Here is a 144179-nt window from a genome sequence, read left to right on the forward strand (position 1 = left end):
GAAATCAGTGCCTACCACTAGCGCCTGTGTGTTGTAGTTCTTCCCTGCTGAGCATTCGGGATAGTCCTCACAACTTCTGTTCTCGTTCTTTCTCTCTCTCTCTGTCCCCCAAGTTTATCTGGATAGGATGCACCCGTTTGACGGGAAGGCTCGGAGCTATTCTGGGACCCTAGAGATGCCCCTCTCCATGCTTGCCCCCTATGTCTGCTTAGGTGATGTATGGTAGACAGCCAACCTATAATTAACTGTCCTGCGGTATTTGAAGTAAGGCATAGAGTCAGTTACTTTCTCGGTGTTCCGGTCACCGGCTACGCACCTCAGTAGGAAGTTGCCGTTCTCGAGGCACGACTCCTACTGGCTCTCCTTTGTGCTTGATCTCGTTTCTCACTTTCCACAATATCCTTCTCTTCGTGTCCTTTCTTAGGATACCGCCTCAAGGTACTGCAGGCGCGGTTCCGTTGCTTTCTATTCGTTCTGCTAGGCCCCTGTCAGGAACCCACCCCTGACAGGTCCTCCCTGGACTCTCCTAGGCTGCGTTCTCTTCTAACTTCCTATCCGACCTCTAGTTTTACCAGTGTGAGGAGTGGCCTAATACATAGTGCCTTTTGTTCCCCCTAGTGGCCAGAGTGTGAAGTGTAATGTGTGCTTGTGATACCTGGTCAGGTGAACTCCTTTAGTGCAGGGGTCCCCAACTCCAGTCCTCAAGGCCCACCAACAGGTCATGTTTTCAGGATTTCCTTAGTCTTGCCCAGGTAATAATTGCATCACCTGTGCAATGCAAAGGAAATCCTGAAAACATGACCTGTTGGTGGGCCTTGAGGACTGGAGTTGGGGACCTCTGCTTTAGTGCAATCAGACATAACATCACCCTCCTTAGCGGCAGAGCGACATTACTGCAACGACCAGGACTCTGGGGCGCTGCAGCATCACATAGGATAGGATTAGATACACAGCTCAGCAGACAGTATCACATATGATGGGGTAAGATACACAGCTCAGCAGACAGTATCACATATGATGGGGTAAGATACACCAGCTCAGCAGTACTTATTTCCTGCGATGCAGCAGAGATGTGAAGAGGAGAATGGCGATTTCTGGAGATGATCACTTTACGTTGTGTTTTCTTGCAGATTGGGATCTCAGTACAGTTCAGGGTGAAGCGTTACACAACCACATGAAGCTCGCTACATCGGACTCCAAGTGCTCAGAAAGGAAATGTTTATATTTCATGATCTGAAATCAAACTATCCTAATCTAAGTCGTTAGCAATGTTACTAAAGCTGCACTATTATGGCCAGATGTTTCCGTCCTTAATGACTTTATTCTACAAATTGTCCATAATAGGAAACAAACAAAAAGTAAATTAGTAATTTGGCCCAGAACGTCAGAGCCTGCAATACACATCACAAAAGGTAAAAAAATTAAATATGTATATATAAAATATACGTATATACACAATGAACAGCGGCATTTCTTTGTGGCAAAAATTCCACTAGTCAAGATGAGCGAATCAATTTGCAGGACTCTGATGCAGCATCCAGATCAGTGGTACCTGGCAGCTAGACAGGTGGCTCGCGAATCTCTTACCTTCTGGGGACTTGATTAGCTTGGGCTGGTGCAACGTCAGCTGTGGATCACACTGATGATTTTGTGCCAACCCTGACAAATCAAATGCCACGCTGGACGAGGTGTGTGGGCCTCTTGTGTACTGGCCAGATGCCACTGATGTGGATGCTGGATCGGAGTCCTGTGATTCAGTTTTCTCATCTTTGTCCACTAGGTTGAATCGCTCTACAGAGATATTGGCCCACTTGGAGAGGATAGCTTCTGGGCATTAGGCTTCATGCAGACGTCCATTTTTCACACATAGAGCACCTATCTAATATTATCTATTGGTTGTTCACATGTCCGGGGTTTTTTTTTTGTGTCCTTGTATTTGTACCAAAATCACAAAGACATATCTGATTATGATCCAAGTCAATCAGAGTAATGCATAAAAATCACAGATGCCATCACTCTTCAGTTTGTGTGCTGTCCATTTTTAACATTGCAATGGAAAATTACCGATGGTAAAAACGGAAACACTGACCAAGTACGGATTAGGGTATGTGTCCACGGGCCATATTACATCTGGAATAGCTGCGAATTGAACGCTGCGTAGAGCCGCAGCGTTCAATCTGCAGCATCCAGATGTTACAGCATAGTGGAGAGGATTTTATGAAATCCCGTCTCCACTATGCGTGTGAACACGCACCCGGCGGCTCTGCGTTTCCAGACATGCGGTGCGTCTTTTTAGAACGCAGCATGTCCGTTTACCTTGCGGCGATGCGGCGCCGCCGCAAGGTAAAACACAGGGCCCTATGTGTGGGGTGTGATGATTCCGGATGTGTGCAATGAACACATTCAGAATCATCGCATCTACAGAAGGGGGCGGCGCTTTGGGCGGAGCGAGTTTTCCGCTCCATCCAAAGTGCTGGCCATCCTGAACGTGGACACATACCCTTAAAATTGGTCAATTCCATTCACACACAACACCTCCCACTACCACCACACCCCCAAAAAAGTCTGAATGAGGCTCCAGATAAGGGTTCCTCCCTAGTAGCAGAAATGCACTATATACAGTAGGATTAAGATCTGGGGCTATGAAGTCCGATGATCATATCACTGAAATCAGTCCATGCTTAGGGTAGAATGTAAGCACATCATGCGTATTGGCAAAAGCGCCATATAACATAATGAAGTGATTAAAAGAAGTGACTTTCTCATTATTTGGGCAGTTTCGGCTCGGGAGCTGCATGCTCTTTGTACTTCACGGTAGAGCAAAAAAGATGTCGGCAGTTAAGTCATCACGCCGACCTGACGACCAAATAAAGTTCTGGCCTTCTAGCTACGACCAGCGATGTCACAGCAAGATCCTGATCGCTGCTGCGTGTCAAACACAACGAGATCGCTATCCAGGACGCTGCAACGTCACGGATCGCTGTCGTTCTCATTGTAAAGTTGCTCAGTGTGAAGGCACCTTTAGTGCTTCTTAATCTGAAAATCCCATCAGAATGGTGCAACAACTCATCTGTCTGTTTTTTCACTCCTTAGTACCCACTGGAACCATGCCTCTCGGGAACTCGTGGTGTGCTGTTAATGCCCAATGGTACTAAGAAATAACAAGTTTAGACACATTGGAGTGCATTTACACTTCTTTTTTGGAGCAGAAACTCTACAAAAACAACAAGGAGTTAAAAAAAACACACATTTTGATTGGAGGGTTGAAGAGATGCTTCTAAAAAAAAAAAGACAAAAAAAGCTCAGCATGAACACACCCTTAAAGGGACTCTGTCACCTCAATTTGGTGGGATATTAAAGTTAGTTGTTACCGGTCAGATGGGCGGCGTATCCTCATAATTTCTCCACCCCATCCGTCCCTTTTTTCCACAATAGTTTAGTGCATAAGAGTATGCGTGCGCCTGCAGTCTTCGGTGGCGTACGTGCAGTATGCTTTGCCCTACTGCGGGCAAAGCCGAAAAGCATTACTGCGCACTATGTTCCGGAAGTATTTAGCTGTGTTCCGGGACATAGTACGCGGGCGCATGCGCAGTAATGTTTTATTGCGGAAAAAAGGGACGGACGGGGTGGAGAAATTACGAGGATACACCGCCCATCTGACCGGTAACTCATTTTAATATCCCGCCAAATTGAGGTGACAGAGTCCCTTTAAGCCACGTTCAAATGTTCTATTTTTGGCTTACAAATACCGATGTAAAATACTGACCAAATACTGGAGTGGAACAATCAGAGGAAAAGTATAATGGAAACACGTCACCAGTCCACTTCTGTATTTATCACCCACTACTGGCTTTGTCTTATAAACACTGAGGTAAAATACTGAACGTGTGAACATGACCTTAGTCAGACACCAGCATTGCATTTTCGTGATTGTGCAGCAGAACAATTCTTCACCACCTCCTGCTGTTTCTATTCATCTGGTTGTTTATGTCCACAATATTCCCTTTTGGAATGTGCAATGATGTCCAAGCTTCAGCTTCCTCATAGAAGACATGACGTATTTGCCTAGAATTTCCCAATACATGATTCATTCCATCCTTCTCTGCACATGCTGCAGGTTCCTAGTGCCAGAGAAAGCAAAGCAGCCCCAGAGCATCCGCAAGGCTCCGCCATGCTTCACTATAGGAATCACTAAGGCACAGGCTCTGTTGTAGGCATCACCGAGCCAATGACATGTTTATCACACCATATGATTCAATAATCCTTCATATACATAAATATATATACACATCTATCATTGATTCACAACTCCAAAAAGTTCCAGTTTTGTTTCATCGCTGCACAAGACAGAATCCTAAAACGTCGGTTTATTTTTAGGTCTTTCAGCATATTGGCACCAACTTTTCTTGTGCCTTTTGTCCAGTAGAAGGGACATCTTGGAGTCTGGCCATGGAAACCTTCAGTCTAAGGCCTCATTCAAACATGCGATGTTCCTCTAACAAGGTGGCAGGGGGTGGTAGTCATAGCCGAGTCCGCTAGGTCACAGTCAGTGAGCACCCCAGCACCCCATTGCACATAAAAAGGCAGATACAGTCCCAGTCCTGCAGCACAGTCAGTTACCTCTAGCACATGGTTGCTTCCAGCACTGGAACGTCGTCGTAAGGATACACCACACATTACACTTCAGTTCCAACGTTAACTTTTTAATGGGGAACATATTTAATAAGGTAGCAATTCCTGAGCTGTTCCTATTCAAAGATGCTGCTCCATCGGCAATAGCAGCAGCAAAAATAAATAAATTCCCAATCGGCTCTTGGGAGCCAACAGTCTCTTGGAGGGCACCTCCTCAGTCCTAGTGTCCGGCAGTCCTGGGGCAGTCCTTTCTGCAGCCAGAAGTCCTTTCTTTCACAAGCAGGGGACACATATATTCCCCAGAAGGGTGTCCCTTCTGTCCCAGATGGGGACACACATCCTGCCTAGGGCAATCCTGCCGGGCTCTGACTGGGAGACAGGAACTTCCTGTTTCTTTGAGGCTGCTGACCCAGCCTACCAAATTAACCCTTGCTATCCCTAATGTTAACATGTTCATTACAACACAGTATATACAAGGGCATGGAATAAAAAAGCATCACCCAGTACACATAGCATTAATAAAACAGTGAAATGTAGGCAAACCATCAGGGCACCACACAAGGCACTCAAGCCCAGGATTTTCGAGAGAGGTAGCACTGAGGGTCTCCGCCACCTCCTTACATTCCTATAAGAGTACTGTCCTTGGTTTTCTCGGATAGTACTTGTTCTTTTGATAGTCTATGGGACCATTCACATGCCTCTCATTTTTCGAGAACCGGATCATTTCCAAAGAATAGGGATGCATGTCCAATTTTCATCCGAGAGTCAGACTGTCAAACGAAACCTAAGTGACCACTTGCACTGAATCTTGCCACAGGTTTTTTGCAGTCACTTGAGGGACCTTGAACAACCCGGCTCCTCAAGAATCTGGTGGCAGCTGGTGACAGTATCCTCCCTTCATGTTCAGGTAGTAGAGCCATTGTTCCTTTAACTTTGAACCTGAGAACAATCCTTCCAGCTGTATCTTGAGGAAAATTCATTGCTTTTGTATTTTTCTATTGTTTGTGCAAAGCAGTCATAGCTTCTCTTAAATTTTTGGACCACGTTCTTGAATTAGTAATATTACTACCATACAATGAAACCTCAGGTACTGGCTTAGTGAGTGCAAGTATTTGATGTATTTTATCCAATAACTGACACCCTGAATTATTACATGTGCTTTTATAAATAGTATTATGGAAGCAATTTGTATTAACACTAATAAAAAGAAAAGCATTAAAAAAAATTGGGATGTTCACATTACGTTTTATCCACACACTCTTAACACAGAACCAAGAACTGCGCTTTCGTCTTGGACTTAAATGATAAGGCCCAGAACTCTGAGCCCATTGTGACACGTCAGCCAGAACTGGCCACTAGTGTGAGACGTTTGCCCAAATCTAACTTCACCATTCGCTCAGTAATTCTATTCAGGGGTGAATCATTCTGAGACTGCAGTAGGCAGTAAGGCATTTGGAGTGAATTTGGAGGCAATAATTATAAGCAGTAACACATAGGTTATATAAATGTATAAAGTACTATATATTAGTTGTGTTGAGATATGTACATTGCAATAAACCAATCAAACAAGAACAAAGAAGAGAAAGTTTGTAAATTTTGCTAAGAAACCAAATTTCCAATGGGATGTGGGATGAATAATTTTGATTTCAACTGCAATATATACAGCGAAAATAAAGGGAACACTTAAACATCACAATTTACCTCCAAGTCAATCACACTTCTGTGAAATCAGCCTGTCCAGTTATGAAGCAACACTGATTGTGAATCAATTTCTCCTGTAGTGCAAATGGAACAGACAATAGGTAGAAATCATAGGCAATTAGCAACACAACCACTGTAAAGGAGTAGTTCTACAGGTGGTGTCCACAGACCATTTCTTTGTTCTCATGCTTTTTGGCTGTTGTTTTGGTCACTTTGGCATTTTGTCATTGCTCTCAACCCTGGAGTAGCATGAGGCGGTGTCTACCCCCTTCAAGTCGCGGTCCTTTTTCGTTTTTGCGTTTTCATTTTTCACTTCCCTCCTTCCCAGAGCCATAACTTTTTTATTTTTCCGTCAATATGGCCATGCGAGGGCTTATTTTTTGCGAGACGAGTTGTACTTTTGAACGACACCATTGGTTTTACCATGTCTTTTACTAGAAAACGGGAAAAAAATTCCAAGTGCGGTGAAATTGCAAAAATGCAATCCCACACTTGTTTTTTGTTTGGCTTTTTTGCTAGGTTCATTAAAGTGCCATTTTCCGATACCCGAAGCGTCTCCATTTTTCGTGATCTGGGGTCGGGTGAGGGCTTATTTTTTGTGTGCAGAGCTGACGTTTTTAATGATACCATTTTGGTGCAGATACGTTCTTTTGATCGCCCGTTATTGCATTTTAATGCAATGTCACGGCGACCAAAAAAACGTAATTCTGGCGTTTCGGATTTTTTTCTCACTACGCTGTTTAGCGATCAGGTTAATGCTTTTTTTTATTGATAGATCAGGCGATTCTGAACGCGGCGATACCAAATACGTGTAGGTTTTTTTTTTTTTTAATTGTTTGCCAATGACTTTGGCATTTTGTCATTGCTCTCAACCCTGGAGTAGCATGAGGAGTAGTTATTGCATTTTAATGCAATGTCACGGCGACCAAAAAAACGTAATTCTGGCGTTTCGGATTTTTTTCTCACTACGCTGTTTAGCGATCAGGTTAATGCTTTTTTTTATTGATAGATCAGGCGATTCTGAACGCGGCGATACCAAATACGTGTAGGTTTTTTTTTTTTTTAATTGTTTGCCAATGACTTTGGCATTTTGTCATTGCTCTCAACCCTGGAGTAGCATGAGGCGGTGTCTACCCCCTTCAAGTCGCGGCCCTTTTTCGTTTTTGCGTTTTCATTTTTCACTTCCCTCCTTCCCAGAGCCATAACTTTTTTATTTTTCCGTCAATATGGCCATGCGAGGGCTTATTTTTTGCGAGACGAGTTGTACTTTTGAACGACACCATTGGTTTTACCATGTCTTTTACTAGAAAACGGGAAAAAAATTCCAAGTGCGGTGAAATTGCAAAAATGCAATCCCACACTTGTTTTTTGTTTGGCTTTTTTGCTAGGTTCATTAAAGTGCCATTTTCCGATACCCGAAGCGTCTCCATTTTTCGTGATCTGGGGTCGGGTGAGGGCTTATTTTTTGTGTGCTGAGCTGACGTTTTTAATGATACCATTTTGGTGCAGATACGTTCTTTTGATCGCCCGTTATTGCATTTTAATGCAATGTCACGGCGACCAAAAAAACGTAATTCTGGCGTTTCGGATTTTTTTCTCACTACGCTGTTTAGCGATCAGGTTAATGCTTTTTTTTATTGATAGATCAGGCGATTCTGAACGCGGCGATACCAAATACGTGTAGGTTTTTTTTTTTTTTAATTGTTTTATTTAGGATGGGGCGAAAGGGGGGTGATTTAAACTTTTATATTTTTTATATTTTTTTTTTCATATTTTTAAAAACATTTTTTTTTTACTTGTGCCATGCTTCAATAGCCTCCATGGGAGGCTAGAAGCTGGCATAGCCTGATCGGCTCTGCTACATAGCAGCGATCATCAGATCGCTGCTATGTAGCTGAAATGCAGGTGTGCTGTGAGCGCCGACCACAGGGGGGCGCTCACAGCAGGCCGGCATCAGTAACCATAGAGGTCTGAAGGACCTCTATGGTTACCTTCCTGATGCATCGCCGACCCCCGATCATGTGACGGGGGTCGGCGATGACATCATTTCCGGCCGCCTGGCCGGAAGCGCCGCTGTCTGCGTTTGACAGCGGCATTTAACAGGTTAATAGCGGCGGGTGAATAGCGATTTCACCCGCCGCTATTGCGCGCACATGTCAGCTGTACAAAACAGCTGACATGTCGCGACTTTGATGTGGGCTCACCGCCGGAGCCCACATCAAAGGGGGTGACACGGCATGCGCCGTACTATTACTGCGCATGTCGTGAAAGGGCTACAACCCACAGAAGTTGCTCTGGTAGTGCAGCTCATCCAGGATGGCACATCAATGTGAGCTGAGGCAAGAAGGGTAGCTGTGTATGTCAGCATAGTGTCCAGAGCATAGAGCAGATACCAGGAGACGTAGAGGGGGCCGTAGGAGGATAACAACTCTGCAGCAGAACCGCTACCTCCTCCTTTGTGCAATGAGGAACACAAAGCAGTGCCAAAGCCCTGCAAAATGACCTCCAGCAGGCCGCTAACATCCATGTGTCTGTCAGAACCAGACTCCATGAGGGTGGTATGAGGGTCCGACATCCACACGTTGTTGCTGTGCTTACAGCCCAACACTGTGCAGGGCGATTGGCATTTGCCAGAGAACACCAGTATTGGCAGATTAAACATTGGCTCCCTGTACTCTTCACGGATGAGAGCAGGTTCATACTGACAAGAGTCTGGAGATGCCTTGGAGAATGTTCTGCTGCCTGCAACATCCTCCAGCATGACCACTTTGGCAGTGGATTAGTAATGGTGTGAGGAGGCATTACTTTGGAGGACCTCACAGCCCTCCACATGCTAGTCAGAGGTACCCTGACTCCCATTTGGTACCGTGATGGGATTCTCAGACCAATTGTGAGACCATATGCAGGTGCACTGATCTCTGGGTTCCTTCTGACATATGACAATGCTAAACCTGATGTGGCTGAAGTGTGTCAGCAGTTTCTGCATGATATAGGCAATGATGATATGGACTGACCTGCCTATTCCCCAGATATGAATCCAATCGAGCACATCTGGGACAAAATGTCTCGTTCTATCTGGAGTGCCCCCAGATACAGGGCCACAGGTTACTCGGTACCGGTCCTCTCTGTCTCAGTTCTGGGGTTGTCACGGTGGCTGGACCCAGTCCGTGACCCTGCTAAGGGGCGTCCAATAAAAGGGATGATGAAAGTCAGCTAATGCTTCGTGACGCCACCTGTGGTATTCGGTCAGGGCGACCGACACTGCTTGGGGTCCACTGGGGTGATGTGATGGCAGCTAGATGGTATACCTTCCCACAGGTGAAGTATGTCCCCAGGGCTTCCCAGTGGTGTAGGTGGCAATGGTGTGAGGTGCAGTCAATAACGAGGACACAGGGTTGCAGTCTCTTTACCTATGTACTGAAGGCTTCAGGATCCTCAATCCAGAGCACTGTCAACAGGGCTGTCTGAGACCGGACGGTCCGAAGGCATATCCAGAGTTCCCTTTGCAGGTGGAAATCGTGGCCTACCACTAGCGCCTGTGTGTTGTAGTGCTTCCCTGCTGAGCAATTCCGGATAGTCCTCACAACTTCTGTTCTCGTTCGTTCCAGTTCTTTCTAGTTCTTTCTGTTCTCTGTCCCCCAGGTTTGTTATGGCTAGGACGCACCCATTTGACGGGAAGGCTCGGAGCTCTTCCGGGACCCTAGAGACGCCCCTCTCCACACGTTGCCCCCTATGTCTGCTTAGGTGATGTAAGGTAGACAGCCAACCTATAATTAACTGTCCTGTGGTATTTGAAGTAAGGCATAAAGTCAGTTACTTCCTCGGTGTTCCGGGTACCGGCTACGCGCCTCAGTAGGATGTTGCCGTTCTCCGGGCACGACTCCTACTGGCTCTCCTTTGTGCTTTGATCTCGTTTCTCACTGTCCACAATATCCTTTGCTTCGTGTCCTTTCTTTGGATGCTGCCGCAGATAGCACAGGCGCGGCTCCGTAATGTTCTATCCTTGTCGCTAGGTGCCTGCCAGGTTCCCATGCCTGATAGGGACCCCCCTGAATCTTCCCCGCAACACCCCCTGCCACGGGATGTTGTTAGGACAAAACCCAGTCAGCTTCTCTCTAACTTCCTATCTAACCCCTAGTTTTACCAGTGTGAGGAGTGTCCTAATAAATAAAACCTTTTGCTCCCCCTAGTGGCCGGAGTGTGAAGTGTACTGTGTGCTGGTGATACCTGGTCAGATGAACTCCTCTAGTGCCATCATACGTACCATCACTCCCCTTAGCGGCAGAGCGACATTACTGCAACGACCAGGTCTCTGGGGCGCTGCATATCCACCAACGTCACGTTGCACCACAGACTGTCCAGGAGTTGACTGATGCTTTAATCCAGATCTGTAAAGAGATCTCTCAGGAGAACATCAGTCACCTCATCAGGAGCATGCCCAAGCTTTGTAGGGAGGTCATACAGGCACATAGAGGCCACACACACTACTGAGCATCATTTCCTTGTCTTGAGGCATTTCCACTGAAGTTGGATCAGCCTGTGTTAGGAGTCGAGTTTCCTCTGCTGCACAGGGGGAATCTCGATCCGTGTCTGCTGCGGTCTCCCATTCTGCATCGGCCGCAGTGGAGCCTGCTCAGCGGAGACGTCGCTCCCAGCGTCTCGCTGAGACTGATACTGTGCAAAGAGTTACTACTGCCTCTCCAGGCTCTGCTATTGTACCCTGCACTGATCTGCAGTGAGCAGTCTTTTCTGGGACTAAGTCCTGCTTTGCACACACTGAGCATGCCCAGGGCAAGATCTCTCAGTGGACATCTAGGGTCACATGCTCAGGAACTGCAGCAACTTCCATTGGTCCTTCTTGGAAGGTCCTGTAGGTGCTAGGACTAAATCCTGCTTTGCACACACTGAGCATGCCCAGGGCAAGATCTCTCAGTGGAGATCTAGGGTCACATGCTCAGGTACTGCTGCAACTCAATTGGTCCTTCTTTGGAAGGTCCTGAACGTGCTGCAGTTATATAAGCTTCGCATAACCACACGGCCATGCGCTAGTGTACATTTGTAAACGTGTGTGTGTTGTGAGTGAAAGTCATTCTTTAAAATCCCCTCCCTTTTGTATGACTTCTCGCGGAAGGTGGGTGATTGCTATCTAGCGCCCGACTTAGCCATCAGCACGTAACACAATACAGCGTCTAAATTGCTGTGACCGCCAGTGCGGCGCCGTGCGCTTTCACAGCGCTTTTCTGACCCAAGCCTGGGTGGTTAGTGGCGTCCGCCAGTGCGGCACCGCACGCACTCTTGTGCATCTCTATTATTATTATTTCTGTCACTCTGACACCCCAGTTGCGGTGTCGAGCACATGAGGTCTTTATGAACTCAAATCCTGTGTCTTGGGATTGAGTTCTGAGACTCCTTGCTTGCGCTCTTGGTGGGGTACTGCGGCCCTGTGACGCAACAGGGTTCGCTTCCTTCACACAGTGTGAAGTTAACCCGTGTGTATTCACATTGTACCGCCATATAGTGCCGCCATTTACTTAGCAGCAGGTTCTTTCCTGCACGGTGGATCCCGGGTGGGGCGAACGCACCAATCTTACTTAATAAATATATTCGGTGCGTTCCGCCAACCCTAACGGCCTGTAATTTGTTTTTGAGTATCATTCCAAATCCAGACCTCCATGGGATATTAATTTTGATTTACATTGATAATTTGTGTGATATCTAGGATGGTTCCCTTTATTTTTTTGAGCAGAGCAGTGTATATTATACACACACACTATACCAATATGAGTTGTGCAAAACCATTTGCAGGACTTTCGTCCAGCGGCTACGTTGTTATTCCTGCAAATCACCTTATATTTGCCAGCATCCTCAGGTCCTGTTCACACAAGGAGGACTTCATGTGCACGTCGCGCCAGGCCTCCTAATCAGAAGTTGCGCTGGAGTGCCAATATGTAGAAATTTGCAGGGATCAGGTCCAGCGGCTATGGTCTACTGCTGTAGCCTCCAAGCTCCTGTGCATCATTCTTATTGTATACACAGTATTACCCCTGGATTCCACTCAAACATAACAGATACGGACGTGCTGCAATCATTGTGATGTGTATACAACATCTTGCCCCCTAGATATACTGTGTGGGACAGGGGTGGACATATCATTGGGGCACATGGGTACAATAGGGAAGAGGGCTACTATCACCTCCAAAGCAGGAGAAATAGTACATTACAATGAGCTATTGGGCTGCAGAGGGTCCATATATTGTTCTTTCACAGGGGCCCGCTTCTGTCTGTGTCCGCCAGTGGTGGGGGATGTTGTATATATTGGAATTTGTCTGGTTACACTTCGCTGCCATGTATTGCCCCTTTTTTCCATTCTTTGTATAATCCCCTTGTCTTTTTTTGTGATGTGATGCGCACAGGGATGAAATAAAGGGCAGCTCACCTACGGACATGATGCAGAACAAGGCATCGGAGCACCGGTAATATAAATGTTTCCTGGGATCCAAGGATACAAATATATGGAAACCTCTCAAGGCGTCTTCTGTAGGATATACAGGATTTGACTTGTGCTATTATTCTTGGGTGCTGTGGCGGTTTACACTATGTAAATGGCAGGTGAACGTTTCTCAGTTGCTTGTTGTCTTTGGGGTATGTTGTAGGTCTGTGTCACTGCACCGCACGGAGCTCACACTGGCACTTCCATAGGAAAAGATTGGAGGAGCGGTGTGCATAGTGAGGTCCACTCTGTTCAGATAGATCCCTGCGGAGTCTTATCATCCTATGCTGGCCTCTGAGCTCTCAGGACTGAGGGACAGAAATCCAATGCAATGATATTCTGCAGTGTCTCAGTCTCTGCTGGGATGGGATGTCCTGTCAGCCGGAGTTCAGCTTTAACTCTACCTGCAGGATTTTGTCACTACTTTGATAGAACCGTCAGCTGGAAAGCACATGCTTGGACAGAGGTACAGATATACAGGACCCTATAGCCACATCCTGGACTTGATGGCCACCAGAGTGCACTCTATTAGGAAACCTGCAGTGCTGGCAGAGCGCTCTCTGGTGGCCATTAAGAAACCTGCAGCGCTGGCAGAGCGCTCTCTGGTGGCCATTAGGAAGCCTGCAGCGCTGGCAGAGCACTCTCTGGTGGCCATTAGGAAGCCTGCAGCGCTGGCAGAGCGCTCTCTGGTGGCCATTAGGAAGCCTGCAGCGCTGGCAGAGCGCTCTCTGGTGGCCATTAGGAAGCCTGCAGCGCTGGCAGAGCGCTCTCTGGTGGCCATTAGGAAACCTGCAGTGCTGGCAGAGCGCTCTCTGGTGGCCATTAGGAAACCTGCAGTGCTGGCAGAGCGCTCTCTGGTGGCCATTAGGAAACCTGCAGCGCTGGCAGAGCGCTCTCTGGTGGCCATTAGGAAACCTGCAGCGCTGGCAGAGCGCTCTCTGGTGGCCATTAGGAAACCTGGAGCGCTCTCTGGTGGCCATTAGGAAGCCTGCAGCGCCGGCAGAGCGCTCTCTGGTGGCCATTAGGAAGCCTGCAGCGCCGGCAGAACTCTCTCGGGAGAACTGCAATATGTGAGATGAGTAATGATAAAAGCAGAGCTAGATGAAGAGTAAGGATCAGCAGTATGAGGAGAAGAGAGCAGAATAAGAACAGGGTGAAAGGAGTTTCAGGAAAAAGAAGTGGGGGGCAGAGTAAAGAAGATCAGTATGTCAGGGGCCACATTATACATTCACCTGACACCAAAGAAAAACAAACCAGACACTGTATGAATGGGATAAAACAAGTGAGTATTTAAGGATGTGATCAGATCAGCGCTCAGCGCCTTTTACATCGACAAAGATAGAAAAAGTGACACCATACATTTGTGATGTGGCTGCACAGACTTGTTCAGAGGCAGCATGTCTTCACAGACCTGGCACATGCCGATTCTCTGCATTTCTTAGACTTTGGCGATACCCTATCCTTAAATTTAGCATGTACAGCCGGGGAAACTCCTGCCTATAGGACTATATTGCCAGTCGAAATGCCTATAGAAAGTACTTTTTGCCATTTGCCTAGTCAGTGTGTAAGAATATCAACAAAAAAACATGGAATAGTATCGCAAGCTAAAATGTATACTTTTGTTCCTTAACTCGGAGGTATAGGGGTGATGGACGTGACCATAATGAATCCAACAGAGGTATCCATTTAAACAAAGTAATTATTTATGTCCAATTATTCTTCAGGTAATCTTTGTAACATTTTTCCCCAAACACCATGGTAAAAATGCCATGGTAGCTGCTTTGAATTGCTGCTGTAGCAAGAATCCATACTCAAAACACTATTTACACACTGTGCCCGAGTATGGATTCCTACTAGAGCTGCAGTTCAAAGCAGCTACTTGAAGAGCATGAACTTTCAACATTGGGTTCAAAAAAGTGTGTTACAAAGCTTCATAACTTTGCAATGGCTAAACTTTATTTTTTTATTTAATTACTGATCAGTAACTTTTCAGAAGGGGCTTTTTAACCCTGCTGTTCTGTTGGTCAAAAATGACCGACTTTGAACTTCAATATTCTTTAAAATATTCAAGATGCGGCTCTGAAACCCGTGGCCGACCGACCCATCCTCATTTAAGTCAATCAACCACAAGTTTCAGAACCTCATCTTGAACACCCCAAAAAATACCAAAGTTCAAAATAGGTCTCCCCAGACCGAACAGAACAGCAGGGTTAATAGGCTAGAACAGATTTTAATGACAGATCCACTAAATGGATGCCGTGGTTGACAGATCTGTTACATGGATATTTAACAAGGCATTTGTGACCTATAGACAACAACATGTAGTGGCATAACATGAAGCTTGTGAGCCCCTAAAACCAGATCGCCAACAGGGCATGTCATCAGGGGAATGAAAGCTGATACAAGCTGCCCATGGACCGCACTGTATGTATCAGACTTGTTAAATGATTTCATCAATATATGCTTAACTCTGAAATAGTGCAGCGTGTCAGATAAACACAGTTTAAAGGCCGCAGGGGACCAAGTCACATGGGAGACTGTTCAGACAGGCAGATTCCTGATGGCTTCTCCCCACCCGCTGCCCTGGTGGGGCATTCCTGCATGAATATAGAGGTAGAGATCCATTAGTCATTGGCAGGGGGCAGAAGAAGTCACCAGTTTCCCACCTGTCTGACTAGTCATTCGTGGTCCCAGTGACTTTTAAACTATGTTTTCCCTCTTAAACTGGTTTGTTTCAGAGAAAAATATACAGTTGAAATCATGCATCTTGTGGATTGGCCAGCATATATCAGCCCGTGGATCGCCATCAAAAAGTCCACAGTTACTCATATTAGATATCCATCACAGCCTCCAGCATATATTACTCAGACATATATGGTGGGAACAGAACCTTCAACTGTGCACTTAGCTGACAGTATACACTTTTGGGTGTCTACCTCAACAGCAAATACATCTAACAGGCTGGGTACACACTGCGGTTGCGGTCACTAACAGTGCACACCTAGATGTGTAGACACAGGAGGTGCAGAAGCGGCTGACTCCAGTGAGAGAAGGAGGAAAACAAGGTTGCTTACAGGTGGACGTCTCTATACAAAAACATTAGACCCCAACGTTACTGCCAGTAACATCCAGTCATTTTCTTCCCGAGAGCCCCCGTAATATTACAATCAGTCTCATTATTCTATGCAGATACACGGAGCATAAGACGCACGTCTCCGTCGTCTGCTCACACAGTAGACAGCGGCAAGAAGTCCTCGTCCTGTAGCTGGGTAGGTTACCCTGTGCCATGAAGCCGATTCAGAATATGTACATGAGGTGTAGTCTATACATTAAATATGGAGACGTTGTCAGGCGACCCGCGCCTTCATGTCACTGTCGGCAGTCGTTCTCTCAGCTGCTGAAGATGAATTTGTACTGGATGAGGATCTGCTCTACTATTTGGTTTTGGCAGACCATGTTCATGGCGATGTTACTACCCTCCAGCTCAGGCCTCAAGAGGGTTGGTCCAAAGACAATGGCGACACTCTGGACAGACATCCGGTTTTCGTCTTTATGTTCGATGACACTGAAATCCCAAAGAAAAAGTACATTAGTTTTACTGATCTGCTGCCTATTCAGATACAGCAGCGCAGGCATGGGCCAGGGTTTTGTAAAGTTGCATGTTTGTCTGGATACATCATGAACAGGCTCGGACTGGCCCAGCGGAGAACAGGAGAATCCTCCGGTAGGCCCCTGTGAAGGAGTGCTAATGAGTAGTGCACTTGATTCATAACTTGCAGAAAAAAAGTATTTTCTAATTATTCATTAAACGAGCTAGCCAAGTCCATGTTACATAAAAGCAAAAGTTAATTTGTGTACTAGGGTCAGGTTATTTTTGCATGTAGCTGAACAGTGAGCTCCAGAAATCAATGTTTCTGGTGGGCTTTTGCTAACCCAGTCCAACATCAATGTCTGTATCAGTCTGTAATTGTAAGTTTGCTTACTGTAAGTGACATCTGTAATTTGTATGTAACCCCTTCTCATGTACAGCAGCATGGAATCAATGGTGCTTTATAAATAATCTACTATATAATTCTCTAAGGGTCACTTCCGCCTGTCTGTCCTTCTGTCTGTCTGTCACGGTTATTCATTCGCTGATTGGTCTCGGCAGCTGCCTGTCATGGCTGCCACGACCAATCAGTGACGGGCACAGTCCGGAAGAAAATGGCCGCTCCTTACTCCCTGCAGTCAGTGCCTGTCGCCCGCATACTCCCCTCCGGTCACCGCTAACACAGGGTTAAGGCCGGCGGTAACGGACCGCGTTATACGTGGGTAACGCACTCCGTTACCGCCGCTATTAACCCTGTGTGTCCCCAACTTTTTACTATTGACGCTGCCTATGCAGCATCAATAGTAAAAAATGTAATGTTAAAAATAATAATAATAAAAAAAACCTGCTATACTCACCCTCCGTAGTCGCTCGCGCCAGCCGTCATCTTCCGTTGCAGGTTCCGGTGGCAAAGATGGTATGGGAGAAGGACCTGCCATGACGTTACGGTCATGTGACCGCAACGTCATCACAGGCCCTGCGCGCCTGCACGAGAATGACCTGCCATGACGTTACGGTCATGTGACCGCGACGTCATCACAGGTCCTGTGCTCATACCAACCCTGGGACCGGAAGCTGCCGTGGACTACAAGGGGCCCTCGGAAAGGTGAGTATATGTTTATTTTTTAAACTGCGACAAACCTGGCTGGGCAATATACTACGTAGCTGGGCAATATACTACGTAGCTGGGCAATATACTACGTGACTGGGCAATATACTACGAGGTTGGGCAATATACTACGTGGCTCTGTGCTGTATACTACGTGGCTGGGCAATATACTACGTGGCTGGGCAATATACTACGTGGCTGGGCAATATACTACGTGGCTGGGCAATATACTACGTGGCTGGGCAATATACTACGTGGCTGGGCAATATACTACATGGCTGGGCAATATACTACGTGGCTGGGCAATATACTACGTGGCTGGGCAATATACTACGTGGCTGGGCAATATACTGCGTGGCTGCCCAAAATAATAAAAAAAAAAAATAGTTATATACTCACCCTCCGGTGGCCCCCCGGATCGAAGAGGTTACTCATGTTCCTCGCGACGCCCCGGTGACTGCTCCATGAATTGCGGTCTCGCGAGATGATGAAGTGCGGTCTCGCAAGACCGCAATGCACTCTTCAGACAGGAGCGCACGAGGAGCTTCGATTCGGGGGGCCACCGGAGGGTGAGTACATAACTATTTTTTTTTTTTTTTTAACAGGGATATGGTGCCCACATTGCTATAGACTGCGTGGGCTGCACAATATACAACGTGAGCTGCGCAATATACAACGTGAGCTGCGCAATATACAACGTGAGCTGCGCAATATACTATGTGGGCTGCGCAATGTACTGCGTGGGCTGCGCAATGTACTGCGTGGGCTGCGCAATGTACTGCGTGGGCTGTGCAATGTACTGCGTGGGCTGCGCAATGTACTGCGTGGGCTGCGCAATGTACTGCGTGGGCTGCGCAATGTACTGCGTGGGCTGCGCAATGTACTGCGTGGGCTGCGCAATGTACTGCGTGGGCTGCGCAATGTACTGCGTGGGCTGCGCAATGTACTGCGTGGGCTGCGCAATGTACTGCGTGGGCTGCGCAATGTACTGCGTGGGCTGCGCTATACACTACGCATACATATTCTAGAATACCCGATGCGTTAGAATCGGGCCACCATCTAGTAACAATAATAATCATCATCATGAATGATACGAGAATATGCTTTTAACAAAAATGTACCCTGCTGCTGGGGTCCCCCAGCGATCTACTAATTTGTAGGTGGACACCGGTAGCAAGTGTTCAGTTCTACTGTAGCACCTCCACAGGGGCAGAAAAACATTACATATTAACCCAGTTCATTTTTTTTTCCATTCGCTACTTCAAAAAGCTAGAACTTTATTTTTTTTAATTGTTCTGTCGACATAGCCATCAGGACTTGTGTTATAAGGAACGAGTTGTAGTTTCGAATGACATCATTTGACACTAGATAATATAGGAGAGAGTGGGGAAAAAAATTCAAAGGGCAGCGAAAGAAAAATTTTGCATTCCCTGTTTATTGTGAGGTTAAAATTATTTGAGCATATGATTTTCCAGGTTAGTATCATTAGGGTAATACCAAACATGTATAGTTGTTTTTTTTTTTTTTTTTTTTTTTTTTTAAAGCTATGGGTCTCATGGCAACACAAACCAACTTTTTTCTTCTGTCATTGGAGGTGTATGAAGTCTTTTTTCTATGGTAAGCTGAAGTTTTTAACAATATTTCGGGGTACACATGAACATTTGATCATTTTCTATTGCATTTTTAATGGGAGGTGCAGTGTTTATTTATTTAAAAAAAAAAAATTTAACTGAAGAAAAAAAATTTTTTACAAAACTATTTTTTACTTCAGGGATTTGAATAGTTTGTTTTGAATATTTCAATTCTCCTATGAAGTCTAACCAAAAGCTTGGCCTCATAAGACAACATAGACGGCAGCGAGGGAAACCTTCAGCAGGGGCCTGGTGGCCTGGACGTCTGTCAGCACCCTTCACAGATGGGCAAAGTAGCCAGGGCATGTGCACACCGGCAACAGGGACTGACAGCAGCACTTAAATGATTAAACAGTTCACTCTAGTCAATAGTGTTACAGGCGGATTACAGCTGTATAATACAGCCGGTATCTCCTGTGAAATTCAGACTTCGCTCCAGAGCCCCCTGGGTACACCCGAATCCGACATAGGATGTACTATTATTTTGTTCTACATGGAAAAGGGGTGAAAATGAATGGGTCATCCACGTAATGCATGATCCTACAGAAAGACGTATTTTATATCTGCTCCTCATTTTGTCTTATTGATGAAGGTTCTGAAACCCTGGGCGACCCGTTTGTACATTGCTCAGTTGGAGGTATCTGAAATTGCGACCAATTCATTAGTGCATTTGAACTTTTTCGTCAATTTTTTGTTGTCTGTCACCAGCTTTTCATTTGTGCCTATTTCCTCTTTTAATGTGCACCTTTTTTTTTTTTTTCGTTTTTTTATTATTATTTTGCTATTGTGGACAGGGTTTATGATTGCCAGATGTTTCCTAAAATTCACAAAAGATTAATATCTGTAGAAAAGTACTCCAGTCCTACCTGGCATCATTGTATGTATGTAATAAAAAATTGCAATAAAAGGTTAAAAAACTAAAATAAAACAGACCATTTTTTACTTTACACAAACTTCATGAACCAGCTGTTAGATTTTGATGAATTTGGTGAAAAAAAAAAAGATAAATACCCTAACAGAAAAAAAAAGTAGAGGGACTTAAACCTCTATGTTCACATTTTCTATCCACTGACCTGCACAGATGCCTGAACAGCAGCCTCATGGTCTCCAGGTTGGGCAGCGGCAGCGATAGGACCAGGTCCTTTAGACGTCGGATCTTCTGGTTCTGATCACTTATTTCTAGCACAGAAGGAGAAGTCAAGTTAAAAAAGGAGTTTGCTGAGGGAAGACTATAAGAAAGTAGTGAAGGGGCCAAGCTAAAGAGACAGCCGTACCCTGGTTATACATGGGCCATAAAGACCTCAGATCAAGCGAATACATCACATAAGTCTGTATAAAGTGTTGGGGCTAGGCCAAAGCTTTGTAAGAACCATGTAGGAGATCCAAGTGACATAGAAAACCCACACATTGTTGAGATTCCCTCTCCCTCCCAGACGCCAAGTGGGACAAGGACTTACTTATCGCTTCAACAAACTGCTGATAATGACTAAAAGGGAATAGTGGTTCCGGGAGCTCCCGGAAAAACAGCTTCAGTGCTCCAGTGATCACGTGGACATCCTCCCATCGACCATCATCTAAGCTAAAGTTTTCACCTGTAAAATGAGAGAGACTTCTGATAGAGGGTCATGTAGAGTATACATTGTTGGGGGTCTCCGCTTGTTCTTCATCCTTTACTTTTATTTTTATTCCATTTATTTTTATTTGAGTTCTAAAATATGTATAATATATATTAGAATGTAAACCTAGAGTATACAATCTTTGCAGATTGTCCCCTTGATGTCTGCTCATATATTCGATGTGTTTAATAATATAATTATATACACACATATACAATGGTGTGTGTATATATACAAAGTGGCTTTGTGCACTCACCCACCTTGGCATTTTTCATCTTTTGCTACCTCGCAACCTGAAATTTCACTAGTTTTATTGAGGGTTTGTATCAGTTCATGTAAAGGACAAGCGCCTGGAGCGCCCCCAGACACAGGGCCACGAGTTCTCGTACCGGGCCTCTCTGGTTCGGTTCTGAAGCTGTCACGGGGGCTAGACCCGGTCCGCGACCCTGCTAAGGGGCGTCCAATAAAGGTGGTGCAGTCTGTCAGGGGTTCGTGACGCCCCCTGTGGTGTTCGGTCAGGGTGACCGACGCTGCTGTGGGGTCCGCTGGGGTGATGGAATAGCAGCTGGATGGTATACCTTCCCACAGGTGAAGTATGTCCCCAGGGCTTCCCAGTAAGGTGGATGGTGATGGTGTGAGGTGCAGACAATAACGAGGACACAGGGTTGCAGTCTCTTTACCTCTTTACTGAAGACTTCAGTATCCTCAATCCAGAGCACGTTTAACAGGGCTATCAGAGACCGGCCGGTCCGATGGGCACTTCCAGAGTTTCCCTCGCAGATGGAAATCGTTGGCCACCACTAGCGCCTGTGTGTTGTAGTCCTACCCTGCTGAAAATTCGGAATAGTCCTCACAACTGCTGTTCTCGTTCGTCGTTCTCTACAGCTCTCTCTCTCTTTAGTTCCAGATGTTGCTAGTTTCTCGTCCCCCAGTATGTTTTAGCTAGGACGCACCTGTATGAAGGGAAGGCCTGGAGGTCTTCCGGGACCCTAGAGACGCCCCTCTCCCACTGTTGCCCCCTATGTCTTCTTAGGAAATTTAAGGTAGACAGCCAACCTATAATTAACTGTCCTGCGGAGTTTGAAGTAAGGCCTAAAGTCAGTTACTCCCGCAGTGTTCTGGCCACCGGCTACGCGCCTCAGTAGGATGTTGCCTCGGTCTCACAGCACGACTCCTACTGGTTCTCCTTTTTGCTTGATCTCGTTTACACTGTTCCACAATATCCTTCCCTTCTTGTCTCTTTCTTAGGATACCGCCGCAAGGAGGTGCAGGCGCGGCTCCGTTACATTCTGCTCTGTTCGCTAGGCACCTGCCAGGTTCCCACGCCTGACAGGGACCCCCCCTGTGTCTTCTCCCTGCAACACCCCCTGCCACGGGATGTTGCCTGAATCCAACCCAGTCAGCTTCTGACTAACTTTCTATCCAACCCCTAGTTTTACCAGTGTGAGGAGGGGCCCAATAAATAAAGCCTTTTGCTCCCCCTAGTGGCCGGAGTGTGAAGTGTAATGTGTTCTGGTGATACCTAGTCAGGAGAATTCCTTCAGTGCCATCAGACGTACCATCACTCTCCTTAGTGGCAGAGTGTCATACTGCAACGACCAGATCTCTGGGGCGCTGCACGCCTACAACTGTGAAATTTTGGTTTTCTTTTTAATGTGATGCAAACAACCAATAAGACAAAATAACAGACAACTTCAGTGTGCATAACTATTCACCCCCTAAAGTCAATACTGTGCAGAGCCTCCTTTTGCGACAATTACAGCTGCAAGGCGCTTTGGATAAGTCTCTATGAGCTTTCCACTGGGAGTTTTGTCCATTCCCCAGTGCAAAACTGCTCCAGCTCCTTCAAATTAGATGGTTTCCTCTGATGAACAGCAATCTTAAAGTCTAACCATAGATTCCCAACTAGATTAAGGTCTGGGTCTTGAGTAGTCCACTCCAAAACATGTACACATTTCCCCTTAAACCACTCGATGTGTTGCTTTAGCAGTATACTTTGGGTCATTGTCTTGTTAGAAGGTCAACCTCCATCCCAGTCTCAAATCACTGACAAACAAACAGGTTTTGCTCAAGAATACGACTGTATTTCACACCATCCATCTTCCCCACGACTCGGACCATTTTCCCTGTCCCTGCTGCCAAAAAACATCCGCACATAATGATGCTGCCACCATCATGTTTTACTGTGGAAATGGTGTTTTTGTGATGAGGCGTTGTATTGGTTTGACACCAGTGGGTTTCTGTTTATTGATTTACCTCTTTGATTAACGCCCACCCTGCCTGGGCTGAGAGTTTTAGTGGGTGGCCAGTCTTGGCAGGTTTGTTGTGGTACCATGTGCTTTCCATTTGATAATTGATTTGATGGTACTCCTACCATCAAATCAATTATCAAATGGAAAGCACATGGTACCACAACAAACCTGCCAAGAGTGGCCACCCACTAAAACTCTCATAAAACTCTCTCTCTCTCTATATATATATATATATAATATATATATATATATATATATATATATATATATATATATATATATATATATATATATATATATATATATATATATATATATATATCCCTGACGTATACTTCTCCACAACTTTGTCCCTGACTTGTTTGGAGATCTCCTTGGTCTTCACGGTGTTGTTTGGTTAGTGGTGCCTCTTTCTTAATGGTGTTGCTGCCTCTGCGGCCTCTCTGAAGAGGTGAGTATGTACTGATAGACCATGTGACACTTAGTGAAAAGGGGTGAATAGATATTCACACGCCAATTTTTAGTTATTTGATCTTATAAATTTAGCCTATATTTTCTCATTTTACCAACTTAGACTGTTTAGTGCTGATTCATCACACACAAATCGGATTACAAAAAATATTTAAACACAGGTTGCAATGTAACAAAATGGGTGAAAATCCAAGGGGGTGAATACTTTTGCAAGCCACTGTATGTAAATATAATATACATACATATACACACACACATCCCACGTGTATCATCACCATCATCACTTCCTCAGGGGTAACTGGATCCCGTATATACACACAGACTCACCATGATCCACCTTATAGCGTAACTTCTGAATGACCGCTAGGTTCCCGCTGATACGGTATAAGCCATCAATGTCCAAACCTACATCCCAAAATGATGAAACAGAAACTTGTGAAGTAAAAGTGGCTAACCATTACAGACATTATATAGAGGGATGATTCGAGCATAATGGTTACAGTCTCTAGATGAGGGACATAACTTGTTGGTTGCCCTCACACTTGGTGATGTAGAAGTTCTAGTCTTTTACTGAAGACTAGGGAACTGTGCGACCACCACAAATCCTCCAGTGGTATCACGCCAGATGAATAATGGCTTGTGCTGGTGATTATTTACCATTATGGTTCTCATGGAGGCCACCGCCCATCACAGTCTACCCCACCAAAAAATGGGTAGGTGCCCATCATTTTTCAATAGGTATCCATCTTTACTCCCATTGTACTTGTGTCTCTGAGCCATGTTTAGATATACCCTGCTTTGCATTGCTAAATAATGGCATGTACTGAAACCCCCAGTTGTGTATGTACAGTATTCTGGAATTATTGGCGCTAGAAAATAAACAATGATATTTCCCCCGCCTGTGCACTTGTCCCGGGCGTGCAATTTAACAGAGTGGTCTCAGTTGTCACAGTCTATATACTGGGATACAGTCTCTTTTAAATACCACTTTAGCACAAAGTTCTTCAACCTTACGATTAGATTTCAGACATATTGGGATAGCTGTCAGCCACCATCAAGAAGGGGTGGGGACCATGAACTTACCTCTTTTCTCCACAACCTCAATGGACTGGCTGACGAACTCAGGCACATCCCTCTTCTCCCGATCACACAGGTGATGCAAGTGGCAGCCAAAGACTTGGTCTGTAGAGAAATAATGAAGATGTCAGTGCATGGCAGGCACATGGGAAGGGCATGTGTGCTGTAAGAACATTTCTGCTTACCGCGAATGTAACCTTTGTCTCGGAGGGACTGTAATGTTGGTCTTCTCTGTAGGAACTTCCTCAGTTTTGACCTCACATTGCGGTCACTGTCCGAGTTCTGACCTGTAGATACACAACACATGGTAAGGAGGTCCCCTGATCCCAATACTTGGCATCCACTCAATGCTAAAGCTGCAAGGATGGCAATCTGCATCCTAGAGCTGCTAGCTTCTGTGGCTACTACAAGAGTAACTGACAGCAAAAAGCAAATCTTTGGTTATTCGATCACAGAAGCTTCCACCCTTATGTTACTTTAATCTGCTGATCTACATGCCATCTTTCTTTTTGCTGGTAGAAGATCCAGAAATTAAATTATGTGTAGAGTGCTTAGGCAATATACACTATAATGCTACTGAAGTTGAGCAAAAGGAATCCCAAAACCTTGGGCCAGAGGCCACGTCAGTAATCCGATTGCTGGACTAGAGTCCGGTCACCCCCCCGGCCCCTCATTTGATTAGTAGGCCTGGCACATCATCATTGTGGTATAATGCACGCGAGACATCCTACCAAGCAGAAGCAGTGGCAAGGATTCTGGCAGGTAAGAATTAAATATTCAGGGCTTTAGTCCAGAGGTCGCACACTACAGACGTGGCTGCAGGACCAGGATCCTGTGAATCTTTTTCTTCAACTCTAGCTACCATTTTTACCGCCGTCCACCACCTAAGGTTTTCTTACCAGAATTCTTCTTCTCATCCTTAATGCCTAACTTTTCAGTTGACCCAAAATCACTCAGCGACTCAGTCTCGTTCTCCGAGGTGTAATCTGAGGACTAGAAAAAAAAGTTACAGATTCACGAGAAGTTCTGAACAATAAAATTATCCAGACCCTAATAGTAATGATAATAATTGCATCTAGAGGGAGCATCAATGATGTGAAGGACACGACCTGCCAAATTAGGGGACCTCAAACTCCTCCGAGCCATTGGCAAGAGTGATGCATAGGAAACGAAGGTTTGATTATTTTATTTTATGTTTCCACATTGTTTTTTTCTGGTACTAACTGTACTGCTCATCTTCATTTTATATCTATCTCGAACATCAATCAGACATTGCCCCCATATGTGTAAATGCACCGAAATATGTGATCCATGGACAATGTTACTAGGTGTGCATCTTGTGAGATGTATGTTCAGCGCCCCAGGGTCCTGGTCGTTACAGTAATGTCATTCTTCCACCAGGGGGAGTAATGTTACGTCTGAAGGCAATAAAGGAGATCACCTTACCAGGTATTGACAAACCACACAACACACTTCACACTCCAGTCCACCAGGGGGAGCTATGCTCCTATCTATTAGGGCACTCCTCACAATTAGGCAAAACTGGTGGCTTGGATAGGAAGTTAGGCAGAAGCTGACTGGGGATTGACCGAGTCAGAAGCTGACTGGGCTTGACCCAGGCAGCACCTGTCAGGCAGACAGGGGAAAGGAGGAACATCAAACAGTTGCAGACAGAGAGGTCCCTGACAGGGGTGGGATCCTGTCAGAGGCCTAGATAGAAGGCCACGGAGCTGCGCCTGCCCCACGTGCGGCAGCATCCTAAGGAAGGACATGAAGGGAATTGCGTTGCTGAGAGTGAGAAACAGTCATAGCACAAGGAGAGGAATCCAGAGGGGAGTTCTGCCCTGCAATAGGCTGCCTCCCTTTGAGGCGCAGAAGCCGGTAGCCAGAACACCGAGGGAGTAAGGATCTCTATCCTTTACTTCAGAGACTGGCAGGACAGTTAATTCCACGTTGGCTGCCCGACCTTATACCCAGGAGACACGGTGGCAACTTCTGGGGGCTGGGGCGTCGTAGGGTCCCTGTAAAAAGCCTCAGGCCATCAGTCATATGGGTTTGTCCTATCCATACCATCTGGGGGACAGAGAGAAAGAGACATAACATCTAGAACACCAACGTCAGTTGTGAGGACCTCACCAAGAAGCTCAGCAGGGAGGGGCTACAACACTCAGGCGCTAGAGGAAGGCTATTGATTTCCACCTGGATAAGGGGACTCTGGATTTGCATTCAGACAGGCTGGACTCTGCCCACCCCGTGATCCGGTGCTCTGGACTGTGGACGCTGAAGCCTTCAGTAAAGGTAAAGAGACTACAACCTTGTGTCCTCATTATTCACTGCACCTTACATCATCCACCATCTACACTCTGGGAAGCCCTGGGGACATACTTCACCTGTGGGAAGGTATACCATCTAGCTGCCATATCATCACCCCAGAGGACCCCTAAGCAGCGTCGGTCACCCTGACCGAATACCACAGGTGGCGTCACGAACACTATCCCTTTAAAGACCTTTCCCCCATTTATTAACGGATGTCCCCTAGGGCCACGGACCGGGTCAGCCACTGTGACATCCCACTTGAGAACCAAAGGGCCCGGATCCGAGTACCCCACTGCCTTACTGGGGGGCGATCCATATGCATGGCTTGAGCAGTCTTTTGAAGGTGAATATTCTGGACTCAATGTTAGTATGTTCCATATTTGGAAGCCTGGATAATGGATTTAATTATGCAGCTTACAATGCTCAGGAGTATTGCAAACCTGGAGAGGAGTTTAGAGCTCACCGAGTGGCTGGGGCCAGTGATCTATAAAAGGGTGGAGGTAGGGAAGATTAGGACCTAGAAATGGGTAGCTTTGTGACAGATAAAAGATAAGATAGGGGAAAACTGCCAGGGAGCTTAGTCCTGATCTGGTACAACATAGCAAATATGCCTGTTTGGCTGATATTAGGAACGTAGGCCCAAGTCTAGGATTACTACAGCAGGACGTTGCTCCTAGCAACAAGGAAAATGACTGGTTTAGGAAGGAGGGAAATAGGAGTGCAGCAAAGGCCAGACAGATGTTAGTGGTAGGTGACTAATTAGGCATGCAGACTGGGTCATCTGTCACAAAGACCGTAAATGCCGAACAGTGTGTTATCTTGTAATGAGGTGGTGGGGACACTCACATTCCACCTCTCCTTTGGACACTGTTCACATGATGACGTGCGGCACCTCATGGTTCATTAATGTAAATGTGATATGTATGTGCCATGTACTGTAAAGTGGATGTCTGTAAGGCTACGTTCACATTGGCGTTCCGCCAATGTGCGTCGCTGTTGCGCCGGCGACGCAGCGGCGACGCGCCCCTATGTTTAACATAGGGGACGCGTGCGTCGTTTTGGTGGCGTTTTTCGCCACGTGCGTCGTTTCCGACGCTAGCGTCGGACGCAAGGAAACGCTACATGTAGCATTTTCTGTGCGTCCGATTTTCGTCGGAAAACGACGCACGCGTCGCAAAACGCGCGCGTTTTTGCACGCGTTTGCGTGCGTTTTAGCGTGCGTCGCGCGTTGCGTCGCCGACGCACGGCGGCGCAACGCTAATGTGAACGTAGCCTAATATGTGTTCCGTATAGAACTAGGATAGAATCTTTAGTAGTATAGGACCGTAGGGGGATTAGAATAGTGGGGGCATCATAGAGATAGGGAATAGAATAGATTAGAAGTGTTGGTTAGGTACAGTTAGCATAGGGGTTGTCAGTAGGAAGGAGCTGGAACAAAGCAGGGCAGAGCTATAGGTATATAGGAGAGTTACTTCCTGTATAGGCAGCAGAGTCCGGGCAGCCTTGCCCAGGGCAAGGTGCATGCAGCAGTGAGAGCAGACAGTCGGCTGGCCCTGGGATAGAGCTGCTATGGTAGGAAGGGGCCACAGGCTGAGGATCATGCAGGCGGGCACCAGCTTAGGATGGACCGTCCCAAGAAGAATCTGGGATCTACGACTGGGGCAGGAGTAGCTGAGATGGCGTTCCTGGCACTTTTTCCTATTGGAACCGGATGAGGGGATGGCAGTTTGCTGGTGACACTGAAGGCATGGATGAGAGAGAGATTGTCTAGAGATAAGGCAGGAATTGCTGGAAGAAGAGAAACAGAACTGACAGAAAGGATAGAAGCTGCCCGGATGGCAAGGAAAGCGCAGAAAATGTCCCTTTGTGAAACCTGTGCTGCAAGTGTGATGGATGCCCTGCTGTTTAGTAAAGTTCAACTGTTGGAAAAGAACTGTGTCTCTGATGTTTTGTGGAGCTCAGAAACGCGGAGACAGAACTTGAGAGGACTCTGACAGTGAACGTACAGTAAGTGTACTGCCGCGCACGCTGCACATGCGGCAGAAGGGACACTGTATTCTATCTGTGGGGCGCCAGGTTGTGGGAACCATACAGCCCGTTGCCACGACTACCACCCTGGCCACCTTACAGTCTGCGGGGTGCTCTGGGTTCCGCATATTGTGGATCAGATAGATTGCTGGGTGGATCTGGGGAAAACCCAGCAGTCCTAGTACACATCAGTACTAATGACAAAGTTAGGGGGAGGTGGAAGGGCCTTAAAATGGATTATAGGGAACTAGGTGGTGTTTTTCAGAAATACTGTTGGTGCCAAGAGTGTCACTAAAAAAAACAGTGGGAGCTTTGGGAAATAAAGTTTGGGTTCATGGAGAACCGGGCCGACTTCTGTCGGTAACAGGCTCTACAGTAGGGACAGGCTGCACCTTAATGGGGAGCATGCAGCTGTGCTGGATGGGGGGGGGGGGGGAATGGTCACATGGATGGAGGAGCTTTTAACCCCTACAACTCCCAAGCCAGTTTTCACCTTTATGACCAGGCCAAACTTAAAATTCCAACCAGTGTCACTTTATGTGGTAATAACTCAAACACTACGGATCCCACTAATTGGAAGATTGTTTTTTCATGACATATTGTGCTTCATGATGACATTGTGCTTCATGAAAGTAGTAAAATTTGTTCGACTTGTGTTTGGTTTAAGGGAAGGGCATAAAAAGTAAGCTTGAAAATTGCAAATTTTTCACCAAATGTTGGATTTTTTTTTCCACAGAGTGGCATCACGCAAATAGTTAATAAATGACATTTACCACATGTCAACTTTACATCAGCATAATTTTTGAAACAATTTTTTGTTAGAAATTGGAAGAGTAAAAAGTTGACCACCAATTTATCATTTTTCCAAGAAAATTTGCAAAACCTTTAAAAAAAAAAAAAAAAGACTACATCACATTTGAAGTGACTTTGAGGGGCTTATATGACAGAACATACCCCAAATTTGCACCATTCTAAGAACTGCACCTCTAAGGTGCTGTAAAAGACACATTCAAAATAACAACCGTTCGGGTGCTTCACATGAACTGAAGCAATGTGGTAGGTAAAAATGAACATAACGTTTTCACGAAAATTTTACTTTAGACCCAATTTTTTTTCCACAAGGGTAACAGGAGAAAATGGACCGCAAAACTTGTTGTGCAATTTCTCCCAAGCGCATCAATTCCCTATTTGTGGGGGAAAACTACTTTTTGGGCACACAACAGGGCTGATGCTGATGCACTACTTGACTTTTTGAATGCAAAATTGGCTGGAATCCAGAACGGATGCCACATAGCATTTTGGAGCCTAAATAGTGCAAACCCCACCACAAGTGACCTCAGTTTGGAAACTGGATCCCACAAGTAATTTATCTAGATGTGTGGTTAGCACCTTGAAAATAAAATTCCCACAAAAATGTTTTTAGCCCCACATTTTGCATTTTCACTTGAGTAGCAAGAAAAAAAATGCACAATACAAATTTGTTGTGTAATTTCTGCAGAGTTCGCCGATACCCACAATACAGGGGAAAAGTGCTGTTTGAATACATGGCAGGGCTCGGAAGGCAAGGAATGGTGTTTTCTTTTTTTTTCTTTTTTTTATGCAAAATTTGTTGGAATCATTAGTGGATGCAGTGTCGCATTTGGAGAGCCCCTGGTGTGCCTAACAATGGAAACCCCTCTACAAGTGACCCTATTTTGGAAACTAGACCCCTCAAGGAATGCATATCGATGTGTGGTGAGCACCTTGAACCTCCAAGGTGCTTCACAGAAGTAAATAACATTGAGCTGTGAAAAAAAAATTAGGCAGGCTGTCATTGCTGCAAAAATGCCAAACATGTGGATGCCAAATGTGGTTTAGACACACTGTGGGCATTTGGATGTAGGAGTGCAAAATTCGCTGGATTTCTTTTGAAGGGGAAGAAGATCCATAGTGTATTTCCAGAGCCTATGTACTACCAGTAACATGGAAGCCCTTATACTTCCATTAACAGATTACGGATCTGAGTGGGGACTTGCTTTTTTTGCAGATTTAGTTGAAACTTTTGTTGGGAACATTTTACATAAAGTTTGGGATCACATTTATCCGGCACTCTATGCTGAATGCTCACAAAAGGGGTTTCCATCTAAATCTCTGAATTACGTGATTGCAAGGAAACCCATGAGGGATCCATTCACTAATATGAGGCAGCAGTTACTCTTGAATCTGTCTGACCTTTGTTCAATGGTATCCTTGTTTCCAGAGGTGCACAAAACTGTGGCTGATAGCACTTTTATGCAGGCCTAAAAAGACGGACACCGTCCGATCACAGGTCAGATGGTGTCCACAGAGCCTCCATCTGTCTCATTATAGGGAATCTTCCACCGGGTGTTCTGCCTGAACCACGTATTTCAGAGATTTACACGAAAACCTGGTGTAAGTGCTCAGCGTAGAGCGCTGGTTAAGTGTGTGCCGACCCTTAGGCCAGTTTCACATGTCCTGATATTTCCAGTACCGGAGATACCAGTCTCCGTTTGTCTCATCCGTGTGGCATCCATGTGTCCGTGCGTACCATCCGTGTTGCATCCATGTGCTGTCCTTGTATTGAAACAACTTGTTTCAATTTTAACCCTATGACTTTATAAAAGCACACGGACAGCATCCATGTGCGGTACGTGTTTACACGGACCCATTGACTTGTATGGGTCCGTGTGATCCGTGCAGCTGCACAAAAACAGACCGTTATGTACACGGACACGCTCCTTGAAAACATGCTGACATCTGCATAGACCCATTCATTTGAATGGGTCTACGTGTCAGTGTCTCCAGTACGTGAGAAAACTCACTACACGTATCGGAGGCACTGATGTGTGAAACTGGCCTTACTGCGATCCTTGGGAGGCACAATGAACAAATCAACAGCAGATGAAGAATTGGTTTTATTTTTTACGCTATTCTTTGTGTGGTATAACTGATTATAATACTTTTATTCGTTGGGTTGTTACGATACCAGATTTATATTGGCTGTTTATGTTTGGCTGCTGTCAATCACTAAAAGATGCTTTTTTGCTGCAAAAAAACTAGTTTCTGCATTGCAATATTTTGAGACCAATAATTTTTCCATATTTCTGCGGACAGTCATGTGAGGACTTGTTTTTTTGCAGACGATTTGACGTTTTTATTGGTACCATTTTCAGGCACAATGTTTATGGAACACTTTCCGTTCTGATATTTGGGTGACAGTCATGAACAAAAAAGAGCAATTCGGGATTTTTTTTTTTTTTTGGGGGGGGGGGGCATATGCTGTTCTGCATGTGAAAATTGATAAGGCAGCTTTATTCTTTGGGTCAGTACGATTACAGAGATACCATATTTATACTTTTTTATGTTTTGGTGCTTTTACACAATAAAAACTACAGAAAAAAAAAGATTTTTACATTGCTGTATCCTGAGAGTTATAAGTTTATTTTTCTGCTGATTGAGCGGTATGGTGGCTTGTTTTTTGCGAAACAAGATGTGGTCAGGGACACCATTCTTGTTTTCATTCGTGTTTTTGATTGCATTTTATTTCACTTTTTGTTTTTTTCGGTATGATGAAAAAAGCATAGTTTTTACGGTTTTCACTGAAGGGGTTAACTAGCGGGACTAGTTTTATAGGTCGAGTTGTTCCCATACACGGCAATACCAAATGTGTACTTTTTTTTCCATTTAATTTTTCTTCCATTTTTTTTTTTTTTTTTTAATTCTATTTTTTTTTTTAATTTTACTTAGTCCTACAATGGGACTTTTATTTTCAGCACTCTGATCGCAGTTATAAAGCAGAGCTATGCTTTATGAGCTGTCAGTGCTGCAATGAAACAAGTTAGTTAGATCATGCATGATCCAACTAACTTGCTAGCCCTGGTTACCCAAGTGTCGTCATGACGACAATGGGTCTCCATGGCTACGATCAGCCCTTCGTGATGATGTTGAGGGGTGTGTCGACTGGAAGGCAGAGGGAGCCCACTCCCTCTGCCTGCTTTCTAAATGTGGCGATCGATATTGATTGCAGCATTTAGAGAGAGTTAAACTGCCGGGAGCAGTGCAGGCACCTCTTCTGGTAGTGAGTGTCGGGTGTCAACCGAACACCTGGCGGCAATCACCTGGACGTACGAATACATCCAAGGTCATGAAGTGGTTAAGCTAGGATCTGGCGGGAGGGAGGGAGGTTGGGTGCGATTGTCCTTTCAGTCTATACCATATTCTGTACACACTAGGAAACAGTAGGGGTCAATGAGGATTTAGGGTGCTGGGACAGACAGGAAAAGTAGGGAGGTGGGTAGGAGTAACAAACGCACCAATAGTATTAAATGACTGCTGGAGAATGCAAGAAGTCTTGCAAATAAAATGAATGAATTGGAAACTTAGGTCAGTCACAGATTCTAATTTTGTGGGCATTCTGGAAACCTGGCTGGACTACATTCAGAAATGAATTTTTTTAAAAAAAAGGGATGCGGTATGTGTATGTTCGTTAAATCCAACATAATGCACCTCTTCAGCATTGGAGTGGTGTTTCTAATCTAAAGGTCTTTGACCAGAGTATTGTGCTCACCAGCAGCTGTCTTCCCCTTCTATGGCCGCTGTTCCCATCTGTCTCCGGCAATTGGTGACTTCCCGGATGCGCCAGTGTTTCATGGAGCAAGCCGGAGGTCAGTACTCTATGAGAGCCTTGTTCTGACTCTCAGACTTGGATTGAGAACTTGATCCGTAATGTTCGACTTTCAGAAAGTCAAAAGTTGAGGTTGCAAGAACACACCGTGGGACCAGAGTGGTGACTGAATAAAAGGGGAAGATGCTGGAGGGTTTCAGTCTGTCAGTAATTTGAGACTGGGACAGAGGTTCACTTGGAATGGACTAGTCAAAGTCCAGACCTTAATCCAATTGAGAATCTGTGGTCAGACTTTAGGATTGCTGTTCACCAGAGGAAACCATCTAACTTGAAGGAGCTGGAGCAGTTTCGCCTTGAGGAATGGTCAAAAATCCCAGTGGCAAGATGTGGAAAGCTCATAGAGACTTATCCAAAGTGACTTGCAGCTGTAATTGTCACAAAAGGAGGATCTACAAAGTACTGACTTTAAGGAAGTGACTAGTTATGCACACTGAAGTTTTCAGATATTTTGTCCTATTTGTTGTTTTTCACAATAAAAAAGCCAAATGTTCACAGTTATAGGCATGTTCTTTACATGAACTGATGCAAACAAACAAAAAAAAAATGCAGTAAAGGTTGTCAGGTAGCAAAACATGAACAATGCCAAGGGGGTTGAATACTTTCTCAAGCCACTGTATACGTATAAATACATGTGTGGTCAATACAAATGACAGATTTCTTCGAAAGACCATACTAAGGACCAGGGGGCACGCATTACGGGTGGAAAAAAGACGATTCCGGCAGCTAAATAGGAAAGAGTTCTTTTCATTCAGCATAGTCAGACTGTGGAATGCCCAACTGCAAGAAGTAGTAGATATTATATCAAAATTTAAAAAAGGGCTGAATGTTTTTCTCACAATAAAGAATATTGTGAGTTATAAATAATGTACAGATAGAGAACGTAGAAAAGCTGAACTTGATGTACCTGTGTTTTTCAACCTATACAACTATATACTGTACATCCGACACGCAGGTTTATTATCAGACAACTTTTGTTTGTGGGAAAACTCCTTTTATTTTAATCAATAGTTGTTGGAATAATAATAATTTCCACAATTGGACACAGCCATTACACAGTACACAGCAGGGGCACATTTATAAGATTATCTCGGCACAGGAACATTTTATTTAAACCCATCCAGTTGTGGAAATTATTATTATTCCAAGATCTATTGATTAAAATGAACTTTTGTTCGTGAGAAAACCCCTTTAAGGCTTTGGTAATCAGACAAGGCTGCTGTCAGTCACGAGGAGGCAGCGTCAGGGCCAAACACTTACTATGTTCACGTTCTTGCCAATACTTTTGCTTATTGATGTAAACCAATCTTTGGTGATGGCCTCAGAGTCGTGGTGAATCAGATACTCGCATGCATCTCGCGTTCTCAGCTGGAGAAAAGTCAGAACAACCACATTAGTTTAAAGACCAGTCCAACACAAAACTTATTAAGGCTGCAGCACAATAACCAGCAGTAGCCACTGGGGGCAGTATGGACTGGAAAAACACATCTTACAGAGCAATGTGGATACATTGATAAAGAGAAAAAAAAAAGATTATACACAGAACAAATAAATAAGATTTTGAATATGGATACATGAGAAGGTCTGGAGGTCACAATTAGTTACTGGGTGGAATAATGACAATACAGAATGGTAGTAATGGACAATAAACTAGACTATTAGACTGTCAGTGTCCGGCAGCTGCTGCAAAGGGGCAAATAATACAGGACACAGGTGATGGGGGATATCCTGGGTGCATAATACATATGTGTGTGGCACTCACTTCTATGACGTGCTTTTTACTAGACTTGTCCTTGTTGGCCCAGCTGAGTGACGCCCCCAGTAACCTGACCGTGTGCTCTGGGACAATGAGCTGAGATTGCTTCTGAAATGCAAGAAAACGGGAGAGACATTTAAAAAAGTCATGATATGTGAGGGTGCAAACGCCAGGATTAACATGGGGGGCTCCTACTGCTATACTGCATGAAGAATATGCTGTACTTGTATAATGAACCAAGAACATTGCCCCCATTGTTTACATCCTCCTATATTATATGCACTCCAGGTAACATATCACTCCCTGGACAATAAATATCTTTTCTGTATATCGGACCCAAATATTCTATATTTTACTATGTACATAGTATAGGTGTAATTTTTTTTTTCTTTTTTTAAACGGCTTTCGTCTCAATCTTGAGCCACAGTGACTTGATGAACACTCTGTAGGAAGATCAATCTTGCACAAGCCTAGATAGACCAGGATCCTCTCCGCCATTATTGTGATAGTATCAAGCCATCAGGTTGCTGGTCTTCTCTTTCGCCTTGTTCCTTCTATTCTTCCCACCGTGATGTCCTTCTCCAGTGATTGCTCTCTTCATATGATGTGTCCAAATTAAATAAGTTGTAGCTTGGTGATCTTTGCTTTAAGTGACATATTAGGCTTGATTTGTTCCAAAATAGATTTTTGTTCTTTGCCATCCATGGTATTGATAACATCCTTCTCCAGCACCACATTTTGCAGACGTCTATTCTTCTTCTTTGTGGTTTTATCGTCCAGGTTTCGCAAACTATATACAAGCCAGAGAAATGTTCCTCAGGATAATCTGCCTCCTCTATATATTATAAACTCTCCATAGTCCATATTTCTCAATAGAATCTCAATCTACAGCATTCTCTATAACTCACAACCTCTAGATAACCCTAATCCTCCATACCACCTTTCTAGAATCTCTCCCCTCATAACCAAATGTTAATATAAATACACTATAAAATCCCAATCAAAAGCAATAATCGGCATTGCAACCTTAAAACCCATATTTTACCCACATAATCCACATCACCCCTCCATATTAAAGACCTCACCAGACTGTTGGAAGAAAGGTTTTTTGCATCTTTGAAAAATGTTAATATTCCTCCTTCCAGCACCGTCCAGGATGAGCTCCAGTTCTTCCTACTGAAGAGAAGAAGAAGAGAGTCTCTCAGAAACAGCATTTCAATGGACATTATATACCAGCACCTCAGAGATACAGTAGCAGCGAGGGCTTGGACTTTGTGACTGGTGTCACTGCTGTGCCATAACCCACTTGCAGCCTCAGACACCGCAGATTAGAGTTAGGTGCAGCTGATCCATGCCAGCTTGTCTAACCCCACTGCTTGTCCCAGAAGTTCAAAAAGGTATGTTCATGGCATTTTTTGGCAGAGCTTTTCTCTGCAGCAAAAACTAGAGTTGAGCGACCTTGACCTTTTTAGAGTCGAGCCGGGTTTCGCGAAACCCGACTATCTCAAAAGTCGGGTCGAGTGAAATCGGCCGATTATGACGTAAAGTCGGGATCGACCGAAACACGAAACCCAATGCAAGTCAATGGGGCAGCATAGTCGGCAGTGAGTGGGGGCCAGGAAAACACCTAGAGTGCCCATTTTAATGTCAAAACCATCCATTCTTCTTAATGAAGCTTGTCAAGCGTAATTTACCTTATAATAATTGGAAGGCATTTGAAATTGGGGGTCATTTGGCTAAAGTTGTGGTGGGTAGGGCTGGTTCAAGTAATTAGTGGGCCCAGGAAATCTGGACCACGTCACGGCAGTGGAGCAGGGAGAGGTAAGTATTTCAACTTTGCAAGTGCTGTGAACCTGAGCAAGCAGGGGGGGCCCACTCGTTGGCATTGGCACTGGCACAGGGCCCCTCAAAGTACAGCGGTGTGTTTGCACGGCGGGGGCGCCTCCCACCGGCAGCAACACTTTTGCGTACTATGAGAGGCCCTGTGCCAGTGACGTCGCCAACTAGTATTCCTCCCCCCCACCTGATGAAGGAACCTGCACTTTCATCTGCACCTTCCTCTTTGTCCCCGTGTAAGGTGGTATGGTATGCGGGAAGAGCAACCTGACTTTCAGCAGGGTCACAATGTTGTTGTGTAGCGTGCACGGGGAATGTTGCGTTATGGGTCAATGTACCAGCAGACTCATCTATCACTGGCTGGGCAATGGGCAGGATGAGGAGGAAACACAGATATAGGCCCAAAGAATAAAGTTGGCTAAATGCAGTTCAAAATTGGTAACACAGGAATAACCAGGGGGCATTGCAGTGGAGGACAACTGGAATGAGAGGCTGACACAGAGAGTAGGCCCAAATCAGTAAGTAGTCGAAATGCAGTTCAAAATTGGCAACCGTAGTAAACAGGCGGCACAGCTTTGTTCAGTGGAGGAGAACAGCAAGGAGTGGCAGACACCGATAGTAGGCCCCAAACCAACTAGTACGCCAAATGCAGTTGTTCCGTTTAACCACAATTTAATGAGAGCCTGAAGATAGAAGTTCAGGAAAGGCAACCTGGAGAACACCTTGGAGTGGAACACACCATCTCTCTACACCCCATACCCAATTTGTAGGCCTAATGCAGTGTAGTTTCCAAGAACTACTAAACGAGAGCCGGAAGATCGAAGCTCAGGAAAGGCAACCTGGAGAACACCTTGGAGTGGAACACACCATCTCTCTACACCCCATACCCAATTTGTAGGCCTAATGCAGTGTAGTTTCCAACAACTACTAAACGAGAGCATGAAGATCGAAGCATTGGCGAGGAAACCTGGGGAACACCTTGGAGTGGAACACACCATCTCTCTACACCCCATACCCAATTTGTAGGCCTAATGCAGCGTAGTTTCCAACAACTACTAAACGAGAGCATGATGATCGAAGCATTGGCGAGGAAACCTGGGGAACACCTTGGAGTGGAACACACCATCTCTCTACAGTGGAACACACCATCTCTCTACACCCCATACCCAATTTGTAGGCCTAATGCAGCGTAGTTTCCAACAACTACTAAACGAGAGCCGGAAGATCGAAGCTCAGGAAAGGCAACCTGGGGAACACCTTGGAGTGGAACACACCATCTCTCTACACCCCATACCCAATTTGTAGGCCTAATGCAGCGTAGTTTCCAACAACTACTAAACGAGAGCCGGAAGATCGAAGCTCAGGAAAGGCAACCTGGGGAACACCTTGGAGTGTAACAAACCCTCTCTCTACACCACGGAAGGGCTGATTCTTAGGAAGGAAGGCTGTCGGAAAGAAGCAGGGCGCGTCCGAGGGTGATTATATTCTTATTAGGTATATACTCACCCTCGGACGCGCCCTGCTTCTTTATTTGTAATGAATGTTTATTTGCAATGTGGTTTTGACTTACTCTATTTTTTTGGTAAATAATGATTTTATTATTTTCATTGTTTTGCATCTTCTTGGCAATAATATAAAGAAGACGCGACAGGACAACACTCGGTGGATGCCATATCTGTGTTTAAAATTGAAAAAACCTTTCAGTTAACTACTTGCAGGAGAAAGTTATTGTAGCTGGTGGCCATTTTTAGTACTGTACCAGATTTTTGTTGTATGTGTTTGTTTTTAATGTTAAAATGTCTGCATTTGATATCTCTCCAGTATTTTCTTTTTTATAAGCAAAATACTTATTTTTATATTTTCTGATGTTGGTTCCAGGGGTACACGGGCAGCAGTGGTGTGGTCAGTGGAGGCCTAGTGGAAGGAGTGACCGCAGACAGGCATCGAAGGCCTAAAATAATAACACATGGCTGTAGGCAATTTTAAATTGGTTCCAGGGGTACACGGGCAGCAGTGGTGTGGTCAGTGGAGGCCTAGTGGAAGGAGTGACCGCAGACAGGCATCGAAGGCCTAAAATAATAACACATGGCTGTAGGCAATTTTAAATTGGTTCCAGGGGTACACGGGCAGCAGTGGTGTGGTCAGTGGAGGCCTAGTGGAAGGAGTGACCGCAGACAGGCATCGAAGGCCTAAAATAATAACACATGGCTGTAGGCAATTCTAAATTGGTTACAGGGGTACACGGGCAGCAGTGGTGTGGTCAGTGGAGGCCTAGTGGAAGGAGTGACCGCAGACAGGCATCGAAGGCCTAAAATAATAACACATGGCTGTAGGCAATTTTAAATTGGTTCCAGGGGTACACGGGCAGCAGTGGTGTGGTCAGTGGAGGCCTAGTGGAAGGAGTGACCGCAGACAGGCATCGAAGGCCTAAAATAATAACACATGGCTGTAGGCAATTTTAAATTGGTTCCAGGGGTACATGGGCAGCAGTGGTGTGGTCAGTGGAGGCCTAGTGGAAGGAGTGACCGCAGACAGGCATCGAAGGCCTAAAATAATAACACATGGCTGTAGGCAATTTTAAATTGGTTCCAGGGGTACACGGGCAGCAGTGCCCTGGTCAGTGTAGTAGTAGTTGAAAGAATGGACCGCAGACAGGCATCGAAGGCCTAAAACAAAAAAATTGGGCTGGCTGTAGGCAATTTTAAATTGGTTCCAGGGGTACACGGGCAGCAGTGGTGTGGTCAGTGGAGGCCTAGTGGAAGGAGTGACCGCAGACAGGCATCGAAGGCCTAAAATAATAACACATGGCTGTAGGCAATTTTAAATTGGTTCCAGGGGTACACGGGCAGCAGTGGTGTGGTCAGTGGAGGCCTAGTGGAAGGAGTGACCGCAGACAGGCATCGAAGGCCTAAAATAATAACACATGGCTGTAGGCAATTTTAAATTGGTTCCAGGGGTACACGGGCAGCAGTGGTGTGGTCAGTGGAGGCCTAGTGGAAGGAGTGACCACAGACAGGCATCGAAGGCCTAACATAACAAAAATGTCAATACAATGGTATTGTCAGTGGCAGGCATTGAAGGATGTCAGCGCATAGACTAAACATTGGTGGAGCTGTGAGATAATTTTGCAAGTGGTAGAGCACTGTTTGAGCTGGGGTGGGGGGAAACTGTCTTGTGGCCGGCGGTACAGGCCCAGGGCCCCTCATATTACAACGGTGTGTCTGACGTTGGGTGCGCACCACCACCGCCAGAGACACTTTATTGTACTAGGAGGGACCCAGTGGCAGTGCCGTCGACCAAAAGCGGGCTCACCCACCTCTTCAGACAAACTGCACTCTCACGGGTGCTGTCGCCAAGTGTCGATACCACGGCCCCGTGTGGGGAGTTTGGCCATTTAGTGAGGTGTAAACATGTCGTATGCTGGACAATCAGGTGCAGAAAATTACGAGATTGGAAAAGGCATTCAGAATAGTCCACAGGCAAGACCTTTTCATAGGAAAGCTAGGTGTCAGCCGGGCAAGGTGGGGCAAAAGATTTCGAAATCCAGTTGTGGTTCATTTTAATGAAGGTTAGATCATCTACATTTTGGGTAGCCAGACGAGTCCTTTTTTCTGTTAGTATTGAACCTGCAGCACTGAATACTCTTTCTGATAGGACACTAGCTGCCGGGCAAGCAAGCTCCTGCAATGCATATTCTGCCAATTCTGGCCAGGTGTCTAATTTTGATGCCCAGTAATCAAATGGGAATGACGGTTGAGGGAGAACATCGATAAGGGATGAAAAATAGTTTGTAACCATACTGGACAAATGTTGTCTCCTGTCACTTTGAATTGATGCTGCAGTACCTGTCCTGTCTGCGGTCATAGCAAAATCACTCCACAACCTGGTCAGAAAACCCCTCTGGCCAACGCCACTTCTGATTTCTGCCCCTCTAACTCCTCTGGTCTGCTGGCCCCTGCAGCTCGTGTGAGAACGATCACGGGCGCTGTGTGCAGGGAATGCCAGAAGCAAACGGTCAACAAGAGTTGATTGTTTGGTTGCTAATATTAGTTCCAAGTTCTCATGTGGCATTATATTTTGCAATTTGCCTTTATAGCGAGGATCAAGGAGGCAGGCCAACCAGTAATCGTCATCATTCATCATTTTAGTTATGCGTGTGTCCCTTTTGAGGATACGTAAGGCATAATCCGCCATGTGGGCCAAAGTTCCAGTTCTCAAATCTGCGGTTGTGCTTGGTTGAGGGGCAGTTTCAGGCAAATCAACGTCACTTGTGTCCCTCAAAAAACCAGAACCCGGCCTTGCCGCGCCACCAATTTCCAGTGGCCCCGGAAAAGCTTCCTCATTAAAAATATAATCATCCCCATCATCCTCCTCCTCCTCTTCGCCCGCTACCTCGTCCTGTACACTGCCCTGGCCAGACAATGGCTGACTGTCATCAAGGCTTTCCTCTTCCTCAGCTGCAGACGCCTGATCCTTTATGTGCGTCAAACTTTGCATCAGCAGACGCATTAGGGGGATGCTCATGCTTATTATGGCGTTGTCTGCACTAACCAGCCGTGTGCATTCCTCAAAACACTGAAGGACTTGACACATGTCTTGAATCTTCGACCACTGCACACCTGATAACTCCATGTCTGCCATCCTACTGCCTGCCCGTGTATGTGTATCCTCCCACAAAAACATAACAGCCCGCCTCTGTTCACACAGTCTCTGAAGCATGTGCAGTGTTGAGTTCCACCTTGTTGCAACGTCTATGATTAGGCGATGCTGGGGAAGGTTCAAAGAACGCTGATAGGTCTGCATACGGCTGGAGTGTACGGGCGAACGGCGGATATGTGAGCAAAGTCCACGCACTTTGAGGAGCAGGTCGGATAACCCCGGATAACTTTTCAGGAAGCACTGCACCACCAGGTTTAAGGTGTGACCCAGGCAAGGAATGTGTTTCAGTTGGGAAAGGGAGATGGCAGCCATGAAATTCCTTCCGTTATCACTCACTACCTTGCCTGCCTCAAGATCTACAGTGCCCAGCCACGACTGCGTTTCTTTCTGCAAGAACTCGGACAGAACTTCCGCGGTGTGTCTGTTGTCGCCCAAACACTTCATAGCCAATACAGCCTGCTGACGTTTGCCAGTAGCTGCCCCATAATGGGAGACCTGGTGTGCAACAGTGGCAGCTGCGGATGGAGTGGTTGTGCGACTGCGGTCTGTGGACGAGCTCTCGCTTCTGCAGGAGGACGAAGAGGAGGAGGAGGGGGTGCGAACGGCTACAGCCCATTGTTTCCTAGACCGTGGGCTAGGCAGAACTGTCCCAAACTTGCTGTCCCCTGTGGACCCTGCATCCACCACATTTACCCAGTGTGCCGTGATGGACACGTAACGTCCCTGGCCATGCCTACTGGTCCATGCATCTGTTGTCAGGTGCATCTTTGTGCTCACAGATTGCCTGAGTGCATGGACGATGCGCTCTTTAACATGCTGGTGGAGGGCTGGGATGGCTTTTCTGGAAAAAAAGTGTCGACTGGGTAGCTCGTAGCGTGGTACAGCGTAGTCCATCAGGGCTTTGAAAGCTTCGCTTTCAACTAACCGGTAGGGCATCATCTCTAACGAGATTAGTCTAGCTATGTGTGCGTTCAAACCCTGTGTACGCGGATGCGAGGCTAAGTACTTCCTTTTTCTAACCATAGTCTCATGTAGGGTGAGCTGGACTGGAGAGCTGGAGATCGTGGAACTAGCGGGGGTGCCGGTGGACATGGCAGACTGAGAGACGGTGGGAGATGGTATTGTTGCCACCGGTGCCCTAGATGCAGTGTTTCCTACTACGAAACTGGTGATTCCCTGACCCTGACGGCTTTGGCCTGGCAAAGAAACCTGCACAGATACTGCAGGTGGTGCGGAAAATGGTGGCCCTACACTGCCGGAAGGGATGTTGCGTTGCTGACTAGCTTCATTGGCCGAGGGTGCTACAACCTTAAGGGACGTTTGGTAGTTAGTCCAGGCTTGCAAATGCATGGTGGTTAAATGTCTATGCATGCAACTTGTATTGAGACTTTTCAGATTCTGTCCTCTGCTTAAGGTAGTTGAACATTTTTGACAGATGACTTTGCGCTGATCAATTGGATGTTGTTTAAAAAAATGCCAGACTGCACTCTTTCTAGCATCGGATACCTTTTCAGGCATTGCAGACTGAGCTTTAACCGGATGGCCACGCTGTCCTCCAACAGGTTTTAGCTTTGCCACACGTTTTGGGCAAGATACGGGCCCGGCAGATGGAACCTGTTGCGATGTTGATGCCTGCTGCGGCCCCTCCTCCTCCGCTTCAGAACTGCTGCCGCCTGCACCCTGTTCCCCCAATGGCTGCCAATCGGGGTCAAGAACTGGGTCATCTATTACCTCTTCTTGTAGCTCGTGTGCAATTTCGTCTGTGTCACCGTGTCGGTCGGTGGTATAGCGTTCGTGATGGGGCAACATAGTCTCATCAGGGTCTGATTCTTGATCAGCACCCTGCGAGGGCAATGTTGTGGTCTGAGTCAAAGGACCAGCATAGTAGTCTGGCTGTGGCTGTGCATCAGTGCACTCCATGTCAGATTCAACTTGTAATGGGCATGGACTGTTAACTGCTTCACTTTCTAAGCCAGGGACGGTATGTGTAAAGAGCTCCATGGAGTAACCCGTTGTGTCGCCTGCTGCATTCTTCTCTGTTGTTGTTTTTGCTGAAGAGGACAAGGAAGCGACTTGTCCCTGACCGTGAACATCCACTAACGACGCGCTGCTTTGACATTTACCAGTTTCACGAGAGGAGGCAAAAGAGCTAGAGGCTGAGTCAGCAAGATAAGCCAAAACTTGCTCTTGCTGCTCCGGCTTTAAAAGCGGTTTTCCTACTCCCAGAAAAGGGAGCGTTCGAGGCCTTGTGTAGCCAGACGACGAACCTGGCTCCACAGCTCCAGACTTAGGTGCAATATTTTTTTTCCCACGACCAGCTGATGCTCCACCACTACCACTACCCTCATTACCAGCTGACAATGAACGCCCCTGGCCACGACCTCTTCCACCATACTTCCTCATTGTTTTAAAAACGTAAACAAACTAACGGTATTTGTTGCTGTCACACAAATTACACGGTGAGCTATAACTTCAGTATGATTTAGCTACCCCTTTACAGGTGAGTGAGACCACAACGAAAATCAGGCACAATGTTACACACTCTGTTGTTGGTGGCAACAAATGAGAGAGATGCCACACACGCAGGACTGTCACTGAAGCACAAATGTAAATATTAATCTCCCACTGATTTGATTTTTTTTTTTTTTTTCAGGGAGACTTTAGGAAAAAAAAAAATAGAATAAAATGATTTTTTCAGGAAGAATTTAGAAACCAAAGAAAATAAAATGATTTTTTCAGGGAGAATTTAGAACCCAAATAAAGCAAAAAAAAAAAAAAAAAAGGGCTTTCTATGGCCCACTGAGTGAGTGATGATGCACACAGGAGTCAGGAGTGGCACACAAGCCCTGAGGCCAATATTTTTCTCCCACTGATTGATGTAGTGATTTTTTCAGGTAGATTTTAGAACCAAAATCAAGCAAAAAAATAAATAGGCTTTCTATGGCCCACTGAGTGAGAGATGACACAGACAGGGATGGCACTCTAGCAGAAATGTCAATCTTAACCCCTTCCCGACCTTTGACGCATACGCTGCGTCATGAAAGTCGGTGCCATTCCGACCCATGACGCAGCATATGCGTCATGGAAAGATCGCGTCCCTGCAGGCCGGGTGAAAGGGTTAACTCCCATTTCACCCGATCTGCAGGGACAGGGGGAGTGGTAGTTTAGCCCAGGGGGGGTGGCTTCACCCCCTCGTGGCTACGATCGCTCTGATTGGCTGTTGAAAGTGAAACTGCCAATCAGAGCGATTTGTAATATTTCACCTAAAAAACTGGTGAAATATTACAATCCAGCCATGGCCGATGCTGCAATATCATCGGCCATGGCTGGAAACACTTATGTGCACCCACCCCACCCCACCGATCGCCCCCCCAGCCCCCCGATCTGTGGTCCGCTCCCCTCCGTCCTGTGCTCCGCTCCCCCGTCCTCCTGTCCGCTTCCCCCGTGCACCAATCACACCCCCCGCGCTCCAATCAAACCCCCCCGCACTCCGATCCCCCCCCGCACACAGCGACCCCCCCCCCCCGTGCTCCGATCCACCCCCCCCGCACAGCGATCCCTCACCCCGTGCTCCAATCCTCCCCCATGCTCCAATCCTCCCTCCCGTGTTCCGATCCACCCCCCCCCATGCTCCGATCCACCCCCCCGTGCTCCGACGCCCCCCCCGTGCCCTGATCTCCCCCCCCCCTTATACTTACCTGGCCGCCCGAGGTCCGTCCGTCTTCTTTCCTGGGCGCCGCCATCTTCCAAAATGGCGGGCGCATGTGCAGTGCGCCCGCCGAATCTGCCGGCCGGCAGATTCGTTCCAGAGTGAATTTTGATCACTGAGATATAACCTATCTCAGTGATCAAAATAAAAAAAAATAGTAAATGACCCCCCCCCTTTGTCACCCCCATAGATAGGGACAATAAAAAAAATAAAGAATTTTTTTTTTTCACTAAGGTTGGGGTAAGAACTAGGGGTAGGGTTAGGGGTAGGGTTAGGGGTAGGGTTAGGGGTAGGGTTAGGGGTAGGGTTAGGGGTAGGGTTGGGGCTAGGGTTGGGGCTAGGGTTGGGGTTAGGGTTAGGGTTAGGGTTTCGGTATGTGCACACGTATTCTGGTCCTATGCGGATTTTTCCGCAGCGGATTTGAAAAATCCACAGTGCTAAACCGCTGCCGATTTATCGTGGATTTACCGCGGTTTTTCTGCGCATTTCACTGCGGTTTTACAACTGCGATTTTCTATTGGAGCAGTTGTAAAACCGCTGCGGAATCCGCAGAAAGAAGTGACATGCTGCGGAATGTAAACCGCTGCGTTTCCGTGCAGTTTTTCTGCAGCATGTGTACAGCGATTTTTGGTTCCCATTGAACTGTAAACTCATGGGAAACTGCTGCGGATCCGCAGCGTTTTCCGCAGCGTGTGCACATACCTTTAGAATTAGGCTATGTGCACACGGTGCGGATTGGCCGCTGCGGATCCGCAGCAGTGTTCCATCAGGTTTACAGTACCATGTAAACATATGGAAAACCAAATCCGCTGTGCCCATGGTGCAGAAAATACCGTGCGGGAACGCTGCGTTGTATTTTCCGCAGCATGCCAATTCTTTGTGCGGATTCCGCAGCGTTTTACACCTGTTCCTCAATAGGAATCCACAGGTGAAATCCGCACAAAAAACACTGGAAATCCACAGTAAATCCACAGGTAAAACGCAGTGCCTTTTACCCGCGGATTTTTCAAAAATGATGCTGAAAAATCTCATACGAATCCGCAACGTTGGCACATAGCCTTAGGGTTGGGTTGGAATTAGGGTTGTGGTTAGGGTTAGGGGTGTGTTGGGGTTAGGGTTGTGGTTAGGGGTGTGTTGGGGTTAGGGTTGTGATTAGGGTTACGGCTACAGTTGGGATAAGGGTTAGGGGTGTGTTGGAGGTAGAATTGAGGGGTTTCCACTGTTTAGGCACTTCAGGGGGTCTCCAAACGCAACATGGCGCCACCATTGATTCCAGCCAATCTTGTATTCAAAAATTCAAATGGTGCTCCCTCACTTCCGAACCCCGACGTGTGCCCAAACAGTGGTTTACCCCCACATATTGGGTACCAGCATACTCAGGACAAACTGCGCAACAATTACTGGGGTCCAATTTCTCCTGTTACCCTTGAGAAAATAAAAAATTGCTTGCTAAAACATCATTTTTGAGGAAAGAAAAATGATTTTTTATTTTCACGGCTCTGCGTTGTAAACGTCTGTGAAGCACTTGGGGGTTCAAAGTGCTCACCACATATCTAGATAAGTTCCTTGGGGGGTCTAGTTTCCAAAATGCAGTCACTTGTGGGGGGTTTCTACTGTTTAGGCACACCAGGGGCTCTGCAAACGCAATGTGACGCCCGCAGACCATTCCATCAAAGTCTGCATTTCAAAAGTCACTACTTCCCTTCTGAGCCCCCACGTGTGCCCAAACAGTGGTTTACCCCCACACATGGGGCATCAGCGTACTCAGGAGAAACTGGACAACAACTTTTGTGGTCCAATTTCTACTGTAACCCTTGGGAAAATAAAAAATTCTGGGCTAAAAAATTATTTTTGAGGAAAGAAAACGTATTTATTATTTTCACGGCTCTGCGTTATAAACTTCTGTAAAGCACTTGGGGGTTGAAAGTGCTCACCACACATCTAGATAAGTTCCTTTGGGGGTCTAGTTTCCAAAATGCAGTCACTTGTGGGGGGTTTCTACTGTTTAGGCACACCAGGGGCTCTGCAAACGCAATGTGACGCCCGCAGACCATTCCATCAAAGTCTGCATTTCAAAAGTCACTACTTCCCTTCTGAGCCCCCACGTGTGCCCAAACAGTGGTTTACCCCCACACATGGGGTATCAGCGTACTCAGGAGAAACTGGACAACAACTTTTGTGGTCCAATTTCTCCTGTAACCCTTGGGAAAATAAAAAATTGCGGGCTAAAATTCATTTTTGAGAAAATAATTTTTTTTTTTTATTTTCATGGCTCTGCGTTATAAACTTCTGTGAAGCACTTGAGGGTTCAAAGTGCTCACTACACATCTAGATTAGTTCCTTTGGGGGTCTAGTTTCCAAAATGGGGTAATTTGTGGGGGATCTCCAATGTTTAGGCACACAGGGGCTCTCCAAACGCGACATGGTGTCCACTAATGATTGGAGATAATTTTCCATTTAAAAAGCCAAATGGCGTGCCTTCCCTTCTGAGCCCTGCCGTGCGCCCAAACAGTGGTTTACCCCCACATATGGGGTATCTGCATACTCAGGACAAACTGGACAACAACATTTGTGGTCCAATTTCTCCTATTACCATTGGCAAAATAGGAAATTCCAGGCTAAAAAATCATTTTTGAGAAAAGAAAAATTATTTTTTATTTTCATGGCTCTGCATTATAAACTTCTGTGAAGCACCTGGGGGTTTAAAGTGCTCAGTATGCATCTAGATAAGTTCCTTGGGGGGTCTAGTTTCCAAAATGGGGTCACTTGTGGGGGAGCTCCATTGCATAGGCACACAGGGGCTCTCCAAATGCGACATGGTGTCCGCTAACAATTGGAGCTAATTTTCCATTCAAAAAGTTAAAAGGCGCGCCTTCCCTTCCGAGCCCTGCCGTGTGCCCAAACAGTGGTTTACCCCCACATATGAGGCATCGGCGTACTCGGGAGAAATTGCTCAACAAATTTTAGGATCCATTTTATCCTATTGCCCATGTGAAAATGAAAAAATTGAGGCGAAAATAAATTTTTTGTGAAAAAAAAGTACTTTTTCATTTTTACGGATCAATTTGTGAAGCACCTGAGGGTTTAAAGTGCTCACTAGGCATCTAGATAAGTTCCTTGGGGGGTCCAGTTTCCAAAATGGGGTCACTTGTGGGGGAGCTCCAATGTTTAAGCACACAGGGTCTCTCCAAACGCGACATGGTGTCCGCTAACGATGGAGATAATTTTTCATTCAAAAAGTCAAATGGCGCTCCTTCCCTTCCGAGCCTTACCATGTGCCCAAACAGTGGTTTACCCCCACATGTGAAGTATCGGTGTACTCAGGAGAAATTGCCAAACAAATTTTAGGATCCATTTTATCCTGTTGTCCATGTGAAAATGAAAAAATTGAGGCTAAAAGAATTTTTTTGTGAAAAAAAAGTACTTTTTCATTTTTACGGATCAATTTGTGAAGCACCTGGGGGTTTAAAGGGCTCACTATGCATCTAGATAAGTTCCTTGGGGCGTCTAGTTTCCAAAATGGGGTCACTTGTGGGGGAGCTCCAATTTTTAGGCACACGGGGGCTCTCCAAATGTGACATGGTGTCCGCTAAAGAGTGCAGCCAATTTTTCATTCAAAAAGTCAAATGGCGCTCCTTCCCTTCCAAGCCCTGCCGTGCGCCCAAACAGTGGTTTACCCCCACATATGAGGTATCAGCGTACTCAGGACAAATTGGACAACAACTTACGTGGTTCAGTTTCTCCTTTTACCATTGGGAAAATAAAAAAATTGTTGCTGAAAAATCATTTTTGTGACTAAAAAGTTAAATGTTCATTTTTTCCTTCCATGTTGCTTCTGCTGCTGTGAAGCACCTGAAGGGTTAATAAACTTCTTGAATGTGGTTTTGTGCACATTGAGGGGTGCAGTTTTTAGAATGGTGTCACTTTTGGGTATTTTCAGCCATATAGACCCCTCAAACTGACTTCAAATGTGAGGTGGTCCCTAAAAAAATGGTTTTGTAAATTTCGTTGTAAAAATGAGAAATCGCTGGTCAAATTTTAACCCTTATAACTTCCTAGCAAAAAAAAATTTTGTTTCCAAAATTGTGCTGATGTAAAGTAGACGTGTGGGAAATGTTATTTATTAACCATTTTGTGTCACATAACTCTCTGGTTTAACAGAATAAAAATTCAAAATGTGAAAATTGCGAAATTTTCAAAATTTTCGCCAAATTTCCGTTTTTATCACAAATAAACACAGAATTTATTGACCTAAATTTACCACTAACATGAAGCCCAATATGTCACGAAAAAACAATCTCAGAACCGCTAGGATCCATTGAAGCGTTCCTGAGTTATTACCTCATGAAGGGACACTGGTCAGAATTGCAAAAAACGGCAAGGTCTTTAAGGTCAAAATAGGCTGGGTCATGAAGGGGTTAATCTCCCACAAAAAAAAAAAAAAACAGGGAGTGTCCTTCAATTACTATCTCCCTGCAGTAATCTCAGCCAGGTATGGCAGGCAGCAATAAGGAGTGGACTGATGCACAAATTAAATAAAAAGTGTGTACAAACCAAAAAGATAGCTGTGCAGAAAGGAAGGAACAAGAGGATTTGTGCTTTGAAAAAAGCAGTTGGTTTGCACAGCGGCGTACACACAGCAATGCAGCTATCAGGGAGCCTTCTAGGGCAGCCCAATGAGCTACAGCGCTGAGGGGGAAAAAAAAAAAAATGTAGCTTCCACTGTCCCTGCACACCGAAGGTGGTGTTGGGCAGTGGAAATCGCTACAGCACAAGCGGTTTGGTGGTTAATGGACCCTGCCTAACGCTATCCCTGCTTCTGACGAAGCGGCAGCAACCTCTCCCTAAGCTCAGATCAGCAGCAGTAACATGGCGGTCGGCGGGAACTCCCCTTTATAGCCCCTGTGACGCCGCAGACAGCAAGCCAATCACTGCAATGCCCTTCTCTAAGATGGTGGGGACCAGGACCTATGTCATCACGCTGCCCACACTCTGCGTTTACCTTCATTGGCTGAGAAATGGCGCTTTTCGCGTCATTGAAACGCGACTTTGGCGCGAAAGTCGCGTACCGCATGGCCGACCCCGCACAGGGGTCGGATCGGGTTTCATGAAACCCGACTTTGCCAAAAGTCGGCGACTTTTGAAAATGAACGACCCGTTTCGCTCAACCCTAGTGCCAAACAAACATAACTCATCATCCCAAGAACATCATCTCCACAGTGAAACATGGTGGTGACAGCATCATGCTGTAGGGATGTTTTTCGACAGAAGGAAAAGGCAAAATGGTCAGAATCGAGGGGAAGATGGATGGTGTGAAATACAGGGATATTCTTGAGCAAAACCTGTTTCAGTCTGTCAGTGATTTGAGACTTGGATGGAGGTTTACCTTCCAACAAGACAATGACCCAAAGAATACTGCTAAAGAAACACTCGAGTGGTTTAACCCCTTCACGACATGCGCCGTACATCGATGAACGACCCGTTTCGCTCAACCCTAGCAAAAACTAGACGATTCAGAGCAAAAAGGTCTTGATCCTGAGGAGCGCAAAATGTGGAGACCTTCCCAGATATCATGAAAGCACTGAAAACCCTGGCTCTATCTCCGGGACGGAAGTTACAGAACGTGGTACATTTTATTTATCCTAAATTCTCTCTCCATCCCCTCGCCATGTACACAAAGGTTCCATGATGGCAGTATCCCAGTAATTAATTCCTCCCAAAAGTTATGTACACAGGAGTAGCGGCCATCATGACTACTACCAGTCAGTTTCTCATTCTACGCCTGTCACCTACATACTTTGAGCGACCAGCCCAGCATTTTGGAGCCACCACTCACCGCAACTTCCTCCCATTCTCAGCGATCTTGGTCTTGTGAAGGACTCCTGCTTTCTCCGGACCTTTTGTCTGCTAAAAATAAAAGTTAACAAGAATAAAAAAAAGTGAGAAAAGCAGATCAGAAGGGAAAAACACGCAAAATCCAAATCCCAGAGATTACGACTTGCAAAACGTATCAATATTAAAGAACAAGCTGTGCACGCTGCTTTCATTAATCCTGACCCCAGGAGTCTCTTTGCTGTCTACAAAGTACAAAAGCCTACAGAGACGCCTCTTCACATATGTGGCTGCACCATCCATCTCGCATATCTACTACAAGGTAACATAAGAATGCCCTGACTGCATTTTCACCAGCTGTAGAGCACTCTATACCTGGCAATCCCTGGAGATCTCTAGCACTAACTGCATCCTTCACCATGCTTTATAGATGATAGTCAACAGAGATCTCAGGGCCAGTTTGTTCAACACATTGCATAACAATCTGCTTATTTCAAAAGGACAGAACGAGGATGGGTGGGTACAGGGGTCTTACCTGTGTCTGTTTTGGCAGGGGCAGAGTTGTGATATTTTGCTGCCAGGTGTTGTAGACATTGCTGTTCTGATCGAGATCACTGCTCCCGCTCTGTAGTTCTGGGGGGCCAAGCTTTAGGCAGCAAAAGGAGGAAGTAATAAATATTCTATGTTTATTATAGCAGAGCAGAAAAGTGATGAGGGATGTGAGAATGTAAGGAGTGTGACCCAGGTATGGTGATGGATGTAAAGAGAATGACCCAGGGATGATGGTGGATGTAAGAAGTGTGACCTGGAATGATTGGCGATACAATGAGTGTGACCGGAGGTTGATGGTGCATGTGAACAGTGTACATAAGGATGGTTACGGACCTGCGGCAGCTTCCATTGTGAGAGGGAGCCATCTGGGGTGTAGAAATAGGTTTTCCCATACGAGTCCCGAGACTGTAGCCACTGCAATAAGAATGTCTAATTATTACTGCTGCCTTGCACAGTCAGGGTGGAACCCTTCCTCATAAAACGTGTCTCATGATGGCCACCGAAATGACAGCTGAATACGTCAGAGCATTGGCATGAGTGTTGAAGTGCCCAGAATATTTCACAGGCACCCTCTATTGTAGATGAAGCCACCCTCCACCCCACCCATAGTCTGCACCTATGTAAGAGACACTATGCCGTAGGTCAGGGGTCCCCAACTCCAGTCCTCAAGGCCCACCAACATGTCATGTTTTCAGGATTTCCTTAATCTTGCCCAGGTAATAATTGCATCACCTGTGCAATGCAAAGGAAATCCTGAAAACATGACCTGTTGGTGGGCCTTGAGGACTGGAGTTGGGGACCCCTGCCGTAGGTAACTCAGACTGTGGTCCAGTCACACTTGGTCTTAACTGGCACCGATGCTGGCCGTATGATAGGGGCCAAATACTCACCGTTTCACCACTATTACTGTTGATATACAATTTCTGTCCATCCTTGATCTGACAGGTCCAACCAGAGATCTCACTGATATCTGCTGGCGCATGGTGTGGGGGAGGGGGGATATATTGCCCATCATAATCGGCTTCTGGGAAACTGTCCGTGTGGTTGTGAGAATATTCAGGGTAGTCTGCTTCTGGTGTTGGGGGCTGTGGACACAGAAGGAGACAATTTATATTTTTTTCTGCCATATTGGCAATTTACCATGAGGAATGGGTGTGGGAGTAGCTGAATCCCTATGGTAGATGTGAATTACATCTGAGAAATAACATAACAGAAGCATTGTATGATCCTATAATACAAACTCCCAAAACCGCCAAATGAAAATTATAGCAGTCCAAATTTAGAGGGCTGTATAGGTGATCCCTCCACCACCTGCATGAATAGATTTCTCCATAGACTAAAAAAAATTACATTATGAAATTGTTTTGTATTCCAGCTGCTGAATGCCAAAAAATTATACAAAGACAACATCAGCAGGGCAGTACTGGAGGTGAGCAATGGAGAAGCTTAATACACATATATACCAACCCTTCTGTCCAACCCTTCTGATCTGTAAGGGGAAAACATTGGCTTCACTGCTGGAAGTGGCAGCTCGCTCTCTGGAGGTGGGTCCCAAGATGTCTCTCCAGTCACCAAATTGTAGAAGTAGAACTGCCTACTAGATTCATCAAAATGCTTCTCCCAGTCTAGTTCTCCAGACAGAGAGCTTGGTGAGGTTGGAGAAATGGGTGACTGTAAGGTCTCCTCTACTTGATCAAAAGGACAATCCCAAGTGGTTTCTCCAGTAACACAGTTGTAGTAGAACAGTTGTCCAGTCCCTTTATCAGTGTGGGTCTCCCAGTCCTCTATGGTGCTGGATGAGTACCGCTGCTGAGAGGACGTACTATTCCTCAGTTCATCACTTCGAAAGTCCTCCAAGTTGGCATAAATGTGAGATGGATCCTCCTCTTCATTCACCACCTGCAATAGAATAAAGAACATTGAGTGGGCAAAGGTCAGTAGCACTTCTTACCAGGTGCTAGTAAATGATTTTGTCACTGAGCGCAAGTGACAGTGTGGATTGAGTGTCTAATTATCTCCATCCTAACATTCTCCTTATTATGTTGCAAATGCGGCTCTGGTACAAGACAACAACACGTGTCTTGTCATGATGGGCATTAACCTGCTGTTACCCAGATGTTCCCTACACTACATGCTGCCATGTGCGCTCAGTGACAGCATTTGATTGCTCATCAGCATTTTTTGTTCTGTCATTGTCTCTTAAATAAGCTGAATTTTTTCCCTCTGACTCATTCCCCATGTTGACTACATAACTTCACTCGCCCAACAAATAACCAAGGCAATAAAACAAAGAAGTGAGAGCAGAGACGAAACCAGGAAAGAGAAGAAGCTTCTTGAACCAGAAGAAACACTATGGAAAAGATGGAGTCTTTATAAAGAGGAGACAGCAGGGAAGAGAGGGAGCTTCAAAAAACAAGTGACAGCAGAATCAGAAGTTCTCAGGGGTGGACCTCAAGTGCTGAAGATGATTTTAAACTCCTCCAGTCAGTTTTCAATCTTGGACTATGGCTGGGGGGTCACACTTGCGAGTGTGATGCAAGAAACTTGCGCGAGTCTCTTGCATAAATACCCAGCGCTGCCACCGGCACTCAGGACCAGAGTGTGCGGCTGCATAGAAATACATGCAGCCACACACTCCGGTCCCGAGTGCTGGCGGCAGCGCCAGGTATTGATGCGAGTTTATCGTATCGCACTCGCAAGTGTGACCCCGGCCTACAGCAGTGTTCGGTTGAGTGCTTCTGACACTTCATGTTAGTGATCAGTGGGGGCCTCAGCACCCAGACCCTTACTGATCCTCATAAAAGTTATTCTTTCACAAGATAGAAGTAACACTAGTGAAAAGTAAGTCTAATCAAACAGATGTGACAAGGTAAAAGGAGGAACCTTGCAAGATAAAAAAAATCCTCTACCAAGTAAGGCCTCAAAAACTCCAGCTTTTCTCCACATGAGAAAATTTAGACCAAGTTTGATCAAGGATCGGTCCAATTTTTAGCAGTTTTTCTCGTATGTGAAAGAAAAAAAAAAAGTTTCTCTATCTTACAGTCTTTGAAATTTGGATGGTATCGGAGTGCTGTCACATTTTTTTTTCTCACAGACCCATAGACTTACATTGCTGATTTTGATCCAGCAGCCTGATCAAAATTGAACATGTATCTGCAATTTTGCGCACAAAGTCGCTCAGGAACAATTCATGGACATGTGAACGGCCCCATCCAATATTATAGGTACGAGAAAAAAAAACAGAAGCCGTATCAGAAAAACAGACATATGAATGAGCCTCAAAGGAAGTCTGACCAGAGGAGACAAGGTTAGAGACAAATGCCATCAGGGAAGAGAATGTGTCTTACTAAAGAATAGAAAGGAAGATCAGCGAGTAGAGGAGATCCCAGGGGGAAAGAAGGAACTCCAAAAGAAAGAAGAATTAGTGGTAAAAAAAAAGAAAAGGGCCCCACAAATCAAGAGATAAAAGTGATGAAGACTTGCAAAACTGAAAAGCTATTAGGCCTCATTCGGACATCAATTTTTCAAGCATTTTGAGGATTTCATGCATAGAACATGTACCCATTATAGTTTATGGGGCTGTTCACATATCAGTTTTCTGTGGACTATGTCCGCAAAAACATCATGGGAGACATGCCTATTTTTAATGAAGTCTATGGATCCGTGAAACTAATGGATAGCGCACATATTGCATCACTGTACAATCCATGAGTGGTTTGTGATTAACGTTGTAAAGGAAAGGAGAAGCTCTGTCATTTACTTATTTTTCCATACAGGAAAACACTGAGGAATCTTGAAACAGAACACACTTACACCAATCACTGATGAAACTCGCATTCAAAACAATGATGGAGATTCGTACCTTTTTTGTGTGTACAGAAAAATCACTGATGTCTGAGTGAGGCCTTAGAAAAATAAGAGTCTAACCAAACAAAGGTTAGATACCAAAGAAAGAGAAGGAGCCTCGCAAGTCAGAAAAACCACTAACAAAGGAAGAGTCTAAAAACAGGAGCCACAGGAGACAGAAAAACCACTAGGGAAAGAAAGTAGGAGACACCACAGAAATTAGGGTGAACACTAGGAAGAGAAAGTTTTGCCAAACATGGAAAACAGAAGGAAAAAAGAAGAAGCTCCACAAATGAGAATGAACATTAGGGAAAGGGAATCTCAACAAATACAAGACAACAGGGAAGAAAATGAAAAAAAAAAAAAAAAAAGAAGCAACAAAGAGAAAATTATGAGTCTCAGGCTATATACCTTTGGTGCCTTTTAGGGTATGTGCACACGTTGCGGATTGGGGGGCAGAATTTTCTGCACAAAATCTGCATCTCCTGACAGAAAACGCAGGTGCAGATTTGACGCTTTTTTAATGCGGATTTTGTGCGTTTTTGTTGCGGATTTCATGCGTTTTTTACCCCTGCGGATTTCTATAATGGAAGGGTGCAAAAATGCTGCAGATCCGCACAAAAGAAGTGACATGCTTCTTCTTTTGATCTGCAGCGTTTTCCATGCGGAATTTTCCGCACCATTAGCACAGCATTTTTTTTTCCTATTGATTTACATTGTACTGTAAATTACTTTGTGGAACTGCAGCGTTTCTGTGCGTACTAAATCCGCATCGTGTGCACATAGTCTTAGTAGCTGAGATTTCCCAGGTGAAGCTGCTTCAGAAGAATACTAGCAAATGTTTTCCCTGAGACAGCAAAGCGGTCTCAGACAACTTTCACACTATTGTAAAGAATAAAAATGTCAAAAATTTTAACCGCTCTAGGGTTCCCAAATCCGGAATGGTTTGGAGTTTTTGTTCTCCGATTTTCATCAGTGTGCTGGACCAGATTTTAATTAGTGTCAGTTTTTGCCACCACTTTCAGCAGTTTTTTTCAGTATTAAAAAAAAAAACAAAAAAAAAAAAACAAGACAGAACAAGACTGTTTGCTAGAGGAAGACTGACAAACCCCAAAGAGTCAGTGTAAGGCTACGTTCACATTAGCGTCTTTGGGCAGAGCGTCGTCGACAGATACCGACGCTTGCGTCATGCGCCCCTATCTTTAACATGGGGGCACATGGACATGCGCCGGTATGCGTTGTCAAGCGTTGTACAACGCATGCGTCATTTGGGCGCACCAGACAGGGCGCGGCCGATGCTACATGTTGCATTTTTCCTGCGCCAAATTTCCGGTAAACAACGCATGCAACGCACTTGCGTTGTAAATGCGCCAAAAAACACATTAGTGTCTATGTAAAACGCATAGGGCGCAGGTGCCTGCGTTGACCTGTGTTGTTCGACGCATGCGCCTTTTGAGTAAAAAACAAGTGAAGTGTCTAGACAGTGACAAGAGCATAAGCATTAGCCAAGGCAAAATCCAACTCCATATTCATGCAGATACTCTCCATGGGACGCTCCATCTTGATGCTGGAAACACAAGCAAAATGGGAGGAATTCATCTCTGCAAGGGTATATATACACAAATTCCATTACACCCACCCTCTTCTATCCCATTGGTGGTCTTTGTCTAGACACTTTTTTGGGCGTTTTTTATCTTGAATTGTGTCAAGAATAATAACATTTTAGGACAACGCATGCGTCAAAAAACGCTGCGTTGTGTATGCGGTTTTACATGCGTTTTGGGTTGCGTTGACGACGCTGCGCCCAAAGACGCTAATGTGAACGCAGCCTAAAACGGACAGCACTTGGAGTCATTAGTGTGATGTCCAAGATGGTCACTGACCCATACAATTGCATTGACTAGTTTAATCCGTGACTCTAATCACAAACTGACTTGTTTTATGGATGCAAGAAAAATAAAGGACATGTGAACAGTGAAACAGACTATAATGGATAAATGAGGCCTGAAACAGGTGACAACGAGAAAGATTTAACAAAAAAAATAAGAAGAACCATCCAGGGAAGAGAAAGCCTTGCAAGACAGAAAAAAAACAATAGGAAGCTTCTAACCAGATGAGGGAGACGCCATGGAAAAGCAGGAGAGATTTATAAAACAAGAGAAGAACTAAAGAAGAGTCTCACAAAATAGAGGAGAAAAGAAAGGACAATTTAATGGACTTAATCTACAGACAAATCTCTGGGACACCTAGCAAAGAATTTGAGATGCAAATTAGATTCCAACTTATCGCTTTTGCACTCGGACATCTCAGATCCTAAACCACTTAGAGATCGGAAATTATGGAGAAATATACTATACATCTTTCTAAGCTACTGTGTTAAATTTTAAGCAAATTTCTTTAAATTGTATAGGTCATTAGTATGAAATCGAGAAAAGTGAACAACATCATTGCTGCTTCTGGGTTCAGATTATTGGAGCACACTAGATTTTGTTACCCCGAGTTCTCTCACTTTTTAGTATTTGGTGAGTTTTTAGTGTTGCAGCACTTTTGCACCAATTACGTTACAAACATTTTTATCTCGCTTTTGATTGTGGGATTTTTGCCTATTTTTGGTAGTTCATGATTTACATAAAGCGGCTTTGATTTTGAGACTCCCTAGTATTTGGCTGTCAAAACTTTATAGATACAGTCCTGTGGAGATTACATGCGTTTTTTACCTGTAGATTTTCCACATCTAATACAATTCTAAAAGGAAAATCTGTACATAAAACGCAGCTAAGAACAAAAAAGTACACCATTGGCATGAAAATAAAGTGTGTTTGGTGATCGAATGTCTATAGCCAATATCTCACTGGCTGACAGAAGAGGGCCCCTGTGCAAGAACAATACATGCGCCCTTGCAGACCACTAGCTCAACGTAATGCACAATTCTACACGTTTTAGAAGTGGAAATGGGCCCCCTTACCTCTTGGGCCCCTGTGCCGCCGCGCAGGTTGCACCAATGATATGTTCACCCCTGCAATACTTGAGAACCAGATCTAGGACCAAGCATGAGGTGAGGCAGATATGTCTTCAGTTCATTGTCGTCTTTTCGTGCAGTAGATACTATCCAGTCCAGACAATGCTAATGACTTCTGTAAACATCACACACACCCTTCAATGATCCTTAGGCCTCATTCAGACATCAGTTTCTCATATACAAGTGCCATTCATGTTTTTCAAGGATAGCACTTGCGCATATGATAGTCTATGGTGTAATTCACATGTCAGATCTTTTCCTCAAACATAGTGGTCCGTACAAAGACTTGGCTAATATTGATCTCATGCTCAAATCAAAATTACCAATACAAAAACTATAGGTCCGTCCATGGGGAAAGGGGGGGACAAAATATAAAACAAACACCCAGACAGCACTCTGATGCTATATGCATGCCAATAGATTTTCAAAACAAAACAAAACAAAAAAAACTCTGAAGGTAAAACTGACACCCTGACCAGACTCTGTTGAAACGCTAATCAAAAACACTGGCGGGACTCGGGCTGTTTTTCTTGTACGAGAAAAATCAATGGTATCTGATTGGATTGAGCCCTAATTCAGATCCTCCTCTAGTATGTACTGAGAGCAGATAAAATATACAGTGGGGTAAAAAAGTATTTATTTAGTCAGCCACCAATTGTGCAAGTTCTCCCACTTAAAAAGATGAGAGAGGCCTGTGATTGACATCATAGGTAGACCACAACTATGAGAGTCAAAATGAGAAAACAAATCCAGAAAATCACCTTGTCTGATTTGACAAGATTTATTTTGCAAATTATGGTGGAAAATAAGTATTTGGTCACCTAAAAACATGCAAGATTTCTGGCTCTCACAGACCTGTAACAACTTCTTTTAGAGGCTCCTCTGTTCTCCACTCATTACCTGTAGTAATGGCACCTGTTTGAACTTGTTATCAGTATAAAAGACACCTGTACACAACCTCAAACATTCACACTCCAAAATCCACTATGGTGAAGACCAAAGAGCTGTCGAAGGACACCAGAAACAAAATTGTAGCCTTGCACCAGGCTGGGAAGACTGAATCTGCAATGGGCAAGCAGCTTGTTGTGATGAAATCAACTGTGGTAGCAATAATAAGAAAATGGAAGAATTTCAAGACCACTGATAATCTCCCTCGATCTAGGGCTCCACCAAGATCTCACCATGTGGGGTCAAAATGATCACAAGAACGGTGAGCAAAATCCCAGAACCACACGGGGGGACCTATTGACTGACCTGCATAGAGCTGGGACCACCGTAACAAAAGCTACCATCAGTAATACACTACGCCGCCAGGGACTCAGATCCTGCAGTGCCAGACGTGTCCCAATGCTTAAGCCAGTGCATTTCCGGGCCCTTCTGACGTTTGCTAGAGAGAATTTGGATTATCGAGAAGAGTATTGGGAGAATGTCATATGGTCTGATGAAACCAAAGTAGAACTGTTTGGTAGAAACAAAACTCGTGTTTGGAGGTGACAGAATGCTTAGTTGCATCTAAAGAACACCATACGTACTGTGAACCATGGGGGTGGCAACATCATGCTTTGTGACTGTTTCTCTGCAAAGGGACCAGGACGACTGATCCGTGTACATGAAAGAATGAATGGAGCCATGAATCGTGAGATTTTGAGCGCAAACCTCCTTTCATCAGCAAGGGCATTGGAGATGAAACATGGATGGGTCCTTCAGCATAATGATTTCCAAACACACTGCCAAGGCAACAAAGGAGTGGCTTCGTAAAAAGCATATGAAGGTCCTGGAGTGGCCTAGCCAGTCTCCAGATCTCAACCCCATAGAAAACCTTTAGATAGAGTTGAAAATCCATGTTGCCCAGTGGCAGGCCCAAAACATCACTGCTCTAGAGGAAATCTGCATGGAGGAATGGACCAACATACCACCAACAGTGTGTGCCAACCTTGTGAAGATTTACAGAAAACGTTTGACCTCTGTCATTGCCAACAAAGGATATATAACAAAATATTGAGATGAACTTTTGTTCATGACCAAATACTTATTTTCCACCATAATTTGCAAAATAAATCTTGCCAAATCAGACAAGGTGATTTTCTGGATTTGTTTTCTCATTTTGACTCTGATAGTTGTGGTCTACCTATGATGTCAATTGCAGGTCATCTTTTTAAGTGGGAGAACTTGCACAATTGGTGGCTGACTAAATACTTTTTTCCCCCCACTGTACATGCACAAGCTCAAAAATTACAACCCCCAGCAGCCTGAAGAGGAAGCTCCTGGATGTGTCCATAACGGCTAAATGATCTAACCCTTGTCCATAGCCGATACCTCTGAGATGATCCTCCTGATAGAGGACATACTTTTTGGAGAATGGAGCTTACATTGAATGTATGTGAATTCTCCTAGATGCTAAAAAGCAAAACTGCAGACAGACCACACAAAGCCACATGTCGTCTTCCTGTCAGCATAAACAGGATATATATATATATTAGAGGAACAATGAGGCCACGCAATACAGTCCTGGAAAAATAAAATCTATTGCATCAGTTACAGTAGTTTATATCAGCAACTTTCACAATATGGAGAGTCCTATGAAGCAGAAGTCAACTATTTCTACAGGTGTCAGTGTCCGCTGCACATTTTGTCAGGTGCAAAAAGGTCTGCTTGCAAAATTAGTGACTTCTCAATAACGTTTCCTGCTCCAAAGCCACAGGTTTACAAAACATCTAACCAACACGCCTACGATATGCCCGTCCCCAAAAATTGAGAGCTGATCCGTTCATAACAGTCATGGTACATACCACCAACTTGTCGTCTGAATAGAAAAATCAGAAGAGTAGGGACATATCTGGACATGTAGTACAGTCATGGCCAAAAGTATTGACACCCCTGCAATTCTGTCAGATAATACTCAGTTTCTTCCTGAAAATGATTGCAAACACAAATTATTTGGTATTATTATCATCTTCATTTAATTTGTCTTAAATGAAAAAACACAAAAAGTATTGTCCTAAAGCCAAATTGGATATAATTCCACACCAAACATAAAAAGGGGGTGGACAAAAGTATTGGCACTGTTCGAAAAATCATGTGATGCTTCTCTAATTTTTTTAATTATCAGCACCTGTAACTTACCTGTGGCACCTAACAGGTGTTGGCAATTACTAAATCACACTTCAGCCAGTTGACAAGGATTAAAGTTCACTCAACCTCTGTCCTGTGTCCTTGTGTGTACTACATTGAGCATAAAGAAAAGAAAGAAGACCAAAGAACTGTCTGAGGACTTGAGAAACCAAATTGTGAGGAAGCATGAGCAATCTCAAGGCTACAAGTTCATCTCCAAAGACCTGAAAGTTCATGTGTCTACCGTGCGCAGTGTCATCAAGAAGTTTAAAGCCCATGGCACTGTGGCTAACCTCCCTAGATGTGGACGAAAAAGAAAAATTGACAAGAGATTTCAACGCAAGATTGTGCGGATGTTGGATATAGAATCTCGACTAACATCCAAACAAGTTCAAGCTGCCCTGCAGTCCGACGGTGCAACAGTGTCAACCCGTACTATCTGTCGGCATCTGAATGAAAAGGGACTGTATAGTAGGAGACTCAGGAAGACCCCACTTCTTATCCCGAGAAGGCTGGAGTGTGCCAAAACTTACCTGAAAAAGCCTAAAATGTTTTGGGAGAATGTTCTCTGGTCAGATGAGACAAAAGTAGAGCTTTTTGGGCAAAGGCATCAACAGTTTACAGGAGAAAAAAGAGGCATTCAAAGAAAAATATGGCAGAGGTTCCCTGATGTTTTGGAGTTGCTTTGCTGCCTCTGGCACTGGACTGCTTGACGATGTGCATGGCATTATGAAGTCTGAAGACTACCAACAAATTTTGCAGCATAATGTAGGGCTCAGTGTGAGAAAGCTTGGTCTCCCTCAGAGGTCATGGGTCTTCCAGCAGGACAATGATCCAAAAGCACTAGAAAATGGTTTGAGAGAAAGCACTGGAGACTTCTAAGGTGGCCAGCAATGAGTCCAGACCTGAATCCCATAGAACACCTGTGGAGAGATCTAAAAATGGCAGTTTGGAGAAGGCACCCTTCAAATATCAGGGACCTGGAGCAGTTTGCCAAAGAAGAATGGTCTAAAATTCCAGCAGAGCTTTGTAAGAAACTCATTGATGGTTACCGGAAGCGGTTGGTCGCAGTTATTTTGGCTAAAGGTTGTGCAACCAAGTATTAGGCTGAGGGTGCCAATACTTTTGTCTGGCCCATTTTTGGAGTTTTGTGTGAAATGATCAATGTTTTGCTTTTTGCTTCATTCTCTTTTGTGTTTTTTCATTTAAGACAAATTAAATGAAGATAATACCAAATAATTTGTGTTTGCAATCATTTTCAGGAAGAAAATGAGTATTATCTGACAGAATTTCAGAGGTGTCAATACTTTTGGCCATGACTGTATATATTAACCATAGAGAGCATCAACATCCAGACCCTTTCTACTAACGCACATACAAACCTGCAGAGGTATGGTCTAGGGAGGTGCTGAGCACCTTGACCCAAGTGTGTACATGCCACATGGACAGCTCGTACAGACACTACAAGAGCCCTGTCCTGGATGTCCATTCTCTTTGCTCCAGGGTGACTAAAAAACAATTCCCACACAAGGAACATGTAGGCAATGTCCTGTCAGGACAATACATGTACGATCCTGTGTGCACTAGAACTACTACAGCATCAAACTATTCATTCAACTAGGACAAAGCTACAACACAAGCTCAAGTGCTAGAGAGGTAAAAGCACGTGCAGTATGAAAAACCTGATTTATAAAACCTCTTATGGTATGTGTACACAGTCTCTGATAGACGTTGGCATAGCTGTAATGTTTTTTAGGTAAAAGACCCTTCAGGAAAAAGCTGGCTTTTTTCCTTGAAACGTTATTTTTGGCATCCATCAGGTCATTTCCTTTTTTAGCTTTTTATTCTATACAGAAAAGTTTCGGAAGACGTCAGAAGAATGGTCAGGTCATTTCTTCTGGCCACTTAACGCCTTTCCAAGTCTGAAGCAAATAAAAGAAGTTACAAAAGAGTAAACCTATTCACAATGAGTCGTTTTGACATTTCTGTGCTTATGATCTTCTTAACGTTTATGAAACTTTTTTTTATTTTTTTAAAGGCTGGTTCCAGGCAGAATACACCTGAAATAGACAATGCATGCTCATACCCTAAATTGGTAAAATAGAAGATATTCCCTCTAAACGAAAACAGTAGCGACCCAAATAATTTGGATGACGGCCATAAACTCGCTGACCTAAGGGGATAAGTACAATTACCCTGTTAACTGTGTAAAGAGGTTCATACAATTCAGCCTACTATTCTGTTGATCCTAAAGAAAGTTAAAAACCCTCCATCAGAGCATTCTTGAGTATGGGAAAGTCGGGAGAGATAGTTGACCAAATGGTTCTTTGGCCCACAGCTATTCAACGTGTGCCAGTTTTAAGTTTTATAGTAAATAATCCCCATCTGTGTAGAAACCTTCCTTCTAGACATTGAGCACCTCCCCTTGTTGTAGTCAAATAGAGTGAGAGTCCCTCTACGGACAGATAGCATATCAGTCAGCACCAGGAAAAGACCATACATAAGCCACATAGCTGGGCAGTGACTAGAAAACAGTACATGTTTTCTTATGACACATACATGTGACACCATATAATATGAAGGTAAATGGATGGTTAGCATTGACTAGCAGCCATCCACAAGCTTCCCAACTTCCACAGATGTCAATTACCTCTATGCTGCTGACCATCAACAGATGAGTCCTAGACCATACCTCAACAATCCTAGGTGAGCTTGGCGCCATGTTCTTTTTCCTCCTGGAGGTTCTGCTAAAAAAGTCCATCATGGTCCCAGGCCCTGATCCTCACATACGCTACCCACATTTCGGAGTCCTCATGTGCATAGTAACCCTAAGCAGCCACACTACCAACATAAGAGAAAGAAGAACTAGAAGTGGTTGTGACGGGCTTTGCACATTTCCTGTGTTAGGTGGAGAAAGGAAACTGTAGAAAAATCAGGTGGTATGTTTATAGACTCAGGAGAACAGAAGATGAGAAGTACTGTGCAGAGGGGATCCTGCACACAAGTGTTCACTAATGTTGCACATTCTGGTTCAATACAGGTCTATTGGAAAAAGTATTCCAAAATTTCTACAAAAAGAATCTGTATCCAGATATGCTTCTTTCTGCATCTACATGTAGATATCACCAGTTACTGACTGGGACTGAAATTCAGTCCTGGCATTTGAAATCACATAGGCCCATGCTGTCCCCGTCCCTGAGCATCAGATGAGGATATATTACTAATATTACCCTGGATGGAGGAAAGCAAGATTTACTACAAGACCAATATTTCTAATGATACTGGTGGCCTGCTGGGGTAAGTGACGAAGTCAGCGACTTTGTGAACCATCACAACTCTTAACAGTATAGGTGTCTTGAGAACAACGATTTTGTTAACAAGGTCGCAGACAAGGCGGCCCACAATCAGACAGCCCCTTAAGGCATTTGCCAGAATAGCCAGATGGCCAGTCCCGCCCTAGATATCACCACCTTTTCCATCTTCGCTTCTTTTATTTCAGTGGCTCTTCTTTCCGTGCTACCAGAAGACTTCTCTCACTCTACCTTTGTCTCTTGGTGCTTCTCCTACTGCCAGGGATAGAGTAATCAAAAGTTGCCATATTATTGTTAAGTGTCCTTGGTTAGAAATCGACACCTAAGTTTTGTTCAGGTTCGATTTTAGCAAACTGGATTTCCACCGTTCTTGTAGTTCACTTAAAGGGAACCTATCATGTTGAAAATAGGATCTCATCTGCAGGAAGGATGTTATAGAGCATGAGGAGCGGATCAGATTCATATCCATTTTTGTGGACTTGAATGTTATTAATTAAAATCCCTGGTATTTTTATGTATGGGAGTCCAGTGGGCAGTTCCTATTCAGTGACCGACAGTCTTCCCTCTATGACTGTGCAAGCAGATAGCTGTCAATCAGTAGGACTGCCCACTGGACTTATGTTACAAACATCAGGGATTTCGGTTATCCGGAGTCTTCTCCCACTAACGTATATAGCATTCTGCTCAGCTTCTCCTCTTCTATACCCAGCTGCTCACAGATCAGACTGCATGCACAATGTGACAGGTTCTCTTTAAGTAGGTATTTGTATTGGAAAATTAGTCAACTCCCAGTTTAAGACACTGGTCTACTTTGTTTTCTTCTAAGTATACATTCACATGGGACTTAAACTCCACAGAGTAATTTACACCACATTTGTGCATATCTTGTTGAAATGCTGTAGATTTGCTGCACGTCTCACCCTTTGCGTCGCAGGCCAGTTTACATTGTGGATTTTTCCTATACACAATGCAGGCAGAAAATCCACTGTGTATCAGACCCATGTTGACATACTCTTAAGGTCATGTGAACACAATTTTTTTTACTATGCAGAAACTCTCCAAATCCTACTCAAAAACTTGGGAAATTTTGCTCAATTTCTGTGCCCACTAAAACTTTAAGCAGATTACATTTTTTCAATAACTAAGTTTTTCGGTTAGATGTAAACCACATCGAAGAAAGAAGCAAGCCCTGTGGTACTCCGTGGTTCGAGGAAACTGGTATTGTGGAGGATCAACCGAGAGATGCTCTTTGTGGTCTTCAAGCCAGGAAGGAATCGTACTGTACCATCTAAAAGCTGTGCAATCAACATTATTATTAATTACGGCCTTCAGCTTGATTTCGAGCCATGGCGATTTGAAGGGCGACAAGGAAAGATCGAAATTAACAGAAGCAATTCTACTGTCCAAGGTCTTGCTGAAATCTCCAGCCAGCCCTATAGGTCAGATAATTATAGGATTGCTCTTATCTATAGGTCAGATATTAATAAGGCTGATAAGTGATCTGTAGCTGTAGAGCTGATCGTGATATGAAGATATCCGCACCATTCATGGTGTAAAAATAGGAATTACGATAACCATAATCTGCACCATCATTTCCAGCTTATAATTAATCACATATATGTTGCACGGTGGGTCAGAGGTTAGAACGGTCCTCTGCAGTGGAAAACCAGAGGAAATCCACACAAATAGGAGAACATGCAAACTCATTGTAGATGTTGTCCATCTCACAGGAGTTTGCATCTGGGTTTAAATCCAAAGGACAGCATCTCCAAGACGTCTGTATGTTCTCACAGTTTTTTGCATGAGTTTCCTCCCACACGCCAAAGACACACCGATAGGGGCTCACAAACTACATTTCCTATGGGGATAGTGACTATTATGTTTAAAAAGTTGTATGGAATAATATGGCACCATGTAAGTAAAATGTATCATGTGTTGATATAATGCCACCATACGCAAATTGATAGAGAGGTCACTGCTATTAATTGGAGTATCATAACGATGACTAAGGGGGTAAAGCACTTGTCTCCCAGCATCTCATCTCTGGAAGCAATGACTGGCCAGGCTAAAGTCAACACCATCCGAACTTCAGTTCTCCTGAATGGAGACTTTCAGCCACTTCCCATCTACATTAGATTATGAGCACGGTGTATAGGGAGGTCAATGGGGAAAGCATATCTATCCGGGGTATGCAGACAATGATGGGTGCGCAGAATTTTTAAGTGCCCGTCCCTCTGGGTGTGTTACACTCATCACACAAGGTTTTCTGAGTGACAAGAGCACAAAACAAACAGTGGTGACATTCTCAGGTCGCAATGTGTATGCCGCCGTCAGGTGTGGCACATACAGGGATGGTTCACTAAATTATTGGACCTTGATAACACCCAATCTAAAAGCAGAAACCTTCCCTTAGGTCATGTTCAAAGCCTTACTACTGGTCACTGGTGGTCACAGACAGAATAGGACCCCTGTGCAAGAACAATATATGAGCCCTTTGCAGTCCAATATCTCATTATAATACATATATATTTTGGGGGTAGAAATGGGCCCCCTTACCTTTAGAGGCCCTGTGCGGCCGCACAGGTTGCACCAGTGATGTGTCCGCCCCCGATACTGGTTCCGTGCACATCCAGTGGGACTTCCAGAGCACAAGATGCCTGTGGCAGGAGATTTTATGCCGCAGGTCTCAGGATAGGTACAGATCTTCCACCTTTACATCCATCACCTGCGCGCACGGAAAATAATGGCAGACCACGGTCCGGGGCACAGTATCGTAATCACTAACAACCGGTAAGGTGGATACGTCCTCCCTAATGGTGAGAGTCAGGTTGTGCATTACCTGTTGTCGCAGATCCCAGGTCAGGCGTCCTGATAGCACCTGGATGGAGTAACCCTGAAGCTGCAGGTCACCTGTGCTTCACAGGCTCTGGATCTCACTGCCATATCCTGTCTCAGGTGACGCTGCATGCTATTTGCATTGGGAGTGGCCAGGAACCAGTGTACCCTTTCGATTGAAGTTAACCCTTCAGTCACCGAGCATGTAAATCCAGTCTGACCACTTCTCATTTCACTATGTGTCACATTCTTGTAAGTCACCGTTATTATCTCAAGTCCATTGTAACCTGCGGCAAGAATTCTCATCGAATGTAGTCATTGCTGGGCTTGGGTCCGTATGTTCCCAGAATAACTCACCTGAGGGTCTACCTCCGTTTGAATGTTAACATGAAATCCACCTGCCTAATATTGCTTAATTTCGACCTCATGCCAAAAAACAAACAAAACAGATCTATGGGTTTCCAACAGAACATTGCCCAGAGAATCACACTGCCTCCTCCGGCTCATCTTCTGGTTACCTCTGTTACCCAGGTAAACAATGCGCACACACCTGGCCACCCTTAGGCTAAAAGAAAATGCGATAAAAGACCAGAGCACTTTCTTATTTTGCACATATGCCCATTTTAAGCACTTTCGGTGGCGGACGGGAGTCAGAATGGACACCGACTGGTCTGTAGCTGGATAGTCCCATGTACAACAAGCGGTAACGCTCTGTGTGGTATAACAAATTTCTATCATGGTCAGCAGCAGGGTCGGACTGGGGTGCCAAGGGCCCACCAGTGACATTGATACTTAGGGTCTACTGTTCAGCTCCGTGGAAATCTGTTCACAAATTTGTCTATGCTTCTATATACTAATAGAATAGGTAGTTTATTAAATTATAGGCAAGATTAGGTGATGCCCTCATCTGTATATATTTCATTACGTGTACACCTTATTTATGGTTAGGGGCACACACCTGCACAGAAGCACACCGGGGGACTCGCCTGTTCCCCTGTAGATCGGCAGTAATTTTTTTTCAGCAATTTGTGTTACAGGAGTTCTACTAAGAGATGGACCTTCAGTCTCATTGCAATAAGCCTTGTTACAGGATCACCGGTTGTCCTCCTTTGGACCACTCTTGGTGGATACTAACCACACCCCAGGACCTGCCGTTTTGGAGACACGTTGATCACCAGTCATCTAGCCTTCATATTTTATCCCTTATTAAAAAATCACTCAGATGCTTTTACTAAGCCATTTCTCTTGCTTTCAACACATCAACTTCAGGAACTGACTGCCCACTTGCTCTCCAATAAATCTCATCTCTGACAAGAGCCAATATCATGAAATAAGTAAAAGCTTGGAGAAATAATAAATGTATGGAGAAGCCAGGGTCGATTATGAGGGTAAAAGGAACCTGAGAAAGCACAGGTGACCTTAGTCTTATAAAGCACCAGACAGAAATGTGCTCTATAAAACCTTTCCTCCCCCACACTGGGCAGGGCGCTCCTAGCTAGTAAAGGCCAACGCTCCACAACTTGCAAACATCTCCCATAGAATATAGCAAGTCTGTATTCATGTGGACGATGCACCAAGTGTGGACATACTTTTTTTTTTTATTAAAAAAGTCTTATAACATAAAAAGTAATAAAATAATATACTACATATACACACATACTTATTAAGCTTCTTAGATGCCATTACAACACTATCAATGTAGTGGAATACCTCTTTAATATACTGATGACCTCTCTGTAGCATGTCATCAATATCAGATTGTTAGGGGTCTACCAGGCGCAACCACCAATCAGCACCAATGACAACGACCAGCGACCTAATCAGGGAATGGAACCGAAAAGTACAGCTCCTGTGTAGTGACCATTGACGAGAATTGCATCTCAGGCCCTATTGAAATGAATAGGAGTCAAGCTGCAGTTCCCGGGAAGATCCACTACAAGGAGAACAGAATTGTATTGTTTGAGCTGCTGTCTCTATTTACATTCGGCCACTACGGCCCAAAACTGGTGAGTGGTGGGGGGTGTCCCTCAGATCTGATATTGATGACCTATTCCAAGGATAGGGCATCAATAGAATAAGCCTAGACAACTCAATTTCCATACACAAAACAACTACTTATAAGTTATAACCTAACTATCGTAAGGCCCTATACAATAACAAAAAGAAGAAATAATGAAACAATTGGCTAAACTACATAAAACAAAGCCTAACCGGCAGTAAACAATTACCGTAAGTACCAAAGCCAAAGCTAACTGGCCTAAAAATAAAGCAAACTAATCAGAATTTAACAAGACTTCTTTAGGGCATGTGTGCACACAGTTTTTTTTTTTTAGGTGGTTTTGGAACAGAAACTCTCGCAATCTTCATCAAAAACTTGAACTTTCTGCTACAAAAAAAACCCTCCATGTGCACATAACTTTAACATCGTAAAAAAATTCAAAGTCCAAGCTTAATACCTGAAAGACTGAAAAGAAAAAAAAGCGAAGATGTCAGACACAACCCACCACCAGGAAGGAGACAACTAAGCCAGGAATACCGGCCTGTCTGCCCTCATCCCACAATAACCCCTCCCCAAAAAAAGACCCTAATTATGGTCAGTGTCTCATAATAGAAAGCGAGCTTGTACAAGGTATAAGCAAATTTTAATTTATGACTAGGGAGTCGTATTAAGTGACCTGGACCTGGTGAATTCTTCAAAGCCAGTCCTTTGGATCGACGCATTTCACTTCCTCTCCCCTAGACAGTCATAACATTAAGAGAAGGGTCTACTTCTGTCTTGGGGAAGTTTCAGTCATGAAGTCCAATATGACTCCTGGCTCCTGGCCCTCCCAGTAACGAGTAAAATGATCTGAAGATATCTAGGATCCCAAATCTGGATATCTTCAAGGATCTCCCCCACCAGCCAAGCTGACCTTTAGTTTTGCAATGACCTTGCTATTCACTGTCTCTGTGACCATGCACAGGATCTACAGGGTCTGGAATGGCGTTATGCACAGCACTGCTGCTGTGTCTAAATTTGGGCAGGTCAGTGTCTTATGGGTGGCCCCTTACAAAAACCAACATTTCCTAAAATAAGACATGAAAATCCTACTTCTCAAAATATCTGAAAGTGTCCAGCTCAGCCGAGTTGTGCTGCAAAACTACAGCCAGCAAACATCCTGCAAGGCAGTGACCACAAGGGTCGGTCAAAGTGAGGTGCTGTAATATCCAGACAAAATAATCTACTTCTGAGAATATTATAAATTCTGTACAGTGAATACTGACCATGGCCATAAGTCTTCCTCCCAAATATGCACATTAGATCAGAAGCGCAGCTCAGAGGGGCCTGTTGTGAATTCTGTTGTCGGGCTCCCTCCTGTGGTCATGAATGGTACTTCGGCTGGTTCTGTCCATGGACTTCCTCTGGTTGGTGTTTGAGTTTCACAGGTGACTAGGTTAATTCGTTAGCTGCTGCTCTATTTAACTCCACTTAGATCTTTGCTCTATGCCACCTGTCAATGTTCCAGTATTGGTCTAGTTCACTCCTGGATCGTTCTTGCGACCTGTCTTCCCATCAGAAGCTAAGTTCCAGCTTGTATTTCTTTGGTTTTCTATTTTTCTGTCCAGCTTGCTATTTAATTTGTTGTCTTTCTTGCTGGAAGCTCTGGGACGCAGAGGGAGCGCCTCCGCACCGTGAGTCGGTGCGGAGGGTCTTTTTGCGCCCTCTGCGTGGTCTTTTTGTAGGTTTTTTGTGCTGACCGCAAAGTAACCTCTCCTATCCTCGGTCTGTTCAGTAAATCGGGCCTCACTTTGCTAAATCTATTTCATCTCTGTGTTTGTATTTTCATCTTTACTCACTGTCATTATATGTGGGGGGCTGCCTTTTCCTTTGGGGAATTTCTCTGAGGCAAGGTAGGCTTTATTTTTCTATCTTCAGGGCTAGCTAGTTTCTTAGGCTGTGCCGAGTTGCATAGGGAGCGTTAAGCGCAATCCACGGCTATTTGTAGTGTGTTTGATAGGTTTAGGGATTGCGGTCAGCAGAGTTCCCACGTCCCAGAGCTCGTCCTTATTATCAGTAACTATCAGGTCATTCCGTGTGCTCTTAACCACCAGGTCCATTACTGTCCTGACCACCAGGTCACAACAGGGGCCCACCCAGAGCCACGCTACCCTTAACCAGTTAAGCCCCGCGGTAGAGCAGGGAGTCATGGTCTCCCAAAACTACTGTTCTAAGTTCTGTAGACCGCAAGTTGCTTTAAGCTTGCGGTCTGTGTTGTGAATTCTGTGGCAGAGTTCACTCCTGTGGTCACAAGTGGTACTTCGGCTGATTCTCTCTGTGAGCTTCCGTTTGTGGAGGAAAGTGGTACTGCAGCTTCTGAGTTTCCTCCCTCAGGTGATCTGGTGAGGTCGTTAGGTGCTTCTCTACTTAACTCCACCTAATGCTTTGATCCATGCTTCCTGTCAATGTTCCAGTGTTGGACTTGTTTTTCCCTGGATCATTCCTGTGGCCTGCTGCTCTGCATAGCTAAGTTCTCCTTTGCTATTTGTTTGCTATTTTTTCTGTCCAGCTTGTCTATTTGTTTTGCTGGAAGCTCTGGGACGCAAAGAGTGTACCTCCGTGCCGTTAGTTCGGTACGGAGGGTCTTTTTGCCCCCTTTGCGTGGTTTTCTTTAGGGTTTTGTGTGGACCGCAAAGTTATCTTTCCTATCTTCGCTCTGTTAAGAAAGTCGGGCCTCACTTTGCTGAATCTATTTCATCTCTACGTTTGTCTTTTCATCTTAACTCACAGTCATTATATGTGGGGGGCTGCCTTTTCCTTTGGGGTATTTCTCTGAGGCAAGGTAGGCTTATTTTTCTATCTTCAGGCTAGTTAGTTTCTCAGGCTGTGTCGAGTTGCATAGGTAGCGTTAGGCGCAATCCACGGCTGCCTCTAGTGTGGTTTGTTAGGATCAAGGATTGCGGTCTACAGAGTTCCCACGTCTCAGAGCTCGTTCTATTATTTTGGGTTATTGTCAGATCACTGTATGTGCTCTGATCGCTATGTCCATTGTGATACTGAATTGCCTATCATAACAGGTCTGGAGAGCTGTCAAGGCACAATGCGGTGACGTAATTGAACTGCGTCTCCGAGTCATCCTGTGCATGCGCTGGAACGTTGGTCCGCCCATGCATTGCTGGTGGAGTTGTGAGGATCGTGGATTAGAAGATTATATCATGTTTTTTTATTTTGATTAAAACTTGTGGACGCATTATAAACAATGAGGGACATTGAAACAGTGGGGGACCCTTATACATTATAAGTGTCCCCACAGTAGTACCTATAAAGTTTGGGGGCCATTATACAGTTTGAGGGCTAATGTGGGGCCTATTATACAGTTTGGGGCCTAATACAGGAGCAGTTATACAGTTTGAGGGCTAGTGTGGGGGCCATTAGACAGTGTAGGTTCTACTGTGGGGGCCATTATGAAGAGTGAGTGCTTATATGGGTGTCAGTATACTGTGTTTAGGGAACCAACGGGATGACGCCATATAACTATTGAAGTAGTGAAAACTTCTTAAAGGGAACTTGTCACCCCGTTTTTTCAAGAAGAGCTAAAAATAGCGTTAAATGGGGGCAGAGCTGGGCTTTACATTAGTGTATTTTGGAGCCTTTATTCCCCACCTATGCTGCCGAAATACCTTTGTAAAGTCGTCGTTTTGGGCTGTCACTCACGCTGGTCAGGTCATATGGGCGTGGTGACAGCGCTGTTTCTCCCCCAGATCTCCGTTGGTGGCATAGTGGTGTGCGCATGTCCAAGTGGCGAATCCACTGCGCAGCTTCAAGGAAAATAGCACGATCTGCGCTATTCAGCCGTTTATCGGTGGGCGCGGCCATCTTTGTGAGGCCGCGCGTGCGCAGATGGTTCTTCTCGGCTTCCCGGGGCTTCAGGAAAATGGCCGCGGGATGCTGCGCGTGCGCAGATGGAGATTGCGGTGGCCATTTTCCTGAAGCAGAGTTCGCATCTCGGCTGCAGGAAAATGGCCGCCCCGATCTCCATCTGCTCCAAAATACACTAATGTAAAGGCCAGCTCTGCCCCTATTTAATGCTATTTTTAGCTCTTCTTGAAAAAAACGGGGGTGACAGGTTCCCTTTAAGTAAATCCCTCTGAAAAGTCACAAAATCTTTTGCGTTGCTCAAACAAATTGCAACTTTGCGTTTTCACGCTACGTTCAGCAAGAACCGCCAAATTAGAGCTGGGGAGAAGCAGGGACATAGCGTAACAATGCATACCCAACAAATTAAAGTGGCAGTGTACACTACTTGAGTCCCTGACTAGAGCAACCTTTCTGGCGAGGTGCAGATTCACTGAGAACATGCACCAAATTCATTATGTGACCTACAGCACATCTTATTCCTGTACACTCCCGACTAAGACTTGCCTGCAAAACTCTAGTATTAACCCCTTTACCCCCAAGGGTGGTTTGCACGTTAATGACCAGGCCAATTTTTACAATTCTGCCCACTGTCCCTTTATGAGGTTATAACTCTGGAACGCTTCAACCGATCCCGGGGATTCTGACATTGTTTTCTCGTGACATATTGTACTTCATGATAGTGGTAACATTTCTTTGATATTACCTGCGTTTATTTGTGAAAAAAACGGAAATTTGGCGAAAATTTTTAAATTTTGCAATTTTCCAACTTTGAATTTTTATGCAATTAAATCACAGAGATATGTCACACAAAATACTTAATAAGTAACATTTCCCACATGTCTACTTTACATCAGCACAATTTTGGAACCAAAATTTTTTTTTGTTAGGGAGTTATAAGGGTTAAAAGTTGACCAGCAATTTCTCATTTTTACAACACCATTTTTTTTTTTAGGGACCACATCTCATTTGAAGTCATTTTGAGGGGTCTATATGATAGAAAATACCCAAGTGTGACACCATTCTAAAAACTGCACCCCTCAAGGTGCTCAAAACCACATTCAAGAAGTTTATCAACCGTTCAGGTGTTTCACAGGAATTTTTAGAATGTTTAAATAAAAATGAACATTTAACTTTTTTTCACAAAAAATTTAATTCAGCTCCAATTTGTTTTATTTTACCAAGGGTAACAGGAGAAGATGGACCCCAACGGTTGTTGTACAATTTGTCCTGAGTACGCTGATACCCCACATGTGGGGGTAAACCACTGTTTGGGTGCATGGCAGAGCTCAAAAGCGAAGGAGCGCCATTTGACTTTTCAATGCAAAATTGACTGGAATTGAGATGGGACGCCATGTTGCGTTTGGAGAGCCCCTGATGTGCCTAAACATTGAAACCCCCCAAAAGTGACACCATTTTGGAAAGTAGACCCCCTAAGGAACTTATCTAGAGGTGTGGTGAGCACTTTGACCCACCAAGTGCTATACAGAAGTTTATAATGCAGAGCAATAAAATACAAAATCATATTTTTTCACATAAATGATCTTTTCGCCCCCAATTTTTTATTTTCCCATGGGTAAGAGAAGAAATTGGACCCCAAACATTGTTGTAAAATTTGTCCTGAGTACGCCGATACCCCATATGTGGGGGCAAAATTGACAGGAATTGAGATGGGACGCCATGTTGCGGTTGGAGAGCCCCTGATGTGCCTAAACATTGAAACCCCCCACAAATGACACCATTTTGGAAAGTAGACCCCCTAAGGAACTCATCTAGGTGTGTTGTGAGAGCTTTGAACCCCCAAGTGTTTCACTACAGTTTATAACGCAGAGCCGTGAAAATAAAAAATCTTTTTTTTCCCACAAAAATTATTTTTTAGCCCCCAGTTTTGTACTTTCCCAAGGGTAACAGGAGAAATAGGACCCCAAAAGTTGTTGTCCAATTTGTCCTGAGTACACCGATACCCCATATGTGAGGGGGAACCACCGTTTGGGCGCATGGGAGAGCTCGGAAGGGAAGGAGCGCCATTTGGAATGCAGACTTAGATGGAAGGGTCTGCAGGCGTCACATTGTGTTTGCAGAGCCCCTAATGTACCTAAACAGTAGAAACCCCCCACAAGTGACCCCATATTGGAAACTAGACCCCCCAAGGAACTTATCTAGATGTGTTGTGAGAACTTTGAACCCCCAAGTGTTTCACTACAGTTTATAACGCAGAGCCGTGAAAATAAAAAATCTTTTTTTCCCCACAAAAATTATTTTTTAGCCCCAGTTTTGTACTTTCCCAAGGGTAACAGGAGAAATAGGACCCCACAAGTTGTTGTCCAATGTGTCCCGAGTACGCTGATACCCCATTTGTTGGGGTAAACCCCTGTTTGGGTACACGGGAGAGCTCGGAAGGGAAGGAGCACTGTTTTACTTTTTCAACGCAGAATTGGCTGGAATTGAGATCGGATGCCATGTCGCGTTTGGAGAGCCCCTGATGTGCATAAACAGTGGAAACCCCCCACAAGTGACACCATTTTGGAAACTAGACCCCCCCAAGAAACTTATCTAGATGTGTGGTGAGCACTTTGAACCCCCAAGTGCTTCACAGAAGTTTATAACGTAGAGCCGTGAAAATAAAAAATCATATTTTTTTCACAAAAATATTTTCGCCCCAAAATTTTTATTTTCCAAAGGGTAACAGGAGAAATTAGACACCCAAAGTTGTTTAGCAATTTGTCCTGAATACGCCGAAACCACTGTTTGGGTGCATGGAAGAGCCCGGAAGGGAAGGAGTGCTGTTTGACTTTTTCAATGTAGAATTGGCTGGAATTGAGTTCAGACGCCATGTCGCATTAAGGGTATGTTCACACGTTCCTGATTTCCCTCCTTTTTTTTTCAGGACAAAAACCGCAGCTCTTTGCAGAAAACGCAGGTCCTTTTTTTGGTGCTTTTTTGGTGCGTTTTTTGATGCAGTTTTTTATGCAGAGTCTGTGTGTTTTCTAGGAAGTTTTTTAGGGTTAAAATGGCTGAAAATACCCTAACCCTACCCCTAACCCTACCCCTAATTCTAACTGTAATGGGGGGAATTCTTTATTTTATTATTGTGAAAACCTATGGGGGTGATAATGGGGGGGGGGCATTTACCTTTTTTTATTTTGATCACTGTGAGGTTATCACAGTGATCAAAATGTGCCTGGAACGAATCTGTTGGCCGGCAGATTCGTCGGGCGCACTGCGCATGCGCCCGCCATTTTGGAAGATGGCGGCGCCCAGGGAGAAGACGGCCGGACGGACACCGGGAGTCCCGGTAAGTATAAGGGGGGGAGATTAGGGCACGGGGGGGGCATCGGAGCACGGGGGGGGGCATCGGAGCACGGTGGGGGGGCATCGGAGCACGGGGGGCATCGGAGCATGGGGGGGTGGGATCGGGGCAGCCACACTCTGCCCACGCACTTCTGCCCGCTTCCCCGCACTTCCTGCTGCAGCGGTTCGGCACCACAAACCGCAATAAAACCCGCAGATATATTTTTGATCTGCGGGTTTTACTGCGGGTTTGACCTCACAATGGAGGTCAATGGGTGCAGAACCGCTGCGGCTCCGAAAAAAGAAGTGACATGGTACTTCTTTTTTACCGCAGCTATTCAGCGCGGCTTTTTTTCTGAATTTCAGGATCGTGTGCACAGTGGTTCCTGTTTTCCATAGGGTACATTGTACTGTACCCTGCATGGAAAACAGCTGCGGAACCGCAGCGGCAAAAACGCTGCGGTTCCGCAGAAAAAAACGCACTGTGTGAACATGGCCTTAGAAAGCCCCTGATGTGCCTGAACAGTGGAAACCCCCCAATTATAACTGAAACCCTAATCCAAACACACCCCTAACCCTAATCCCAACCGTAAATGTAATCCAAACCCTAACTTTAGCCCCAACCATAATGTTAGCCCCAACCCTAACCCTAACTTTAGCCTTAACTTTAGCCCCAACCCTAACCTTAGCCCTAACCCTAACAGGAAAATGGAAATAAATACGTTTTTTTAAATTTTTTAATTTTTCCCTAACTAAGGGGGTGATGAAGGGGGGTTTGATTTACTTTTATAGCGAGTTATTTAGCGGATTTTTGTGATTGGCAGCCATCACACACTGAAAGACGCTTTTTATTGCAAAAAATATTTTTTGCGTTACCACATTTTGAGAGCTATAATTTTTCCAGATTTTGGTCCACAGAGTCATGTGAGGTCTTGTTTTTTGCGGGACGAGTTGACGTTTTTATTGGTAACATTTTTGGACACGTGACATTTTTTGATCGCCTTTTATTCCAATTTTTGTGAAGCAGAATTACCAAAAACCAGCTATTCATGAATTTCTTTTGGGGGAGGTGTTTATACCGTTCCGCGTTTGGTAAAATGGATAAAGCAGTTTTATTCTTCGGGTCAGTACGATTACAGCAATACCTCATTTATATCATTTTTTTATGTTTTGGCGCTTTTATACGATAAAAACTATTTTATAGAAAAAAATAATTATTTTTGCATCGCTTTATTCTGAGGACTATAACTTTTTTATTTTTTTGCTGATGATGCTGTTTGGCGGCTCGTTTTTTGCGGGACAAGATGACGCTTTCAGCGGTACCATGGTTATTTATTTAGGTCTTTTTGATCGCGTGTTATTCCACTTTTTGTTTGGCGGTATGATAATAAAGTGTTGTTATTTGCCTCTTTTTTTTACTGCGTACACTGAAGGACAGTTTTATAGGTCGGGTCGTTACGGACGTGGCGATACTAAATGTGTACTTTTATTGTTTTTTTTTTAAAATTTAGATAAAGAAATGTATTTATAGGAACAATATTTTTTTTTTGGTGGGGGGGGTGGTTCAGGGGGGATTTTTTTAAAAATTTTTTACACATGTGAATATTTTTCTTTACACTATAACATTGCCCAGGGGGGGCATCATGTTATAGTGTAAGATCGCTGATCTGACACTTTGCTGTGCAGTGTGTCAGATCAGCGATCTGACATGCACAGCTGCAGGCTTCACAGTGCCTGCTCTGAGCAGGAGACATTGCTTCAAGAGCCACCACACACAGACATATCCAGCACATGGGCTACAAGTGTTTAATTCCTTGTGTCAAGCCACTCATGACCAATAGACAACGCCATAAGTGTCTTACTTGGGCCAAGGAGAAAAGAACTGGACTGTTGCTCAGTGGTCCATGGTGTTTTCAGATGAAAGTAAATTTTGCATTTAATTTGGAGAATAAAGGTCCCAGAGTCCGGAGGAAGAGTGGAGAGGCCACAATCTAAGCTGCTTGAGGTCTAGTGTGAAGTTTCCACAAATGATGGTTTGGAGAGCCATGTCATCTGCTGGTGTAGGTCCACTGTGTTTTATCAAGACCAAAGTCAGCGCAGCCGTCTACCAGGAAATTTTAGAGCACTTCATGCTTCCCTCTGCCGACAAGCTTTATAGAGATGGAAATTTCATTCTCCAGCAGGACTTGGCACCTTACCACAATGCCAAAAGTACCAATACCTGGTGTAAAAACAACAGTATCACTGTCGTTGATTGGCCAGCAAACTCGCCAGACCTTAATCCCGTAGAGAATCTATGGGGTATTATCAAGAGGAAGATGAGAGACACCAGACCCAATAATGCAGACGAGATGAAGGCTGCTATCAAAGCAACCTGGGCTTCCATAACACCTCAGCAGTGCCACAGGCTGATCGCCTCCATGCCACGCCACATTGATGCGGTAATTGAAGGAGCCCTGACCAAGTATTGAGTGCATGTACAGAACATACATTTCAGTAGGCCAACATTTCAGATTTTAAAATCATTTTTCAAGCTGGTGTTATAAAGTATTCTAATTTACTGAGATAATGACTTTTGGGTTTTCATGGTCTGTAAGCCATAATCATCAATATTAACCCCTATCTGACTTCGGACGGGATAGTACGTCCGAGGTCAGATCCCCTGCTTTGATGCAGGGCTCCGCGGTGAGCCCGCATCAAAGCCGGGACATGTCAGCTGTTTTGAACAGCTGACATGTGCCCGTAATAGGCGCGGGCAGAATCGCGATCTGCCCGCACCTATTAACTAGTTAAATGCCGCTGTCAAACGCAGACAGTGGCATTTAACTAACGCATCCGGCCGGGCGGCCGGAAATGACGTCATCGCCGACCCCCGTCACATGATCGGGGGTCGGCGATGCGTCTCCATTGTAACCATAGAGGTCCTTGAGACCTCTATGGTTACTGATCGCTGGTGGATGTGAGCGCCACCCTGTGGTCGGCGCTCACAGCACACCTGATTTTCAGCTACATAGCAGCGAACAGCAGATCGCTGCTATGTAGCAGAGGCGATCGTGCTGTGCCTGCTTCTAGCCTCCCATGGAGGCTATTGAAGCATGGCAAAAGTTAAAAAAAAAAAAATGTTGAAAAAAAATGTTAAAAAAATATAAAAGTTTAAATCACCCCCCTTTCGCCCCAATCAAAATAAATCAATAAAAAAAATATAAAATCTATGCATATTTGGTATCGCCGCGCTCAGAATCGCCCGATCTATCAATTAAAAAAAAGCATTAACCTGATCGCTAAACAGCGTAGCGGGAAAAAAATTCAAAACGCCAGAATTACGTTTTTTTGGTCGCCGCAACATTGCATTAAAATGCAATAACAGGCGATCAAAAGAACGTATCTGCACCAAAATGCTATCATTAAAAACGTCATCTCGGCGCACAAAAAATAAGCCCTCAACCAACCCCAGATCATGAAAAATGGAGACGGTATGTGTATCGGAAAATGGCGCAATTTTTTTTTTTTTAGCAAAGTTTGGAATTTTTTTTCACTACTTAGATAAAAAATAACATAGACATGTTAGGTGTCTATGAACTCGTACTGACCTGGAGAATCATAATGTCAGGTCAGTTTTAGCATTTAGTGAACCTAGCAAAAAAGCCAAACAAAAAACAAGTGTGGGATTGCACTTTTTTTGCAATTTCACCGCACTTGGAATTTTTTTCCCGTTTTCTAGTACACGACATGCTAAAACCAATTATGTTGTTCAAAAATACAACTCGTCCCGCAAAAAATAAGCCCTCACATGACCATATTGACGGAAAAATAAAAAAGTTATGGCTCTGGGAAGGAGGGAAGTGAAAAACGAACACGGAAAAACGAAAAATCCCAAGGTCATGAAGGGGTTAACATAAAAAAAATAGATCACTCTGTTTGTAATGACTCTATATAATATATCAGTTTCGCTTTTTGTATTGAAGGACTGAAATAAATTAACTTTTTGATGATATTCTAATTTAGCGAGAAGCACCTGTATATACACACATACACAGGGAGGGGGAGGTGAGGGAGTTACCATAAGGCTATGGTCAGATGGCCGTAGATTTTCTCAAAAAGAATTGGGCAGATTATGCAAATGACAGTCTGATCAGCGTTTGAGCCAAGTGTCCGCATAGTGTGCTCTGATTCTCTCAGATGAGAGACTCAGGAGACACTGTCAGGAGAAGATGTAGGATAAAATTTCTCCATTGTGTGAGTCTGCAGAAATTGGGCTGCACTCAGATGTCATCGGAGTGCAGTCTGATGTTTTCCACATACCCAGAGACTTGAATGAGTGAGTGGCATCCAATTTCAAAGTGAAATCCCAGAGTGAGAAAAACAAATCACATAGCATTCGTACAATGTATACGCTCATGTAAGCGAGCCCTAAAGGGAACGTGCACAGCTTGTCTTGCCCGCTACCCTCCCACTCTTTACAGAACGGCTGGAGAGGAGTAAAATAGTAAAACATACACTCTTTGCAATGCATGTCAAATCTGAACATTGCCTTACAGCTACATGCACACATCCAATTTTTTTCATCCGTCTCCAGTTTTTAAAATGAAAATAAAAAAAACAACAACAGGCAAAACAGATGGCACATTGGCGAAAAAGGGTCAATTTTTTAAATGTAAAATTGGATTTGTGAATGCAGCCTACATCTGACCACAGTGGGGCAGACTTACTAATCTAGTTGTATAAATAGACAGCATATACTAAGCGCACCTTTCCGTTTTTGCCAGAATTTGATCATTTCAGAACGATTTTAAAACTTGGTGGTGAAGGGGGAGTAAATTATAAATTCATCATAATTTCCACAAAGTTGTAGCAATTTCCAACAGCCTATTTACTCCAGGTCCTGCCTGGTATACTTTTTTATGGTGGCACATGGATGGTAAAAAAAAAAAACGTGCCAGATTGGCATTACTCAATAATGAAGTGCCAGTCTGAAAAGTCACAAAATTTACGACAGCGCAAAAGTGTCTAAAACACTAAATAAACATCACTCATGGCATGTGTGCAAAAATCAAAGCCAAAATTAGTGCGCACTCTGAATAGTGAACCTGCGCCAGTGGTTTTTTTTTTTCATACCAAAATCTACTAAAATAAGATTTTTTAGCCCCCAAAAATGATTAGTGTGAAAGCAATAGATATGCTTTTTTGTGTTAACAGATCTGTTCCAAAATTCTACTGAAAAAAAAACCGCTTAGAAAACGATCTCTATTCATTTCTGTGGGAGTCTACTTTGTGGTTCAGATCGGGAGTTTTTCGATATAGATCTTCAGGAAAGCAAATAGCTGACAGATCTCCTTAAAAAAATAAAAAGTGAATATCTTGAAATTATTTCCAAACGAAAAACTTGTCATTTTTGTGCACCTCGTCAAAACCATAGTGTGAACGTAACCAAAGGACAAATGAGCATTGTGCGCCATAGAAGCTACGTAGAGAAATACGAACCGGAATGACAGGGCGCAATGTGGAGGACGAGTCCTCATCCATGTTATGGTGCCGAGGACAGAAGGAGGCCATAAAAATACTTAAGAGTCAATGTCAGGTGGCAGCATAAAGCACATCTTTCCTCACATTGTAGAATAACGGATAAATCATATATTAACGTGAAACTCTTCACGTGCCGCACGTTTCGTACTAGTCACTTCCAACCACCAGGACTTATAGTAAAGAGTAAAGCAGATTGATGGTGGATTCCTGCATTTCTCAGTTGCTCTACACCCAGGCACTGCTAAAATTAGCTTCAGGCGCAGGTGGAGTCCACCTAACGCACCCCTCCTCCAGCAGTCAAGGCCTACAGCACCCCCTGCTGGTCACGTACTGGACTGGACGCAGATTCTCTAGAAAGAAATATGATATATACCACTTGGGTGGAGTGCAATCTTCTGCAGATCTACAGAGTGCTCGGTATTAATCCACAGGTATGATTCTGGTGTAAAATTAGATAAAGGAACCTGAGCAATCACATAATCCATGTGAAAAAGCGACCGCCCCTCTAGAAGAACAGGTTGTTCTGTCGCTATAATACCTTCCTAACAGGTGCTGTCACATTTAGACTATGGCAACGCAGCAAGGTGTTGCACGACATCAAGTTATGTGACCAACCTATTTCTAAAGCAGAATTTTTGCTGAAAAAATGGTCAAATTACACACGATTTAGGCTACTTTCACACTAGCGGCGTACGACGCACGATGCAATGCGTCGTGGCGACGCATGTTGTGAAAGCGGGGGCAGCGGATGCAGTTTTACAACGCATCCGCTGCCCCATTGTGAGCTCCGGGGAGGAGGCGGCGGAGTTCCGGCCGCGCATGCGCGGTCGGAAATGGCGGACACAACGCACCAAAAAAGTTACATGCAACGTTTCTTTGGTGCCGACGGTCCGCCACGACACGACGGTTGCGACGTGTGGCAATGCGTCGCTAATGCAAGCCTATGGAGAAAAAACGCATCCTGCAGACAACTTTGCAGGATGCGTTTTTTCTGCAAAACGACGCATTACGACGTGCGTCGTACGACGCTAGTGTGAAAGTAGCCTAACATTGAAGTCTACGGCAAGTGAGTCCCATGGGACAAATTTGGAGACACTTACGATTCAGTGTTGCCTTCGCGGTAAGTTGCAATGTGACACTGCAGGAATCATCGGATGCAAAATCACAATGCGACAACGCAATGTCAATGTCAGCATGTAGCCCTAGCCTATTTGAAAGGTTTAGCTGAAAAACAACATTTATTACCTATCCACCGTATAAGTGATAAATGTATGATCAATTTGATCCCCCAAAGATCACTAGACTTGGCAGGTGCCCTTCTGGAGTTTGAATGGAGAAGGGTCACGCTATGGTTAATGTCTGCAGGGCTAACCAAGAAAAAAGAGTTCTATCTACAAATGCATGTAACCACTGCTCTGAAATACAGTCTCTCCTGTTCTAATGATTGTAGGGGGGTCTGGTCTTAGTTTTGGGGCCATGCTTATCACTTATCCACTGGATAAGCGATGGATTTTTGTGTGGGATAATCTAGATCAGGGACAGGATACTTGGGGTCCCAAACTGCTGGTCTAGACTTGCAGTGGAGCAGTGGTTCCACATGAGCAATACTGCTATGGTCAATGTCTATAGGACAGACCGATATAACTTCGTTCTATCTCATATGTACATATGTGACCACTGCTCTGAAGTAGGGTCTTGGGACTCTTGTTCTAATGATTGTAGGGGGTCTTAATGTTGGGTCCCAAGCGGTCATTTTTTTTTTATCACTGATCATGTGGATAGGAGATGTTTTTTGTTTTAGTGGGATAACTGAGAACTTTTTTCTTCCCTCTCATTTTCTTCAAAGTCATGCTGGGGTCACACAGCCGTAGATTTTCACATGTGAGAGACTCGGTTCCAATTTTGTTAATGTCAACTCTGTCAGAGTTTGATCCAAGTGTCACCTTAGTGTGATGTGATTCTCTTGCATGCTCCCATGAGGAACAGACATTGTTATTGGCCAGGATCATATACCATGTAAGTCTGAATGACAAAATGTTGCTATTTGTAAGACCTATGCCTAACCCCTACACGAAGCATCACATGCGAAACATACATTGCTACGGGTGGCTACATACATATCAGGGATCTCTTATGATAACTCTTGTTACGTATTCCCTCATTTTATACTGTCATAGTTTATATTACTGTGACTATTTGTACATGTCCCATTACTATCTTTGAGGTTTGTTTCTGACCTCAAGTGTTGTGTGTTTTTTACATTTTATTTACTGTATTTTCTGGCGTATTAGGGCTTGTTTCCACTTGTGAGAAACACGTCCGTGTCTCGCATGTTAAAACCAAGCTCTGGCGCTGGCACTTGGGAGCGGAGCGTGCGGCTCCATGTTTTGCTATGCGGCTGCACGCTCCGCTCTGGAGTGTCGGCGCCAGAGCTTGGTTTTCACATGCGAGACACGGACAAGACTACTTTTTAACCCCTGAAAATTCTCTCAAAAGTCGGGTGTCGTCTTATACGCCAGGTGTCGTCTTATAGGGTAGATGTGGAGTAATCTGCGGTCGCCGCATATTGTGGGGGGAGCGGTCCCAATGAGCACAATCAAATCCATTAACATCAAATGGAAAGAACATGGTACCACAACAAACATGCCAAATTTTGCCCACCAACATTTTCAGCCCGAGCAAGGAGAACATTAATCAGAAAGACAGCACAGAGACAAAAGGTTATCCTGAAGGAACTTCAGAGTTCCCAGCCAGAGATTGGAGAATCTGTCCATATGACCACAATAAGCCGTACAGTCCATAGAGGTGGCCTTCATAGAAGAGTGGGCAGAAAAAAAAGCCTTTGCTTTCACTCAAAAAGTTTTGTTTTGTGTTTGTCAAAAGACTGGTGGGAGATTCCTCAAATTTATGAAGGAAGGTGCTATGGTCAGATGAAACCAAAATTGAACTTTTTGACCACCAAGGCTATGCATGGTGCCAAACAAACATAACTCATCATCCCAAGAATATCATCTCTACAGTGAAACATGGTGGTGACAGCATCATGCTGTAGGGATGTTTTTCGACAGAAGGAAAAGGCAAAATGGTCAGAATCGAGGGGAAGATGGATGGTGTGAAATACAGGGATATTCTTGAGCAAAACCTGTTTCAGTCTGTCAGTGATTTGAGACTTGGATGGAGGTTCACCTTCCAACAAGACAATGACCCAAAGCATACTGCTAAAGAAACACTCGAGTGGTTTAAGGGGAAACGTAAATGTTTTGGCGTGGCCTTTTCAAAGCCCAGACCTTAATCCAATTGAGAATCTATGATCAGAGTTGAAGATGATGGCAGATATGCAACAGATACAGACTAATTTGTGTGCAGGAGGAGATTACACTTTTCTTGCAGTAGATGGCGATGTTGTTACTCTTATATGCTTAGTTGAATGTAATGCATATACTTGTACTTTGGTTTCATTTTCTCTCTGGTAAAAGGTCTTTCAGACTTCCTGTTATGCTGTGTTAAGAAGCTGATGCATGTACCTTATGTTCTGTGAAGATAAAGTTGAAATACCCCATATAATCTACTCTCACAAGGTTCTTCTGCGACCAAACTATGCAACAGAAGATTGCTGTTCACCAGAGGAAACCATCTAACTTGAAGGAGCTGGAGCTGTTTTGCATTGAGAAATGGGCAAAAATCTCCATGTAACATATGTAAAGGTCATAGATAGTTATCCAAAGCGACTTTGAAATTCCAGGTTGGGAGGAAGCAAAACTCGAAAAATGCCAAGGAGGTGAATACTTTTCGCAAATCAATGTATATTCCCTCTTTTCTCCTGAAATCACTTATTGAGTCTCTAACATCCATATAAGTTTGTAATATGGTATTATCATGTCTTTTACAATTGATTAATAAAATAATGCTTTCATTAAATAGCAGTGGTCTTATACCTTGTTTCCATTTTTTTTTTTTTTTTACTCTGACCTGCCATGTTGACAAAATGAATGTTGGGCATATTGCTAATTGATAAAATGTGTTATCTTTGCAAATTGGAGCCGGATCTTCATTGCAGGTTATCTGTGGGACTGACTGAAGAGGAGTGTGTGTCATGTTGTGGTGTGTCACGTAGGCCTCTTTCACACTTCCGTCTTTCATTTTCCGTCACAATCTGTTGTTTTGTGAAAAAACGGATCTAGCAAATGTTTCTGCTGGATCCGTTTTTTTCTCATAGACTTGTATTAGCGACGGATGGCCTTCCGTTTCATCCATCGTGCGCTGGATCCGTCGTAAAATCGCTGTCCATCGGGCAGAGACAACGCACAGAGGAACGTTTTTCTGCACGTTGGAAAATCGCTCAGCGATGGATCCTCCGCTCTCCGTCGTTGGCTATAATGGAAGCCTATGGACGCAGGATCCGTCGCTGACTGTCAAAAGCAGGAATCCAGTGATGGATGCCGCCTTTTGAAACTGAGCATGCGAGGAAGAATTTCCAGTCAGGGAAATTCTCTCTTGCTCTCTCTCTCTCTTTTTACTATAAAGCATCAAAAGTAAAAAGATATAATGGTACAAATAATTTAAAAAAATAAAAAATCGTGATATTCTTACCTTCCGGCGTCCCCCACAGCCTTCTCGCGGCCCACGCAGCCTTCCCAATGTTCGTGATGCTCGCATTCCCAGTGATGCTCTGCAAAATGACCCGATGACGCAGTGGTCTCGCAAGACAGCTACGTCATCACAGGTCATTGTCTCGCAAGGCATTACTGGGAACGCGAGCATCGGGAAGGCTGCGTGGGCCGTGGGAAAGCTGTTGGGAACGCTGGCAGGTAAGAATAACATGATTTTTTAATTCTTTTATTATTTTTAACATGGGTGGTATTGTGTATGCGTTTTCGCAGCGGAAAAATGCGGCGAAGATGCATACACAACGTGCGCACATAGCCTCGACAGATCCGTGAAAGAAACGGACCCAGTGCATCCGTTTTTTACAATCTGCACAGGATCCGTCTTCTCAACATTTTGATGGATTGTGATGGATTGTTAAAAAACGGAAGTGTGAAAGAGGCTTTAACTGTCTCATATAGATTGGAAAATTAATTTTGGTGTCAAGAGGAAAAGCTGGGCTAAAGAAGATGCTAGTTCCCTAAGGATCTAGGGATAATGAAGACTTTACTGAGACGGTAGAGATAGGGAATATGGTACAGACAGCGGGATGGAGACCCCACAGTGAGAGGTGGCTATTTTGCAGATCAGGGGTCACTATGCAAGAGCCAAATTACCAGCCGGAAAGACAGATGGTGGCCTCATAAACGAGAGACAGATAATCAACCTTAAGGTTGAGTATACTTCAGATTATGAAAGTCATGTGTGTGTGTTTTCCTCTGATGTGGGGTGTGAAGGACTCGGCCGTCACACATGCTTACAATATGATAACAACACTTAGAAGCAGATAGTCCATACTGTTTTTCCATAGATGGAGCTTGGTTTTCATTCACTCCTCATATATTTGGTTATTTGTGACATGTGAGGAGATGACTTTCCTGCATTTTAGGCTTCTGAAGAATGGCAGGAACTCACCTTCTCATCAGAAAGGAAATGACTAAAGCCGACATTTCTAAGGAAGAAGACAATAGTCTCTGGGAGGAAGGAAAAGCCATCGGAGGCAGCTGTGACACTTGAGGTTCCTGTGACCAGAGACATTCCACCTGCACGTATCCCGAGACATGATGAAGGGAAGATCTCCTCACTCTGATCATACAACCAAGGAACAGAAATCCTGCATACAAAGCTGCTCAACAGAACCATCAGCTCGTAATCCCAGAAAGTGACAAGAAATTATGTAAAGTCCTGGCAAACAGCATAGAGCTTTGGTGGCCACGGGAACCATCAACATATGGCCCCTCTACATGATCTTAGCTACCATCTTTACTCAGATCATAGTGAATCTCAGCAGAGAAAGAAGGAAGGCATTTAACTACTTTCATCTAAGTATATGGAAAGGGAAAATAAAATACAATCATCCATACCCCAGGTCAATGTCAGAAGATTCATGGATCCTCCATTACAGTGACAGCCATATAGTTCTCATAACAGTGCGTCATCCACAGATCCCCAAAACAGTGCATCATTCACAGATCCCACCATACGTGTGTCATCCACAGATCCCCCAAAACAGGTTGTTATCCACAGATCCCCCATAACAGTGTGTCATCCACGGATCACCTGTAACAGGTTGTCATCCACAGATCCCCCATAACAGTGTGTCATCCACGGATCACCTGTAACAGTGTGTCATCCACAGATCCCCCAAAACAGGTTGTTATCCACAGATCCCCCATAACAGTGTGTCATCCACGTATCACCCGTATCAGGTTGTCGTCCACAGATGCCCAGTAACAGTGTCTCATCCACAGATCTCACATAGCAGCGTGTAATCATCAGACCCCAGTGTGTCATTCAGAGATCCCCCATAACAGTGCGTCATTCATAGATTCCCTCGAAACAGTGCATCATTCATAGATCTATAGCAGTGTGTCATACACAATACCCCCATAACAGTGTGTCATTTACAGATCTCCCATAACAGTGTATCATTTATAGATCCCCTATAGCAGTGTGTCATACACAATACCCCCATAACAGATCTCCCATAACAGTGTATCATTCATAGATCCCCTATAGCAGTGTGTCATTCACAGATCTCCCTGTAATAATGCATCATTCACAGATTCCCCATAACATTGTATCCTTCACAAATCCCCACATAGCAAAGCGTCATCCAGAGACCCCCTACAACAGTGTGTCATTAACAAATCCCCAATTACTGTGTCATCCGGAGATCCCCCATAACAGTGTATCATTAACAGATTCCCCATAGCAGTGTGTCATTCTCAGATTCTCCATAACAATGTGTTATCCAGAGACTCACCATAACTCAAAATCATAAAGGTATGACGTATCTCAGGAATATGATATCATTTTGTATAATAGAAATATCCCTTTAACAACAAAACTACTATACATTTGAAAGTGTATATTCCTTTTTTAAGTTCTGGTCTTGCAGGCATAATACAGTAGCCACGACCTACACATAATACATCACTAGTAGAACAGGAAATGTGCAGCCACACCATAAAACAACCAAACTTATTGCTCATATTATCCTGGATTGTATTTGTTGAAAAGAAAGTTGGCAACCCTAATTACATTGCATACATAACAGGTACACACGGATCATGCACTAGATTACATACATTATACATACACGCTGATCTGTGCCCTGTATTACATTACATACATTATACATACACGCTGATCTGTGCCCTGTATTACATTACATACATTATACATACACGCTGATCTGTGCCCTGTATTACATTACATACATTATACATACACACTGACCTGGTCCTGTATTGCATTACATTACATTATACATACAACCTGACCTGTACCCTATATTACATTACATACATAATACATACACACTGACCTGTACCCTATATTACATTACATACATAATACATACACACTGACCTGGTCCTGTATTACATTACATATATTATACACACATCAACCTGTGCTCTGACCTTTATTACATTACATATGTTAGATACTCACACCACAGACATTACATACATCATACATACACACTGACCTGTGCCCTGCATTACATTACACACATTAGACATACACACTGACCTGTGCCCTGTATTACATTACACACAATATACATACATACTGACCCATGCCCTGTATTACATTCATTATACTATACATACACACTGACTCATGCCCTGTATTACATTACATTATACATACACACTGACCTGTGTCCTGTATTACATTACATACATTATACATACACACTGACCTGTGTTCTGTATTACATTACATACATTATACATACACACTGACCTGTGTCCTGTATTACATTACATACATTATACATACACACTGACCTGTGTTCTGTATTACATTACATACATCATACATACACACTGACCTGTGCCCTGTATTACATTACATACATTATACATACACACTGACCTGTGTCCTGTATTACATTACATACATTATACATACACACTGACCTGTGTCCTGGATTACATCAAATACATTATACATACACAATGGACCGTGTCCTGTATTACATTACATAAATTATACATACACACTGACCGGTGTTCTGTATTACATTACATACATCATACATACACAATGACCTGTGCCCTGTATTACATTACACACATTATACATACACACTGACCTGTGCCCTATATTACATTACATAAATTATACATACACACTGACCGGTGTTCTGTATTACATTACATACATCATACATACACACTGACCTGTGCCCTGTATTACATTACACACATTATACATACACACTGACCTGTGCCCTATATTACATTACATAAATTATACATACACACTGACCGGTGTTCTGTATTACATTACATACATCATACATACACAATGACCTGTGCCCTGTATTACATTACACACATTATACATACACACTGACCTGTGCCCTATATTACATTACATAAATTATACATACACACTGACCGGTGTTCTGTATTACATTACATACATTATACATACACACTGACCTGTGCCCTGTATTACATTACATAAATTATACATACACACTGACCGGTGTTCTGTATTACATTACATACATCATACATACACACTGACCTGTGCCCTGTATTACATTACATAAATTATACATACACACTGACCGGTGTTCTGTATTACATTACATACATCATACATACACACTGACCTGTGCCCTGTATTACATTACACACATTATACATACACACTGACCCATACCCTTGTTACATACTCACACACCAGAGACATCACATACATTTTATGGTACATACATTATATTTCTGATTACGAAGTCTAAAATCTATATTACGAGAGAAGAAATAAGCATGGAGGATCCTGCGCTGAGGATATACAGTTGAAACCAGAAGTTTGCATACACTATATGAAAAGACACATGTACATGTTTTTCTCAATATTTGACATGAAATTAGAATAACCCTTTCCCGTTTAAGGTCAATTAGGATTACCATAATTAATATTTGCCAAATTCCAGAATAATGAGAGAGAGAGAATGCCAGGAAGAAGCCATTACTCTAAAAGAAACATAAAAAGGCCAGATTAATGCTTGCAAATGCACACAGGAACGAAGACCTTCATTTTTCTAGACATGTTCTGTGGTCTGATGAAACTGAAATTGAACTTTTTGGGCATAATGACCATTGTTACATTTGGAGGAAAAAGGAAGAAGCTTGGAAGCCTAAGAACACCATCCCAACTGTGAAACACGGGGGTGGCAGCATCATGTTGTGAGGTTGTTTTGCTACAGGAGGGACTGGTGCACTTCACAAAATGGAATCATGAGAACAGAAAATTATGTGGCAATACTAAAGAAATATCTCTACACATCAGCCAGGAAGTTAAAGCGTGGGTGGAAATTGGTCTTCCAAATGGACAATGACCCGAAGCATACTGCCAAAATGCTAACTTTCGCACCTGTCGCCTCTCCCCCTGACTGCCAACATACTTACCCAGCCTTACTTCCTCCTGCTGCTGCCGCATCTTCCGAGTCTTCCCTCGGCTCCTGGCGTTCCTCCCTGCGCGCACCCAGCGTGTGTGCGCGCCGCTCGTCCTCCTCTCTTCTGGTCTCCTCGCCGTCTCCTGACTCTCATCGGGTGCGCATGCACACTTCGCCTTCTGGCTTCTGTGGCGCACGCGCACCTCCACTGACTGGTTCTCGGTCGCTCCGCTCCTCCTTTCCTTGACCCTGGAGATTCCTGACCCGGAAGTCATGTGGTACTCCTCCTATATCAGGTAGCCTCTCCTCCTGTTCCTTGCCTGATTGTCAATTGTGTTTTCGCTTGATTCGGGTCCCTCGCTTTCCTGCGTTTCTCTGTCTACCTGCTAGCCAGTCCTGTACCTGGTCCTGCTTTGTTTCCTGTGCCGTCTACCCCTTACCTCCCTGTTTGCCCTCCTAGCACCTTTCGTTCGTCTCTGTCAGCTCCTTGTCAGTTCCGTGTTCCCTGCATGTCCTTCTGCCCTCTTCCCTTGTTTGACCATTAGTAGCCTTCTCCTGTAGTCCCCAGTCTCTGTTATTCGTTTCCTTGTCCTCCTATTCCTTTACTCCTACCCTCTGTCCCCAGGTATCAGCTTCCGTGGCAATAGTCTCCCTTGGGCCTGCCCCTGACGCTCCCTGTATAGGGGGTGGTTTACCAGGCAGCTCACCCTTGGGAGGTTCGATTTCACGGTCCTGCGGGTTCACCTTAGGAGTTTCTCTCTCTCCTTAGTCTCAGACCTTACACTAACAAAGTGGCTTAAGGATAACAAAAATCAAGGTTTTGGAGAGGCCATAACAGACCCCTGATCTCAATCCTACTTAAAATGTATAGGTACAGCTGAAAAGGCAGGAGCAAGGCGACCTACAAACCAGGATCAGTTACACCAGTTTTGTCAGGAGGAATGGGCCCAAATACCAACCAACTATTGCGAGAAGCTTGTGGAAGGATATCTCAATCGTTTGACCCAAGTCATTCAGTTTAAGGCTATGTGCACACGTTCAGGATTTCTCGCAGAAAATTACTGAGAATTCCGGACATTTTCTGCAAGAAATCCGCAAGAAAACTGCATGCGTTTTTGCCGCGATTTTGCAGCGATTTTGACGCGTTTTTGCCGCGGTTTTGATGCGTTTTTGCCGCGGTTTTTTCCGGACACTTCCCAATGCATTTTGGAGTGGGAAATCCGCAAAAAAAAACGGAAAATTAATGAACATGCTGCGGTTTTTACTGCGATGCGTTTTTTTCACGGAAAAAAACGCATCATGTGCACAAAACATGCAGAATTCATTCTAAATGATGGGATGCTTATTGTATGCGTTTTTTTGCGGTTTTATAGCGTTTTTATCAGGAAAAACCGCAAAAAAAAACGCAACGTGTGCACACAGCCTAAGGGCAATGGTACCAAATACTAATGAAATGTACGTAAACTTTTGACTTTGCAGTAAGTAATAAAAATTTCTTAAATCATTCTCTCTCATTATTCTGGTATTTGGCAAATATTAATACCGTATATACCCGAGTATAAGCCGAGATTCTCAGCCCATTTTTTGGGGCTGAAAGTTCCCCTCTCGGCTTATACTCAAGTCATACCCAGGGGTCGGCAGGGGAGGGGGAGCGGGGGCTGTGTAATTATACTCACCTGGTCCTGGCGCGGTCCCTGCAGGTCCCTGCTTTCCCGGCGCCGCAGCTTCTTCCTGTACTGAGCGGTCACGTGGTACTGCTCATTACAGTAATGAATATGCAGCTCCACCTCCCATAGGGGTGGAGCTGCATATTCATTACTGTAATGAGCGGTAACGGTGACCGCTCAGTACAGGAAGAAGCCAGGAGCAGGTGAGTATAATGGGGAGGGGGAGCGCAGCGCTGCAAGATGTTCACCTGCTCCCATTCCGGTGCCGCTCCGTCTTCAGCATCTTCTGCAGTGACGCTCAGGTCAGAGGGTGCAGTGACATGGTTAGTGCGCACCCTCTGCCTGAACGTCAGTGCAGAAGACGCTGAAGATGGAGCGGCACCGGAATGAAGTCAGGTGAATATTGAAAGTACCGGGGGCCTGAGCGACGGAGAGCTGAGTATGTGATTTTTTTTTTAATCGCAGCAACAGCAAATTGGGCCAGTGTCTGTATGCAGCATCTTATGGGGCAATAACATTTGTGCAGCACTATAATGGGGCAAGTGTCTGTATGGGGCCATAATCAACGTTTATTCAGCACTATATGGGGCAAGTGTCTGTATGGGGCCATAATCAACGTTTGTGCAGCACTATATGGGGCAAGTGTCTGTATGGGGCCATAATCAACATTTGTGCAGCACTATATGGGGCAAGTGTCTGTATGGTGCATCTTATGGGGCAATAACATTTGTGCAGCACTATAACGGGGCAAGTGTCTGTATGGGGCCATAGTCAACATTTGTGCAGCACTATATAGGGCAAGTGTCTGTATAGAGCATCTTATGGGGCCATAACGTTTGTGCAGCACTATAAAGGGGCAAGTGTCTGAATGGGGCCATAATCAACGTTTGTGCAGCACTGTATTGGGCAAGTGTCTGTATGGAGTATCTTATGGGGCCATAACGTTTGTGCAGCATTGTATGGGGCAAATATCTATATGGAGCATCTTATGGGGCCATAATTAATGTTTGTGCATTATATGGGGCAAATGTCTATATGGATTATCTTATGGAGCCATAACATTTGTGCAGCACTATATGGGGCAAATACCTTTATGGAGCATCTTATGGGGCCATAATTAACGTTTGTGGAGCATTATATGGGGCAAGTGTCTGTATGGAGCATCTTATGGGGCCATAATCAAGGTTTGTGCAGCACTATATGGGGCAAATATCTTTATGGAGCATCTTATGGGGCCATAATCAACATTTGTGCAGCATTATATTTGGGCAAATGTGTGTATGGAGCATCTTATGGGGCCATTATTAACCTTTATGCACGATTATATGGGGCATATTTTAATATGGAGCATCTTATGGGGCCATCATAAACTTTATGGAGCATTAGATGGGGCTCCTGATTCAATATGGATATTCAAAAACACTTAACCTACTGATGTCTCAATTAATTTTACTTTTATTGGTAGCTATTTTTACTTTTGACATTTACCGGTAGCTGTTGCATTTCCCACCCTAGGCTTATACTCGAGTCATTAAGTTTTCCCAGTTTTTTGTGGCAAAATTAGGGAGGTTGGCTTATACTCGGGTCAGCTTATACTTGAGTATATACGGTAATTATGATAATCCTAATTAACCTAAAACGGGAAAGGCTTATTCTGATTTTATGTCAGACATTGAGAAAAACATGCATATATGTCTTTTTATATAGTGTATGGAAACTTCTGGTTTCAACTGTAGATACCCCAGCTCATTATAATCAGATGTCATGCTCATATATGAACTGTTTCCATTAGTAGTTAATGAGGACCTATCTCCTCTCCTCGCATGTCTGTCTGTCTTACCCATAAAATAACAGTTCTGAATCATCAAATTCTTTTTTAATTCGGTGTTCTACTGTTCCACTATTATTCCACTTGGAAATCTAATATATAAAGCTGAATGTATGTATGTGTGTATGTCTGGGATTGGCATCTGCACCGTCGCAGCTACAGCCACAAAATTTTGCACAGTCACACGCCTGGACCCCGAGAGCGTCATAGGCTATGTTATGAGGTGAAATTTTAACAACGCAATTTCCAATTCACCAAGCAATTTTGCCCCTATCTACACAATGGGGAAAAAGTGAAAGGAAAAGTGTTGGAGGCAAATTGACAGCTGCCAGATGTGACCAAGGGGGACTTAAAGAATGAGAGCGATGGCGCCAAAGAGTATATACCGTACAGTTGCTAAGGTGGGGCACCCGACATGGGATACTCACCACACACGGGGATATGAACACACACACAAAATGTGCCACACACTACCATGTGCTTGAACACATATACCACCCTCAGCACACATTTCACCACACATACACCAACCTCGCCACATAAAAGTTGAAACACAAAAGTCACCGCTCAAAACTCGCCACGCACAAAACTCGCTACATGCAAAACTCACCACACGTGCAAAACTCACCTCATGGAAAACTCGCCACGCGCAAAATTCGCCACATGTAAAACCCGCCACATGCAAAACTAGGCTCACGCAAAACTAGCCACACTTGGAAAACTCACCTCATGGAAAACTCACCACACGCAAAACTTGCACACGCAGAAAAATTGCCACATGCACAAAAGTTGCAACACATGCAAAAGTTGCCTCACGCAAAACTTGCACATACTCAAAACGCACCACACATAAAACTCGCCATGCGCAAAACTTGCCATGCGCAAAACTTGCTGCACACAACTTGCTACACTAACCTGTCACATGCAACTCGACACACAAAACTCATCTCACAAAAGTCGCTACATGCATGTCGCCCCACGCAACTCAACACACACAACTTGACACATGAAACTCGCCCTAAAACACACACAAGTCTGGTATTATCCTTCAAAAATAAAAATCTGATTAATAAGCAGACAAACTACAAGAGCAACAAATGTACCATATAGGAAATACAGCAGCTGTTAGTCAAATGACCTGTCTATTATGTGTATGTGTGAGCTAATATATACTGCCAAGGGGAGGGCTTCCTGTTGGCTGGGGATTTATCAGGCTGCCAATTTAGCTTACAAATACTGAGGTAAAAATACTGACCAAATAACGTGTGAACGAGGTCTAATACAGGAGAAGATGACATACAGGTACATACTATATACAGGGGAGATGACACACAGGTATATACTATATACAGGAGCATATGACACACAGGTATATACTATATACAGGAGGAGATGACCTACAGGTATATACTATATACAGGAGGAGATGACATACAGGTATATACTATATACAGGAGGAGATGACATACAGGTATATACTATATACAGGGGAGATGATATACAGGTACATACTATATACAGGGGAGATGACACACAGGTATATACTATATACAGGAGCAGATGACACACAGGTATATACTATATACAGGAGGAGATGACATACAGGTATATACTATATACAGGAGGAGATGACACACATATATACTATATACAAGAGGAGATGACATACAGGTATATACTATATAAAAGAGGACATGACACATAGGTATATAGAGGAGGAGATTACATACAGCAGGTATATTCTATATACAGGGGAGATGACATACAGGTATATACTATATACAGGAGATGATATAGAGGTATAAACTATATATAGGAGGAGATGACATACAGGTATATACTATATACAGAAGAGATGACATACAGGTATATACTATATACAGGAGGAGATGACACATAGGTACTGTATATAGAATATACAGGAGGAGATGACATACAGCAGGTATATCCTATTTACAGGGGAGATGACATACAGGTATATACTATATACAGGGGAGATGACATACAGGTATATACTATATAAAGGGGAGATGACATACAGGTATATACTATATACAGGGGAGATGACATACAGGTATATACTATATTTAGGAGATGACATACAGGTGTTTACTATATATAAGGGAGATGACAAACGTATATATTGAGGGGAAAATGAGAGGTGTGAGGTGAAAATGAAAAGGTGTGAGTGCAAAATGAGAGGAGTGAGGGAAAATAGTGGAGTGATCGGAAAATGACAGATGTGAGGTCAAAATGACAAGTGTTATCGGGGAATGAGAGGAGTGAGGGGGAAAATAAGAGGAGTGAGGGGGAAAATGAGAGGTGTAAGGGAGAAAATAAGAGATGTGAGGGGGAAAATGAAAGATGTGAGGGGGAAAATGAGAGGCGTGATGGGAAAATAAGAGTTGCTATAACTAACCACAGATATTTACTATGCCCAGGCAACGCCGGGCTCTTCAGCTAGTTTATGAATAAAATGACAATTAGGTGGCAGTCAACACCATTAACACAGTGGCTCACAGCCCATTCATCTGATCATGTAAGCCCAATGACTCTCAATATTGGGCTACACTGTTTGGGTGTTAGGGGGTTCAACTTTTTACATGGGTAAAAAAATACCTGTTTTGCGTAATGAATGGACACATTTTGGAAAGACTGATCAACCATTTCCTTCACTACGGATGAAGGGAAATGTTTTGTTTTGGAAAAACTAATCAATCATTTCCTGCACTAGGGAGGTCACTAACAAGTGGCCTTAAATATGCTTAGTACCACATTTAGTCTTCATACAGATTCGATAAGTACATTTGTTGCCCCCTCTTTCCTCCCCTTCACCAAAGAAAAAAAATACCTTTTCCAGTGCTAAGCAGGTGTCGGAGCCGGCCACATTGCTCTGCTCAATGGTCAATTCCTCCATGTGAAGATGGATCTCTGGTATTTTGACTCTGTCAAGGGGAGGCTGGTAAGATGAGGCCGACAAAGACTTTATAAGCTGCAGGTCATTTAGAGACTGTGAGGGTCTAATCCTGGGCTGCAGCTCTGGGGGGCTCATATAGCTAATCCGCTTTAGGGGATCCAAAACTTTCTTAGAATTGTGAAAAGTTCTCAGAGGCCCCAACTTGTGGTCAGTGTTGAGAGTGTCCCGCATCGCCCTCTGCTCCGTCGTCCTGCGATTCAGCTGTGATAAGTCAAGTAATGACTGAGATGATCCTTTCGTGACCAGACGTTGCAGCTGCATATTGCTTGCTTTGGCAGTGCCTTCATTGTGTTGACTGGCCATAATTGCACCTTCTTGGCCACCAGAAGATGCACTTTCGTGTGGCTCTGCTGGCACAAATGTGTAGCTGTACTGAATACAAGATGGCTGTTCTGCGAGATCCTCTGACATTGTCCACGAATTGTCAGTGTCATAGGAGCCCCGACCAATGGAGGACAGGACCTTGACATACTTTGCAGGGATGTAGAAAGGCTTGGACTTGTGGTCCTGACAGACCTGCCACCAGTGCTCATTTGTCCTTTTCAGTAGAATGTAGCGCTCATGCGGCTTTATACAGATAAAGCTGCCATCTTTAGCCGTGTACTCAAATCCATGCTCCACCAGGACATAGTCCTTGTCAAAAGTCCCGGCACTCTGCATCCTGATGGCTAGTATTTACCTATAAAGGTGAAAAATAATAGAGATGATTACTGAGACAGGCTAGGGCTAGCGTTCTATATCATAGGGCCGAATATGACAGGAGACTAAGCGAGAAGAGACCTGTGTACATGTCTGACATTGCTGAAATTCAACAAGAGGGGGCATGGAAGGCAGGTAATGCACAGTACCAAAACTGCTCCAGAAAAAAACTCTGCGGGTAGCACATGTAGAAGAACTTATAGCTGAAATTCCCTCATATGTAAATGAATGTTTTCGACCAGACTGCAAATATATAAGTTGGGGAACTGGAATGAGAAGGTGTGCGTCAAGGTGACTAATACACACCCAAAACACCAGGGCCATGTATCTATTATCCATATTTGGATCCACAACACTGGAAATACACACAGTACCCACCGTTGGTCCAGGGAAGAGACGGGCTACCGGGAATCAATGCTTCGACCTTCTGGGACTCAAGAACATTCTTACAGACAGGGCAGAGGAAACCATTCCCCGGATGCTTGTCTAGGACTATCCAGAACTGACAATCTACTACACCTCTGGAAGGAAAGTTTTGGTTACTGGGCGGACATACCACAGAGCCTTCCTCACTTATTTCATCTGCTCCATCGTCCGTCCTGCTCCTTCCTGTTCTCTGTGCATTTGTGGAGACATAACAAGTGTGTTGAGCACAGGAAAAGTGGGGGGTTCCTGTGTGTGTGATCGACGACCCCATAACCCCCGCCCATCAGATGCTAAGCAATAAAGATAAACACACGGTGAGGAAAATTTATCGTCACATGTGACACAAAATGCCGCGTCCATTGTGGCTCTAATGGAAAGTGTCACAATCTATTCATATGGTGAAGGAAGGGAAATATTAAAATCACAGCTCATAAAAATTAGCAACCAAATCCATGCCTTTCCAACATCAACTACAACACCTGAGAGAGTAGTACAAAGTTCTCCTTACCTGCTTCTCCTCACTGCATCGTAACCAGGATGAAATGGCTGAAGGGTGTGCCAGGTGCCAGCTCAGAGTTGGATGCAATCCCTAAGGATTCCAGAGGGCATCATGAAGGGCATAATCCAATATACCAAAAAAGGCAGTGCTAGAATAATAAACCGCGTGGGATGGGTACAGTAGTCATAGAGTATAGTGCTAGGACTGGTAAGTGGCAATGTGGCTTAATGTAGTATGAGAACAGTATAGTGGAAGGGTACAGTATGTGGGGAAGTGTAGGATCAGTATTGGGGTAGAGTGAGCAGAGTAAGATCAGTAGATGAGCAGGGTGCAGTGTGAGGGTAGTGTAGTATCAGTAGAGAAGCAGCAAGGTGAGGGCAGTGTAGACACAGTAAAGAAGCAGGGTCCAGGATGAGGGCAGTGTAGGATCAGTAGAGAAACAGGGTACAGTATGTGGACAGTGTATGATTAGTGGGCAGTATGAGGGCAGTGTAGGATCAGTAGAGGAGCAGGGTGCAGTATGAGGGCAGCGTAGAATCAGTAGAGAAGCAGGGTGTAGTATGAGGGCAGTGTAAGATCAGTAAAGGAGCAGGGTGCAGTGTGAGGGCAGCGTAGAATCAGTAAAGGAGCAGGGTGTAGTATGAGGGCAGTGTAAGATCAGTAAAGGAGCAGGGTGCAGTGTGAGGGCAGTGTGAGATCAGTAAAGGAGCAGGGTGCAGTGTGAGATCAGTAGAGGAGCAGGGTGCAGTGTGAGGGCAGTGTGAGATCAGTAAAGGAGCAGGGTGCAGTGTGAGGGAAGTGTGAGATCAGTAGAGGAGCAGGGTGTAGTATGAGGGCAGTGTGAGATCAGTAGAGGAGCAGGGTGCAGTATAAGGGCTGTGTAAGATCAGTAGAGGAGCAGGGTGCAGTGTGAGGGCAGTGTGAGATCAGTAGAGGAGTAGGGTGCAGTGTGAGGGCAGTGTGAGATCAGTTGAGGAGCAGGGTGCAGTGTGAGGGCAGTGTGAGATCAGTAGAGGAGCAGGGTGCAGTGTGAGATCAGTAGAGGAGTAGGGTGCAGTGTGAGGGCAGTGTGAGATCAGTTGAGGAGCAGGGTGCAGTGTGAGGGCAGTGTGAGATCAGTAGAGGAGCAGGGTGCAGTGTGAGGGCAGTGTGAGATCAGTAGAGGAGCAGGGTGCAGTGTGAGGGCAGTGTGAGATCAGTAGAGGAGCAGTGTGCAGTGTGAGATCAGTAGAGGAGTAGGGTGCAGTGTGAGGGCAGTGTGAGATCAGTTGAGGAGCAGGGTGCAGTGTGAGGGCAGTGTGAGATCAGTAGAGGAGCAGTGTGCAGTGTGAGATCAGTAGAGGAGTAGGGTGCAGTGTGAGGGCAGTGTGAGATCAGTTGAGGAGCAGGGTGCAGTGTGAGGGCAGTGTGAGATCAGTAGAGGAGCAGGGTGCAGTGTGAGGGCAGTGTGAGATCAGTAGAGGAGCAGGGTGCAGTGTGAGATCAGTAGAGGAGTAGGGTGCAGTGTGAGGGCAGTGTGAGATCAGTTGAGGAGCAGGGTGCAGTGTGAGGGCAGTGTGAGATCAGTAGAGGAGCAGGGTGCAGTGTGAGGGCAGTGTGAGATCAGTTGAGGAGCAGGGTGCAGTGTGAGGGCAGTGTGAGATCAGTAGAGGAGCAGGGTGCAGTGTGAGGGCAGTGTGAGATCAGTAGAGGAGCAGGGTGCAGTGTGAGGGCAGTGTGAGATCAGTAGAGGAGCAGGGTGCAGTGTGAGGGCAGTGTGAGATCAGTAGAGGAGCAGGGTGCAGTGTGAGGGCAGTGTGAGATCAGTAGAGGAGCAGTGTGCAGTGTGAGGGCCATGTAAGATCAGTAGATGAGCAGGGTGCAGTGTGGCGATCAGTAGAGGAGCAGTGTGCAGTGTGAGGGCAGTGTGGGATCAGTAGAGGAGTAGGGTGCAGTACAGAATCAGCACTGGTCTGGGCGTTGTGTGTGAGAGCGGTGTTCGGGCAGGTCTCAGCAGAAGCTGTGTATCAGCTTGCCTGCACTCTCAAGCATTTCCTGTTGAACAGACTAAACCAACCACTTAACCTGATATTTTATTCACTTCCTTGAAAACAAAAATGATAAAAACCCTAACCCAGGAAACAACCCTGAACTGTCTAAACCAAAACTGCTGCACAATGCACTTACTCCTACCAAAAAACCTAATACAGCAGTGATTACAAATGGTTGGAGATATTGAACAGTATATTGGGACATCTCCACATTACACATACAGGAGTGCTTATGACCTCTGCTCCCACTTCTCTGGGAAGACATTCTACAAGATTTTGGAGGGGCCTGTGGGAATTTCCACTAATTTTTCCCAGACAACTATTTGTGAGGTTAGACACTGATGTTAGAGGGAGGCTGGGTTCACAATCTCTAATCAAGTTCACCCCAAAGGTGTTTGGTTGGGGTGAGATCAGGGCTCTGAATGGTAGGTAATGTGCTTCCACACGAAACTGACCCAGCAATTTCTATATGGATCTTGTTTCATGCATTGGGGCAGACTCATGCTAAAACAAAAAAAAAGCCTTACCCCCAAATTGTTCCCACAAAGTTGGAATTTACAATTGTCCATAATTTTGTGGTGTACTAAAGCAGTAAGATTTCCCCTTACTGAAACCATTGGGCTGCAATTGACTACACCACTCCATCCGACGCTTGACATTGTGCTTGGTGATGTAAGGCTTGTATGCAGCTGCTCAGGAATAAAGCTCCCACCATGGGCCCAGTGTTTATGATGATGTTATACCAGAGGAGGTCTGAACTCCACGGTTATGGAGTCAGCAAATCTTTAGAGACTTTTCTATCCTTTGTTCCTCAGCACTCGGTGACCCCGCTCTGTAGCGTTATGTAGCTGAGTTGCTGCGGTTCCTTCCACTTCTTAATAATACCCCTCAAAGCTGATCATGGAATATTTAGTAGGGAAAAAATGTCATGAATGGACTTTTTACACCAGGGGCTCCTACAACCAGACTGTGCTGGTGTGAGTGAGCTTTTTCCCACCAACCATTCTTTAACAAATGTTTGTAAACGCAAATGGTATGGCGAGGGGATTGGATTTTGTACATCTGTGTCCAGGGTTGCTCCCACCATGCGGCAAAATGCAGCTGCTCCTCCTTCATACATATGCATCCATTAATGCACATCCAGTGGAAAACTAATGCATAACAAAAAGCCACTGGCTCCATGCCCCACATACCAATTCACACCACCGATCTAACAGAAGACAGCAGTGGCAGCTGATGTCGATATACCATCGCTACTGCACCCCTTTTAACCGACGTTGGAAGAGGAACAAAAAGCTGCTCATTGTACAAGTGGGGACAGGTTAGTGCAATGTTTTTTTTTTTTTTTTGTAAAACATGCCCCAAAGGAGAACATTATACTGTGTAGGGAACATTATATTGTATGGGAGTCACAATGTGGCACATTATACTATGTTGGGGACAGAATGGAGGACAATATACTGTATAGGGATCCAAATGGAGAACATTATATTGTATTGGGTCTTGAACGGTAGACATTACACTTTATGGGGACCAAAATGGAGGACAGAGTATGCATACGGTTTATTCATTGCTAGATACTTGTTTATACTTATACAGTATTTGTGTGTATTTTTTCATTTTTGGACACTAATACATACTTATGAGTAAGGTTTTTCACTGCTGATATATGAGTGTGTACGTTTTATTAATTCCTGAATTCTGTTATATACTTACACTACGGTTCCAAAGTTTAGGGTCACCCAGACAAGTTTCACCCCATGCTTCCAGAAGCCCCTCCCACAACTTGGTTTGGCTTGATGGGCACTTTTTGCTCACCATACGGTCAAGCTGCTCCCACAACAGCTCAATGAGGTTGAGATCTGGTGACTGTGCTGGCCACTCAATTACAGATAGAATACCAGCTGCCTGCTTCTTCCCTAAATAGTTCTTGCATAATTTGGAGGTGTGCTTTGGGTCATTGTCCTGTTGTAGGATGAAATTGGCTCCAATGAAGCACTGTCCACAGGGTATGGCATGGCGTTGCAAAATGGAGTGATAGCCTTCCTTATTCAAAATCCCTTTTACCTTGTACAAATCTCTCCCTTTACCAGCACCAAAGCAACCCCAGACCATCACATTACCTCCACCATGCTTGACACATGGCGTCAGGTATTCTTCCAGCATCTTTTCAGTTGTTCTGTATCTCACAAATGTTCTTCTGTGTGATCCAAACACCTCAAACTTTGATTTGTCTTTCCATAACACTTTTTTCCAATCTTCCTCTGTCCAATATCTGTGTTCTTTTGCCCATATTAATCTTTTCCTTTTATTAGCCAGTCTCAGATAAGGCTTTTTCTTTGCTACTCAGCCCTGAAGGCCAGCGTCCCGCAGTCACCTCTTCATTGTAGACGTTGACACTGGCGTTTTGCGTGTACTATTTAATGAAGCTGCCAGTTAAGGACCTTTGAGGCATCGATTTCTCAAACTACAGACTCTAATTTACTTGTCTTGTTGCTCAGTTGTGCAGCGGGGCCTCCAACTTCTCTTTCTACTCTGGTTACAGCCTGTTTGTGCTCTCCTCTGAAGGGAGTAGTACACACCATTGTAGGAAATCTTCAGTTTATTGGCAATTTCTCGCATGGAATAACCTTAATGTGAGATACTTAGAACTCCTAGAGTGAACCCGAGGATCCACGGCAACGAACCTCCCCCGGGAGAGCTAGCCAGATAGACCACCCCCTATACAGGGAGCGTTAGGGGCAGGCCCAAGGGAGACTATCGCTACGGAAGTTGGCACCAGGGGACAAGCAGTAGGAGATCCCAGAGAAAGGAGCGATGGGTAGGACAGACTGGGGGTAACAGGACGCAGGGTGGATTGGTAGGAAGGCGGCACAAAACGGAGAAGGGGTGGAGAGGTAACAAGATGGACTGAGCAGGAACGGCGAGGCATGGAAGGCTAGGAACGGTGGAAAAGCTAATCTGGCTGGGCTGAAAGAGACACAGGGCTGACCGAGCAGAGACAAAGGAGGACCTGGGTCAAAAGAGCACAAATGACAGACAGGCAAGGAGTAGAGGAAGGAATAACCTTAAATACACGGCGTGCAGTAGGACTTACGGGTCGGGATCCTCCAGGATCACCGAGTGGATGTACGGAGCGCCTGTAGATCAGAGAGAGGAGGTGCACGTGCGCAGAGGGAGCTGGAGTGAGAGGTGCACACGCGGCGAGATCCCGGAAGTAGCGGTGAATCATGAAGAGGAGGACACGAGCCTGCAGGAAGAGCGCGTCGGAGCTGGTAAGTATGTCGGCAAGTGGAGAAGGAGGCGGCAGGCACGGCAGTAGGAACGAAGGCCGTGACAATTCATTTCTAAGAACAAGAATAGACTGTCAAGTTTCACATGAAAGTTCTTTTTTTCTGGCGGCAGGCACAGCAGCAGGAATGGAGGCCGTGACAGTACCCCTCCTCTTACTCCCCATTTTTCGAAGACCAGAAAGAAGCCTGGCTAAAATTTGAGGAGCCTGTATATTCTCATGGGGCTCCCAAGACCTTTCCTCGGGACCAAAACCCTTCCAATCGACCAAAAAGAGGGTTTTACCTCTAGACTTTTTCATGGCAAAAATATCTTTGATCTCAAAGACATCCGAATCGGAAACAGGTAAAGGAGTTTGAGTGAGAGAAACATGGAACTGATTGAAAACGACAGGTTTTAGAAGAGAGACGTGAAAGGAGTTGGGAATGCGAAGTGAGGTGGGCAATTTCAATTTATAGGCAATATCCTTGATATGGGACAAAACCTCGAAAGGACCTACGTAGCGTGGACCCAGTTTATACGATGAGATTTTAAGATGAATAAACTTGGGCAGCACGGTGGCGCAGTGGTTAGCACAGCAGCCTTGCAGCGCTGGAGTCCTGGGTTCTAATCCCACCCAGGACAACATCTGCAAAGAGTTTGTATGTTCTCTCCGTGTTTGCGTGGGTTTCCTCCGGGCACTCCGGTTTCCTCCCACATTCCAAAGACATACTGATAGGAAATTTAGATTGTGAGCCCCATCAGGGACAGCGATGATAATGTGTGTGCAAACTGTAAAGCGCTGCGGAATATGTTAGCGCTATATAAAAATAAAGATTATTATTATTATTATTGGAAGACAACCACACCTTATCACCTGGCTGAAATAACGGAGGATCCAGGCGTCTCTTATCGGCATATCTTAGTCCTGACCTGTGCCTGTTCTAATGCGATTTTGGTCTCCTGCCAGACTCTGGAGAACTCCTCGGACAGAAGATCAGCCGCCGGCACACCCGAGACAGGAAGTACCGGCAGAGGAATACCAGGATGTTGGCCGTAGACGATAAAGAATGGAGACTTGGAAGAAGAGACGTTGAGATGGTTATTGTACGCGAACTCAGCCCATGGAAGCAAATTAGACCAGTCATTTTGATGATCGTTGGAGAAATGACTAAGATAAGTCATTAGAATTTGGTTTGTGCGCTCTGCTTGTCCGTTGGTCTGTGGATGGTAAGCTGTAGAGAAATCTAGAGTAACATTCATTAGTTTGCAAAGAGCCCGCCAGAATCGAGAGGTGAACTGGACTCCTCTATCAGAGACAATGTGTAGCGGGAAACCGTGAATCCGGAAGATATGAGTAATGAAGATTTTTGCCAATTCTGGAGCAGAAGGTAAACCTGGCAAAGGGACGAAATGAGCCATCTTGGAGAATCGATCTACGACTACAAATATGACTGTATGACCTAAAGACCGGGGTAAATCAGTAAAGAAATCCATTGCAATATGTTGCCAGGGAGCCGAAGGAACTGGAAGCGGATGCAGGAGACTGGAGGGCAGACGTCTAGGAACCTTATTCCTTGCACACGAAGGACATGCAACAACAAAAGCTTGGACATCCGGAAGGAGAGATGGCCACCAATAGTGGTGTGAAATGAGAGCGAGTGTCTTCTTGTACCCCACATGGCCTGCCAGTGTTGAGGCATGACCCCAACGAAGAACTTGAGTCCTCTCATTCTCCTGGACAAAGATCTTACCAGGGGGCAAGGAAGACATGCTAACCGGAGCCACAAGAATGATTTCGCTTGGATCCACGATGTGTGAAGGCTCCTCTTCCACATCGGGTGCGAGAAAAGATCTGGATAAAGCATCAACCTTGAGGTTCTTGTCGCCGGGACGGAAATGTAATTCAAAGTCAAGGCGGGCAAAGATTAACGACCATCTGGCTTGTCGGGGGTTAAGTCTTTGCGCTGAGCGGATATATTCCAGATTCTTGTGGTCAGTATAGATCTTGAAAGGATGAATAGCTCCTTCTAACAGATACCGCCATGTCATGATTCCAATGGCAGGGAATCACAAAAGGACAAGCACCAACGAGCTCTAGGGTGATGGAACCTGAGCTGACCGCGACCCTAAACCTGAACACACAAATAACAATAGCCGGGGAACGTGCCTACGTTGATCCTAGACGTCTCGCACCAGCCGAAGCTCTAACTTCCCCTATTAGAAGAAACACAGACCTCTCTTGCCTCCAGAGAAATACCCCACAGAAATAGCAGCCCCCCACATATAATGACGGTGAAATGAGAGGAAGGCACATACACAGTATGAAAACAGATTCAGCAAAATGAGGCCCGCTAAAACTAGATAGCAGAGGATACAAAAGTAAACTGCGCGGTCAGCAAAAAACCCTTCAAAAAACCATCCTGTAATTACTTGAACTCATGTTCCAACTCATGGAACATGAGGAGCAATTACAGCCCACTAAAGCAACCAGCAGCAAAGAGACAATTATATGCAAGCTGGACAAGACAAAAATAAAGCAAAACGTGGAACAAGAAAATCAAAACTTAGCTTGTCCTGAAGATTACTGAAGCCAGAAGCTGAGGTAACAAAACACTCTGATAACCTTGATAGCCGGCGGGGAAATGACAAGAAAGCCCGGTTAAATAGGAAACTCCCAAATCCTAATAGAACAGGTGGACACCAGAGACAGCAGACCACAAATCACCCAGTACCATCAGTAACCACCAGAGGGAGCCCAAAAACAGAACTCACAACAGTACCCCCCCCTTGAGGAGGGGTCACCGAACCCTCACGAGAACCACCAGGGCGACCAGGATGAGCCCTATGAAAAGCGGTCACACACAACCCAGATGACAGACATTTTTTGAGAGACAGGGAGATCCGAAATAAAGTCCATGGAAATGTGCGTCCAAGGCCTCTTCGGGATAGGCAAAGGTGACAACAATCCACTGGCTCGAGAACAGCAAGGCTTAGCCCAAGCACAAACCTCACAAGACTGCACAAAAGAACGCACATCCCTCGACAAGGAAGGCCACCAAAAAGACCTGGCCACCAAGTCTCTAGTACCAAATATTCCAGGATGACCTGCCAACGCAGAAGAATGGACCTCGGAGATGACTCTACTGGTCCAACTATCCGGAACAAACAGTCTCTCAGGCGGACAACGATCAGGTTTACCCGCCTGAAACTCCTGCAAAGCACGTCGCAAGTCTGGGAAGACGGCCGACAAAATCACCCCATCCCTAAGGATACCAGTGGGCTCAGAATTTCCAGGGGAGTCAGGCACAAAACTCCTAGAAAGAGCATCCGCCTTCACATTCTTTGAACCTGGCAGGTATGAAACCACAAAATTGAAACGAGAGAAAAACAGTGACCAACGAGCCTGTCTAGGATTCAGACGCCTGGCAGACTCAAGGTAAATCAGATTTTTGTGATCAGTCAAGACCACCACACGATGTCTAGCACCCTCCAGCCAATGACGCCACTCCTCAAATGCCCACTTCATGGTCAAAAGTTCCCGATTACCCACATAATAATTCCGCTCAGCGGGCAAAATTTTCTAGAAAAGAACGCACATGGCTTCATCACCGAGCAATCGGAGCTTCTCTGTGACAAAACCGCCCCCGCTCCAATCTCGGAAGCATCAACCTCAACTTGGAAAGGAAGCAAAACATCAGGCTGACGCAACACAGGAGCAGAAGAAAACCGGCGTTTAAGTTCCCGAAAGGCCTCCACAGCCGCAGGAGACCAATCAGCAACATCAGCACCCTTCTTAGTCAAATCCGTCAAAGGCTTAACAACACTAGAAAAATTAGTTATAAAACGACGATAGAAATTAGCAAAGCCTAAGAACTTCTGCAGACTCTTAAGAGATACAGGCTGTGTCCAGTCACAAATAGCCCGAACCTTGACGGGATCCATCTCAATAGTAGAAGGGGAAAAAATATACCCCAAGAAAGAAATTTTCTGGACTCCAAAGAGACACTTTGAGCCCTTTACAAACAAGGAATTAGCCCGCAGGACCTGAAACACCTTCCTGACCTGCTGAACATGAGACTCCCAGTCATCAGAAAAAAACAAAATATCATCCAAATACACAATCATAAATTTATCCAGATATTCACGGAAAATATCGTGCATAAAGGACTGGAAGACTGAAGGAGCATTAGAAAGTCCGAAAGGCATTACCAAATACTCAAAATGGCCCTCAGGCGTATTAAATGCGGTTTTCCACTCATCACCTTGCTTTATTCGTATAAGATTATACGCACCCCGAAGATCAATCTTAGTGAACCATTTAGCCCCCTTAATGCGAGCAAACAAATCAGTCAACAAAGGCAAAGGATACTGATATTTTACGGTAATCTTATTCAAAAGACGATAATCTATACAAGGCCTCAAGGACCCATCTTTTTTGGCCACGAAAAAAAAACCTGCTCCCAAAGGGGACGAAGATGGACGGATATGTCCCTTTTCCAAGGACTCCTTAACATAATCCCGCATAGCAGTATGCTCTGGCACTGACAGATTGAACAAACGACCTTTAGGAAATTTACTACCAGGAATTAAATCTATAGCACAATCGCAATCCCTGTGAGGAGGAAGCGAACTGAGCTTAGGCTCCTCAAAAACATCCCGATAATCAGACAAAAATACAGGAACCTCAGAAGGAGTAGATGAAGCGATAGAAATCGGAGGTGCATCATCATGAACCCCCTGACATCCCCAGCTTAACACAGACATTGTTTTCCAGTCAAGGACTGGATTATGAGTTTGTAACCATGGCAGACCAAGTACTAGAACATCATGTAAATTATACAATACCAGGAAGCGAATCACCTCCTGATGAACGGGAGTCATACGCATGGTCACTTGTGTCCAGTACTGAGGTTTATTCATAGCTAAAGGTGTAGAGTCAATTCCCTTCAAAGGAATAGGGACTTCCAGAGGCTCAAGACTAAACCCACATCGCTTGGCAAATGACCAATCCATAAGACTCAGGGCAGCGCCTGAATCTACATAGGCATCGACGGAAATGGATGATAATGAGCAAATCAGAGTCACAGACAGAATGAACTTAGACTGTAACGTACTAATGGCAACAGACTTATCAACCTTTTTTGTGCGTTTAGAGCATGCTGATATAACATGAGCTGAATCACCACAATAAAAGCACAACCCATTTTTCCGCCTATAGTTTTGCCGTTCACTTCTAGACTGAACTCTATCACATTGCATTGTCTCAAGTGCCTGTTCAGAAGACACCGCCAAATGGTGCACAGGTTTGCGCTCCCGTAAACGCCGATCAATCTGAATAGCCATAGTCATAGACTCATTCAGACCCGTAGGCGCAGGGAACCCCACCATAACATCTTTAATGGCCTCAGAAAGGCCATCTCTGAACTTTGCAGCCAGGGCGCACTCATTCCACTGAGTAAGCACTGACCATTTCCGAAATTTTTGACAATATATTTCTGCTTCATCTTGCCCCTGAGAGAGAGCTAATAAAGCTTTTTCAGCCTGAATCTCCTGGTTAGGTTCCTCATAGAGCAAACCCAATGCCAGAAAAAACGCATCCACATTAAGCAACGCAGGATCCCCTGGTGCCAATGCAAATGCCCAATTTTGAGGGTCACCCCGCAGGAAAGATATAATAATCTTAACCTGCTGAGCAGGGTCTCCAGAAGAGTGAGATTTCAAAGAAAGGAACAGCTTGCAATTGTTCCTAAAATTCAGAAAACTAGATCTATCTCCAGCAAAGAACTCTGGAATAGGAATTCTAGGTTCAGACATAGGAGCATGTACAACAAAATCTTGTATATTTTGAACCTTAGCAGCAAGATTATTCAAGCTGGAAGCTAAACTCTGGACGTCCATGATAAACAGCTAAGGTCAGAGCCATTCAAGGATTAAGAGGAGGAAAAAAAAAATCAGCCTGGCTGCAATTAAGGCTAGGCAGCAACCTCAGAGGAGAGAAAAAAAAAAAAAAACTTCCTCAGACTACTTTTCCTCCTACTTCAGCCCAAACATTTTGGGCCGGCTATACTGTCATGATTCCAATGGCAGGGAATCACAAAAGGACAAGCACCAACGAGCTCTAGGGTGATGGAACCTGAGCTGACCGCGACCCTAAACCTGAACACACAAATAACAATAGCCGGGGAACGTGCCTACGTTGATCCTAGACGTCTCGCACCAGCCGAAGATCTAACTTCCCCTATTAGAAGAAACACAGACCTCTCTTGCCTCCAGAGAAATACCCCACAGAAATAGCAGCCCCCCACATATAATGACGGTGAAATGAGAGGAAGGCACATACACAGTATGAAAACAGATTCAGCAAAATGAGGCCCGCTAAAACTAGATAGCAGAGGATACAAAAGTAAACTGCGCGGTCAGCAAAAAACCCTTCAAAAAACCATCCTGTAATTACTTGAACTCATGTTCCAACTCATGGAACATGAGGAGCAATTACAGCCCACTAAAGCAACCAGCAGCAAAGAGACAATTATATGCAAGCTGGACAAGACAAAAATAAAGCAAAACGTGGAACAAGAAAATCAAAACTTAGCTTGTCCTGAAGATTACTGAAGCCAGAAGCTGAGGTAACAAAACACTCTGATAACCTTGATAGCCGGCGGGGAAATGACAAGAAAGCCCGGTTAAATAGGAAACTCCCAAATCCTAATAGAACAGGTGGACACCAGACACAGCAGACCACAAATCACCCAGTACCATCAGTAACCACCAGAGGGAGCCCAAAAACAGAACTCACAACACCGCCACTCCTCCAACGCCAACTTGATGGCCAATAGTTCCTTGTCGCCAATGGTGTAATTTCTCTCTGAGACGGAGAAGATCTTGGAAAAGAAACCACAGGTAGCCAGTTGTCCGGAAGAAGATCTCTGGGAGAGTACTGCGCCGGTGCCAATGGCAGAGGCATCTACTTCTAAAATGAAGGGCTTATTGATCTCGGGTCGACGGAGTACAGGAGCCGAGGCAAAGGCTTGTTTTAGAGAGCGGAAAGCATCTTCAGCCTCCGAAGACCAAACATGAGGGTTGGATCCTTCACGAGTCAAGGCTGAAATTGAGGCAACCAGAGAGGAAAAATGTGGGATAAACTGTCGATAATAATTTGCGAATCTGAGAAAGCGTTGAATTGCCTTTACTCACTGCGGACGCGGCCAGTTGAGCACTGCAGACACTTTATCCGGGTCCATCCGCAAACCTGAATCAGAAATGACATAACCAAGAAACGGTAGTGAAGTTTGTTCAAAAACACATTTTTCGAGTATGGCATAAAGATGGTTTTGTCTTAGTCGAGACAGGACTTGGCGGACGTGTCTTCTGTGGGAAGCTAGATCCGAAGAAAACACAAGAATGTCGTCCAAATATACCACCACACTGGAGTAGAGTAAATCCCGGAAAACATAATTCACAAACTCTTGAAACACTGCTGGAGCATTACACAGGCCAAAAGGCATGACTAAATATTCATTGTGGCCATCTCGGGTGTTGAAGGTGGTTTTCCATTCGTCACCAGGGTGAATACGGATGAGGTTGTAGGCTCCACGAAGATCCAGTTTCATAAAAATACGTGCTCCCCTAAGATGACCAAACAACTCAGGAATGAGTGGAAGTGGATACTTGTTCTTGATCGTGAGGTTGTTGAGACCTCGGTAGTCTATAAAAGGACAGAGGGTTCCATCCTTCTTCTTAACTAAGAAAAACCCTGCGCCTGCTGGAGAGGAGGATTTGTGGATAAAGCCTTTAGCTAGATTCTCCTGAACATTGTTGTGAATTCTGCTCTTGGGCTCCCTCCGGTGGTTGTAAGTGGCTCTTTTGTGAGTTCTGCTCTTGGGCTCCCTCTTGTGGTTTCTAGTGGTATGGCTGCTCCTTGGAGTTAGCTGTCATCAGCTGCCTCCACTTATCTTCTCTTCTGCTCGGCTATTTAGGTCTGGCTCTGTCTTCAGCCAGTGCCACTTGTAAATGGTTCCTGGTTGGATTCACATCTCTTTGGAGTTCCCTGTTATCCTGACCAGTTCAGCTAAGCTAAGTTTTTGCTTGCTCTTTTCTGTCCATAGATTGTGGACTTATCCATTCTGTGCTTTCTATGTTTGTCCAGCTTATCAGTGTGAATTAATTCTGTCTTGCTGGAAGCTCTGGGAGGCAGATTTGCCCTCCACACCTTTAGTCAGGTGTGGAGTTTTTTTTGTAAACTATGCGTGGATTTTTGTAGTGTTTTATACTGACCTCACAGTATTCCATCCTGTCCTATCTATTTAGCTAGACTGGCCTCCTGTGCTCATCCTGGTTTCATTCTGTGTATGTCTTTTCCCTCTCCACTCACAGTCATTATTTGTGGGGGGCTAATCTATCCTTTGGGAATTTTCTCTGGGGCAAGATAGTTTTCCTGCTTCTTTCTTTAGGGGTAGTTAGCTCTTAGGCTGTGATGAGATGCCTAGGGAGAGTTAGGAGCATTCCACGGCTACTTCTAGTGTTGTGTTGAGCTAAGAGACTGTGGTCAGTACAGTTACCACGTCCTTCAGAGCTCGTTCCATGTTGCTCCTAGACGACCGTATCATAACAGTACAAGTGGCCAAAAATGAATTAAATGCATCTCAAAAGAAGGAAAAGAAAGTTCTGAACCATTTTTTTTTCTGTGCTTGGGTTTGTCTTTTTTTTTTCCTCTTGATATCTGGGTGGTTCAGGATATATGCTTTGGCATGGATGTTCAGGGTTTGTTTTCTCGTGTGGATCAACTTGCTGCAAGAGTACAGAGTATCCAGGGCCCAGAGCCCAGAATTCCTACTCCTGATTTGTTTTTTGGGGACAGATCCAAGTTTTTGAACTTTAAAAATAACTGCAAATTGTTTTTTGCTTTGAAACCCCGTTCTTCTGGTGATCCCATTCAGCAAGTAAAAATCATCATATCCTTGCTGCGTGGTGACCCTCAAGACTGGGCTTTTTCTCTTGAAACAGGGGATCCGGCATTATTGAATGTAGATGCATTTTTTCAAGCGCTCGGATTATTGTATGACGAACCTAATTCTGTGGATCATGCAGAAAAAACCCTGTTGGCCTTGTGTCAAGGTCAGGAAGCGGCAGAGTTATACTGCCAGAAATTTAGAAAATGGTCTGTGCTCACTAAATGGAATGAAGAGGCTCTGGCTGCTATTTTTCAGAAAAGGTCTTTCTGAAGCCCTTAAAGATGTTATGGTGGGCTTTCCTACGCCTGACGGTTTGAGCGAATCTATGTCTCTAGCCATTCAGATTGATCGGCGTCTGCGCGAGCGCAAAGCTGTGCACCATATGGCAGTATCCTATGAGCAAAGTCCTGAACCTATGCAATGTGATAGGATTTTGACTAGAATAGAACGGCAGGAATTCAGACGTCAGAATAGGCTGTGTTTTTACTGTGGTGATTCGGCTCATGTTATCTCTGATTGCCCTAAGCGTACTAAGAGAGTCGCTAGGTCTGTTACCATTAGTACTATACAGCCTAAATTTCTCTTATCTGTGACCCTAATTTGCTCATTGTCGTCCTTTTCTGTCATGGCATTTGTGGATTCAGGCACTGCCCTGAACTTAATGGACTTATAATTCGCCAGGCGCTGTGGTTTTTCCTTGCAGCCTTTGCAGAGCCCTATTCCTTTGAGGGGCACTGATGCTACACCCTTGGCCAAGGATAAACCTCAGTACTGGACACAGATGACTATGTACATGGCTCCTGCACATCAGGAAGATTGCCGTTTTCTGGTGTTGCATAACCTGCATGATGTTGTTGTATTGGGATTTCCATGGTTACAGGAACATAATCCGGTGCTGGTTTGGAAAACTATGTCGGTGACTAGTTGGGGTTGTCGAGGAGTACATAGTGACGTTCCTTTGATGTCAATTTCCTCTTCCCCCTCTTCTGAGGTCCCTGAGTTTTTGTCGGATTTCCAGGATGTATTTGATGAGCCCAAGTCCAGTTCTCTTCCCCCACATAGGGACTGTGATTGTGCTATTAACTTGATTCCTGGTTGTAAGTTCCCTAAGGGCCGACTTTTCAATCTGTCTGTGCCAGAGCATGCCGCCATGCGGAGCTATATTAAGGAATCTTTGGAGAAAGGGCATATTCGGCCCTCTTCGTCACCATTGGGAGCGGGTTTCTTTTTTGTTGCTAAGAAGGATGGCTCCTTGAGACCCTGTATTGATTATCGTCTTCTTAATAAGATGACGGTCAAATTCCAATACCCCTTGCCTTTGCTTACTGATTTGTTTGCTCAGATTAAGGGGGCTAGTTGGTTTACTAAGATTGACCTCCGAGGGCCATATAATCTTGTTCGTATTAAACAGGGTGACGAATGGAAAACTGCATTTAATACGCCCGAAGGCCATTTTGAATACCTTGTGATGCCATTTGGGCTCGCTAATGCTCCATCTGTGTTCCAGTCTTTCATGCATGATATTTTCCGCAATTATCTTGATAAATTCATGGTCGTATATTTGGATGATATTTTGATTTCTTTCCGATGATTGGGAGTCTCATGTGAAGCAGGTCAGGATGGTGTTCCAGATCCTTCGTGATAATGCTTTATTTGTGAAGGGGTCTAAGTGCCTATTCGGAGTTCAGAAGGTCTCTTTTTTGGGTTTTATTTTTTCTCCCTCGTCTATAGAAATGGATCCTGTTAAGGTCCAAGCTATTCATGACTGGATCCAACCCACATCTGTGAAGGGTCTTCAAAAATTTTTGGGCTTTGCTAATTTCTATCGCCGTTTCATTGCCAATTTTTCCAGTGTGGTTAAGCCCCTTACTGATTTGACGAAGAAAGGCGCTGATTTGACTAATTGGTCCTCTGAGGCTGTTGAGGCCTTTCAGGAGCTTAAACGCCGATTTACTTCTGCCCCTATGTTGCGTCAACCGGATGTTTCTCTTCCTTTTCAGGTTGAGGTCGACGCTTCTGAGATTGGGGCAGGGGCCGTTTTGTCTCAGAGGGAGTCTGATGGTTCTTTGATGAAACCGAGTGCTTTTTTTTCCAGAAAGTTTTCGCCTGCGGAACGCAATTATGATGTCGGCAATCAGGAGTTGTTGGCTATGAAGTGGGCATTTGAGGAGTGGCGACATTGGCTTGAGGGAGCTAAACACCGTGTTGTGGTCCTGACCGATCATAAGAATCTGATTTACCTCGAGTCGGCCAAGCGGCTGAATCCTAGACAGGCTCGATGGTCCCTGTTTTTCTCCCGTTTTGATTTTGTGGTCTCGTATCTTCCGGGATCTAAGAATGTTAAGGCTAATGCCCTCTCTAGGAGTTTTTCGCCTGATTCTCCTGGAGTCCTTGAGCCGATTGGCATTCTTAAGGAGGGGGTGATTCTTTCTGCTATCTCCCCTGATTTGCGGCGGGTGCTTCAGGAATTTCAGGCTGATAGGCCTGACCGCTGTCCAGTGGAGAAGCGGTTTGTTCCTGATAGATGGACAAGTAAGGTAATTTCTGAGGTTCATTGTTCAGTGTTGGCTGGTCATCCTGGGATTTTTGGTGCCAGAGATTTGGTTGCTAGGTCCTTTTGGTGGCCTTCCTTGTCGCGCGATGTGCGTGCTTTTGTACAGTCCTGTGGGTCTTGCGCCCGGGCCAAGCCTTGCTGTTCCCGCGCTAGTGGGTTGCTTTTGCCTTTGCCGGTCCCTGAGAGGCCCTGGACGCATATTTCCATGGATTTTATTTCGGATCTTCCTGTTTCCCAGAAGATGTCTGTTATCTGGGTTGTTTGTGACCGGTTCTCTAAAATGGTCCATCTGGTACCTTTGCCTAAGTTGCCTTCCTCCTCAGATCTGGTTCCATTATTTTTTCAGCATGTGGTTCGTTTGCATGGCATTCCGGAGAATATTGTGTCTGACAGAGGTTCTCAGTTAGTCTCTAGATTTTGGCGGGCCTTTTGTGCTAGGATGGGCATTGATTTGTCTTTTTCTTCGGCGTTTCATCCTCAGACTAATGGCCAAACTGAGCGAACTAATCAGACCTTGGAGACCTATTTGAGATGCTTTGTGTCTGCTGATCAGGATGATTGGGTGTCTTTCTTGCCATTGGCCGAGTTTGCCCTTAATAATCGGGCTAGTTCGGCTACTTTGGTTTCACCTTTCTTTTGTAATTTTGGTTTTCATCCTCGTTTTTCTTCTGGGCAGGTTGAGCCTTCTGATTGTCCTGGTGTTAATTCTGTGGTGGACAGGCTGCAGCAGATTTGGACTCATGTGGTGGACAATTTGACGTTGTCTCAGGAAAGGGCTCAACGTTTTGCTAACCGCCATCGGTGTGTTGGTCCCCGGCTTCGTGTGGGGGATTTGGTTTGGTTGTCTTCTCGTCATGTTCCTATGAAGGTTTCTTCTCCTAAGTTTAAGCCTCGGTTTATTGGTCCTTATAAAATTTCTGAAATTATTAATCCGGTGTCTTTTCGTTTGGCTCTTCCTGCCTCTTTTGCCATTCATAATGTTTTCCTTGTTTTCATGTTTTCTTTGTTGCGGAGATATGTGGTGCCCGTTGTTCCCTCGGTTGATCCTCCTGCCCCAGTGTTGGTTGAGGGAGAGTTGGAATATGAGGTTGAGAAGATTTTGGATTCTCGTTTTTCGAGGCGGAGGCTTCAGTATCTTGTCAAGTGGAAGGGTTATGGCCAGGAGGATAATTCTTGGGTTGTTGCCTCCGATGTCCATGCCACCAATTTGGTTCGTGCTTTTCACTTGGCTCGTCCTGATCGGCCTGGGGGCCCTGGTGAGGGTTCGGTGACCCCTCCTCAAGGGGGGGTACTGTTGTGAATTCCGCTCTTGGGCTCCCTCCGGTGGTTGTAAGTGGCACTTTTGTGAGTTCTGCTCTTGGGCTCCCTCTTGTGGTTTCTAGTGGTATGGCTGCTCTTTGGAGTTAGCTGTCATCAGCTGCCTCCACTTACCGTATATACTCGAGCATAAGCCGACCCGAGTATAAGCCAATCCCCCTAATTTTGCCACAAAAAACTGGGAAAACTTATTGACTCGAGTATAAGCCTAGGGTAGGAAATGCAGCAGCTACTGGTAAATTTCAAAAATAAAAATAGATGCTCCATACCGTTCATTATTGCCCCATAGATGCTCCATATACAACTGTGCTATATAGAATGCTCTGCACCGTTCATTATGGCCCCATAGATGCTCCACATAAAGCTGTGCCATATGGAATGCTCTATACCGTTCATTATGGCTCCATAGAAAGCTGTGCCATATATATATTGCTCTGCACCATTGATTATGGCCCCATAGATGCTCCTTATAAAGCTGTGCCCCATATATAATGTTCTGCACCGTTGATTATGACCCCATAGGTGCTCCATATATAATGCTGTGCCCCATATAGAATGCTCTGCACCGTTGATTATGGCCCCATAGGTGCTCCATATATAATCCTGTGCCCCATATAGAATGCTCTGCACCGTTGATTATGGCCCCATAGGTACTCCATATATAATGCTGTGCCCCATATAGAATGCTCTGCACCGTTGATTATGGCCCCATAGGTGCTCCATATATAATGCTGTGCCCCATATAGAATGCTCTGCACCGTTGATTATGGCCCCATAGGTGCTCCATATATAATGCTGTGCCATATAGAATGCTGCTGCTGGTGCTGCAATAAAAAAAAAAAATCACATACTCACCTCTCTTGCTCAGGGTGCCAGCGCTTTCAATATTTACCTGCTCCTCGTGCGGCTCCGTCTCCAGCACTGACGCTCAGCAGAGGGCGCGCACTGACTACGTCACCGCGCCCTCTAACCTGAGCGTCACTGCTAGAGGACGCTGCAGACGGAGCCGCACCAGAGCGAGGAGCAGGTAAATATAGCGCAGCGCTACGCTCCCCGTATACTCACCTGCTCCTGGCGCGGTCCCTGCAGTCCCTGGCTTCCCCGGCGCTGCAACTTCTTCCTGTAATTGAGCGGTCACAGTTACCGATCATTTACAGCAATGAATATGCGGCTCCTCCCTATGGGAGGTGGAGCCGCCTATTCATTTCTGTAATGAGAGGTGCCATGTGACCACTCAGTACAGGAAGAATCTGCAGCGCCGGGGAAGCCAGGGACTGCAGGGACCGCGTCGCAGCAGGTAAGTATAACTACACTGCCCCAGCTCCCCCTCCCCTGCCGACCTCCCGGTATATGACTCGAGTATAAGCCGAGAGGGGGACTTTCAGCCCCAAAAAATGGGCTGAAAATCTCGGCTTATACTCGAGTATATACGGTATCTTCTCTTCTGCTCGGCTATTTAGGTCTGGCTCTGTCTTCAGCCAGTGCCACTTGTAAATGGTTCCTGGTTGGATTCACATCTCTTTGGAGTTCCCTGTTATCCTGACCAGTTCAGCTAAGCTAAGTTTTTGCTTGCTCTTTTCTGTCCATAGATTGTGGACTTATCCATTCTGTGCTTTCTATGTTTGTCCAGCTTATCAGTGTGAATTAATTCTGTCTTGCTGGAAGCTCTGGGAGGCAGATTTGCCCTCCACACCTTTAGTCAGGTGTGGAGTTTTTTTTGTAAACTCTGCGTGGATTTTTGTAGTGTTTTATACTGACCGCACAGTATTCCATCCTGTCCTATCTATTTAGCTAGACTGGCCTCCTGTGCTCATCCTGGTTTCATTCTGTGTATGTCTTTTCCCTCTCCACTCACAGTCATTGTTTGTGGGGGGCTAATCTATCCTTTGGGAATTTTCTCTGGGGCAAGATAGTTTTCCTGCTTCTTTCTTTAGGGGTAGTTAGCTCTTAGGCTGTGACGAGATGCCTAGGGAGAGTTAGGAGCATTCCACGGCTACTTCTAGTGTTGTGTTGAGCTTAGGGACTGCGGTCAGTACAGTTACCACGTCCTTCAGAGCTCGTTCCATGTTGCTCCTAGACCACCGTATCATAACAGAACATATTCAGTCATGGCTTGTGTCTCGGTAGGAGACAATGGGTAGATTCGACCTCGAGGCGGAGTAGAGCCTGGAACAAGATCAAATGGGTAGTCGTATAGTTGATGCGGAGGTAAGGTCTCTGCTTCTCTCTTATTGAAGACATCCAAAAAAGCCTGATACGAGGAAGGTAAATTAGAGGACTCAGAAATAAGACGAGAAGGTTTTCTTGGCTGAACTGGAAGAAGACCGTTCTTCTGACAGAAGAGACCCCAACGCAGGATTTCACCAGACCGTCAGTCAAGAGTAGGATCATGAATCCTCAATCAAGGAAGACCAAGCAAAATAGTATGGGACAAGTAAGGCAGCACATAGAAGGCGATCTTTTCCCGGTGCAGAATTCCAATTTGAAGCTCCAATTCTTCGGTAACCAAAGTAACGGACTCCCTCAGAGGTTGACCGTCGACCGACACAATCTGTTGAGGAGTCTTCAGGGACCTGACCGGAATCCGCAATCTCCTAACAGCCTCGAGATGGATGAAATTCCCAGCGGCCCCAGAATCTATATAGGCAAAAACAGAAAAACGCTTATCACCCAAATGCAAAAGAACAGAAAGAGTAAGGGGTTGAGAGGGTTCAGACATACCTAGGGAGACCTCTCTTACCTGCCCTAGGTGGAGGCGTTTCCCGGCCTGACTGGACAAGAAAGCAAAAGATGTGATGCACTGCCACCATAGAAGCAAAGACCTTGGGTTAGCCTTTCCTTCCGACGCTGTTCTACAGGCTTTAGGCAATCCACCTGCATAGGTTCAGGAGCAGTACAAGCAGAAGTCAAATCTGAACAAGGACAGGAAGAACTAGGAATAGCTGGAAGAAGAGGAGACCTTCTCTCTCTAGCGGTTTCCCAAGAACGTTCTTGAAAACGTAAATCGATGCCGGTCGCCAAAGAAATAAGATCCTCCAGGGAGGTCGGAGTATCACGACCCGCTAACTCATCCTTGATCCGAGGAGAAAGCCCCCGCCAGAAAGCTCCCACCAGAGCTTCATTATTCCATCCTAATTCGGATGAAAGAGTGCAAAACCGGATGCCGTATTGACCCACCGAAAGCGTTCCTTGATGGAGGTTAAAAAGAGACTCGGTGGTAGAGGCCAAACGACCCGGTTCATCAAATACCTTGCAGAAAGTATCTAGAAAGATGGTAAGTTGAGAAACAAGAGGATCATCCCACTCCCAGAGAGGATTAACCCATGCCAAAGCCTCACCCTCCAGGTGTGAGATTACAAAGGCTACCTTAGCATGGTCAGTGAGATACTGCAAGGGAAGTAAATCAAAGTGGAGCTGGCACTGATTTAGAAATCCACTACACAATTTGGGATCCCCACTATAGCGAGGAGGTTTAGCCAGATGAGGAGGTGGGTGAGGGACCGAGGCCAGAGGGGAAACAGAAGCAGAAGCCTGAAGAGCATAAAGGCGATCATCAACTGAAGCCATAAAATGAAGTACATGGGCTTAGGTGTCTCGTTGTTGAGCTAGCTCCTGTTGGAGAGAAGCCAGCTGAGAAACACTACCAGGATCAGAAGCCTGTAGCGCCGAGAGACGGGACTCCATGGACTTCAAAAAGGCCATAATCCTGGACTGGTTCTCCCGTAGGAACAATAACTCCTTCTGAGTTGGAGTCGAGGTACCAGCAGGGTCCATGGCCTGTCTGTACTGTGAGATACTTAGAACTCCTAGAGTGAACCCGCAGATCCACGGCAACGAACCTCCCCCGGGTGAGCTAGCCAGATAGACCACCCCCTATACAGGGAGCGTTATGGGCAGGCCCGAGGGAGACTCGCCACGGAAGCTGGCATCAGGGGACAAGCAGTAGGCGATCCCAGAGAAAGGAGCGATGGGTAGGACAGACTGGGGGTAACAGGACACAGGGCGGATTGGTAGGAAGGTGACACAAAACAGAGAAGGGATGGAGAGGTAACAAGATGGACAGAGCAGGAACGGCGAGGCAAGGAAGGCTAGGAACGGTTGGAAAGCTAATCTGGCTGGGCTGAAAGAGACATAGGGCTGACCGAGCAGAGACAAAGTTGGACCTGGGTCAAAAGAGCACAAATGACAGACAGGCAAGGAGTAGAGGAAGGAATAACCTTAAATACACGGCGTGCAGGAGGACTTACGGGTCGGGATCCTCCAGGATCACCGAGTGGATGTATGGAGAGCCTGTAGATCAGAGAGAGGAGGTGCAAGTGCGCAGAGGGAGCTGGAGTGAGAGGTGCGCACGCGAACGCGGCGAGATCCCGGAAGTAGTGGTGAATCATGAAGAGGAGGACGCGAGCCTGCAGGACGAGCGCGCCGGAGCTGGTAAGTATGTCGGCGAGCGGAGGAGGCGGTAGGCACGGCAGTAGGAACGGAGGCCGTGACTCTTCATTTCTAAGAACAGGAATAGACTGTCGAGTTTCGCATGAAAGTTCTTTTTTTCTGGCCATTTTGAGAGTTTAATGGAACCAACAAATGTAATGCTCCAAATTCTCAAGTAGCTCAAAGGAAGGTCAGGTTTATAGGTTCTCTAATCAGCCAAATTGTTTTCAGCTGTGCTAACATACTTGCACAAGGGTTTTCAAGGGTATTCTAACCATTCATTAGCCTTCTTACACAGTTAGCAAACACAAAGTACCATAAGAACACTGGAGTGATGGTTGTTGGAAATGGGCCTCTATAACCTATGCAGATATTGCATTACAAACCAGACGTTTGCAGCTAGAATAGTCATTTACTAAATTAATAATGTATAGAGTGTATTTCTGAATCATTTAATGTTAGCTTCATTGGAAAAAACTGTGCTTTTTCTTCAAAAATAAGGAAATTTCTAAGTGACCCTAAACTTTGGAACGGTAGTGTATATACAGTCATGGCCGAAAGTGTTGGCACCATTGAAATTGTTCCAGATAATGAAGTATTTCTCCCAGAAAATTATTGCAATTACACGTTTTGTTAAACACTTGTTTCTTTCCTTTTTGTGTGTATTGGAACAACACGAAAAAGCAGAGAAAAAAAGGCAAATTGGACATAATTTCACACAAAATCCCCAAACTGGACAAATCAGGGCTGGACAAAATTGTTGCCACCCTCAACTTAATATTTGGTTGCACAGCCTTTGAAAAAAATAACTGCAATCACTTTCTATAACGATCAACAAGCTTCTTACACCTCTCAACTGGAATTTTGGACCACTCTTCTTTTGCAAACGGCTCCAGGTCTCTCATATTTGAAGGCTGTCTTCTCTCATCACAATTAAAAGCTCTCTCCACAGGTGTTCAATGGGGTTTAGATCCGGACTCATTGCTGACCACTTCAGAACTGTCCAGTGCTTTGTTTCCATCCATTTCTGGGTGCTTCTTGAAGTATGTTTGGGGTCATTGTCCGGCTGGAAGACCCATGACCTAGAACACAAACCCAGCTTTCTGACACTGGGGACTACTTTGGCACTCAAAATCCTCGGGTAATCTTGACATTTCATGATACCTTGCACACAGTCAAGGCATCCAGTGGCAAAGGCAGCAAAACATCCCTAAAAACTCTTTGAACCTCTACATTTGACTGTAGGTAATGTGTTTTTTTCTTTGTAGGCCTGATTCCAATTTCAGTAAACAGTAGAATGATGTGCTTTGCCAAAAAAGCTCTATCTTGGTCTCATCTGCCCACAAGACGCTTTCCCAGAATGATTTTGGTTTACTCACGTATATTTTGGCAAACTGCAGTCTATCTTTTGTCTCTGTGTCAGCGGTGGGGGCTTCCTGGGTTTCCTGCCATTGCGTTTCATTTCATTCAAATGTCGATGGACAGTTTGCACTGACACCGATGCACCCTGAGCCTGCAGGACAGCTTGAATTTCTTTGGAACTTGATTGGGGCTACTTATCCACCATCCAGACTATCCTGCATTGCAACCTTTCATCAAATTTTCTCTGCAGTCAAGTCCCCCAAGTTCTTCTCAATATGGCTCCCTCAAATAACTCCTCTATGGTTAGAGTTCAAATATACATTTCAAAAATCCTCCATAGCTCCCAAGATGATAAAGACCCACACAACATGTATATATAAGGAATTAACTTGACGCGTATCCCCTCTCAACATGAGGCTCATCAGGCGTATATATGTTAAAGGGACACTGTCACCTGAATTTGGAGGGAACAATCTTCAGCCATGGAGGCGGGGTTTTTGGGTGTTTGATTCACCCTTTCCTTACCCGCTGGCTGCATGCTGGCTGCAATATTGGATTGAAGTTTATTCTCTGTCCTCCATAGTACACGCCTGCACAAGGCAATCTTGCCTTGTTCAGGCATGTACTACGGAGGACGAGAATGCCTTGTGCAGGCGTGTACTATGGAGGACAGAGAATGAACTTCAATCCAATATTGCAGCCAGCATGCAGCCAGCGGATAAGGAAAGGGTGAATCAAACACCCCAAAACCCCGCCCCTATGGCTGAAGATTGTTCCCTCCAAATTCAGGTGACAGTGTCCCTTTAAAGACTGATACTTAGCTTGATCATCACAACATGTCCATAGCGATACATAGTGGATGCTTTCCTGAAACGGAAAGTACTTGCAAGCAGCATAATACAAAGAATAGCAGGTTTACCCAGAATCCTTTGCAGTAGGCGGAGCTATGCAAATCATCTCTTTCCACCCCGGTCTAATCCACAGCGCTTATAGCGATACAGTCATCAGCACACAGGGTGATTCTCCAGATAAGGTGCCGAGACAAAGTGCCCAGCACGCCGTATAGATTCTGTTAATTAAAAGAACAGAGACACATGCATGGCTCGGCGTGCGTGTCACATATCAGAAGTATGTTTTTCATGGCCGCTGTGCTTCCCTGCATGTGTGTTCCAGTCAAATGCGCAGATGCGGAAGTGATACCCGGCCTCATGCGTTCCAAATGTAATCCACCACGCGCAGATGCAGAGTTTCTGTGTGCCACAGCGGACGCCGAGACGGAAGTACATACCAGTAGCTCCCGGTTCACGTGCGTCTCAACTGCGCTCCATCAAGTGTGCAAGTGCAGGAGCCTGCCGTCAGGGGTATGTACAGAACCTGACTGGACTACTAATGGCTGTACAACTAGATAAGAGCCTTGGAATCAATTTGATAGCATGAAATAAATGTGGATATATTAAACCATGATAGTCAGTTTGCCAAGTATGAGTCTCAAGTCCCATTATAGATTCTTGTTCATAAATCCCCGTCTCTGTTGCTTTGAATCTTTAGACCATATAGCAGAGTCAGGCTATGTGCACACGTTCAGGTTTTAAAAACGCTGTAAAAACTCATTAGAAACGCATACATTATGCATCCTATCATTTAGAATGCATTCTGCATGTTTTGTGCACATGATGCGTTTTTTTCCGCGAAAAAAAACGCATCACGGTAAAAAAAAGCAGCATGTTCATTAATTTTGCGGATTTTCTGCGTTTTTCCCGCTATTCAATGCATTTGGGAAAAAACGCATAAAACCGCACCAAAACGCGTCAAAAACGTGTAAAAACGCGGTAAAATCGCGGTAAAAACGCATGCGGATTTCTGGTGAAAATGTCCGTTTTTTTGCCAGGAAAATTTCTGCAAAAAACAGAAATTTTCCTGACAAAAAAACGGATATTTCTGCAAGAAATCCGCATGCGTTTTTACAGCGATTTTCACTCGTTTTTGATGCGTTTTTAAATGCGTTTTTTCCCAAATGCATAGAATAGCGGGAAAAACGCAGAAAATCTGCAAAATTAATGAACATGCTGCTTTTTTACCGCGATGCGTTTTTTTCGCGGAAAAAAAACGCATTATGTGCACAAAACATGCAGAATGCATTGTAAATGATAGGATGCATAATGTATGCGTTTCTAATGAGTTTTTATAGCGTTTTTACCGCGAAAAAAACACGAAAAAAACGCGAAAAAACCTGAACGTGTGCACATAGCCTCACAGTGTCCATAGTTAGGGCAAGAGGATTGAATCAGGTAGATATCCTGATAAAAAAGGGGATACATGTTCCCTCCTAATTGGGAAATGTAATATTAAGTAAATGACTTATTCAGGTCGATAAAAAAAGGACCTGCTAACACAGGGGTCGTATTAACAGGGTAATCACAAAAACAGCCAAAATTAATTTGCTCATTTAGACCTATAGGGGAAACAGTGTTCAACCTATGGATCCACCTACGTTCCTTTTGAAGAATCCTTTTATCCAGATTGCCACCTCTAATAGATGGGGAAATAACTTTAATCACACAAAAAGAGAAGGATTTGAGATCACCCAGGTGTACCTCACGTATATGCCTAGAGATGGGGGTCTCTCTGGCATGCCTGATGTCCCCGACATTATCCCCGATCCTCCTCCTCAGCTTTTTGTCTTACCGACATAGCTGAATGGAAATGTGCGTGTAAAAAGATAAATTAGACCTTTCGTCTTGCAATTTGCAAAATGTCTAATATTAAATGTTTGCCCAGTGCTTACACTGGTAAACTGACTACCAGTTGCCAAAAAACCACAAAAAGAGCAGCTACCACATTTAAAGGTGCCAAGCTGTCTCCTGTCTAACCAAGTGCCAACCTTTTCAAGGGGGTTGAACGTACTATGGACCAACTGATCTATCGATTTTCCCCGCCTATAGGTAATGGCAGGTGTTTGAGGCAAAAATTCCTTAATATCCATGTCAGCCAACGAGATATCCCAGTATTTGCTAATAATACCTCTCATTTCCTATGAGCAGTCATCAAAATTCTCTTTCAGCCTCAAGAGGGATTTGGAGGCACATTTGGTTCTAGATTGAAGAAGATTGGTTTGTGGTATGGATATATCTTCCTTAAATGTTTCATGAAGGATGTTTCTAGAGTAACCCATCTCAACAAAGCTATCTCTAAGATCACGCGCCTCCCCATAGAAAGAAGAATCAGAGGAACAATTTCTCCTGACCCTCAAATATTGGCCCTTAGGGATCCCCCTCCTGAGGCCAACAGTAGAATGATGTGCTTTGCCAAAAAGCTCTATCTTGGTCTCATCTGTCCACAAGACATTTTCCCAGAATGATTTTGGTTTACTCACGTACATTTTGGCAAACTGCAGTCTATCTTTTGTCTCTGTCAGCGGTGGGGGCTTCCTGGGTTTCCTGCCATTGCGTTTCATTTCATTCAAATGTCGATGGACAGTTTGCGCTGACACCGATGCACCCTAAGCCTTCAGGACAGCTTGAATTTTTTTGTAACTTGATTGGGGCTGCTTAGCCACCATCCAGACTATCCTACATTGTAACCTTTCATCAATTTTTTGCTCTGCAGTCAAGTCCAGGGAGATTAGCTACAGTGCTATATATTGTAAAGTTCTTTATTATATTGCGCACCGTGGACAAAAAGAACCATCGAGATCTCTGGTGATGGACTTGTAAACTTGAGATTGTTTATATTTTTTAACAATTTTGGTTTTCAAGTCCTCAGACAGTTCTCTTCTCCTCTTTCTGTTCTCCGTGCTCAGTGTGGCACACGCAGACACACAATGTAAATATTGAGTCAATTTCTCCACTTTTTTATCTGATTTAAAGTGTGACTTTCATAGTGGCCACACCTGTTACTTGACACAGGCGAGTTTGAACAAGAATCACATGATTGAAACAAAGTTTTTTTACCCTCAATTTTGGAAAGGTGCCAACAATTTTGTCCATCCCATTTTGGGGTTTTGTGTGAAATTATGTCCAATTTGCCTTTGTTTCCCTGTGTTTTTGTGTTGTTTCAATACACACAAGCATGTAATTGCATTAATTTTCTGGTAGAGATACTTCAATTTCTTAAACAATTTCAAGAATGCCAACACTTTCAGCATTGACTGTACATGGCTTCTTCATGCTGATACAGTATATATTCGAGTGTACAGTTTATGCTTTTTTTTAGACAGGGGGTGGGTGCATTTACATTTTCGCTTCAGACAGCAGAAAATTTATAATCGTTGTATGTGGCAATTCACATTTGCATATAAACATGTATGGTAACATTAGATTAAGCTCAATGAATATGTAAAATGAGCAGTCATAAAATAAAAATCATTTGCCTGATATTGTATAAGTCCCACTTGTTTTAACAAAACAGCTCTCACCCATCGATGTATGGACTCCACGAGAACTCTGAAAATGGTTTATAATTTCTGGCACCAAGAAATTAGTAGCAGATCCTATAAATCCCATTAGCTATGACGTGAGGTCTTCATGTCTTGAATTTATGATAGAGATAAGGGAATTTTGAGACAAGTCATCACCTTGAACTCTTTTCCATGTCCCTCAGACCATTTCTGGACAATTTTTTCAGTACTGTTGCAGTGAAGCACGTATTTGGTCACCAAAAACATTTGAGTAGATGGTACATGTCAATATAACATCCACCTGAACATCAGGACCAAGGTGCCAAATACAACATTGCCCAGATCATTACACTGCTTATACCTCTCATTTTCTTCCCATAGTGCATTCTTATGCCAACTCTTCACAGGTAAGTGGTGCACATGTACCCAACCATCCACATGATGTAAAAAAATGTGACCAGACCATGTCACCTTTTCACATTGCCCTATGGTCCAGTTCTGATGCTCATATGTTCTTTGTACATACTTTCAATGGTGGACATGAGTAAGCCTGGGCACTCTTACCAGTCTGTGGCCACACAGCCCAATGAGTGGCAAGCTGCAGTGCTCTGCATCTTCTGACACCTTTCGATCATAGCCAGCAATATTTTCTTTTCAGTAATTAATGCTACGGTACCTCTTATGTGGGATCAGACCAGAAACACTGGGCTTCACTTCCTACACGCATCAATGAGCCTTGGGCAACCATGACCACGTTCACTAATTATCCTTCTTTCCTGCATACCAGGAACACCTGCGGTTTGGAAAATACTTTGACTCTGTTGTCTAGACAGCACAATTTTGCCCTTGTCAATGACCTGGCGTAGTGCAGGGTTAGAATCAGCTCTGTGTACATACACTATAGGAGAAAACTATTGGGACTCACAACTTACTCATTGAATTTAAGTTTTTAATTCAGTTCCATTGCCCCATGGTGTATAACCTCTGGCCCTCCTCCATGCCGTATACCTTAACTAACATCTGATAGAACAGACGGTGGTGCAGAGTTCCCTGATCCCAGCGCCGTTCTGTAATCGGAGCCACCAGGGTAACAAGTCTGTTCCTGAAATTTCATCCCTCTGAAATCTTCCCCCATCAGAAGTGAGTAATATTATTAAAGTGAAAAGAACCGCAATAACTCAGACATGAAGTGGATACGACGTAACTTTACGGGATCACCTAGTGCTGAGGAGCACAGGGAAGAAGAGTCCATACCTCCTCTGACATTATCAGCAGAAACTCTGTGCCCTCGCTGGAAGAATACATGGCCAAAACACTAATTTTATTAGATATGCATTAAAAAGGAAAATGAACAACATATACAGACAAAACCATGGTGTATTTAAAAAAATGAGATATACACTGTGTGAGGCAGCGGTAGGACCATACACAGTGAAACGGCAGTGACCCAAGCAAGCTCAAACAAAACGTTCTTTTATTGTGTTACTTCACACAGTCAATATAGTATACAGCTTCTTCATACAGTCCATTAATAACACATGGCTATATGACACAGTCAATACACAGGCCGAACTTCCCTCTGTCCAGTTTCCCTGGGTGACCGCACGCCTGTAACAAGTCTCTGTACTAACTCAGCGCACTGCACTCTTTATCCTCTGGAGTGCAGCCGGGTACACATAAGACAGCCCAAGACGCAGGGTGTCAGTCTTTCTGGTTCCTTTAGCCTTTGTGTTGCTCCACACAGAGAGAGCTCTGCAGACAACTGCCCTGTCTGCTTCCAAGAACACACTGACACACCTCCCCCACTACTACAGGGCTTTTTAATCAGTCACTGCTTCACTATTCTAATTACAGCCACACCTGTGTCTGTAGTACGCCCCCATGGCCTCACTACGCTTCCTTGCACATTCTGGAGAGCACATACAGCGCCCCTAGCTGTAACAGGCGTCACTGCCTCACAACTGATATAAACAACCTATTGAGGGATATAGGTTTGATGGGAGGAAAATAATTCATCACTAAGCAGCCCTATTGTCTGGTACTGCCTTGCCACGGAAGTTGGCACCCTAGAAGCAATGCAAGTTGTGGTGCCCCTGCTCGACAGACTTTCTTTTGTTGTCCTTAAAACCATACACAAAATTCACTCATCAACGGCCAATATAGCATAAAGAATGACGAGGTGACACAAAAAAATGGGTCACATAACCAAACCCAGTGTTGATAAAGCAAAAAAGCTCTACTCACAGCATACAAATCAATGTCCATGGGCGTACATATATGTATAGTGCTGTAACTGGTCATAATAGACATACCCAATACACAAATTTACTTAAATGAGAAAACCTCACTAGTTCATATTCATATAGTTTGATAAAAAGCATAAATTGCAAAGGCTGCTGCAGGAAGAGAAAAAGATATACGGTACTTCTCTTTGAGAAATGTTCCACAGTAGTGATGAGTGGGCATGCTCGTGTGCTAACTTCGGCGTGCTCAAATAATATGTCCGAGTTCCCCCGCACCTGCATGTCTCGCGGCTGTTCGATAGCTGCAACACATACAGGGATTGCTGCCTGTATGTTAGGCAATCCACGCATGTGTTGCAGTTATTAGGCAATCCATGCATGTGTTGCGGCTGTCGAACAGCCATGAGACATGCAGGCGTGGGGGAACTCAGATAAATTATTCGAGCATGCTGAAGACATTCGGTTAGCACTCAAGTATGCCCGGATAACACCTTATCCCAGCACGTTCGCTCACGACTAGTCCTAAGGCATGGCATCAACACGTTTCTCCCTCATAGGATAAAGGTTCATCAGGAGACTGGGTAAACATTGGACTGGCAGAGTTTGCAGCCAAGATGGATGCTGATGCTGCAATACACCATGGTTTTGAGTGCATGTTAGCTTTCTTTTTTTAATGCATATCTAATACAATTTGTGTTTTCTCCTCAGTGAAGGGAATATGTATATATATATATATATATATATATATATATACATACAGCGCTTACTGTAGCACTTCTTCCCTGGCAGCTGTCCGTGTGGTACTGATGTGGCACACGGTGTCATGATTCCAATGGCAGGGAATCACAAAAGGACAAGCACCAACGAGCTCTAGGGTGATGGAACCTGAGCTGACCGCGACCCTAAACCTGAACACACAAATAACAATAGCCGGGGAACGTGCCTACGTTGATCCTAGACGTCTCGCACCAGCCGAAGATCTAACTTCCCCTATTAGAAGAAACACAGACCTCTCTTGCCTCCAGAGAAATCCCCCACAGAAATAGCAGCCCCCCACATATAATGACGGTGAAATGAGAGGAAGGCACATACACAGTATGAAAACAGATTCAGCAAAATGAGGCCCGCTAAAACTAGATAGCAGAGGATACAAAAGTAAACTGCGCGGTCAGCAAAAATCCCTTCAAAAAACCATCCTGCAATTATTTGAACTCATGTTCCAACTCATGGAACATGAGGAGCAATTACAGCCCACTAGAGCAACCAGCAGCAAAGAAACAATTATATGCAAGCTGGACAAGACAAAAATAAAGCAAAACGTGGAACAAGAAAATCAAAAACTTAGCTTGTCCTGAAGATCACTGAAGCCAGAAGCAGAGGTAACAAAACACTCTGATAACCTTGTTAGCCGGCGGGGAAATGACAAGAAAGCCCGGTTAAATAGGAAACTCCCAAATCCTAATAGAACAGGTGGACACCAGAGACAGCAGAACACAAATCACCCAGTACCATCAGTAACCACCAGAGGGAGCCCAAAAACAGAACTCACAACAGTACCCCCCCCTTGAGGAGGGGTCACCGAACACTCACGAGAACCACCAGGGCGACCAGGATGAGCCCTATGAAAAGCGCGGACCAAATCATCAGCATGAACATCAGAGGCAACCACCCAAGAATTATCCACCTGACCATAACCCTTCCACTTGACCAAATATTGGAGTTTCCGTCTGGAAACACGAGAATCCAAGATCTTCTCTACAACATACTCCAATTCTCCCTCCACCAGCAGCGGAGCAGGAGGCTCAAGCGAAGGAACAACAGGTACCTCATACCTCCGCAACAACGACCGATGGAACACATTATGAATAGCAAACGATGTCGGGAGATCCAAACGAAACGACACAGGGTTAAGAATTTCCAAGATCCTATAAGGACCGATGAACCGAGGCTTGAACTTAGGAGAAGAGACCTTCATAGGAACAAAACGAGAAGACAACCACACCAAGTCCCCAACACGAAGTCGAGGACCCACGCGGCGACGGCGATTAGCAAACTGCTGAGCCTTCTCCTGGGACAACTTCAAATTGTCCACCACATGACTCCAAATCCGATGCAACCCATCCACCACCATGTCCACTCCAGGACAATCAGAAGGCTCCACCTGACCAGAGGAAAAACGAGGATGAAACCCCGAATTACAAAAGAAAGGAGAAACCAAGGTAGCAGAACTAGCCCGATTATTAAGGGCAAACTCGGCCAGCGGCAAAAAGGTAACCCAGTCATCCTGATCAGCAGAAACAAAACACCTCAAATAAGTTTCCAAAGTCTGATTAGTTCGCTCCGTCTGGCCATTCGTCTGAGGATGGAATGCAGACGAAAAGGACAAATCAATGCCCATCTTAGCACAGAAAGTCCGCCAAAATCTAGACACAAACTGGGATCCCCTGTCAGAAACGATGTTCTTCGGAATCCCATGCAAACGAACCACGTTCTGGAAAAACAGAGGGACCAACTCAGAGGAGGAAGGCAACTTAGGCAAGGGTACAAGATGAACCATTTTAGAAAAGCGGTCACACACAACCCAGATGACAGACATTTTTTGAGAGACAGGGAGATCCGAAATAAAGTCCATGGAAATGTGCGTCCAAGGCCTCTTCGGGATAGGCAAAGGTGACAACAATCCACTGGCTCGAGAACAGCAAGGCTTAGCCCGAGCACAAACCTCACAAGACTGCACAAAAGAACGCACATCCCTCGACAAGGAAGGCCACCAAAAAGACCTGGCCACCAAGTCTCTAGTACCAAATATTCCAGGATGACCTGCCAACGCAGAAGAATGGACCTCGGAGATGACTCTACTGGTCCAACTATCCGGAACAAACAGTCTCTCAGGCGGACAACGATCAGGTTTACCCGCCTGAAACTCCTGCAAAGCACGTCGCAAGTCTGGGAAGACGGTCGACAAAATCACCCCATCCCTAAGGATACCAGTGGGCTCAGAATTTCCAGGGGAGTCAGGCACAAAACTCCTAGAAAGAGCATCCGCCTTCACATTCTTTGAACCTGGCAGGTATGAAACCACAAAACCACAAAATTGAAACGAGAGAAAAACAGTGACCAACGAGCCTGTCTAGGATTCAGACGCCTGGCAGACTCAAGGTAAATCAGATTTTTGTGATCAGTCAAGACCACCACACGATGTCTAGCACCCTCCAGCCAATGACGCCACTCCTCAAATGCCCACTTCATGGCCAAAAGTTCCCGATTACCCACATCATATTTCCGCTCAGCGGGCGAAAATTTTCTAGAAAAGAACGCACATGGCTTCATCACCGAGCAATCGGAGCATCTCTGTGACAAAACCGCCCCCGCTCCAATTTCGGAAGCATCAACCTCAACCTGGAAAGGAAGCGAAACATCAGGCTGACGCAACACAGGAGCAGAAGAAAACCGGTGTTTAAGTTCCTGAAAGGCCTCCACAGCCGCAGGAGACCAATCAGCAACATCAGCACCCTTCTTAGTCAAATCCGTCAAAGGCTTAACAACACTAGAAAAATTAGTTATAAAACGACGATAGAAATTAGCAAAGCCCAAGAACTTCTGCAGACTCTTAAGAGATGCAGGCTGCGTCCAGTCACAAATAGCCCGAACCTTGACGGGATCCATCTCAATAGTAGAAGGGGAAAAAATATACCCCAAGAAAGAAATCTTCTGGACTCCAAAGAGACACTTTGAGCCCTTTACAAACAAGGAATTAGCCCGCAGGACCTGAAACACCTTCCTGACCTGCTGAACATGAGACTCCCAGTCATCAGAAAAAAACAAAATATCATCCAAATACACAATCATAAATTTATCCAGATATTCACGGAAAATATCGTGCATAAAGGACTGGAAGACTGAAGGAGCATTAGAAAGTCCGAAAGGCATTACCAAATACTCAAAATGGCCCTCAGGCGTATTAAATGCGGTTTTCCACTCATCACCTTGCTTTATTCGTATAAGATTATACGCACCCCGAAGATCAATCTTAGTGAACCATTTAGCCCCCTTAATGCGAGCAAACAAATCAGTCAACAAAGGCAAAGGATACTGATATTTTACGGTAATCTTATTCAAAAGACGATAATCTATACAAGGCCTCAAGGACCCATCTTTTTTGGCCACGAAAAAAAAACCTGCTCCCAAAGGGGATGAAGATGGACGGATATGTCCCTTTTCCAAGGACTCCTTAACATAATCCCGCATAGCAGTATGCTCTGGCACTGACAGATTGAACAAACGACCTTTAGGAAATTTACTACCAGGAATTAAATCTATAGCACAATCGCAATCCCTGTGAGGAGGAAGCGAACTGAGCTTAGGCTCCTCAAAAACATCCCGATAATCAGACAAAAATACAGGAACCTCAGAAGGAGTAGATGAAGCGATAGAAATCGGAGGTGCATCATCATGAACCCCCTGACATCCCCAGCTTAACACAGACATTGTTTTCCAGTCAAGGACTGGATTATGAGTTTGTAACCATGGCAGACCAAGTACTAGAACATAATGTAAATTATACAATACCAGGAAGCGAATCACCTCCTGATGAACGGGAGTCATACGCATGGTCACTTGTGTCCAGTACTGAGGTTTATTCATAGCTAAAGGTGTAGAGTCAATTCCCTTCAAAGGAATAGGGACTTCCAGAGGCTCAAGACTAAACCCACATCGCTTGGCAAATGACCAATCCATAAGACTCAGGGCAGCGCCTGAATCTACATAGGCATCGACGGAAATGGATGATAATGAGCAAATCAGAGTCACAGACAGAATGAACTTAGACTGTAACGTACTAATGGCAACAGACTTATCAACCTTTTTTGTGCGTTTAGAGCATGCTGATATAACATGAGCTGAATCACCACAATAAAAGCACAACCCATTTTTCCGCCTATAGTTTTGCCGTTCACTTCTAGACTGAACTCTATCACATTGTATTGTCTCAAGTGCCTGTTCAGAAGACACCGCCAAATGGTGCACAGGTTTGTGCTCCCGTAAACGCCGATCAATCTGAATAGCCATAGTCATAGACTCATTCAGACTGAGTAAGCACTGACCATTTCCGAAATTTTTGACAATATATTTCTGCTTTATCTTGCCCCTGAGAGAGAGCTAATAAAGCTTTTTCAGCCTGAATCTCCTGGTTAGGTTCCTCATAGAGCAAACCCAATGCCAGAAAAAACGCATCCACATTAAGCAACGCAGGATCCCCTGGTGCCAATGCAAATGCCCAATTTTGAGGGTCACCCCGCAGGAAAGATATAATAATCTTAACCTGCTGAGCAGGGTCTCCAGAAGAGCGAGATTTCAAAGAAAGGAACAGCTTGCAATTGTTCCTAAAATTCAGAAAACTAGATCTATCTCCAGCAAAGAACTCTGGAATAGGAATTCTAGGTTCAGACATAGGAGCATGTACAACAAAATCTTGTATATTTTGAACCTTAGCAGCAAGATTATTCAAGCTGGAAGCTAAACTCTGGACGTCCATGATAAACAGCTAAGGTCAGAGCCATTCAAGGATTAAGAGGAGGAAAAAAAAAAATCAGCCAGGCTGCAATTAAGGCTAGGCAGCAACCTCAGAGGAGAGAAAAAAAAAAAAAAAAACTTCCTCAGACTACTTTTCCTCCTACTTCAGCCCAAACATTTTGGCCGGCTATACTGTCATGATTCCAATGGCAGGGAATCACAAAAGGACAAGCACCAACGAGCTCTAGGGTGATGGAACCTGAGCTGACCGCGACCCTAAACCTGAACACACAAATAACAATAGCCGGGGAACGTGCCTACGTTGATCCTAGACGTCTCGCACCAGCCGAAGATCTAACTTCCCCTATTAGAAGAAACACAGACCTCTCTTGCCTCCACAGAAATCCCCCACAGAAATAGCAGCCCCCCACATATAATGACGGTGAAATGAGAGGAAGGCACATACACAGTATGAAAACAGATTCAGCAAAATGAGGCCCGCTAAAACTAGATAGCAGAGGATACAAAAGTAAACTGCACGGTCAGCAAAAAACCCTTCAAAAAACCATCCTGCAATTACTTGAACTCATGTTCCAACTCATGGAACATGAGGAGCAATTACAGCCCACTAGAGCAACCAGCAGCAAAGAAACAATTATATGCAAGCAAGCTGGACAAGACAAAAATAAAGCAAAACGTGGAACAAGAAAATCAAAAACTTAGCTTGTCCTGAAGATCACTGAAGCCAGAAGCAGAGGTAACAAAACACTCTGATAACCTTGTTAGCCGGCGGGGAAATGACAAGAAAGCCCGGTTAAATAGGAAACTCCCAAATCCTAATAGAACAGGTGGACACCAGAGACAGCAGAACACAAATCACCCAGTACCATCAGTAACCACCAGAGGGAGCCCAAAAACAGAACTCACAACAACACGGGTGGCACACGGTTGCCACACGTAGTACATACACGGACATGGATATCTCCGGTACCGGATGTAAACAGATGTGTAAAACCGGCCTCAGGGACATATCAAAAAGACCCCTAACAAACTAGGTCATGTAGTAATCTAATTCCACTATGAGCTTTATGGAGTTGATGACAAACATATCCAAATGTATTTGCATCAATACACGTCAATACTCATAGCGAGGATTAAAAAAATACATTATCACATACAAATCAGATACATAAGGATTAGTAGTACGGTATATCCAAAAGGTATACAAGATAATTGTGATCTTACTGGTAAAGCAACATAATTGTGCCTAAATATATTTCACCAATGTATATCAACACTCGTGGGTCATAGAATATACTGTAGCGTGGCTAAAGGTCATGTGATTAATGGACGGTAGTAGAGAAAATTACCGCACACTCAATACTGGTATAGTGCTTGAAAAAGGTATATGCCAATTTTATTCAGAGAAATAATACAAAAATGGTGGTTGCCACATAGGTAGAGGTAGACAATGAACCCGACGTTTCGACCCTCCCGGGTCTTATTCATGGGGTTACTGGAAAGGCAAAGAAACCGTATGAATAACAGTGTCATACACACAGAGAAAACGGCATAACAGTACACGTGAAGTATATATACAAAAATAACCAACCAAAGGTAAAAAAAGGGGGGGAAAAAGAAAGGGAATATATACACAGCAAAATATACAATAACACGGTCATATGAAAAAGGAACGGCGAAAGCACAATAGCATATGTAAAGAGGATCATGGTATAAGTCCATATAAGTATTACCTCAAGTCCTTTGATATAAACGCATATAGGTGGCAGTAATGTGGGAAAAGCAAGTGATCCCTTACGTATAAGACATGACCTGTCGCAGTGACAAGATTACAATGTTATGACCCCTCATCACCAGTTCTGACTCACATATGACATCATCCATAACTCACGTGTCTGGTATTTACTTTCAATCTATGGAGTTTTAGTTGGACACTTTGTTCCAGTGTATATTATAACATTGTAATCTTGTCACTGCGACAGGTCATGTCTTATACGTAAGGGATCACTTGCTTTTCCCACATTACTGCCACCTATATGCGTTTATATCAAAGGACTTGAGGTAATACTTATATGGACTTATACCATGGTCCTCTTTACATATGCTATTGTGCTTTCGCCGTTCCTTTTTCATATGACCGTGTTATTGTATATTTTGCTGTGTATATATTCCCTTTCTTTTTCCCCCCCTTTTTTTACCTTTGGTTGGTTATTTTTGTATATATACTTCACGTGTACTGTTATGCCGTTTTCTCTTTGTGTATGACACTGTTATTCATACTGTTTCTTTGCCTTTCCAATAACCCCATGAATAAGACCCGGGAGGGTCGAAACGTCGGGTTCATTGTCTACCTCTACCTATGTGGCAACCACCATTTTTGTATTATTTCTCTGAATAAAATTGGCATATACCTTTTTCAAGCACTATACCAGTATTGAGTGTGCAGTAATTTTCTCTACTATTGATTGGACCACATGGTCGGTTTACCAGCACCTCACTTGTCCCTGACCTGAGTGCACACCATTTTTCCTTAATTAATGGACGGTATGTATCGCAGAGGTGGGTGGCCCTGTGATGGAAGCCTGGGTATATTTTGCTCAAGCAGATCTACTGCTGAGGGATTTGTTTACATTGGGAAGGCTTCCAGGTGATTGGAGAGATGAGTGGGTTCAGTCACCTACAAACCCACCCTAAGAGGCGTGTTTGAATACCTAAGATGGTTTTGTGTTGAAGGACCTGTGGTGATGTCACACTCACCTGACTGGCCATGTGACAGGTATCTGGGTGTGGTTACACTTATGTAAAGAGGTGTGTGTAGCCCATGTGGAGTGTGTTTGGGAGTCTGTCAGGGTGGACAGACTTCCATGTGTCCTGGCTGGACACTGCAGAGTGGCCTGTGTGTTGGACGGTTCCACGTGGGGACAGACGTCCTGAACAGCACACAGAGACCATATTTAGGCTGGAGAGCCTACGTGCTGGACATGGCACAGCCTGTATGCCTACAGGTCTGAGAGAGCGGAGCTCTACTATGGACACTGAGAACTTTTCAGTCTGATGTAAGACTGTTTACCCTTGTGTTGCTGACTTAAATGGTTTATGGAGTGAATAAACCTACATGAACGCTGAAGAGAATGTGCCTCCTGTTTCCTCCTATGCATCCGAGCGAGTACAATCCCTACAATTGGTGTTTCGAATGCGGGCAACGATCCAAGGAGCACATGTTGCAGCGCTGGCTGGTCTGAGCCAGAGGAGTGGACGGTCTTGACAACCGTGAGTAAATACTGATCGGGATCAGTGAGAACTGCTGTTTTGGGATACCTCTGAGGAGAAGAGGGATCCGGGAAACTGTGTGGCCGGCACCAACAGGTAACGGACAGGTGTCCGTGTGTACTGACCGGGGTCAGAGTGGAAGAAAACAGACAGTGCGTCTGGGCATCTCTGAGGCTGAGGGGTGTCCAGAAACCCGTGAAGTTGCCAACTGGTGACGGTCTGAAAACCGTGTATTGTACTGACCGGGGTCAGTGAAAAACTGTGTTTGGGCTGTAAAGCCGGGTGTGAAACAGACCAGTGTCTGTGTTGTTCTGACCGGGGTCAGTGAAAAACTGTGTTTTTATTTCTATAAGCACGTGTGCAAGTGCTTGCTGTGGACCGGCGAGTCCATATATTTCTTTTTTTTTTTCTTCTGTGATCGACTTACTGTGGCTCGGCAGGGCCACGAAGACTGAAGGCGTCTGGCGGTAACTCGGCGGGGTTACGAAGTTTTGCTGTGGATCGGCGGGTCCACGAAGTCCGCGGTGCAGAGCCTTGTGAAGTGCAGTTGCAGCAAAAGAGAAAAAAAAAAAGAAGAATACATTGCTGGTTTAGAGTGTGCAGACTCTTAAAGGGCCAGAGTCACATTGGTGTGCTGTGCAAACTGGGGCCTGAGAGTACTGTGGGAAGTCCACAGGGTGTACCCCAGAGTTGGGTGGTGTCCCTAAAAAGTGGGTGGAGTCCCAAAAACGGAGCAGTGCCCAAATAATTATGGTTGGCCAAAAAGGGGCTGCGTCTCAAAAGGGGGTGGAGTCCCTAAAAGGGGCGGTGGCCCGAAAGGAGAAAATGGTCCACAAGGGGGCGGTAACCCAAAAGGGGGTGGAGTCCAAAAAGGGGGCGGCGACCCATATAGGGGTGGTGGCCCAAAAAGGGGTGGCGGTGAATGCACTGATGGACTGTTGTCAGGTTCAGTGTTCAAACTGCACATGTTCAGAATATTGTACTGACTTTTCATCTGGCAAGATGACACAGAGCTGTTCTGTAGAAATCAATGGAGTGTGTGTGACTGTATCTCTGGACTCGGGGAGCCTGGTGACGCTGGTGAGCGCCACACTCCCTGTCTATCTGATTCCCGGAAGGAAGATGGAAGTTCACTGCATTCATGGGGTCGCTAGGGATTATCCGGTGTCCAGGGTAATCATTGAGACGCCCACGTTTATTGCCAGCCATGATGTACCTGTAGTCCCAGACTTACCATTCCCTGTTGTAATAGGCCAGGACTTTGAAAGGTTTTGGGACTTGTGGGAGGAAAGGGGAGTGTCTGATTGCTCAGAACGGATTCGGAATGACTCTAAGGGAGCCCCACCACAACAGGCGGCTGTAGTGATTCCGGATTGTGTGATGTGTGAAAAGGAGATAGCGACACCTAAGGTCGATAGTCCAGAGTTCCGGGTGACTGGAAGAAAGTGTGGGTCTGACACGTGTTTAAGTGGGAACTTACTGTTCCAGGATGACAGAGGGAGAGGGGGTGACTCCTATTCAGACTGACTCGAGCGCAAAGGGAAAAGAGTGCAGTAAGGAGGAGCCGAGTAAAAATCACAGATCTTTATCTCGTGGCGGGGGACGCAAAAAGGCGGGACAAGTTACATCCTCTGAGAAGAAAGATGATGAGGAAGAGACAGGGTCAGGTGCAGATAACATTATTGTCCTTGATGAGGAGGTCACTTTATCTCTGACAAACCCTAGCACTGAGGTAGTTAGTGACGGGCTGGGGTTAGAACAGATCTGTAGTAGACCCACGTCTGCAATGCCCAGAAAGACTGAACTGGCTCAGTATGATGAAGTACCTGATGCTGAAGAGATGGAGAACTCTGAAGTTACCAAGAGTCCAGAGGTACCGAACAGTAAACTGACAGAGAGCCCAGGAGAGACCATAGAGGTGGTTGCGGAAACAGGTGGAACTCTGATGAGGCAGAGTGTGGGTGGACAAGAGCCCCCGATTGAAAGTTTAATTAAAGAATTGGTGGTGCGACATGTGCTGGCCAAAAGAGAGCAGGACCATAACATAGAGCTGCTTAAAGAAACTGTTGAACAAGAAAGGGTCCTGAGGCAAGCAATTGAGCACAAAGTGGGTGACCTAGAGAAGGAGGTCGTTGAACTCAGAGGTCACCTATCAGCGTGTCAGGCCATGAATAGGGCATACTGAAAAATATGGATGTGCTTAGAATGGCTCAAGAAAAGCATCAGCAGGAGCTTCTCCAGAGAGAGGAGGAACGTCGCTGCCTGGCAGAGGAGTTGCCAATGCCCATCTTGGCAAAGGCTCAAGCGGAAGAAAAGACTGAGGAAGAGTTCGTGCTAAAAGCGGAACAAGAGAGTCACCCGGTTGTGGCAGATGTCCGTGAAGATGAGACCCCGCTTTTCAAGAGCATAATAGAAGTACACGAAGACATGCGAGAAGTGTGCGCCAGGAAGGGTGTGCATGAAGCATTTAGAAAGGCAGTAGAGGCTTGTAGTGTGCACTGGGTGCCTGAGACTCAGCAGTTGGTCATACTGTCGACTAGGGAAGTCACAGTGAAGAGGGTGGCTGTCCTGAGGGATATGCACCTACACTGCCTCCGTACAAAGCAGAAGATCATTTTGAAGAATGATGAAGCCGTTCGACGTTTGGAGCGTGAAAGGAAAGCTCTTAGTCGGCTGGGCTTAGTGGAAGACACAGTCCAAGTACCTAAAGGTCTGGTGGCGAAAGTCATTGGGAAACTTGGGAGAGTGATGTAGGAGATGGTGGATAAATCCGGTCTGAAGAGACTGAGGATACCCGCTGATGAAGAGGTCCAGGTCATGGGTGAAGATGGGATGGTTCCGTTCCGACGGTTGTCGGATCCAGAGAGAGTCTTAGGAATATCCGCATGCTCCTGGAATATCGCATGGCATACCTAAGGGAGGTAGAGCAGCTAAGACTTGAGAGACTGCAAGTTAATAAACAGCTGCCAGAGAGGCGAAGAGGTGCTCTAAAGCCTGGAAGTCCTCAAGCTGAAGTTAACAGAGGATAGACGTAAAGAGAAGAGCTGCTCTCCGAAGAAAGACAATAGGAGAGATCAACGACCGAGAGAGAACCGAAGGTGGTCAGAAGAGCTAGAAAGAGCTAGAAATAGTGACTCCTCAGTTAGTTCAGGGCTCAGTGACCTAAGCGGGAGTTGCTATAGCAGACGAGATGACAAGGGGTCATCGTTGTCAAAGGATGTGATGGAAAGGGATGACGAATGCCGACAAAAGGGTTCAATAACAGGCCCTGACTTAGACAGATGGTTTGACTGTCAGGGACGACTGAGAGGGATCTCTAGTCGGTTTAGGACAAGTGCCAAGCCCCACGGCTTTAGGCAGAGGGTGGAGGTATGTAGTGTGGCTAAAGGTCATGTGATTAATGGACGGTATGTATCGCAGAGGTGGGTGGCCCTGTGATGGAAGCCTGGGTATGTTTTGCTCAAGCAGATCTACTGCTGAGGGATTTATTTACATTGGGAAGGCTTCCAGGTGATTGGAGAGATGGGTGGGTTCAGTCACCTACAAACCCACCCTAAGAGGCGTGTTTGAATACCTAAGATGGTTTTGTGTTGAAGGACCTGTGGTGATGTCACACTCACCTGACTGGCCATGTGACAGGTATCTGGGTGTGGTTACACTTATGTAAAGAGGTGTGTGTAGCCCATGTGGAGTGTGTTTGGGAGTCTGTCAGGGTGGACAGACTTCCATGTGTCCTGGCTGGACACTGCAGAGTGGCCTGTGTGTTGGACGGTTCCACGTGGGGACAGACGTCCTGAACAGCACACAGAGACCATATTTAGGCTGGAGAGCCTACGTGCTGGACATGGCACAGCCTGTATGCCTACAGGTCTGAGAGAGAGCGGAGCTCTACTATGGACACTGAGGACTTTTCCGTCTGATGTAAGACTGTTTACCCTTGTGTTGCTGACTTAAATGGTTTATGGAGTGAATAAACCTACATGAACGCTGAAGAGAATGTGCCTCCTGTTTCCTCCTATGCATCCGAGCGAGTACAATCCCTACAATACTTACTGCCTATGTCTATAGATTGAATGGCCAAAAAGTTGGAGAATAACGCAGCTGGAAATTACATAGCCAAAACAGTCATGTGTTCAAACCAGAAGTGCAACAAAATGGTTACCAATGCCGGAAATGACATAACTAAGATGGGCGTGTGTTTCACTCTGGAACATGGAAGTGGAAGTATATTAAGTCTAAATGTGCATTCAGAGCTAAGCATTAGAAGGTATATTCTTTACCGGGGTCAGTGGGCCATAATATTAAGATAGAATAGATGCCTCTGATTATGGGAATTTCCCTATTCCTCCAACAGCAATAATGTAAACTATATCCCCAGATAAGATATATAAACCTAG

The 144179-nt window shown here is 44.8% G+C and overlaps 1 protein-coding gene across 9 annotated transcripts; it reads right to left on the reverse strand.

The window, feature by feature from the left end:
• Positions 1-14088: 14088 nt before the first annotated feature.
• ARHGAP27 (Rho GTPase activating protein 27) lies at positions 14089-100572 on the reverse strand. Of its 9 annotated transcripts, none has more exons than XM_069750812.1 (17): positions 100436-100572; positions 98677-99481; positions 53404-53835; positions 52827-53021; positions 52270-52350; positions 51920-52030; positions 51389-51456; positions 36434-36521; positions 35355-35456; positions 34853-34960; positions 25467-25560; positions 24753-24854; positions 24574-24672; positions 23818-23895; positions 20609-20743; positions 20225-20330; positions 14089-16388 (listed from the first exon to the last, which is right to left on the reverse strand). In XM_069750812.1, exons 2-17 carry the CDS (start codon positions 99460-99462, stop codon positions 16214-16216), a joined length of 2760 nt encoding a protein of 919 aa, XP_069606913.1. In that variant the 5' UTR covers positions 99463-99481; positions 100436-100572; the 3' UTR covers positions 14089-16213. The 9 variants fall into 9 exon arrangements, with proteins under 9 accessions (XP_069606913.1, XP_069606912.1, XP_069606914.1 ...); XM_069750811.1 differs by having other exon boundaries at positions 36434-36524; XM_069750813.1 differs by having other exon boundaries at positions 35355-35453; positions 51389-51459.
• Positions 100573-144179: the final 43607 nt, after the last annotated feature.

The sequence above is a fragment of the Ranitomeya imitator genome, chromosome 2 (assembly GCF_032444005.1).
Source record: "Ranitomeya imitator isolate aRanImi1 chromosome 2, aRanImi1.pri, whole genome shotgun sequence".
Classification (NCBI taxonomy): domain Eukaryota; kingdom Metazoa; phylum Chordata; class Amphibia; order Anura; family Dendrobatidae; genus Ranitomeya; species Ranitomeya imitator.

Bases quoted from the DNA above. Each gene is read 5' to 3' on its own strand.
- ARHGAP27 (XM_069750806.1), bottom strand. From the start codon at position 99,462: ATGCAGAGTGCCGGGACTTTTGACAAGGACTATGTCCTGGTGGAGCAT. The intron at 24,855-25,466 runs GTAAGAAAACCT...GTGTATCTACAG, and splicing joins GGATGAGAAGAAGAATTCTG to GTCAGAACTCGGACAGTGAC. The intron at 16,389-20,224 runs GTCAGTGGATAG...TTGGGATTTCAG, and splicing joins CTGTTCAGGCATCTGTGCAG to TGTCATCGAACATAAAGACG.